At 47.6% G+C, this 133,600-nt stretch overlaps 40 protein-coding genes across 40 annotated transcripts; 13 read left to right on the forward strand and 27 right to left on the reverse strand.

Moving 5' to 3' along the window:
• Positions 1-4,572: 4,572 nt before the first annotated feature.
• Positions 4,573-5,552, reverse strand: F5891DRAFT_938483 (uncharacterized protein; the record flags this gene model as incomplete). The annotated part of the gene is made up of 2 exons (XM_041374167.1): positions 4,573-4,720; positions 4,882-5,552. The coding sequence occupies 2 exons, from the start codon at positions 5,550-5,552 to the stop codon at positions 4,573-4,575; spliced, it is 819 nt and encodes a 272-aa protein (XP_041233190.1).
• A 204-nt stretch (positions 5,553-5,756) lies between these two features.
• On the reverse strand, positions 5,757-6,206 carry F5891DRAFT_938725 (uncharacterized protein; the record flags this gene model as incomplete). Its single annotated transcript, XM_041374189.1, has 1 exon — positions 5,757-6,206. A coding segment is annotated over one exon (450 nt), but the record flags the coding sequence as incomplete, so codon positions are not given.
• A 2,629-nt stretch (positions 6,207-8,835) lies between these two features.
• F5891DRAFT_938593 (uncharacterized protein) lies at positions 8,836-9,087 on the reverse strand (the record flags this gene model as incomplete). Its single annotated transcript, XM_041374176.1, has 1 exon — positions 8,836-9,087. A coding segment is annotated over one exon (252 nt), but the record flags the coding sequence as incomplete, so codon positions are not given.
• An 8,182-nt stretch (positions 9,088-17,269) lies between these two features.
• On the reverse strand, positions 17,270-19,268 carry F5891DRAFT_938880 (uncharacterized protein; the record flags this gene model as incomplete). The annotated part of the gene is made up of 8 exons (XM_041374198.1): positions 17,270-17,491; positions 17,538-17,900; positions 17,960-18,157; positions 18,212-18,391; positions 18,448-18,544; positions 18,594-18,754; positions 18,802-19,009; positions 19,072-19,268. Coding segments are annotated over 8 exons (1,626 nt in total), but the record flags the coding sequence as incomplete, so codon positions are not given.
• A 532-nt stretch (positions 19,269-19,800) lies between these two features.
• F5891DRAFT_1124520 (uncharacterized protein) lies at positions 19,801-21,485 on the reverse strand (the record flags this gene model as incomplete). The annotated part of the gene is made up of 5 exons (XM_041363901.1): positions 19,801-19,892; positions 19,943-20,601; positions 20,679-20,811; positions 20,867-21,043; positions 21,095-21,485. 5 exons carry the CDS (start codon positions 21,483-21,485, stop codon positions 19,801-19,803), a joined length of 1,452 nt encoding a protein of 483 aa, XP_041233194.1.
• A 2,120-nt stretch (positions 21,486-23,605) lies between these two features.
• F5891DRAFT_1180643 (uncharacterized protein) lies at positions 23,606-24,005 on the reverse strand (the record flags this gene model as incomplete). Its single annotated transcript, XM_041365960.1, has 2 exons — positions 23,606-23,668; positions 23,715-24,005. 2 exons carry the CDS (start codon positions 24,003-24,005, stop codon positions 23,606-23,608), a joined length of 354 nt encoding a protein of 117 aa, XP_041233195.1.
• A 297-nt stretch (positions 24,006-24,302) lies between these two features.
• F5891DRAFT_1180644 (uncharacterized protein) lies at positions 24,303-24,794 on the forward strand (the record flags this gene model as incomplete). The annotated part of the gene is made up of 2 exons (XM_041365961.1): positions 24,303-24,531; positions 24,580-24,794. 2 exons carry the CDS (start codon positions 24,303-24,305, stop codon positions 24,792-24,794), a joined length of 444 nt encoding a protein of 147 aa, XP_041233196.1.
• A 3,059-nt stretch (positions 24,795-27,853) lies between these two features.
• F5891DRAFT_1180646 (uncharacterized protein) lies at positions 27,854-30,704 on the reverse strand (the record flags this gene model as incomplete). Its single annotated transcript, XM_041365962.1, has 8 exons — positions 27,854-28,485; positions 28,540-28,782; positions 28,845-29,400; positions 29,505-29,577; positions 29,627-29,755; positions 29,805-30,205; positions 30,256-30,649; positions 30,700-30,704. The coding sequence occupies 8 exons, from the start codon at positions 30,702-30,704 to the stop codon at positions 27,854-27,856; spliced, it is 2,433 nt and encodes an 810-aa protein (XP_041233197.1).
• Positions 30,705-35,832: 5,128 nt separating this feature from the next.
• On the reverse strand, positions 35,833-36,314 carry F5891DRAFT_1180649 (uncharacterized protein; the record flags this gene model as incomplete). The annotated part of the gene is made up of 3 exons (XM_041365963.1): positions 35,833-35,852; positions 35,906-36,034; positions 36,092-36,314. 3 exons carry the CDS (start codon positions 36,312-36,314, stop codon positions 35,833-35,835), a joined length of 372 nt encoding a protein of 123 aa, XP_041233198.1.
• Positions 36,315-41,949: 5,635 nt separating this feature from the next.
• Positions 41,950-42,714, reverse strand: F5891DRAFT_1168907 (uncharacterized protein; the record flags this gene model as incomplete). Its single annotated transcript, XM_041365474.1, has 4 exons — positions 42,347-42,714; positions 42,167-42,299; positions 42,057-42,111; positions 41,950-42,008 (listed from the first exon to the last, which is right to left on the reverse strand). Coding segments are annotated over exons 1-4 (426 nt in total), but the record flags the coding sequence as incomplete, so codon positions are not given.
• A 259-nt stretch (positions 42,715-42,973) lies between these two features.
• On the forward strand, positions 42,974-44,641 carry F5891DRAFT_996267 (uncharacterized protein). The gene is made up of 6 exons (XM_041378359.1): positions 42,974-43,173; positions 43,223-43,507; positions 43,564-43,601; positions 43,654-43,972; positions 44,026-44,422; positions 44,506-44,641. Exons 1-5 carry the CDS (start codon positions 42,991-42,993, stop codon positions 44,275-44,277), a joined length of 1,077 nt encoding a protein of 358 aa, XP_041233200.1. The 5' UTR covers positions 42,974-42,990; the 3' UTR covers positions 44,278-44,422; positions 44,506-44,641.
• Positions 44,642-45,549: 908 nt separating this feature from the next.
• Positions 45,550-46,974, reverse strand: F5891DRAFT_996269 (uncharacterized protein). Its single transcript, XM_041378360.1, has 6 exons — positions 46,753-46,974; positions 46,683-46,700; positions 46,502-46,629; positions 46,334-46,448; positions 45,982-46,278; positions 45,550-45,925 (listed from the first exon to the last, which is right to left on the reverse strand). Exons 1-6 carry the CDS (start codon positions 46,909-46,911, stop codon positions 45,629-45,631), a joined length of 1,014 nt encoding a protein of 337 aa, XP_041233201.1. The 5' UTR covers positions 46,912-46,974; the 3' UTR covers positions 45,550-45,628.
• Positions 46,975-47,217: 243 nt separating this feature from the next.
• On the forward strand, positions 47,218-48,156 carry F5891DRAFT_996283 (uncharacterized protein). The gene is made up of 3 exons (XM_041378361.1): positions 47,218-47,801; positions 47,859-47,889; positions 47,947-48,156. Exons 1-3 carry the CDS (start codon positions 47,445-47,447, stop codon positions 47,994-47,996), a joined length of 438 nt encoding a protein of 145 aa, XP_041233202.1. The 5' UTR covers positions 47,218-47,444; the 3' UTR covers positions 47,997-48,156.
• Positions 48,157-48,275: 119 nt separating this feature from the next.
• Positions 48,276-49,187, reverse strand: F5891DRAFT_1180655 (uncharacterized protein; the record flags this gene model as incomplete). The annotated part of the gene is made up of 1 exon (XM_041365964.1): positions 48,276-49,187. The coding sequence occupies one exon, from the start codon at positions 49,185-49,187 to the stop codon at positions 48,276-48,278; it is 912 nt and encodes a 303-aa protein (XP_041233203.1).
• A 998-nt stretch (positions 49,188-50,185) lies between these two features.
• Positions 50,186-52,429, forward strand: F5891DRAFT_1180656 (cytochrome P450; the record flags this gene model as incomplete). Its single annotated transcript, XM_041365965.1, has 14 exons — positions 50,186-50,315; positions 50,371-50,581; positions 50,634-50,825; positions 50,892-50,964; positions 50,994-51,042; positions 51,095-51,207; positions 51,262-51,367; positions 51,424-51,644; positions 51,712-51,784; positions 51,838-51,862; positions 51,915-52,037; positions 52,093-52,106; positions 52,163-52,295; positions 52,345-52,429. 14 exons carry the CDS (start codon positions 50,186-50,188, stop codon positions 52,427-52,429), a joined length of 1,548 nt encoding a protein of 515 aa, XP_041233204.1.
• Positions 52,430-53,267: 838 nt separating this feature from the next.
• F5891DRAFT_939451 (uncharacterized protein) lies at positions 53,268-53,987 on the reverse strand (the record flags this gene model as incomplete). Its single annotated transcript, XM_041374224.1, has 2 exons — positions 53,268-53,391; positions 53,443-53,987. Coding segments are annotated over 2 exons (669 nt in total), but the record flags the coding sequence as incomplete, so codon positions are not given.
• Positions 53,988-56,558: 2,571 nt separating this feature from the next.
• On the reverse strand, positions 56,559-59,800 carry F5891DRAFT_935028 (uncharacterized protein; the record flags this gene model as incomplete). Its single annotated transcript, XM_041374035.1, has 9 exons — positions 56,559-56,834; positions 56,888-57,049; positions 57,099-58,108; positions 58,161-58,464; positions 58,514-58,730; positions 58,785-59,052; positions 59,101-59,200; positions 59,256-59,555; positions 59,603-59,800. Coding segments are annotated over 9 exons (2,835 nt in total), but the record flags the coding sequence as incomplete, so codon positions are not given.
• Positions 59,801-60,771: 971 nt separating this feature from the next.
• On the forward strand, positions 60,772-61,590 carry F5891DRAFT_939523 (uncharacterized protein; the record flags this gene model as incomplete). The annotated part of the gene is made up of 3 exons (XM_041374233.1): positions 60,772-60,951; positions 61,002-61,139; positions 61,165-61,590. 3 exons carry the CDS (start codon positions 60,772-60,774, stop codon positions 61,588-61,590), a joined length of 744 nt encoding a protein of 247 aa, XP_041233207.1.
• Positions 61,591-66,365: 4,775 nt separating this feature from the next.
• F5891DRAFT_1273415 (cytochrome P450) lies at positions 66,366-67,449 on the reverse strand (the record flags this gene model as incomplete). Its single annotated transcript, XM_041370139.1, has 7 exons — positions 66,366-66,505; positions 66,555-66,687; positions 66,744-66,769; positions 66,816-66,938; positions 66,987-67,011; positions 67,151-67,180; positions 67,233-67,449. 7 exons carry the CDS (start codon positions 67,447-67,449, stop codon positions 66,421-66,423), a joined length of 639 nt encoding a protein of 212 aa, XP_041233208.1. The 3' UTR covers positions 66,366-66,420.
• Positions 67,450-68,330: 881 nt separating this feature from the next.
• Positions 68,331-70,427, forward strand: F5891DRAFT_1180661 (cytochrome P450; the record flags this gene model as incomplete). The annotated part of the gene is made up of 13 exons (XM_041365966.1): positions 68,331-68,526; positions 68,583-68,712; positions 68,764-68,952; positions 69,019-69,170; positions 69,223-69,335; positions 69,390-69,495; positions 69,554-69,567; positions 69,616-69,805; positions 69,856-69,912; positions 69,966-69,990; positions 70,043-70,165; positions 70,221-70,234; positions 70,291-70,427. The coding sequence occupies 13 exons, from the start codon at positions 68,331-68,333 to the stop codon at positions 70,425-70,427; spliced, it is 1,446 nt and encodes a 481-aa protein (XP_041233209.1).
• Positions 70,428-71,547: 1,120 nt separating this feature from the next.
• On the forward strand, positions 71,548-73,652 carry F5891DRAFT_1180662 (cytochrome P450; the record flags this gene model as incomplete). The annotated part of the gene is made up of 12 exons (XM_041365967.1): positions 71,548-71,743; positions 71,800-71,929; positions 71,982-72,170; positions 72,237-72,388; positions 72,441-72,553; positions 72,607-72,712; positions 72,773-73,030; positions 73,081-73,137; positions 73,191-73,215; positions 73,268-73,390; positions 73,446-73,459; positions 73,516-73,652. 12 exons carry the CDS (start codon positions 71,548-71,550, stop codon positions 73,650-73,652), a joined length of 1,500 nt encoding a protein of 499 aa, XP_041233210.1.
• Positions 73,653-75,916: 2,264 nt separating this feature from the next.
• Positions 75,917-76,794, reverse strand: F5891DRAFT_1135242 (P-loop containing nucleoside triphosphate hydrolase protein). The gene is made up of 3 exons (XM_041364789.1): positions 76,681-76,794; positions 76,417-76,619; positions 75,917-76,363 (listed from the first exon to the last, which is right to left on the reverse strand). Exons 1-3 carry the CDS (start codon positions 76,787-76,789, stop codon positions 76,073-76,075), a joined length of 603 nt encoding a protein of 200 aa, XP_041233211.1. The 5' UTR covers positions 76,790-76,794; the 3' UTR covers positions 75,917-76,072.
• Positions 76,795-76,872: 78 nt separating this feature from the next.
• Positions 76,873-79,129, forward strand: F5891DRAFT_996333 (kinase-like domain-containing protein). The gene is made up of 9 exons (XM_041378362.1): positions 76,873-76,981; positions 77,030-77,107; positions 77,160-77,282; positions 77,332-77,428; positions 77,481-77,586; positions 77,641-77,977; positions 78,023-78,163; positions 78,215-78,348; positions 78,398-79,129. The coding sequence occupies exons 1-9, from the start codon at positions 76,955-76,957 to the stop codon at positions 78,642-78,644; spliced, it is 1,290 nt and encodes a 429-aa protein (XP_041233212.1). The 5' UTR covers positions 76,873-76,954; the 3' UTR covers positions 78,645-79,129.
• Positions 79,111-80,906, forward strand: F5891DRAFT_996340 (cell differentiation family, Rcd1-like-domain-containing protein). The gene is made up of 6 exons (XM_041378363.1): positions 79,111-79,560; positions 79,648-79,803; positions 79,866-79,972; positions 80,066-80,355; positions 80,405-80,474; positions 80,523-80,906. The coding sequence occupies exons 1-6, from the start codon at positions 79,224-79,226 to the stop codon at positions 80,580-80,582; spliced, it is 1,020 nt and encodes a 339-aa protein (XP_041233213.1). The 5' UTR covers positions 79,111-79,223; the 3' UTR covers positions 80,583-80,906.
• A 629-nt stretch (positions 80,907-81,535) lies between these two features.
• Positions 81,536-82,781, reverse strand: F5891DRAFT_207594 (uncharacterized protein). Its single transcript, XM_041370899.1, has 2 exons — positions 82,734-82,781; positions 81,536-82,682 (listed from the first exon to the last, which is right to left on the reverse strand). The coding sequence occupies exon 2, from the start codon at positions 82,641-82,643 to the stop codon at positions 81,708-81,710; it is 936 nt and encodes a 311-aa protein (XP_041233214.1). The 5' UTR covers positions 82,644-82,682; positions 82,734-82,781; the 3' UTR covers positions 81,536-81,707.
• On the reverse strand, positions 82,732-83,389 carry F5891DRAFT_207591 (uncharacterized protein). The gene has a single exon (XM_041370898.1). It carries the CDS (start codon positions 83,211-83,213, stop codon positions 82,869-82,871), a length of 345 nt encoding a protein of 114 aa, XP_041233215.1. The 5' UTR covers positions 83,214-83,389; the 3' UTR covers positions 82,732-82,868.
• Positions 83,390-83,525: 136 nt separating this feature from the next.
• F5891DRAFT_996345 (uncharacterized protein) lies at positions 83,526-83,965 on the reverse strand (the record flags this gene model as incomplete). Its single annotated transcript, XM_041378364.1, has 1 exon — positions 83,526-83,965. A coding segment is annotated over one exon (420 nt), but the record flags the coding sequence as incomplete, so codon positions are not given.
• Positions 83,966-84,955: 990 nt separating this feature from the next.
• F5891DRAFT_939058 (fatty acid hydroxylase superfamily-domain-containing protein) lies at positions 84,956-86,026 on the reverse strand (the record flags this gene model as incomplete). The annotated part of the gene is made up of 3 exons (XM_041374210.1): positions 84,956-85,075; positions 85,130-85,460; positions 85,512-86,026. The coding sequence occupies 3 exons, from the start codon at positions 86,024-86,026 to the stop codon at positions 84,956-84,958; spliced, it is 966 nt and encodes a 321-aa protein (XP_041233217.1).
• A 1,220-nt stretch (positions 86,027-87,246) lies between these two features.
• F5891DRAFT_939549 (uncharacterized protein) lies at positions 87,247-89,812 on the reverse strand (the record flags this gene model as incomplete). The annotated part of the gene is made up of 8 exons (XM_041374234.1): positions 87,247-87,373; positions 87,448-87,856; positions 87,983-88,184; positions 88,243-88,601; positions 88,669-88,833; positions 88,916-88,979; positions 89,037-89,274; positions 89,331-89,812. 8 exons carry the CDS (start codon positions 89,810-89,812, stop codon positions 87,247-87,249), a joined length of 2,046 nt encoding a protein of 681 aa, XP_041233218.1.
• A 74-nt stretch (positions 89,813-89,886) lies between these two features.
• Positions 89,887-91,546, reverse strand: F5891DRAFT_207608 (uncharacterized protein). Its single transcript, XM_041370900.1, has 8 exons — positions 91,307-91,546; positions 91,174-91,257; positions 91,084-91,112; positions 90,937-91,027; positions 90,817-90,880; positions 90,709-90,763; positions 90,147-90,645; positions 89,887-90,093 (listed from the first exon to the last, which is right to left on the reverse strand). Exons 1-7 carry the CDS (start codon positions 91,401-91,403, stop codon positions 90,169-90,171), a joined length of 897 nt encoding a protein of 298 aa, XP_041233219.1. The 5' UTR covers positions 91,404-91,546; the 3' UTR covers positions 89,887-90,093; positions 90,147-90,168.
• Positions 91,547-92,425: 879 nt separating this feature from the next.
• On the forward strand, positions 92,426-93,229 carry F5891DRAFT_207654 (uncharacterized protein). Its single transcript, XM_041370901.1, has one exon. The coding sequence runs from the start codon at positions 92,670-92,672 to the stop codon at positions 93,105-93,107; it is 438 nt and encodes a 145-aa protein (XP_041233220.1). The 5' UTR covers positions 92,426-92,669; the 3' UTR covers positions 93,108-93,229.
• Positions 93,230-94,494: 1,265 nt separating this feature from the next.
• On the reverse strand, positions 94,495-95,608 carry F5891DRAFT_938581 (fatty acid hydroxylase superfamily-domain-containing protein; the record flags this gene model as incomplete). Its single annotated transcript, XM_041374175.1, has 3 exons — positions 94,495-94,614; positions 94,667-94,997; positions 95,049-95,608. The coding sequence occupies 3 exons, from the start codon at positions 95,606-95,608 to the stop codon at positions 94,495-94,497; spliced, it is 1,011 nt and encodes a 336-aa protein (XP_041233221.1).
• A 106-nt stretch (positions 95,609-95,714) lies between these two features.
• Positions 95,715-98,067, forward strand: F5891DRAFT_1135255 (uncharacterized protein). The gene is made up of 2 exons (XM_041364790.1): positions 95,715-96,013; positions 96,066-98,067. The coding sequence occupies exon 2, from the start codon at positions 96,073-96,075 to the stop codon at positions 97,822-97,824; it is 1,752 nt and encodes a 583-aa protein (XP_041233222.1). The 5' UTR covers positions 95,715-96,013; positions 96,066-96,072; the 3' UTR covers positions 97,825-98,067.
• Positions 98,068-99,220: 1,153 nt separating this feature from the next.
• F5891DRAFT_1219695 (Mus7/MMS22 family-domain-containing protein) lies at positions 99,221-104,737 on the forward strand (the record flags this gene model as incomplete). The annotated part of the gene is made up of 8 exons (XM_041369387.1): positions 99,221-99,796; positions 100,001-101,222; positions 101,352-103,388; positions 103,444-103,733; positions 103,776-103,931; positions 103,983-104,108; positions 104,156-104,366; positions 104,415-104,737. Coding segments are annotated over 8 exons (4,809 nt in total), but the record flags the coding sequence as incomplete, so codon positions are not given.
• Positions 104,738-104,869: 132 nt separating this feature from the next.
• On the reverse strand, positions 104,870-106,148 carry F5891DRAFT_938885 (Mak16 protein; the record flags this gene model as incomplete). Its single annotated transcript, XM_041374199.1, has 5 exons — positions 104,870-105,545; positions 105,596-105,708; positions 105,768-105,871; positions 105,915-106,030; positions 106,087-106,148. The coding sequence occupies 5 exons, from the start codon at positions 106,146-106,148 to the stop codon at positions 104,870-104,872; spliced, it is 1,071 nt and encodes a 356-aa protein (XP_041233224.1).
• Positions 106,149-106,321: 173 nt separating this feature from the next.
• F5891DRAFT_996366 (zf-ZPR1-domain-containing protein) lies at positions 106,322-108,258 on the reverse strand. The gene is made up of 6 exons (XM_041378365.1): positions 108,066-108,258; positions 107,897-108,017; positions 107,220-107,839; positions 107,028-107,171; positions 106,773-106,976; positions 106,322-106,722 (listed from the first exon to the last, which is right to left on the reverse strand). The coding sequence occupies exons 1-6, from the start codon at positions 108,201-108,203 to the stop codon at positions 106,516-106,518; spliced, it is 1,434 nt and encodes a 477-aa protein (XP_041233225.1). The 5' UTR covers positions 108,204-108,258; the 3' UTR covers positions 106,322-106,515.
• Positions 108,259-108,338: 80 nt separating this feature from the next.
• On the reverse strand, positions 108,339-109,576 carry F5891DRAFT_996368 (uncharacterized protein). The gene has a single exon (XM_041378366.1). It carries the CDS (start codon positions 109,291-109,293, stop codon positions 108,517-108,519), a length of 777 nt encoding a protein of 258 aa, XP_041233226.1. The 5' UTR covers positions 109,294-109,576; the 3' UTR covers positions 108,339-108,516.
• An 807-nt stretch (positions 109,577-110,383) lies between these two features.
• On the reverse strand, positions 110,384-112,635 carry F5891DRAFT_207748 (major facilitator superfamily domain-containing protein). The gene is made up of 7 exons (XM_041370902.1): positions 112,316-112,635; positions 112,194-112,259; positions 111,977-112,137; positions 111,782-111,916; positions 111,573-111,732; positions 111,014-111,524; positions 110,384-110,965 (listed from the first exon to the last, which is right to left on the reverse strand). The coding sequence occupies exons 1-7, from the start codon at positions 112,496-112,498 to the stop codon at positions 110,727-110,729; spliced, it is 1,455 nt and encodes a 484-aa protein (XP_041233227.1). The 5' UTR covers positions 112,499-112,635; the 3' UTR covers positions 110,384-110,726.
• An 879-nt stretch (positions 112,636-113,514) lies between these two features.
• Positions 113,515-117,053, reverse strand: F5891DRAFT_1135271 (uncharacterized protein). The gene is made up of 11 exons (XM_041364791.1): positions 116,673-117,053; positions 116,513-116,615; positions 115,827-116,463; positions 115,549-115,755; positions 115,351-115,492; positions 115,018-115,299; positions 114,769-114,965; positions 114,515-114,714; positions 114,321-114,446; positions 114,113-114,268; positions 113,515-114,062 (listed from the first exon to the last, which is right to left on the reverse strand). The coding sequence occupies exons 1-11, from the start codon at positions 116,872-116,874 to the stop codon at positions 113,813-113,815; spliced, it is 2,502 nt and encodes an 833-aa protein (XP_041233228.1). The 5' UTR covers positions 116,875-117,053; the 3' UTR covers positions 113,515-113,812.
• A 14,327-nt stretch (positions 117,054-131,380) lies between these two features.
• Positions 131,381-131,797, forward strand: F5891DRAFT_1180678 (uncharacterized protein; the record flags this gene model as incomplete). Its single annotated transcript, XM_041365968.1, has 3 exons — positions 131,381-131,473; positions 131,521-131,661; positions 131,720-131,797. 3 exons carry the CDS (start codon positions 131,381-131,383, stop codon positions 131,795-131,797), a joined length of 312 nt encoding a protein of 103 aa, XP_041233229.1.
• Between the last annotated feature and the right edge of the window lie 1,803 nt (positions 131,798-133,600).

The raw sequence follows: 133,600 nt of genomic DNA on the forward strand, positions 1-133,600 counted from the left end.
AGATAAATAATCAAATGTTGCATACTTACCTTCAGCTTGATCATAAGATCCGATTGGCATGAACTCCTGAACCATGGCATGCAGTGCTTCATTGTTGAGTTCCGGCTCGAGCGATTGACGTTCGGCAGTTTCTGAAATAGCTTGGGAGATAGCATGAGTAAAGAACATGAAATGATATGACTATACCTACAAGGTATGGGTGCCTCTGGTACAACCGAAGTAGCCGGATGAGGCTCCAGAGTCGATTCATTCACTGGGGAAATGCCATGAAAGGTGAACATGAAATAGAAAGAATGACCTCACCAGCCATAGGAAAGTCGGGTACATCCAGAGCATCAGACGAAATCAAGGTATCCTCCGGACCAAGATACAAGTCTGGGTCATCGTACAGGGCCAGTCCATCTGCCAGAGCCAGAGATGATGGATCTGGAAGTATGTCATGAATTTGCACATGCGGAATATGTCCATTTGAATTGGAAAACATACCAGGAATCACATTCAACACATCCAAACCACCGGACGACCCAGAATCAGAGTCTAACTCATCATCCGGCTCAAGGTATATATCATCTAATGGATCTAAACCATGTCAGATCAATTGACTGAAATCAGAAAAAACAAAACATACCAAGGGACATCCGGGACTGGGAGGACTCATCCACATCCATTGAAGTGAATTCAGTGACCGGAGGGTCATGAAATCTGACTCCAGGTTGAGAACTCATGATATCTGATGAGCTGATGAACTGATGAACTGATTGATAACTGATAACGTCGAAGTTCAACAGATGGCCGGCAATTGCCGAAAGTTGAACCATGACCAAACAAACACAAACAATGAATGATTTTCAACATCATCCTTCAATTGTATTGTTTCTTTGAAACTTCATTCTAGTGATAACAGATTTCACCCTGCTTTCAACATTCTCACATCTCTCAACTCAATCCAAATGTCTACTCAAGTTCAATCTTCCTTGGCCGACCTCAAGGCACCCACTGCTCAACTTGTGGGCATCATTGCCGGCGCCCGGCACATCCCGGCCGGCTCAGTGGACGTCCACCTTGCTCTGACAAAGCAGGTCACCACTCTTTTGGTATGTTGAACTCATTACATTAGTGTAACATTAATGTTTCTAATGTCCGGGCAGGCTGACATCATCTGGGCCTATGAGAAAGGGGAATACATCCCTGGAATTGTGGCATCCTGCTCCAAGGAGCTGATGAGGGTGCGTTCCATGACTCCCCAGGCATTGCCCAACTGGTTCAGCATTGGCCATGATGACCCCCATGTGGCTAGACACGCCTGGCGCAAGCAAGTCCATGCCTGGGAGGCGTTGGGTGACAATTCCTGTGATCTCCCTGTTGTCCCTAACGTTTCCACTGGCCCACTGACTGTCAACCTTCCATCTCCACCTGTCCCTTCACCTGCACCTGTCCCTTCCCCCACCCCCGTCATTCCCTCACCTCCGGTCGTCGCCAGACCTTCTGGCAAGACGACCCATGAGGTCCAGGACAAAGGAAAAGGTAAGGCCACCTCCATCGACCTGGAGCCGGAAGTTGGGGGGAGCAACAAAAGGAAGTCTCCGATGATTTCCGGACACTCCTCCCAATCTCCAAAGTCAGCGATGAAGGCACGCAAGTGTGTCAACTCAACTCAACTCCCGAAGTCGAAGCTGTTTGTGGAGTCGGAAGATGATGAAGACCCAATTGTTCAGGTATGTGTTCTGGCTTATTTGTGACATGCTTTCAACTTGTTGCAGCTGATTTCGTGTGGAGTGCCGGAGGTCGTCCTTCCCCAGCGCTCCACCATTGTTGTAAGGAAGCCCCAGTCACCTTGGTCACCTGGTTCCCCCAAGAAGCAATCATTTGGGCCTGCTTCGGTAAGTCTGATTTATCCGTTTGGACCTTAAATATATGCTCATGTGTCCACAGCTGACTGCTGGCAGTCGTCCAGAGGTCACAGTGAGTCGTTCAGACTTGTCCGGACCTCCCATATATAATTGTCACTCATTCCCATTACATTAGAAATCTCCCATCGGTTGTCCAGAGGCTCGGGTAAGTCTTAGAAGCTCTCCAGAAACTCATATGTGTATTAACAATCCGTCAGGCAACCTCCGGCAGTCGTCTGGAAGTTGAGGAGCCCTCTGAAGATACTTCCAATGCTTCGGATGGTGACCCACCAGCCAATATTACATTTGATATCACCATTCCCGGCCCAGTGAGTACTCCAATTAATTCCCCTTCATCCATCTACTAATGGATACCACAGAACAACCCCTGCCATTATTGTGTCAAGGAGAATTGGCCCTGTGCGACTCGTTTGGACAAGAGGACCAGTCTCCCCTGCTTGTCTTGCATCCGCTGCTCCACCAAGAAGATCAAATGCAACCCTGCATCTCTGGGATCCCCACCCAAACGGATCCGAGGGAAGTCTACCACCGGCCGGACGTGTTCCAAGACACCTGCCCCTGCTCCATCCAATGCTCCGTCTCCCTCCCGGTTAAGGGCCCGAACTCATAGTCAACCTCATGGCCCGTCCCGATGTAGAGACTCGTGCATCTCATAGTGTGATATGGCGCTTTACACTAGGGAGTATACAGCACCAACTCACAGCATCACTCTGTGTACCATCCACAGTGATTCCTATATGACGCGCAGCTTTCCCGCGCAACGCGCGCCATGCGCGCACCATTCCCGCGCTTCACGATGTATACGCGCGCGTGCGTTCCCGCGCTTGTGCGCCCTATAGCGCCAGCCATCCAGATGCATCCATCCACTGTCCACCAAGCTCCCTAGTGCGTATATTCCATTTCCTTTATTAGCATAGTTCCACCTTTATTTTTATCATAGTTTCTCACTCATATATATTTTTACATACCTACTCGGTAGCGCTTCGGCTCCGCATGACCGCGCTTAGGCGCGCTATATAAGCGCCAGCAGTACATACTATTATTTACCTTACTTTTCACCCAACTTTACCTAGTACTTACTACTTAGAAAGTCGCAGTAGAAATCTATTCATTAGCACAACACATCTCACATCCTTTATCTTGCTTATATCTTCACATAAGTTTAGTCTCTCTTATTTCCGCTTACACGCACGCGCTTTCCTGCGCTTCACGCTAATACGCGCGCGCGTTCCCGCGCCTTCGTACCTTGCGCGCACCTGCGCTTTCTCGCGCTTCGCTGAAGCGCGTACCTCTAGATCTCCGCTGCACCTGCTTCCCCTTTAGGGTCGAATGCACTTGCCATCTCAAGTATCGCAAACTAGGCAACGCACGACCTACAACTTTTTAGATACAATCAGGAGCTTTTCTTTGTTCCTCTCAGTATTGTTGTTTCTACACCGACCTCCGGCCATCCCTGCTGCAACTACACCCCAGGTGCAGTCACGTGGTCACAGCAAGACCATCACCATCAAGAAGACACCTGCACCTGTCCCTGCACCTGTCCCTGCACCTGCGCCAGCTGGTAAGTCACTCAAACCCTTGATGACCGGCTGACCTAATTTTTTACTTAGCAGTCAGGTCTTCCAGCGTCACAGTGCCTCATGCAGCACTCGATGTTCCCATGCCAGATCTTTATTCCATGGCAATCGCGATTTGGGATGGTGCAGCTCACATCGCGATTCTTGAGGCTCGGGTGCAGGAGCAGGACACTAAGATTGATACCCTGCAACGCCTCCATGAGAGCCTCTGGCGCACAGTGATCGACCAGCACCCTTCATTTTCACTTCCGGACACACCGGCCGATGGATTAATGTTGCTTGATCAAGGAGGTCCCCCCCATCCATGTCACCCCTCCCCTCCGCACTTTCCAACCTCATTGATTTGGACTTTTCAGTGATGGAACCCACACCTGTGATGCCTGAGCATGGATCTGCTATGGTAGGTCCCATGGTTGAGCCCACCCAAGTTCAGCCTGAGGGTCCACAATCCTCCGGCGAAATTGTGCTCCCAGATGAACCAGGCAACCTCTTGCCAGAATCCTCCGGCGATATTGTGGTCCCTAATGAACCAGGTAACCTCCTGCCAGAATATGCTTCCTCTGATGAGGAGATGGATGTTGAGGGAAAGGTTGATCTTCCTGGTGAGGAGGTTGAAATGGCTACATAATTGCTCAGTGATAGATGTACATAAATCTTTTTCAATGCATGTTACCTATGCCACAATTGAATGATTCAATGATCAGTCCTGATATCCAGAACTCGAAACTATAGATTGAGGTAGATATCACCCGAAACCTGAACACCCAAATGTCAAATTCTCAGTGCCGAACCCCGAGTCCCGGGTGCCAGGTGCTGAGTCCCAAAATTTGGAACTCAGGATTTGACATTTGAGACGAACGACATCTCTCAGACAATGTTTAAATCAACCTACGTAAGATAGGCCTCAAGCAGTTTCCGCAAACATCACGTGATGTGACTTGCTGTGACTCTACTTGTGATTACTGCATTTGGTACCGGGACTCCAGAAGCATACTGGCAGCGCCACAGCGGTGATACAGAACAAACTTGCAGGATTTACAGTATGTAATAAAATTAATAGGTACATGTTAATATGAAGACTATGTTTAATTTAAGTGTGCACTCTCGAATTCTGACATTATTGCTGAAGGGAGTACACGATGGCCTCGGTATTGCTTTGCAGCCCAGGCAGCTTGTTTGCCATTAAGTCCTTTATAATAAGCATCCATGAAACGGCGTGATCTGATGGCAAACCTAATTTTCATTAGTGCCATCTAAGTACACATCAGAAAAAGCATGACACTTACTTTCGCATGCTGGTTAGAGGAACTGCATCCAGTGATTTTATGACATTATGTTCCAGATTAGCTTCCCCAGATGATAATGGGTAGCAGCGATATAGCCGCTTTGCATACCCCCAGCATTGTTCAATAAAGCTGAGCTCACAATGAAATTTTGGAAGGAAGAGCACCTTGAAGCCCTTTAACCTGCACACCCTCTCCAAGTTTGACTCGACATTAACAAAATCTGGCTGGTTATAGAGAATTCGGCGACAACAACAAGAAGTGGAACCACGAGGACAGTTGAAATCCTTGCACTGAGCCTTCTTTTTGCTGACATCGAAACCACGCTCCTCTAGAATTTTGGCCATTCCCTTGAACAACCCAGTGTTTGTGTGACCCTCAGGAAAATAGAACTCCTGAGGGGCACCATTAAAAACACCATTAGCGATACAAACCTTTTGCATCAAAATCTTCCCATCTCCACCATGGGTTTGTTTTCCTGTGGCATCCCTCACCGGAGCACTGACCCCCCAGTTCTTGCAAGTCTTGGGCATGTTTCGAGCACTTAATGCATCATCAGCCCTTTTAAGGTGTGTCGTTGCATTGTCAAACACAAAAACGTGGTCATCTTCTGGGTAATCTTTCTCCAGAATTGTCATTGCTTTCTCGGCATGTTGAAGAATTTCATCATTGGTGAAGTACCCATCCCTCCCCTTTCCCGCCCTAAAGAGCACACGGGCAGATTGATTCCCATCACGAGACCGCAACCAGCCATAATCTGCTGAAACGAAATCTGCGACCATGAGAGAAGATCCCTCACCCTTTGGTTGCGGAGTTGCCTTTTCTTCTTTGTGGACCCAACATTTTTTGCGCCGATCATTGGCATAAAAGGTGGATTCGTCATGGAACCACACAACAGTGCGCCGCCCGGTCTCCTTATCATCCTCCAGCTGCATAACATCAACAGAAGACCATTTTCGAGTCTTTGGTTCCAATGCATACCACATTGGCAGGAATTTATTCTGTCGATATTCAACTACATCCTCTCGTTCATGGCCATCAACATATTGTCCATTTCGGGCTGTAGTCCATCGAAATCCACAGTTCTCCATCCATCGTTGTGCGGTTGCCAATGAAATACTTTTAGTGAGCTTGAAACGTTGCTGTACATCAGGCTGTGCAAGATAATTGATAACTGCTGTTGCAGAAATATATTTTCCGAGTGACTGGAGATGAACCAGTAACTCCTCCTTAAGATCTTCATCATCAATCCGCGATCTCGTCGAATTGCCACCATACTTTGCCAATGGCAAGTTTTCACGATCCAGGATGTATGACTTCGACCATTCCTTCACCTTTCGTGACATGTAAGTCCCCTTTCCAATGAATTTTGCAGTCTGGAGTGCTGCAGCTGACCATGCAGTGCCAGTTACGAAGGCCCGCAGGAAGTACTCCATCCATGTCAAGCGCTTTTTCAGCATGGGGCCAAGGTCAGTTGGTTTGTATCCATGTCCCTTGAAGTTCCGGTGCAGGTAAAGTAAATTCCTAAGGTCCGCTAATGCCAGTGTGGCTGCGCCAACTGTTGGCGGCATTCGTAAATCACCCAAATGTTGCGGTGCTGTGGGACAGGTATCGTGATGGCACAATGGCAGGCCCTCGTCATCTACATCTTCAACAATGTTCTCATGATGGCTGCATGAAGCCTGGGTGGTCTGTGGTGAGGGACGTGCCATTGTGGTGTCGAAGTCCATTAATGAATTGTCATCAGGCAATCCCATCATTGTGGCTGCGTGCTCATCGAAATCCTCAAAGCCTTCAACCGGTCCCACATTACAGTCACCAGCACTCTCGTGGTCTCGGCAATCCAAATCCAAGTTAGACTCACACTCTGATTCTGCCGCATCACTATACTCCAAATCCATATCCACTGAGTCCTGCAATGCAAGTGAGGATTCTTCGGACAAATTTGCATTTACTTGAAGGTGGGTACTGTGCTCTGAGTCCATAGCGGTAGTGTGGCTGCGCTCCGAGACCATAGCGGCAGTGTGGCTGTGCTCCGAGTCCATAGCGGCACCATTGTTCTTGAGTTGCACAAAAACCTGACCTGAGGCTGACAGAACAATCTCAACTGGGAGCTTAGACTTCGAAGGTGTAGAATTGAATGGAAAAGTGGTTTCACAGCCTGAAGCTACTACAGAACTCGAAGCTATGTCTACTGGATGACTCTGCACAGGCATAAGCATTGATTTCAAAAGTGAGTACAATTGAAAACTCACATTTTCTTTATCTACTGATATTTTCCGCTTTTTTGCCTGACTCCCTAGGTTCTCGATCGCAGACCAGACTTTTCGTGACCGTTTTGGCATTTTGGCAGGTTTCAGTATCAGGCTGATGGTAGGTGAAGCGGAGTCCAGAGTGTTTGGGGGCTTTATGTACAATGTATGCCTTAAATCTTGCTTGTGTTGCCATCTCCTCCTTCAATTTCACACAAATGGTAATTCTGGAACGGATGATTTGTCGAAAAGTACGTATACTACAACTCTTCCGTTTCCGTTTTTTTATACCTTGTCGCCACGGACATCCTATACACATTCATTGCTTTTGTCACGTTTCATCACACTTTGTCACGTGATGTTTGCGGAAACTGCTTGAGGCCTATCTTATATCTGTAAACATTTTACTAACCCCCAAACCCCAAACTGAGATGTACCAACCCCCAAATCCCGAATCCTGAGACTGCCGGGTCTTGGGTACAGGGGTACAGGGGTCCCGGAACTCGGAACTCGGGAAATTTGGGGAGATCAATAAAATTTGATTTACAATCGAGTTTATTGACAAACACATTGACTTACCCATGTTTGAAATATATTTTGTTTACACATACCGAGTTCCAAGTTCCGGACCCCCGAACCCCGAGACTGCTGGGTCTCGGGTTTGGGGGTTTGGGGGTCCGGAACTTGGAACTCGGTATGTGTAAACAAAATATATTTCAAACATGGGTAAGTCAATGTGTTTGTCAATAAACTCGATTGTAAATCAAATTTTATTGATCTCCCCAAATTTCCCGAGTTCTGAGTTCTGGGACCCCTGAACCCCAAAACCCAAGACCCGGCAGTCTCGGGATTCGGGGGTTGGTACATCTCAGTTTGGGGTTTGGCACTGAAAACTTGACATATATATTTTTGTGAGTGTTTTGCTTCTGGTGTCCATGCTTATAAATAGGATATGTTGCACACCAGGGTTCAGGTGTGGAGTTTTTCCACTTCAATCCTCGATTATTGGTCAATGCCACACATGGTCGATTCATGTTTTTGTGCTTAGGGGTTTAGATTTGGTGGTCGACGGTAGGTATATGCACTCATAGTGTACATGTATCCTACATGTTTGATTCGCTGGTGGCTACATCAGCTGTATGTCTTGATGGAACATATCTAGGCTCACCCATATATGTACCCATCTATGTACAATTCCCCCACGTCAGCCCACCCATCTATGCATTATCCCCCACCTCGGCCCACCCGTCTATGTAATACATCCTATGTTGGCCCACCCATCTATATAATACATCCTCCATCGGCCCACCTGTCTATATAATTATACCCCACCTCGGCCCACCTGTCTATGTAATAAATATTTTATCGCACCCTTGGCCCACCCACTTGTATATGTAATACACCCCACATCAGCCCACCCGTCTATGTAATATTCCCCTACCTCGGCCCACCCATATATGTAATACACCCCTGTCGGCCCGCCCGTCTATATAACAATATTTGCCTTACATCTCTCTTCAGCCCAGCTGTCTATAATATCCTACTCTACATATTACCCAGATGGGCCCACCCATCTCCATGAATGATCATATTCCCCCGGCCCATCTGTCCACATCAAGGATATATATATCATTGGCATACATGGGCCCACCCGTCTCCCTCAGAAATAATATGTGTCCCGGCCCATCCGTCATCATCGAGAATATACACAACATGGGCCCATGATCCGCTGGCCCGTCTCATATGGGATATTATGGAGGTCGGGTGGCCCGTATAATACGGAATTTGTCACTGAAGGGGCTCGAGGAAACTGTCAGACACGCACTGGATGCCCTGCCTGCAGATGCATGTCCCTTACACGAAGGAACATGTCCGTGTCAACGGTGTCGACAATGAGGTAATTGAGGGAGTTGCTGTCTTGTACTAGAAGTGCTCCCCGAATTATCGATCTAACTGAGAGGAACTCCGTCCTTGCCCATGGTTTGGCTCGGACTCTGAAAAGATTGAGCTGCTTATCTTTTCGGAGCCGCTGGCCTGTCGGCGCATCAAAGGGGTGGACAAGAGCGGAGCCCCTTCAGTGACAAATTCCGTATTATACGGGCCACCCGACCTCCATAATATCCCATATGAGACGGGCCAGCTGATCATGGGCCCATGTTGTGTATATTCTCGATGATGACGGATGGGCCGGGACACATATTATTTCCGATGGAGACGGGTGGGCCCATGTATGCCAATGATATATATATCCTTGATGTGGACAGATGGGCCGGGGGAATATGATCATTCATGGAGATGGGTGGGCCCATCTGGGTAATATGTAGAGTAGGATATTATAGACAGCTGGGCTGAAGAGAGATGTAAGGCAAATATTGTTATATAGACGGGCGGGCCGACGTGGGTGTATTACATATATGGATGGGCCGAGGTAGGGAAATATTACATAGACGGGTGGGCTGACGTAGGGTGTATTACATATACAGGTGGGCCGACATGGAATGTATTACATATACGGGTGGGCCGACGAAAGGGATATCAAATAGACCAGTGGGCCGAGGGTGCTATAAAATATTTATTACATAGACAGGTGGGCCAAGGTGGGGTATAATTATATAGACGGGTGGGCCGATGCAGGATGTATTATATAGATGGGTGGGCCAACATAGGATGTATTACATAGATGGGTTGGCTGACGTGGGGGATAATACATAGATGGGCAGGCCGTCGGGGGTGTATTACATATATGGGTGAGCCTAGATATGTTCCATCAAGACATACAGCTGATGTAGCCACCAGCGAATCAAACACATAGGATACATGTACACTATGAGTGCATATACCTACCATCAACCACCAAATCTAAACCCCTAAGCACAAAAACATGAATCGATCATGTGTGGCATTGACCAATAATCCAGGACTGAAGTGGAAAAACCCCACACCTGAACCCTGGTGTGCAACAAATCCTATTTCTAAGCATGGACACCAGAAGCACAACACTCACAAAAATATATATGTCAAATTTTCAGTGCCAAACCCCAAACTGAGATGTACCAACCCCTGAAACCCGAAACCTGAGACTGCCGGGTCTCAGGTATCGGGTGTCCGGAACTCGGAACTTGGGAGAATTTGGGGAGATCAATACAATTTAATTTACAATCGAGTTGATTGACAACACATTGACTTACCCATGTTTGCAATATATTTTTGTTTAGACATACCGAGTTCTGAGTTCCGGACCCCCGGACCCCGAAACCTGAGACTGCCGGGTCTCAGGTATCGGGTGTCCGGAACTCGGTATGTCTAAACAAAAATATATTGCAAACATAGTTAAGTCAATGTGTTTGTCAATCAACTTGATTGTGAATCAAATTGTATTGATCTCCCCAAACTTTCCCAAGTTCCGAGTTCTGGACACCCGACACCCGAAACCCGGCAGTCTCGGGTCTCGGGTATCGGGTGTCCGGAACTCGGAACTCGGTATGTCTAAACAAAAATATATTGCAAACATGATTAAGTCAATGTGTTGTCAATTAACTCGATTGTAAATTAAATTGTATTGATCTCCCCAAATTTCCCCCGAGTTCCGAGTTCCGGACACCCGATACCCGAGACTGCCGGGTGTCGGGTGTCGGGTGTCCGGAACTTGGAACTTGGGAAAATTTGGGGAGATCAATACAATTTGAGTCTCGGGTATCGGGTGTCCGGAACTCGGAACTCGGGGGAAATTTGGGGAGATCAATACAATTTGATTCATAATTGAGTTGATTGACAAACACATTGACTTACCCATGTTTGAAATATATTTTTGTTTACACATACTGAGTTCTGAGTTCTGGACCCCCCAACCCCAAAACCCGAGACCCAGCAGTCCACAATTCTGGGGTTCAGGGGTTGGCAAAATGTGTATGAATATATGAAAGGTTGAATGAAACATTTTTGAAAGATGTCTCATATCAAATGTTAAGTCCCGAGTTTCGAATTTCGGGTTTCAAGACTCCAGGTTTCGGGACTCGGCACTCCCAAAATCCAGAAGTTGAAACTCGGGATTTGACATTTGATATGAGACATCTTTCAAAAATGTTTCATTCAACCTTTCATATATTCATACACATTTTACCAACCCCCGAACCCCAGAATTGTGGACTGCCGGGTCTCGGGTTTCAGGGTTCGGAGGTCCGGAACCCGGAACTCGGAACTCAGTATGTGTAAACAAAAATATATTTCAAACATGGGTAAGTCAATGTGTTTGCCAATCAACTCAATTGTAAATCAAATTTTATTGATCTCCCCAAATCTCCCCAAGTTCCGAGTGCCGGGACCCCCGAACCCCGAACCCCGAGACTGCCGGGTCTCGGTGTTCGGGGGTCCGGAACTCGGAACTCGGTATGTAGAACAAAAATATATTTTCAACATGGGTAAATCAAATTTTATTGATCTCCCCAAATTTCCCGAGTTCCGAGTTCCGGGACCCCCGAACCCCGAGACCTGGCAGTCCACAATTTCGGGGTTCAGGGGTTGGTAAAATGTGCATGGATATATGAAAGGTTGATTGAAACATTTCTGAAAGATGTCTCATATCAAATGTCAAGTCCCGAGTTTTGATTTCCGGGTTTCAGGACTCCAGGTTTCGGGACTCAGCACTCTTGAAACCCGGAAATCGAAACTTGGGACTTGACATTTGATATGAGACATCTTTTAAAATGTTTAAACCAACCCTTCATATATCCATACACATTTTATCAACCCCCGAACTCCGAAATTGTGGACTGCTGGGTTTCGGGGGTCCGGGGTCCCGGAACTTGGAACTCGGAATTTGGTATGTAAGACAACAAAAATATCTTTCAGGGTTCAGGGGTTAGTGAAATGTTTATAGATATACGTAGATTAATTCAAACATGTCTGAAAAATTTCGTTCATCTCAAATGTCAAATCCTGAGTTCCGGACTTCGGGACTCAGCACCCGGCAGTCAGGGTTGGGGGTTCGGCACTGAAAATTTGACATTCGGGTGTTCAGGTTTTGGGTGATATCTAAATCAACAACTTCGAGTTCTGCCAAAGCGTGAAACTTGAAACCCAGTGTGCAACATGTTGATTTTTCATTTATATCACACAAATCATCGAGTTCCGAGTGCCGAGGGCTGAGACCCAAAGCCTGAGACCTGAAAATATGTACACAACATGTCCATTTTTCACTCACTGCATAAATCACCGAGTTTCGAGTGCCAAAGCGTGAAACTTGAAACCCAGTGTGCAACATGTCCATTTTTCATGTACATTACACAATTCATTGAGTTCCGAGTGCCGAGGGCCAAAACCCGAACCCCGAGACCTGAAAATATGTATGCAACATTTCCATTTTTCACTTGTTGCACAAATCACCGAGTTTCAAGTGCTGAAACCCGAAACTCGAAACCCAGTGTGCAACATGTTCATTATTCATTTACATTACACAGATCATTGAGTGCCAAGGGCAGAATCCTAAAACCCGAAGCCCAAAAACATGTATGCCACATGCCCATCTACTCATTGCACAAATCACCAAGTGTCGAGTGCCGAAACCCGAAACCCGGTACTTCAAATCAGTAGTCGGGTACTTGGTACTTGGTTCTGATACTTGGTACCCGAGAATCAGTAGTCAGGTACTTGGTACTTGGTTCTAATTCTCAGTACCTGGGAATCAATAGTTGGGTACTCCAGCCAATAGTCCCGAGTCCCGAGTACTGATATTTGGTATTCGGTAGTCAGGTTTGGAACTTGGGTCTTGGTTTGGTTATCATTTGACTGAGATATTGGTAGGCAATATTGGCACTCGGAGCTCAAATACTGACTATCAACTATCAAGTGTCGGGACTTGGTAATCGGTAGTTGAGACTTGGTGCTTAAATGGATATTGCATATATACATAAAAATACAAAATATGTTCCTATGTGTTCATTTCTAGGTGAACAGACTTTGGAATTATATCTCAATCATCTATTCAACAATAGAAACAATGTATCAGGAGCTCAGGACCATAGGGTAATCCTTTATTGTATAGTGTACCTCCCCCTCTTCTGGTGGTTCACCCGCTGGGGGTTTTTCCCTGTAAAGCTGGACCTCAAGGACTGTAGGGAGTCTATTCCTGAGCATATTCGGAGTAGATATATCATATAACCAGCCCAGGACACACAGGATCCTTCTCCAGGAACAAAGCATAGACAATTGCACTTGTGACATTTTTTCACAATTTTCAGTATCTTGCCCTTGCATCCATGATCCAACCTTTTAATATATAATGAGCATAGCTTATATTCTTGCTTCTTATGACCAAGATCAGCTCACAATAGGCTGGAGTTTGTGAGCTAGTGTGCATACTTGCCATTTTGCCTGATAAGGGGCCCATGCCTTCAAAACATTGAATCTTCATAATCAGAAACCTGGGGTACATTTCAAATATCTTAAGTATCATAGACATAAATTTACAGACAAATCAACCAAGAATTGAGTACTGAGGAAGTGAAATGGGTAAGAAATTGAGTGTGGGAAACTTCAAAGACCCAAAGCATCGAAAATGGTTAGTTGAGCAGTGGTAGGACTTTAATGCTGGGTCAACTCATATTTTCACTATATCCCTTCTACCCACCCCCTACCCTCAGGGCAGTAGGCAGTATGGGTTCCTTGGGTAGTTTACAATCTATCCTACATATTTGTAATGATATTTTTGGCCTGAATCATATATAAATGTGACTTTATATAAAAGATGTCTACTGTCACTCTCCACACATCATTTTGCCTATCATTACATCAATCCTTCATGAATATTTCTAAGCTTTTAAGCTATTATAATGGATGTATATGGGTGTTATTCCAGGTCTCTGATCACATCACAGGCTTGTCATGTTGGATATCTCAACATAATGTGCAAGTCTCGCTATTAATATTCATTCTTTATCTTTAGACTCACTTACTGCACACATGTATTTCATTTGTCATTATTGATGTTTTGGATTTCTTTAGCTTATATCTTGGTCACATGGTAACCAATGGACGAGAAAAGACTACAAATAAACTCACCTAGACTCGGACTACAACCTTGATTAAGCTGACTACTGATTCCCAGATACCGAGTATCAAAACCAAATACTGAGTACCAATTACCATGTACCAAGTACTGCGTAATGAGTAACAAGATAACCAATTGACAAGAAAAGACTACCACTACACTCACCTGGACTCGGACTACAACCTTTGGTAAGGAGTTAAGCATAATAACAACTTTCATTTTTTCATTATTGCTGATGTTTTGCTGAATGACAAGGAAAGACTACCAAATCACTCACCTTGACATGGACTACAACTGTCATTTTTCATTATCATTTGCCTATATTGACTACCGAGTCTCGAGTACCAACCACTGACCACCGATCACCGAGTGCCGAGTACCGAGTACCGATAGGGAATAGTGTGGGTGAACCCCGGGGTATGAGTAGCACTACCCCCACCCATACCCCATGATATACCCACACCCACCTTGTGGGTGTGGGTTTTTTGGTGGGTATCAGGGAGAAACTACCGAGTCTTGAGTACCAACCACTGACCACCAATCACCGAGTACCAAGTACCGAGTCCCGAGTCCCGAGTCTCGAGTCCTGAATCCCGAGTCCCGAGTCCCGAATCCTGAGTCCCGAGTCCCAAGTCTCAAGTCTCGAGTCCCGAGTCTTGAGTCCCAAGTCCCGAGTACCGAGTCCCGAGAACCGAGTACCAAGTACCGAGTCCCAAGTACCAACCACTGACCACCGATTACTGAGTGCCAAGTACCAAGTACCAAGTACCAAGTCCCAAGTCCCAAGTCCCAAGTACCGAGTACTGACAAATACAATTCCCAGGTTATTTGAGCCCTACACCAATGGATAATACATACAAATACAATTTGTGTCCATTTGAAGTACCGGGTTTCAGGTTTTGACACTCGACACTTGGTGATTTGTGAAATGAGTGAAAAATGGACATGTTGTGTACATGATGTTGGGTTTCGGGCTTTGGGTCTCGGCCCTCGGCACTCGGAACTCGATGATTTGAGTAATGTAAATGAAAAATCAACATGTTGCATGCCGGGTTTTGAGTTTCGGGTTTCAGCACTCAAAACTCAGTGATTTGTACAGTGAGTGAAAAATGGACATGTTGTGCACATATTTTCGGGTCTCGGGGTTCGGGTTTCGGCCCTCGGAACTCGGAACTTAATGACTTGTGTAATATAATTGAACAGTGGACATGTTGCACACCCGGTTTTGAGTTTCAGGTTTCAGCACTTGAAACTTGGTGATTTGTGCAACAAGTGAAAAATGGAAATGTTGCATACATATTTTCGGGTCTCGGCCCTTGGCACTTGGAACTCGATGATTTGTGTAATGTAAATGAAAAATCAACATGTTGCATGCCAGGTTTCAAGTTTTGGGTTTCAGCACTCAAAACTCGGTGATTTGTGCAATGAGTGAAAAATGGACATGTTGTGTACATATTTTCGGGGTTCGGGGTTCGGGTTTCGGCCCTCGGAGCTCGGAACTCAATGACTTGTGTAATATAATTGAACAATGGACATGTTGCATGCCGGGTTTCGAGTTTTGGGTTTCGGCACTTGAAACTCAGTGATTTGTGCAACAAGTAAAAAATGGACATGTTGTGCACATATTTTCGGGGTTCGGGGTTCGGGTCTCGGACCTCGGACCTCGGAACTCAATGATTTGTGTGATGTAAATGAAAAATCAACATGTTGCATGCCGGGTTTCAAGTTTTGGGTTGCAGCACTCAAAACTCGGTGATTTGTGCAATGAGTGAAAAATGGACATGTTGTGTACATATTTTCGGGTCTCGGGGTTCAGGTTTTGGCCCTCGGAGCTCGGAACTCAATGACTTGTGTAATATAATTGAACAATGGACATGTTGCATGCCAGGTTTCAAGTTTTGGGTTTCGGCACTTGAAACTCAGTGATTTGTGCAACAAGTGAAAAATGGAAATGTTGCATACATATTTTCGGGTCTCGGGGTTCGGGTTTCGGCACTTGGCACTCGGAACTCAATGAATTGTGTAATGTACATGAAAAATGGACATGTTGCACACTGGGTTTCAAGTTTCACGCTTTGGCACTCGAAACTTGGTGATTTGTGCAGTGAGTGAAAAATGGACATGTTGAACAATGGGTTTCAGGGTCTCGGGTTTGAAAAATAGCATAATAACAACTTTCATGTTTTCATTATCATTTGCCTATATTGACTACCGAGTCTGATAAGAGACCCCTTGGATGATTCATTGCTCAATGAAATACTACCTGATTGGAAGTGTGCTGGTTATCAGATATTCATTTGTCGACTCCCGGGTCCCGGAACTTGGAAGTCGGTATGGTTGACCCAAATTTGGGTGGTCAGAACTTGGCATCTCATAGGGCAACACAAGCTTCACACCCTGGATTCCAAATTCTGCAAGACAACCTGTGCACCATCAAAGGCCATGTCAGGAGATCACCTGCTGCTCCGGGAACTCAGGAACTTTGATTTATTACCTCCTCTGAGTACGGTTGACCCAAAGGTTGGTAATCGGAACTTGGCTTCTCATAGGGTAACACAAGCTTCGCACCCCGGATTCCAAATTTTGCAAGACAACCTGTGCACCATCAAAGGCCATGTCAGGAGATCACCTGCTGCTCCAGGAACTTGGTAACTTTGATTTTATTACCTCCTCTGATTTGGTTGATGTACAACTACCTCAGCTCCATCGTGTTTACAATTATGATACACATGGGCCCACCCATCTATATTTTATACCACCCTCGGCCCACCCGTCTAATACAACATCCCATACAACACCCTCGGCCCACCGGTCTAATTAATATGCATCTGGGCCCACCCGTATAATACAATATTGTATAATACCCTCGGCCCACCCATCTAATTTAATATGTGTCTGGGCCCACCCGTGAATGTGATAACAAGTACCTACCCATCTATCTCATACACATCTACCTTAATATACCCATCTGCATAATATCCAACTACCTCGGCCCACCCGTCTACCTAATATTCATGTACATCGGCCCACTCATCTACTCTATATATCCCCTGCATGGGCCCACCCGCCTCCATCGGGAATAATTTGCCTCCCGGCCCATCCGTCATAGTCGAGGATATTTTGATCATGGGCCCATGGTCCGCTGGCCCGTATCATACGGGATATTATGCACGTCCGTTCCCTCGTATTATACGGAAATAGGTCACTGTAATATGTGAAGAGCGAGGGGAAACAAGTCGTTCCCAACTGCGCATTCAAAAAGAAAGGCTAAGCATCCAAGGATGATGTTGTCGTTTGTCCAGATAATGACGCAGTCAAAACGTGGTGCGTTGAAGAACTGTGGATTGCACCGGAGATAGTCAGTATACTGTCGCCAATCTACCAGCGACTCATAGTTGACTCGTAAGAATCTACACTCGGTGATCTGTTTTCAATTAGTAGTGACAAGAAGCAGAATCAAACAAACCTACCATATCATTTGATTGAAAATGAATTCTTTTCCCGCCTGGTAGTGGAATGTTACAGGCAGGCAGGAACTCATTTAAGAAATCGTTAAGCTTGATGCGGAAGTTAGTGAATCCAACATCAACTTGATGTGTGCTCTCGAGTGAACTGAAGGTCTGTGCTATTTGTCTTGACCCAATTTTGATGTGCGGTGATGGATCCAAGAAAATGACGCCTGGGTCATCATCCATGATAATGACATCTTCCGAATCATTGTCATCTTGTAAGTCATTGTCTACTTCTGATTTCGACTGTGAATACTCATCAAAATCCGATATACGACAATGGATGTCATCTGCGATGAGAAGCCAGTGATCAATTCGAAGAATCTGTAAATATAGCACAAAATAATTAGTAGGGAATAATTGTACACATCAATACACATCACCTGCTCCGCAATATTCTTGAAGTTCGTCTGGTTCAGGTACCAATCCTTCATGGGCCCATGCATCTGCTCATTCGGCTTGGTGTTGTAATTGCGGGAAGCGCCTTTAGCCTTGATGTCGTCGAATATATGCGTGCCCATATGTAGTTTTGGGAAGTTCCAATTTTTCTCGTTGTCGTCAGCAGTTTGATTCATATATTGCTACTGATGTGTCAGGATATTACAGCCATAGATGAATGACTACAAGGTACATACCCCCATGAGCGCTGTAAATGCCTGGACAGTATGTCTCCCTTCATTGATCGTATTAGTGGTGTGAACTTCTAGCGCAGCGTAGATGTCCATTTCGAGGTAAAGGTGTATACATTGTAGGAGAAGATAACTGAGCGGAGAATCATGCTCGGTCAAGACATTATGTGTCACATAAATAATCATCTGAGAACAGTTAGTACATGAATGAGATAAAGAGATGATTGCATGAGCCCATGAACCTTGGAAATGTCCTCGTGAACAGAACTGTCTGTGAATGTAACACCGACAACCTTGTTTGGGTGTTTGAGGTTCCGCCAATGTGGAAATCTTTCGTAGCTACATAATAGTATCAGTTCGAAAATTTGACGGATTAAAAAGAACAAACCTCTTGTCGACTTGCGATAGTGCCTCTCGTCCAAGGATCCCAAGGTATTTCTGTAGCTCGACCCATAAATGGCGTGACCAGAGTCCGCCATGATTGAAGTGACAGCGGTCGTGTGACAGGGCACAGAAGACACAAGTAAATGCCACAGCCCAAAATGCGCTCTAAAAAAATCAATTCTATATATTTGTATGGTTAAACATTCTCTCACCTCAACACAACGAAGAGCCTGTTCTTTCAGGAGTTCCTCTCTCTCTTCAAATGTTTCTTTTGCGAGTGCAGTATTTACAAGTGCCTGTGACTCTTCAGATGTTCGTCGGCGATAGGTTTTCGAAGTATCCCAAAGGTCATTTCGAGGAACGAGGCAAACGGGACATGGCCAAAGGCTCATGAGTCCTCGCATAAGTGACATGACACATCTGTATGTCAATGAGAGTATTACTAGTAAACAATGAATGAAAAGACGCAATTCAACACTCACTGTTCTTCAAAATCAGCTGATAGAATGAGAATACAAAGAAAAAACCAGCGCATAACGCCATCTAGACATTCAAACCATTGCCCCATTTTTGATTTTGAGGCTAACAAAGAGATAATCCTTGCGAATGACTTGTGCCAAACAGCATTTTTGAAGTTCACCCAGCTGGGCTTTCCAGAGTGCAATTTCTCATCCTCCACCTATTCAACCCATATTACCATAAGCCACCCCTAGTTGTAGTATTAGACCTAGTAAAGTGGCAACTACCAGCTTTCAAATTGTCATGATTCACGGCAATTACCAGGTGCACACTTTGACCTAATCTATGGCTCTTGCCACCCTGCCGCCCACTGCTGGTTCATGCCAGTCAAATATATTATAATGGGTATTAATGGGTATTCACATTGAAAATCATATTTAAATGTAGGTTCGACATTAAAATTTTATTCATGATGACTAATTAAACAAATATGATATGCCCCTAGATACCTACCCCTCGTCGTCATCAAAATTAACCTCATCCCCAGCAAAATATTCAACCAACTCATCCGTAGCGGCTGTGATGTCCGTGGCAGCTCCATTGGTCCAGAGAAAAGTAAAACGAGACAGTAGTGCACGCTGAACTGCAGCCTGCCTGTGAGCATATGCGATGGCACCAGCCACAATCTGTGTGTCCTTGTGTGACAGGTCAGTGATAGATTGCCACTGTTCTGCACACCATGCGAGAAATTGTCATGTTCGCCGCATTTCCTCCTTGAGGAGTAACACCTCTTCACTCCACCGTTGCGCATGGGCACGAGACTTAGCCCATTCTACATGCAACACTACAGTAAAGGTCAGAATAGAGAGTCGCTACATGTATTAATGCACTCACCATCATTCAGACCCGCATCACTTTCGTGATCGAGAATGCCTGAAATGGACCAAATCCACGATGTCATCTGATACCCCTGCCCTAATCCGCGTGATGCGTCTCTCCTTCCACGCATTCCTGTAGTACTCCTCACACCCGACACTGTGTCGACAGGTGCCATGATGTCCTTTGCCTCTAGGGATTGAAATTCCCTGTCCAACTCGCTGATCCCAACCAGTTCTAGCAATGCTGACCAAGCGACACGGTATTTTTCTGCGGCAGCATTGATTTTGGTGTTCAACCGAGCAAGAGAGGAATTTGTGCGAGTGTTGGCTTGTTGTCCGCGTAAATCGAGATTGCGGTGCTTGACAAAATGGGATTTAGTATGTAGTTGCCTGCGCAACTTATCGAGTGAATCGCGACACTGTCCCTTGTGCAACTCAGCCTCGATGTGAGCAATATTGTTGGTACATAGTAAGTCTCGATTGCTTGGAGGGAGTGTCGACGGCAGCCAGAGCGATTCATCCTCGACTTCCTCAGACGAGTTCATGTCTTGATCTTCAATCCAGCCTTCGATGCCTACCATATATACCCGCTGTATGATGCGGAAGTGGGCTAGCTGTTGTTGTAGCGTGATCCGATGTTGGTTAAGTTCGGCGTGCCCATTCACACTGAGAGATCTTGTGAGATCATATTTGATTTGTCACCTGGAAATGATCAGGAGAGTGTCTCAGAATATTGCAGAAGTAGAACTTACTGTGCATCTTCCAGAACCAGGCCCATATAGATGAAAGAACTAGGAGTAACTTTGTGCAGAAGTTGACACCCGTTACTGATAGAAATCTTCTCATCGTCCGTAAGATTAGCACGTATTTGTGCTTCTGAAAGGCCTGTTGAATCATAGTCAGCTTCAACAAAAAATTCCAAAGTACAGATAGACCTTACTAATCTTGATGTGCACATATGGATTCGGACTTGATTTGTCGTGTTCCCAAGCCTCGATCATTGCAGTCCATTCTCCTCGATGTGCATCGTCAATCACTAAATTAAAGTCATGCAAAAATGATTGGTGACAACCCTGCTCCTTGACAGCATTTAGCAGTTTTTTCCATAGTGAGAGTCCTGTAAATTGAATGAGTCATTGTATGGGCGGGAGCAGACAAAAAATCGTACCTAGTCCAGCATACTTGCGCCAGTTGTGATGTCCAAAATGGTCATCGAGGACATCGTGTCGATAACCGGCGCCCATTTCCTTCGTGCTGTTGGCAACACGATTCATCTCTGCCCAGTTGTGTTCGATTCCCTCACCATCAGTCCGTCCTATGCCTGGCATGAGGTTCAAGGAATGCGGAATCGCACATTTTTCCTCATGCGCAGGGCAGTGAAACTTCGGGATTCCGAACATAAATGCCACAAGGGTGACAGCTGCTGGCATCCGAAGGTGTTCAGGAAGCTCATTCATTCTCTTCATGAGATTGAGCTTCCACTGGCAAGCGATGTCATAAGATATGACAACAGTGAGGAGGAGGAGAGGCATGATGGATGAGAAGAAGATGAAATCCATATTAGCATATCTAAGTTCATCATTAGACAGTTGAATACACATAATTTAAACAAAGATACCTTTCGCCCTTTTGAAGGTCTCCAACTCCTTGAGGTCAAACAAGTTCATGGTGTGCGCAAAGACATAAGCCGACGCCAGTCGATCGCAACCCATTCGAGTACTTGGACTCAGTGTGCGCCAATGTCTTGAAACCCGAACAAGTGCTAATCTAATAGGTAGGTCTCTGGTAAGTTTTGTGCAATACAAGTGAAAATTTTAAAAAAACCTACATCGGCTTGGCTTGCATTCTTGAGTATGTGTTCTGTGTAAAATTTGTCAGGAACGAAGTATGCAAGACCTGTGTGTAGCCCAGGATCGGCAATGCTAGAAGCTCAATTCCTATTCTTGAGGCGGAAGTTGGCATCCATAGTGATAATCAAATAGTAAAGAAATCTATGAGGAAGGGGACATTTAATAAATGCAGCGGATTAAAAAAAAGCCTACTTCATTGATCCCTCCACTTTGTCCCAGTCCTCCGGCAGGTTTATGCCAGGTTGCGGACAAGCAGGACACTTGATGGCTAATGCACCAGGCTCAGTATCATAGATACCACCAGTTATATTACCATGGCCAGCTGGCTTCATTAGTTTGATATGGCGAAATTGACGAACCATTCTCATAAATTCTTTATACCGAGACTGTGACTGCAGTCAACATTTGCGAGGCATAGGCCATGTGATAACATACCTTAGGTACATTCAAACCCGTGTTGTCAGTGAGTCGTTCGAGACTAGTGTAGAACTCATAGCCAGATAATTTGCTTGACCATGCCAAAATGAGAAAGAACTCCAGAACCCGTCTTGTGCAGGCACTCTGAGGAAAATGTGGTGTGGCCGGATACCATTTGCAATGTAACAATTGCTGGCAATGAGAAACTCATTGATGGCACCCACAGAAATCGATGTTTACTCGGTGGATTGCATTGGTGTGAATCACGACAAAAGAAATATGCCCTCTTTGCGGACGCAAACATGGCATTCCTTCGTGTCCTAGTTGAACCCTAAGGCCCATGTCAGCCAAGGAACTACGCTCAAAATAAGTCCCATTCCATTTCTGCACATCATCAAAAAACTGGTAATGCAACCAGAACTTCGAAACACTCACATAAATTATATGTAAAGGATGACGTGCATGCTTTAATAAACAACAAGACTTGCACAAAATTTCTGGTCCATAGCAATCTTCACAGCGGTACAGGCATTCTTGTACAATATTATTATTGATATCGCTGCATGAGCATGGTGTCGTTGTTAAGCTACCACAGCCCTCCAGACGTAGCTCTTCAAGGAGATATTCTTCATGGAATCCGACACGCTCGTTGACGCTGTAGAAACAACAATACTGCCAGGAACAAAGATAGCTCCTAGCTGTATCTATAAATGTTGTAGGTCGTGCGTTGCCTAGTCTGCGATACTTGAGATGGCAAGTGCGTTCGACCCTATAGGGGAAGCGAGTGCAGCGAAGATCTACAGGTACGCGCTGAAGCGAAGCGTGAGAAAGCACAGGTGCGCGCAAGGCGCGGGAACACGCGCGCGGGAAAGCGCGCGTGCGTATGCAGAAACAACAGAGAGGTTAGACTTAAGTGATGATATGATACTAGATAAGAGAAGAGAGATGCGAGGTGTAAACAGATAGAGTTCTACTATGTTCTGCTAAGTAGTAAGTAAGTAGTAATAAGTAAATGGGAGGTAAAGTAAGGTAAAGTGTAGTATGTACTGCTGGCGCTTATATAGCGCGCCTAAGCGCGGTCATGCGGAGCCGAAGCGCTACCGAGTAGGTATGTAAAAATATATATGAGTGAGAAACTATGATAAAAATAAAGGTGGAACTATGCTAATAAAGGAAATGGAAATATACGTACTAGGGAGCTTGGTGGACAGTGGATGGATGCATCTGAATGGCTGGCGCTATAGGGCGCGCAAGTGCGGGAACGCGCGCGCGCGCCTACATCGTGAAGCGCGGGAATGGTGCGCGCATGGCGCGCGTTGCGCGGGAAAGCTGCGCCTCATATAGAGATAGCTGCGGGTAGCGCACAGAGTGACACTACAAGTTCATGCTATGTACTTCCTGGTGTAAAGCTGTCATATCAGACCATGAGACACACGAGTCTCTACAATGCCCATCCATTCATGCAAAGGTGCATCCTATAAAGAGTTGAGTTTGTGAAGTAAAAGTCTGTTGGAATCTCACCGAGTTTGCATAGTGTTTTGCTGGTACCTTGACCACCATGATGGGTTGGGGCTCAATCTCATCGTCGAATACAAAGTCATCGCCAAGGGTTGGCTCCCAATTGTCCATTTGCAGGGGCTCAAGTTGGTCTTCCAGCCCATCACCTGCCTTGAATTTTGTTGGGGAGCAAGGTATGATGATTTGCCTGTGGCCACCGGCTGACACTGCTATCATCCTGGCATAGGCTGTTGTCGCATGGTCGTCTGAGTCGGATTCATCGCGGTACACAACATATTTTCTTTTCCTTGACATGAGTAAGGCTTGTTTCAGAGAAAATAATACTAGAGCTTACCAGTAGACACTCGCTCCCACGAGCAAGTTCCCTCCTCCCTTGAGTTGTAGCACTTCAAGAAAGAAGCCTGTACAAAAGAGGGTATCCGATGATCAGTTTGGTAGATAGGTAAATATATCAGGACGTACCTGGTCGATTCATCACCCGCTCGGCTCCTCGCGTATATTCACCCAAGTCACACCAAACCCTGTTAAAATAGTTTGAAGCCCATAATCAAATAGTTGAACTTGAACCAAACCAAATTCAAACCCTCAGACATGTCCACCACTACTACGCCTCCACCCTTGCCTGCGATGTCCACCACTACTATGCCTCCACCCTCGCCTGAGATGTCTACCGCACATACAGCTCCACCCTCACCTGACAGCAATACTCTGCACAACATCAGGGATGTCTTCCAGAGTGGACACACAGAGATTGCACTTCAAAGTATCTGTGGTCCGTGTGGTAGTCGAGTAGCTCGAATTTGCATGCCTGCCTGCTGTGGTGAGATTGATCATCATTGACAGAATCCAGCACTCACCCGCTTGTTAGTCAAGCTTGTAGTGATTTCCATTATAGAGTTATTAGTTAGCGACCCGGCGAAGAATGAGATGTTCCACACCATGCTCCGTGAAGTCATTGTGGAAGAAGCAGAGCAGGACTACCAGACACGGCTTCAAGCATATGAGGCAGCTGTGGCCGCAGTTTCAAGTAACACCACTCCCACCAAAGGCACTGACACCACGACGGTCATCGATTCCAAGTGATCATGTACGTCCAATCTTCTGAAATATGTTGAAACGATGGTTGAATATTCTGTTCTTCAAGTTCAGTGTTTAGTACTCGAAACGTGGAGTTAGTAGTAGTTACACTTTGCCATGTATTTCGCGTTTACATAATGAACATTGTCTGTGACATTTTGTCAGTGCTCGTTCAACAGAAATTAAGATTTCTTAGGTGTCTCACTGACAGCCTCTGCCGGAGTAGCGTCCCAGCGAGAACGACACTTTTTCGGTGCAGATGCTTCCAAAGCTTCTTTCGACCATTCATTTTTATCAGTTTTATTAGGGTCAACATTCTCGTCCGCAGGCTCAGGGAAGTCCCATCTCTGTTTGCGTTTGGTCCCAGAAGTAGCTTCACGAGAGTTCGCGAGCTCCCTTGCAGATTATAAACCTTCATTGTACGACAATGCTGGAGATTGGTATTGATTTGCAATGAGTTCCAACACGTTGTGAATGTTCAATGCAATGAACAGACTTACTAGGCAGGTACTTGTTGCTTACATAATCTCATATGTTGAAGTGCGGTGAGATGGCATATGTTTCATGTTCAAGCTCAGCGTTTGTGAAAACGAACAACACAAATTTTATTTACCTTCTTTATCTGAAATTGGACAGTGCTTTGGATCTGTAAGAGTGTGCAGTTGATCCGAGATCAACTCCAACATCATCATCATGATTGCCAGTGTATGTACTAGTTGAAATCCTCGACAGTGATCTCAGTCTCACTGCATTGAAGTTAGCAGTTGTATCAGCAGCAAACCATTAAGATAACAGAATACAGTGACCTGGTATGTAGCTCATTACTAGTAATTCATTGATGTGCCTATTGTGTTGATGGATGTACTATGATCGGACTTGCGCGCTGACTCGGACTCCAAGTTTACCATAGTAGTTATGGTCCTACCACCGAATCAATATCACTGAAACACGGATTAATCTAGCATCCTGCTATTAAATCATCAAGTTTACAGAATACACAGTCACATAGTATGTAAGTCGTTAATTGATTTGCGCATTTGCAATTGTGCTGGTGCGCTGAGCTTAGACTTGCCTGGTAAGTTATGGTCCTACCATCGAATGATGATGACTGAAACATAGGTCTATGTAGCTCAATTAACTTCACCGTGTATTGAACAATATGGACTTGAGACCTTGAAGCGGGCATCTTTGGTGAGTGATATGATTCACTGGCATTATTTCCCTTGATTGACCTTGCATTTACATTCAGTTCACAAATACTACTATCTACATCACCCCTCATCGCAGATCATCAATTTATGGTAATAAAATACCTTATATAAAGGTGCTCTTTTCGTTTCATTCCACCCACGATCTTTCCTCATGGTTTGCCCCACTATTCACCGCACTGTTGGAGCCAAACAGCAGGCCGCATGTGAGAAACGCAGGAGACATTATGAAAAGTAAGTTTGATCTTTATTGTCGCCTCTCCTCCTGCAACTGAAGTGTTTAGGCACCGAGACATCATTTTATTGAGACATCGTCTCTGCTGCACGAACAGCACACCCTCCGTCACAGCTGAGTCTAATCTGAATGACCTGTCGGATGACGAGGTTGACTTCGAGGCAATGTGTGTTTTCTTTTCAACAGTAATTAAATTGCATCCTTAATGATCGATCGACTATAGTGTTACTTTATCTGACTGTTTGAGGCTTGTACGCGATGCGAAGAATAAAGTCCTGCAAATCGTTCCTTCTGCGGTACCCACAGTATACATTGTAGAGACTCGCGTGTCTCAATGCCGAGTATCCGGCCTTTATCCATACATTCCTATATGATCCAGCTCTAATCCAAAGGACCAGTCTCGCGCACACTTAAGCGCGCCTTACCTGCACTCGCACTATGCGCGCACATTTGTGCGCCTCCTCCTAGGTCTTCGCGCTATCGTCCATCCATTCGTCCCATGTCCTTACTGATTTGCTGGTGCATTATTCCTATCTCCTTCATTGAACTAACAAATCTTCGGTCCGAAATCCGCGCTACATATAGAAAGTCTATTTAAACTTAGTTATAATTAGAGTTGATATGGTTACTCGGTTCGGGAGCACGCTCGGAAGTGCGCCACATAGTGTAATCTCCATTCTTAAATAGAGAAGGGAATCTTTGGGGTTCCGGTACTTACTTTCCCCTTATCTTTGTGTACTGGAAAGTGTATAGATCACCTCCTCACTTGATATCTGATCTGATTCTCCTGTCAACCATCCATCTGTGCATCCACTCTTCAAATAGGACCTTTCCCTTAATGTTCTAGGCGCGCCTTCACTTCGTGCGCGCGCATTCTTGAACCTCCCACTCACGCACGCATCTCGTGCACCTTCACGCACGTTACCTTCTCGCGCTTGCTAGCGCCCGCCTAGCTCATACAGTCTCCCTCCATTTTTTATTTCGAGGAACTTCTCTCAGTGGTTGTCCTTTGGGTCGAGTCATTGTCTCGTATCCTGGTCTTGCTATAGAGCACCCATTTGTTTTAAGTGTTTTCACCTATAGTCAAGATTCCTCTTCTACAACATCGAGGATGTCCTTCAAAAATATGCAATGTCATTGCGCACCAGTGTCGCCGGGGATATTGAGATATTCGGGGATGCAGTCAAGCACGTTGAGCCCTATTTGATCTGGGCACAGCAGGGGCAGGATAAGATTTTTGACATGTGTGGCGTATGTGATGAATGGCATGCTGCTGACGAGGTTTCTCGCTTCATCAGGCATCTGGTAGCTATGTCAGAAGATCTTTACAGACTAGCTGTTTGGGGTGACCTCGATGAAGCCTACTTACTTGGGGAAACCATGTACCAGAAAGTCTTGGGACTGGAGGCTCCTGGAGTCTAACTCGGACATACTGCTTTTAGAATACATTATATCATTGTTGCCGTGATCTACTAGCGAGTGCAGGAGAAAGTCAGATTCATTAAGTGCATGTCATATTGACTTGATGTAAGATACAAAAGTAGTCCAACGTAACATGTATTCAAGCGAGCAAAAAATTCGATGTGTAGCCTAGCGATTCGTCAATCTGTGAGTTGCTACTATTACTGCCGATTACGCGTCCTCTTCGATGATGGTGTGTTGGCCTGAGTATCAGAACGGCCCCGTTTCTTGTTCCCACCGGAAACCATAGACTTCAACGCAGAACGACTTGCTATGAGTCGGTCCAAAACCCACATGACGTCGTCTACAGCCTCCTGCCAGCATGAGTCTTTTCCATCAGTGTTGTCTGCCCACCACTTCAATGTAGCCACGACTGAGAGCATGCCGTTTGCACCTGGTTTATTCAGGCAGTCCAAACTCCCGTCATCTGTGCGAGGGAGAATTGCACATGTCGTAAGTGTTGGCGCCTGACAGCTTCTCCACTCCGGTTGAAGTACTAGCCACCAATACCACCATTGCATGATGAATGAGGCGAGATTAGGTATGGTTGGTTTCCCTTTACGTCCACGGGAAATCCACCAGTGGACTTTGACTGGACAATGTTTGCATCCCAAGGCGGCTTTCTCATTCGTGAAGCTTGATGCATCCTCAAGGCGCACCAGCTTGTCAAACAACTGTATCAGCTGAGGAGAAGTTGGGGTGGGGTCCATCAACTGCCGGAGCAGATCGCTGAACCATGGTGGGCTGGATGTCAGTGTAGATAAACTGAGCGATATGTTGCCACCAGGAGAGGCTGTATGTAAACGTGAATGACTTATAGCACACATGAGAAGCATCAATTACATACCGTCTGTAACCCGATTTGAGTCAACCACATGTTTGTCAAGAGTCATGTTAAGAGGGTTGTCATGATTATCCTCAGCCCCTTCCGTGTCTCGTTCGGCAGAAGGTGTCTCATCCATGTCGTGATTATCGATAGGCTTGGGGAGTTGGTTAGCAGCCATGACAGGGTCATCTCTGATACGTGGATCAATGAGATTGTCGTCGAAAGGTGCAGCAGGTGGCTCAATTATGGCAGCAGATGTGATTCCTAAGGAGATATTAGTGTAGTACAACAGATAGAGCTGGAAGGACAATCAGTGGTTATCTTACCATCAATAATGGAGCTGTCTTCATTGAGTTGGTCAATTTCCTCAGTGTCATCCGGCACTTCAGACACACAAGACGACACTTGCGACAAATGATCTGGTACTTCAGATGCAGGAGACGGCATGTTGACCAGGCGATCCTTCTTCCTTGCTTCAAGGTGTTGGAGAGCTAATTTCTGGTGGCATGGATTAAAGATTGTGACACCATGATTTCCCTTGGGTGGTGAAAATGGAAGTACCTGTCTGGAACCCTGATGTTCATCTTCGCTATCGGTGGAGCTTGATGAAGTTGAAGACAAGGAAGATGAAGATGAAGACAAGCCGGAGGATGGGGAAGATGATTCCAAAGACGATTCGTCCGCCTCAGAAGCCTCAGAAGGCTTGCGTCGAGAAGCACGTCGCTGTTTCGTACCTTGCTGCTTTGATTTCTTCTTGGGTCTATATTTGGCTGTTGCCAATTTGGTTGCTTCGTGTTCTTCTTCGGCGTCAGATTGGTTGCCTTCCTGCGAAATAGAGAACAAGCCATCTAAATCGTCCTGGAGGCGACGGGAATCACAGTCCTGCTTGGCTGATCAGTGTTCATTATAAAGTTATAAAGTTAAGTGATAGAAATTAAGAACATATTATATGCGTGTGATAGGTATTCTTGAAACGATTTTGTGACCATTTTGAACTTGGTCTTATCTCGAGTTTGCCAATTGCATGGTGCGAGACCTAAGTCAACGCCCTCATGCATACTGTAAGCGTGATGTTAGTTTTGTATCAGAACGACATCGAAAAACACACCTAACGACGGTAATTTTCCCTTGCTTGCGAGGTTCAGGTCCACCGACTAAAAGGGAGACATGCATGCCAAGGATTTCGGCCATACCAGCGAGAACCAGCCCAGCAAACGTTGCGAGGTTATCCAGAGCCCTGAATTAGTTATTAATACAGATACAAATGAAAGATTTTGAATGCTTACGCTTGTCTATCGATGGGAGATGTGGAAGGAGGAGCTGCAAGGCGATCATTCCATTCTTTCACTGCAGCTTCACCTTCAGCTTGCGCTGTATCTTTCCAATGCTTCTGATCTTCTTTGGACAGTTTCTTGAAACGTTTGCGCGTGATCCTATCACGAAAGGTTGCCATCTTCTTGCTAGGTAGCCCAGCCTTATGCCACTTTTTGAGAAAGTGGGACTTGATTTCAGTCTTGAAGTGATCTTTTGACCATCGCTGGTGGGCTTGCAAGGCCTTCGGCTTCTGTTTTCGTACTCCAGAGAGCTGGCTGAGAAGTCGAGTCCATTCGTTGTTCTCCGGCTTGCCGCGGCGTACGATCAACTTGTTTGGGGACTTAGCACGATATTCTAGCCAGCTCTTGATCGCCTACTTGAGTTTTGAGAGATGTATCAATAAATACATGTAAAAACACCTACCTTCTGCATCGCAAGAACTTTTTGCGATTTTTGCATCAGTTCGATTGGGGAAAGTGACTCATCTAACTCCATTTGCAAAGGATTGTTTTCCAAAGGCTCGTCCGATATCTTCATTTTCCAGTGATAATGTTTGAAATATTCTTCCACGACCTCATATACATAGTCGGTTGCTTGTGATTTGCCTCGATTGATGCGTTCGCGGTAAGTGGCCAGATGGCTGTTGAGAAACGCTAGGCGTGAATTTTTGGCCCAGTGACGAAACAGTTTGTCGACGTAGGCATTGGGATCATCATTATTGGTCCCAGGAGCTGGGGTGGGGGGAGTCGGATCTGGGTTGGGCAATGGGTTGGGGGACAACGCCACAGGTGTGTCGTCCAGCGCCGGACTGGTTGTTCTATGGGTAATATAGTGAGTCCCAACTATCAAAAGTAAAAAACAACTCACTCCATCGTCACGGTTGTGCAATGTCGAATACAGTGAAGAAAGAAAGTGTGGTCAGCGTCCAGGTTCTAGTACGTACATGCGGCAAACTGATCAGATATGATATATTTGTAATGTGTATCTATTTTTATGTATCTGTATATATAATATATATCTGTATTATATGAATATTCCAGGGGATATTGGGGGTGCATATTTCAATGGGCGATTGCATGCCTACAAGCAAGGCCTTAGCCACGAGTGGTACATGCCAGCGTTGTAGGTCAAATTGTGCAGCTGGTAATTGCCGTCATAAGTGTCTACACCAAAACTGGCAATGGCCATATATATTAGGTCTAATACTACAACTAAGGCTGCATAAGCACTAACAGCGAGTGAGAAAAGAAATCATACAATCGGCAACCACCCAACCACATAGCCACCACTGGTGCCTCGTCCATTTCGAATTTCGGTTGGTAGGTTTGCTAAACGAGCATAGACCGGTGAAGGTACAACAATTCAGATGGTGAGTCTGAACAATGTGTTGGGTCTTGCAGAACCTAGCTGCTATTCGACCCTAAAGGGTTTCTGGACCAGACTCAAGGCTCAGAGGAGAGGAAATATCATAGAAAACTACTGAGCACTCAGACTCATACTGGTAACTGGTGAAAAGATTGATTCATTATGTAAGCTACAAAAGTGCCAACATAAGGTAAGGTAAAAACAGTCTCTACAAGCCCAGCCAGAAATGAATCCCTACACCAGATAACCCTTTGCAGTGCCAAACGAGGATAGTTTCGTCTTATCCGCATACAGTATATAGGCCAATGGTTTAGCACCTGGTGGGAGTTGCGACTATAGAATACAATGAAATATAAACATGACTAAATCACTAGTAATACATACTTGTATATCCCAAATGTGCTGCACAGTGAAAGGTTCATCAATGAAACAAACAAAAGCAGTCCCATCAAACTTTGAAAGCGATGAGCATCAAATGAAAAGTGCGGAAAGAGTCGGGGATTCCGGAGCAAGTCAGTGGCTAAGTCCCAAAGGTCCCAGTAGTGTATCTCGTAGTCTCATGATGCTCCATCACCACCATAGGGAACCGAAATCACCTCCTTCGTAAACTGTACTTCAAACAATGTTAGAGGCCTCATAAATTTCAATATTAGTATGTCCCACCTTTGCAACACGATGTGAGGCCACCTCCCACAAGTTATGAACGTCCTTGTGGTTTCTGAATGACATTTTATCCTTCCCTATAGCACATCTGTGGCATAATTTGATGAAGCGATCAGTTTGTTCATTGTTTAGCCCAACCTCCAGAATGAGCTCGGCAACATCGAATTCAAGTCGTGATTTGAACGGACGCCAAGGGTGTCCATCAGGCGGGGTAATAGAGGTTGCAGTAGGACGACGCTCAAAGGTATCAAATCCATGTATGCTGGTCGCGATACCGCTGCTTGGGTGATACTCAACTTTGATGTCGTCACAATTGAGGGTGGGGAATACGTCCACAGGCTCATGTTCATTGAGTATAGGAGAATCTGTATTAGATAGTGTTAGCATAAGAAAAATAAATTCACATGTCAACTTACTGGTCTGAATTGACGGATCACCATAATCAAAGTCTATGTCGTCCAAAATTTGTGATGGTGCCACATGATGGTGCGGTTCAACTGAGATTGTGAGCACATAATATACTAAAATGTAACCATAACTCACTTGATATGTTACCTGACTGATTCTTGTCGAGTCTCACCAACGAGGAACCCTGGGCTGTCACAGCAGCTGCAGCCGCTATAATATAGTATTGTAGATAACATTAGCTTTGACAACGTGCAAGACAACAATAAAACAATTGGAGATGTACCTTTCTCCTGACGAATGCCATCCACAATAAGCTGATCCCGACGTCGTTTTTCAGCCTTCGTCTCACAGGACTTTCGGTGGGTGGTGTAACCTCGTGGCTTAATGACTTGATTGCACAAATCACAATGCTTTGTACGTTCTGGACCACTAAGTTGACAGTTATATACAAATAGAATTGGAATAGGGCTGCATTGATAGAGCAAGAGGATGGGGGGTGCAGGCATTGATGGTAGGCACTTTGCACGTTATGAGCCTTGGAATAGATTGAAACTCAGCCATCAAATTACCTTGTCATTTCAGGGGTCATTGCAATGGATTCAAATGGTATGTAAACGGCACATCAACAGCACATGATTGCAGCCGCTTTCGTAAATTTCTGACACATACTGGGGCCATCTGCTGTTGCAACAAAGAGAAAGGGATTAGATCTGAATAGAGTCTTCTTTGCGCCATCCCAGATTGGTAGCCCTTCAGTCTGGATCGCATGAAGATGGTGTAGGCCGGGGAAAATGAAAGAATCTAGATTCTTGGGTTTTTTTGGGCTGGGGATGATACCACCTGGGAGTACATACTTCTTCTTGTACCAGTCATCTGGCGCATGATTGAAGATTACCCAAATATATATCCAACAGTCAGATTGTTTGGATTCGTAGAGCTGTGCTCTGTCGATTGAGAACATCAGAACCGCATCACCATCTTTAATTTTGCCAGATTGGCACGCATCCAGATATTGCTTCCCATGAAGGATATCTTCATATACCTCTGGAATGCCGTCGGTTGTCTTCAATTCATTGATGATCTTGTTGGTGTACTCCTGGCGCCATCGCATCTTCTCTGCTTGGTCTGGATGCTGCCATAGGGCCTGGAGCTGTAGACTGACAGGAAAAGTGTCAAATGTTTATCAAGGTATGTTCTTCTGAGGTGTGCTCTTTTTTTGATCCCATTGATCTTCTCCGCATCTGGAACAATGATCGAGGTCGGCATATGGACCAGTAAATGTGAGGCATGTATTGATGCACATGTCATTAATAATTGGCTCGATACCACTAAGTTCACCAATGGCTTGCTTCACTCAATAGTAGCTGTATATGTCGTTGTCGGGATACCATTCCATAGAAGCATCACGAATAGAATTGTATTGTTTGATAGTCGTATCAGCGAAGTAAAATTTTAATGATTGTATGAGGTCGGGATCTGTGGTATCTGGGAGTGCACAGGGAGGATTTCGAAGCCTATCTAATGTGTCTGGTGATAATTGGGAGTGTATGTTGTCAAGTGAGGCTTGTCATAAGGTGTTTATGAAAGTCATTGCATCCTGTGCATCTCCGAGTTGTGACATACAGTGTAATTCTTCCAAGTCCTCGTCGGTCCAACCCATAGTCTGCGCAGGACCAATATCTGCTTGATCATGATCATGATCAGGGTCCATATCCCCACGCAAGCCCTCAATATTCTCTGCCTCGAGGCCTCCTTCTTCTGCTTCTTCTCCTCCCTATGCTTCCTCTGCTTCCTCTGCTTCCTCGCGCCCTGTACTAGTACCCCCGAAATTGTTGTCCATATGCTCATATGCATCTAGATCTATGTAATACCATTAATTTTGATCATGATTGTAGTACGAAGAATAAACTTACCATAGTCTTGGTTGCGATCATCAACCTCTGGCACAAAGTCGTGGTCAGGAACGTGCTTGACTCAAGTCTCATCAATATGTAGATCTGTATGATATCATTATTTGAATCGAACCAGTTCTTTGATATTAATTGGTGACATACCTTCTTCTGTTCAATCAATGACCAGATCAGATGACTCGTCCTCGATCGAAAATGGCACAGTGGGATTTTGGATGTGTCCTTTCTTGCTGGTTTGTTCCTCATTGTCGGGTGCATCCAGAGGGTGTTTACTTGAAGAGGGTCCGGTTGTTACAGGAGTTGGAGGTCGTGAGCTGCCAGTGCTGAGAACAGAAGTAGTAGGATATGATGGTATGGCAAGTCTGCCGGTTTTATGTTTGAAGTATGTGTTGTGGTGTACTTGCTTGGGCTTACCTACATTTTTGAGTAGGCAGGAAGCGCAGTTGCAGACATATGCATTTGTGCTGTCTTCAAGTTGGTGTATACCAGCTTCGTGGTAATGCATTTTGCAATCTAGATGGTAGATAGTGTGTATGCAATCTCGATCTTAGAAGGTGCAAAGTCGAAGTTTCATTGACAAATTTGCACTGTTTTTTGCTAACATTTGCTCAAACTGCAAAGTGTCACAACCCAATAACGAATTAACACTGAGCAGAGACTAGGACTCAAACAAAGATAATCGCAACAAATAAAAGAGTAGAATTGAGCAGGTACATCTGGGCTGGTACAAGTAATGTACAGACAAGAGGTTTGAACTAAAGAACTACTAACTACAACCTGCTACCTATATACATACATTAAGTCGGAGACTAAACTGAGTCTGAACCTAACTACCAATCAGAATAAATGAAAGTATTGTACAATTCTATATATAATTATGATGTCATAACACGTGCTGCAGCAACCGACAGACTCTGGAACCTTCCAAGAGTATCATGTGATATGAGGTCATCAAGACCAGCATCTTCCGATAAGTCACATGATTCAATCATGGGTGGGTTTGGTAATTCTACAATAGATGCAATAGAGGGAACTTCTTCAACTGTAAATAGATTACTACGTATGGGCACCTTCTCAGAGCGCTTAAATGATTTAGAGTTCAGAAAAGAATAGTGGTTCATATGAGGTACTTGTGACACAAAGTCAACTTTGCAATGTTGAAAAAATTGAACTTTGCATTTTTTTTTGCGATTATGCATCTTTGCTATCTCGATTCTTCACTGGGGCTCAACCATTAATTGATATTAATTACTAGGCAATGCATGTATAAAAGACAAACCCCATTGGAGAACAATATTACCCAGAAGTAACCATAAAACAAGGAACAGATTGTGATGCCATCACGCGGCAGATCAGTGACACTTTGTTTTCCAACACCCAGTCAAAATACAAATACTTGACATGCCAAGGACATTATTGTGTCATTTCAAATTTCAAACCATGCTAGAACCAAGGCCTCGCGGAATAGAAACTGGGACCGTGACAATTTGTGTGAATACATCATTGCCGGAGTTTGAACTGACGTTGGAAGTACATACGTAATTGCGATACTTCTAGCTGGAGACCCACGAATGCCCAATCAATAATATATTACTGATACACTGCCGACTAGACATAATATAGAACGCGTCAATCCAACTGAGACGTTAGCTTATTAGTATCCAAAGCCGACCCCTATCATCGTCATTAAGTATCATGGGTTGACATCAGCAGCGAACACGACAAACCTTCATTCGCCCCGACATTCAATGTTGCTCCTGTCGATTCTGAATCAAAAGACACCACGCTTTTGTTGATAAAAATATTGATTGTGCACAAGCTGGGGCGAAGAGATGGCGCTCTACTTGAAGGTATGGCTGAGATATCAAGGATCCCGTTGAGTTATATCATGGGTGATGATTTTGAAAACATACCAGTGGCACTACCATCGTCATCATCGTCATCGTCATCGTCATCGTCATCGTCATCACCACCACTATCATCTAAATTGATTCCAAGTCGATCCAATATCGCAATGACTTCTTCTTGATCTTGATTTGTATGTACATCTAGATGTATGTCTTGAGTGTTTTCGTTTGAAGAAAGACCTTCGGCTAATCCGCTGTATGTGAGATATGGCAGGGACAGAATCTTCATACAGACCTGTTGATCGGATATGAGTCTGATGCTCTATCATAGGATATGACGATACGTACCTTCTACTACATCACGCGGACTCCTAATTGAACCATCCTCTTCATGTAGGAGAGAATCTTCACGCCGACCAGGATTGTCTTGATCAAAGATATGTTTAGTGTTCTCTCAGACGATGTGACGATCCATACCTCCTACCGCATTACGCAGATTCTCCTCATTAACGGCCTCGTTGCCTTGTCCAGTCACCCTGAGGTGTCCTGATGCTGGGTAACAGATTAAAGTATCAAGATATGACCCTTACACGTACTTAGCCTTTTCATTTTACATACACGAACACTCCTCCTACCATGCGTCATACACGTTTCCTATTGACTCTCCGTCCCAATCAAACGTATTAATTCCTCCTCTCATCGAACAATCTCCCTCAGTCTTTTTGAACCAAGACTGAGGTGAGCTATCTTATTGACATCCCTACTCTACTCTTACTAACTACTACTCTACTAGTTCTGTTCTCGCCCTTAGGTATGGTCCATAGTTACCCTTGAGTCTTTTTGAACCAAGACTGAGTTCTGTTCTCGCCCTTAGTTTCTCTAGTCCGAGTCTCTTCACCTTTGATAGGTTATGAGCCCTGGCTCAGACTAGGCATACATTCGTTTCTCGCTTCCACTCGCCTTATCTGAGCCTCTCCGACCTTTTCCGAACTGGAACAAGGTCGCCCTCTATCCCCGCTTGACCTGCGGATCTTATCCATTCCCTTGCCGCCATCGCCGCCATTAACGCCTGTCGTACCAACTCGCTCGTTACCACACCCATTGAATCTTCCCATTCTATTGTCGCCATCGCCGACACATCGTTCGACACCTGTCATGTCCACCATATCGTCGTCCAACATCCGGATTCCAACATCTTTTCCTCACCCTCCTCTGGACGCCAATGGCTCCAACTACACCTCGTGGGTAACGACCATGGACCTTTGGCTCTCGCTCTTCAACCTTTGGCGCCTCCTTTCAGGAGATGAGAAGGGTCCTCCGCGCCCAACCAGAAGCACCACTGAGACTGAGGCTGACTTCAACAAACGCCTCGCGGCACATGATGCGAGCGCGGACGTCATTTCTTTCCGAGAACGCCAAAGCATAACCAAAGGACTCCTTGGTATGACGGTACACTCAAGTGACCTCATCCACTTCATGGGTGTCACTGATCCAGCCGTCATCTGGAAAGCGCTAGAAGACAAGTATCAGGCGTCTGTTGGCATCCGCTTTACGAGCCTCATGGGCCGTATCTTTGACCTTCCCAAAGCATCTGATAGCGACTCTCTTACCAAGACCATTAAGGAGATCACGGACATCAAGGCCCAATTCAAGGTCATTGAATCCATCGAATGGAAGTGCAACGAATATACCCTTGTCCAAGCGCTACTGCGTGCCCTTCCCGACTTCTATGCGCCGCTTTCCCAGCTCATACTCCATAGTGCTGACGCCAATACCGGGAAGCTAACGCTGGAAGGAGTCATCAGCCAGATCAGGAACTCGGAACAATATTATGCAAGTTTCGGCTCTGCAAACCCACATGCGCACCACACAGCCATGGCTGCTAGGGTGGCGAAAGCAGGTAAACCTACTGAGCGTGCCAAACCGAAGGATTTTGACGCCTCCAAGGGAGATAAATGGGAGTTGTCGTGGCGCTCGACGTGCGGATCTTGCAAGCGCACAGGCCATATCTGGAACAACTGCCGTGCTCGTCTAGCAAAATCCGACTCATCAAACACGTCAGCGTGCATTCCCCCCTCACCTTCACAAGGTACTGACATATCAGTTCCCCTACCAGGACAACCTGACGGCATTCCATCGTTTCTTCGTCTTCCTACACACTCTGCTAGTTTCTCTAATACGAGCACTATTTCTTTTCAATTCCACGTAGACTCTGCCGCCACCGCACATATGGAACCCAATCACTCCCTCTTCACTCGCTACAGAACTTACAACCCTCCATTAATCGTGAAACTTGCGAATGACGATACTGTTCTTGCCCCAGGTTGGGGATTCATCACGCTAGTGCTCGACGGAAGACATGAGTCTATCGAACTCCCTTTCCTCCACGTACCAGACCTACGGTGCACACTGATATCAGTGTCTGCTCTAGCGTCGGAGGGAATTTTCTTCGAAACGGATGCTGAAGGAGGACAAATGCGTCGTGCTGATAAGACTGTGATCGCACGTGTGGAATGCTCTGCCGGTCTATACTACCTTCGAGCCAAGCACACCCATACGGCCTTTGCCACCAGGTCCACCTCGGCTACGCCATTACCACTAGCTGTATGGCATGCACGCATGGGCCATGCCGCAAACTCCACCTTGCGCAAAGCTGAGAAGGTTGTATTAGGACTGTCACTTAACCTGTTAGACGAGTCTACAGGACCTGGTGACCACATTGACTGTCCGTCGTGCCTAATGGGCAAACAAAAACGATTGCCGTTCCCGTCTCATGCTCGACACCGTGCAACGCACGTCGCTGAACTTGTTCACACTGACGTTTGGGGACCCGTCAACACTGCAACCCCGTCCGGCGAAACATACTTTGTTGCCTTCACTGATGATTTTTCGCGTTATTCCACTATCTACCTCATTAAGCACAAGAGTGAGGTACACTCGCACCTTCTGCGATATATCGCCTGGATTGAAAACCAGTCAGGGCAACGAGTTAAACGCCTCCGCAGTGACAACGGTGGCGAATACGTCTCTCACGCTACTATTGAATTCCTGCGTAGTAAAGGAATTGAGCACGAACTTACGATGCCTCATACAGCCGAACAGAATGGTGTTGCCGAACGTGGACACCAGACCATTGCCACCCGAGCATTAAGTGCCCATCACCAGAGTGGTTTTCCTCGTTCGTTCTGGGGCCACGCCATCCTCAACTCAGTATACATCAAGAACTTCCTCCCGTCGTCAGCTACTGACAACAGAACGCCGTTTGAACTCTTCTATGGTGAACTACCAAATGTCTCGCACCTACGTCCGTTTGGCTGCCTCGCATATGCTCACATCCCAGACGACAATCGCCACAAGTACGACTTTGTTTCGAGACGGTGCTTCCTACTGGGGCACGTCAAAGATGCGGGATATCTTCTATGGGATCCAGCGACACGACAGACGGTGCGCTCTCGAAATGTCCTTTTTGATGAAAAATTCTTCTACGGCACACCCAACTCAGTTCTCTCGCCCCTCGTTGAATTACACAACCAGCGCATTGCAATGCAGCAGCCCACCCTCGCATTGCCACATGATTTGCCGATATCAGAAGACGGCTTCAGAACCACACGACCTGGAGAAGATGATTCCGGTATTACACTACCAGGACCCAGTACCATTTCAGTGGGAGTACTTCCGACTTCTGCTCCTCTCATCCCCGAACCTCCACAGCCATTCCCGCAGTCGAACGACAATGTTCTCCCTGTCCCTGCTGAAGTTCCGGTAGAAACGGTACCATCTCCTGAGCCACGACGTTCGACACGTCAACGCATTGACGCGCGACCAGCAGTCCCGAAAACTGTTGCCATCCCAACAAAACATGTCCCAGTACAGCGGCGTTGGACTTATGTACCGGTCACTGTTGAGGAGGAGGTTGTTGAAGAAGAAAATCTTAGTATTAGTGCTACCCCCGATGTCACCATTGAGCACTCCGCGAAGCATGTATCCTTGGCGGACAGCAACAAGATTGATGGACGGAAGCTTCCCCCCAAAACGATAGCTGCCGCTCGCTTGTCAATGGATTCGGGTCATTGGGAAAGCGCAATGAATGAAGAGTTAGCTTCGTTGGGAGAAAAAGGAGTGGGTGTCTTAACACCACTCCCATCAGGGAGAAAAGCAGTCGGCTCACGGTGGGTGTACTCGCACAAGTATGACGAAAATGGCCAGATTGCCCGCCACAAGGCCCGCCTTGTTGCGCAGGGTTTCACACAGATCGAAGGACTAGATTACACCGACACCTTTGCTCCTGTTGCAAAATACGACACCGTACGTGCACTACTCTCCATGGTCGCTAAGTTTGATCTTGAACTTGATCAAATGGACGTGAAGACCGCCTTTCTCAATGGCGAGCTTGACGAAGAAATCTACATGCGTCAACCTCCAGGCTTCGAAGACCCTGAGCATCCAGATTGGGTCTGGAAACTCCTCAAGGCCATCTACGGACTCAAGCAAGCCGGTCGTCAATGGAACAAGACACTCGATGATTTCCTGCGAAAAGAAGGTTTTAATTTTGTTCGTAGCGAAGCAGACTATAGTCTGTATGTTTTACGAAAAGATGACAAGACCATCTGGCTCCTTGTTTACGTCGATGACATGTTGCTCGCATCGAACTGTCGGGATTTCCTTAACGGTTTCAAATCGGAGATGAGCAAACGTTTTGAAATGAAGGACCTTGGTGAAGCGCGTCATTTCTTAGGAATGCACATTACACGAGATCGCTCTAAGAAGCACCTTACCGTCAACCAATCCTCCTTTCTCGAACAGATTCTCAGTGAAACTCGGATGTCAGATTGTCGACCAGTATCTACCCCCATGGTTCCAGGGATCTCCTTGACGAAGTCATCTGCACCCCTCACTCAAGCCGAAATCCAACAATTTGCGCACATGCCATACGCGCGTGTCGTTGGGGAACTCAACTTCGCCATGCGCGTTAGTCGTCCCGATATTGCATATGCAGTATCGGCGCTGTCAAAATATCTGAGTAACCCTGGCATAGACCACTACCGCCAGCTTCACCATCTCCTTCGTTACCTTCGTGGATCCACACATCATTCCCTAACGTTTGGTTTGTCCAACCAAGGACTCATCGGTTATTCGGATTCTGACTTCGCGTCTGATAAAGACGACAGTCGCTCAATTGGGGGCTATGTCTACTTTCTTTTCGGTTCCCCCATCAGTTGGCGTTCCCAAAAGCAATCCGTCGTTGCGACTTCGTCTACTGAAGCTGAATACATCTCACTCTCTAACGCGGCCCGCGAACAGATCCATCTCAGCCAGCTGCTATGCGATTTTGGTCTTGACCTCTCGCTGATCACCCCCACCACGTTATATGGTGATAACAATGGAAGTCGCGCACTAACGAAAAACCCTCAATTCCACGACCGGGCCAAGCACATTCGCGTCCGCTATCACTTCGTTCGAGATCTGGTCAGCGACGGCACCATCATCATTCCCTATGTACCCACACATGATATGATTGCCGACATCTTCACGAAATCCCTACCACGAAAACTTTTCCGCAACCATCGACACTCGCTTGCTCTTCGTTCATCGTCAAACGAAGACCCAGTTGAATGAGCACGCCCGCGTCTCTAGCGTTTTGCGTTCGAGTGGGAGTATCAAGATATGACCCTTACACGTACTTAGCCTTTTCATTTTACATACACGAACACTCCTCCTACCATGCGTCATACACGTTTCCTATTGACTCTCCGTCCCAATCAAACGTATTAATTCCTCCTCTCGTCGAACAATCTCCCTCAGTCTTTTTGAACCAAGACTGAGGTGAGCTATCTTATTGACATCCCTACTCTACTCTTACTAACTACTACTCTACTAGTTCTGTTCTCGCCCTTAGGTATGGTCCATAGTTACCCTTGAGTCTTTTTGAACCAAGACTGAGTTCTGTTCTCGCCCTTAGTTTCTCTAGTCCGAGTCTCTTCACCTTTGATATAAAGTCAGTAAGAGAAATTTCTTTTGGTTTTTGGCATACCCAAGAGTGCACCAATCTCTGACACCAATGTTCTGTTCAGGTCATCCGAGGTTCTCTGTTGCAATTCAACTGCAATTCTAAGGGGTTTGTCATGGGGTCAGTCAACTTACTCTGATGGATGAATAATTTTCATATGCGACTTTGTAAAAACGCTTCCCCCTTGACTCGCGGATGAAAAGATTGATAAGAAACTTGTGAAAAGATTTCTTTGGTGGCAACAGTTTGTTTCTGATCTTTATCGTCCTGCGGAGATTGATAAGCAATACTGTTTGGTCGAATGAAAAGCCTACTCTTCGGATAGAGTCTTGCTAGCCCTGTAAGCTTTGTCGAAGGAAGCTTTTTGACTTTCTGAAAGACGTTCGTCTTTCGACAAGCTGGAAAGCTCCTCCAAGGTTTCCAGCGATAATTGTAGATAATGCTCGCCTTTTTCATAGTTTGTCTTCGGCTCGGGGGTCGTTGGGGGATCCATTGGTGGGCACTAAAAATGATGGGAGCTATAATGTCACGGTGTCGCGCTGACTGCCTTAGTTATATACAAGGGGCTGATGTGAGCGGTGAAAGCGTGGAGAACAAGTCAATTTATCCACAAAAAGGTCATGCGAACATGGCAACTGGCGGTGCCAGTGAGCGAAAGTGACTGTTGGCGCTTGAGCTTGAGATCTGAGAGCTTACTTGAGAGAAATCATGTAATTGATTTATATAAATATCGATGAGATAGAACTTGAATATTTTCGTCATTCGGGTAAGTACAAAAGTTTCCTATCGGGGGACTTTGCAGATATTGTGCTAGATATGAATTGTTGTGTGTTGCCGCTTTGACATGTAAAGGTAAGTTGGGTTCTAAATTGAAGTCCGCGAGATGCCGGGGTCCGAATTGCCTAGTTGCTTGTCTATATTTGTTCTTCTGTCCTCGCTGAGTTGATCAGACAGCAGGATGGACTCAACCTCTGCTGCTCATCCGCATCTTTCTGAGTTTGAGATTTGGTGGAGGGACCATTACGACTTCTTCAAAGACAAGGGCTATAAGCTACGGAGTCGCTACAGTCCGGATTGGGTGCCCTCTTGGACGAATACCAAGAAAGATGACATAGAATGTGAGGATGGAATCATGCCACGAGTAAGTACTTCTATAACGCAATGTCGATTGACTACAATGCATCCTTTAGCACCATTCTTTGCTAGATGCACGGCGAACTCAAGACGGCGCTCGCGTATCACTTAAACTTATAGAGGTGTCGCGACACCCTTACGAAATAGAAATTGGTCGCTATTTCTGTAGCGCTCCTCTTAGTGAAGATCCAGCCAACCATTGCGTGCCAATATACGCCGTTTTGGAGGTGCCCGACGACAATTCTCTTGCGATAATTGTCATGCCGTTACTTCGAAGAATCACGGATCCCTATTTTGACACGGTCGGGGAAGTGGTAGACTGTATACACCAACTTTTGGAGGTAAGGTCTTGACTTACTGACTTATTGTGACTCATCTTTTTTTCTTTCCTTCGAAGGGGCTGCGCTTCATGCACAGATATCACGTCGCTCACCGGTACGTAACCTAGTAGTTGCTCGAGCGACTTGGTCTCATGACCTGGACAAAGGGACTGCATGCAGCTAAACATACTGATGGATGGCAGCATGTACACAGACGCATGGCATCCAAGCGAACAATATATGTCCGAGGACTTCAAACGCCCGGCTAGGCATCGCACACGCACGCAGTGTCCGCCACGATATTATTACATTGACTTTGGCATTTCCCGCAAATATGATGCATCCAATACCAATCCACTAGAAATCCCCATATATGGCGGAGATAAAGGGGTGCCAGAGTTTGCGGAAGCCTACACCAAACCTTGGAACCCTTTCCCAACTGATGTTTGGTATCTTGGGCATGCTATTCAAGAAACATTTCTCGATGTAAAGTGTAGCAGTGGCTTGTCATTTTTCATACTCTGATTTGGACGAAACAGCGCTACTTAGGTGTGGAATTCTTGCGCAGTTTGGCAACGGATATGATGCACTCGGATCCAACGCAACGTCCGAACATGGACGAAGTTTTTTCTCGATTCCAGGTTCTGCGTCAGGGTCTCAGTAAATGGAAATTACGCTCGCGTGTGGCTCATGATGACGAGAGGTCTCTTTTTGATTTCCTGGTCCACTGGGCCCGTCGCATCCAGTACATAGTACGCAGAATTCCCCCAACGCATACCTCGCCGTCATAGAGTGGACTCCTTTGTAACTAGTCTCCTACAATGCACGAGTTTTCCGTCCCTGAGTCTTCGCATTCATAGAGTGTGAGGTGTCATGGTGCCTCTACGCTACACACTTGACTGCACATCGTCAGATGCCATTCAAATCGGTGAACCGGTGAGTTCTTGCTGGTAATTATGCTGATTGCCATGCATTGCTTTATATTCTGATGCTAACAGAGTCCTTTCCTATATATGAAGATATATGACAACATCTTCTCACCGGTTCTCTAATCTTACTGACCGTCAGGGTGCTGACTGACGTTCCCGTCAATATCGCATTTACAACGATGTCAGCCGAGAAAAGTCAGGACGGCCACAACAAGGTTCCTCAACGATTGTCTCACTTACACGAGTCTTGACTGGCTTGACTATGGGAGGCCCATCAGCGCTCGGCTCTGACAATCACATATTTGAACTTTCGTTATCACGATTCGAGAGTACTGAAAGCATTCGTAAGACATTCGACTCAAGCCTGCGCCGCGTGCTATAGTGGATGCGCACATCCCGTGCCTATATAGGCGGATGATCGTAATGGTCTTTCGTTCGTCTATTTCGTCCCTACAGGCCTTTTACCTTCCAAATATTTGCTGCGCACATGTTCAGGCTACATCTTCCGCAATTGTATCAAAGCTTCCCTACGCCCAAATTGAGAGACCCGTCAGAACTGGCCCGAAAACACGACGACACCGATCCATTCCAGTCGAGAAAAGTCACGACAGCCACAAGAGATTCTATGGCTCCATCAACATCAGGTCATTATTCTCGAATAGCAGGCCACTGCTGCAAAACACTCCCGACCGTGGAATGATGTATGCACTCTTTGACCTTTCATTGATTTCCCATCTCTCATCGCATCCCATGGGGCAGGAGGGCCCCCCGCATAGCGGCCCAAGTGATAGGTCGGCATTCTGAATCAGCCTCAAGAACCCAGACGTGAGTTTCCGATCGTGATTTCACGCGGCCAGGTGAACATCATCGCTCTTCCTAAATATACGGATTTGCCGCATGCGTGTTGAACCTTTGTTCATATCTTCCTACAGTTGGACGATGGGTTCAGCAGGCTTGCAGCTTTTATATACAAATAAGCGAATCGTAAATAGTATGTATGTAACTTGATGTCGATTGCACCTTCTGCCGCTGGTCATGCATAGTGGGGCGCACATTTCGGTTGTCCTTAGTAGTAGTAGCACCTATGTTAGTCTGTCTCAGTGAAACACCTCGCAAGTTAATCACATCCACGAAATTCAAAGACGCATCTATATATATGCATCTGCAGACATCACAAAAACAAAAGCGCACTCATACCAGAGTACGAATGTGACTACCACCCAAATAACAGATCCCCAACCTGTCCAAACACGCCCTTCGCAGGACTCTGTTGCGCATTAACAACTGGTACAGGCATGGCGTGCGCAGATTTCTGGGGTGCCGGCGCAGGAGCTTTACGGAATGCAGCCACAGACGGCGCAAGCTTGATCGGCGTCCCAACAGTAGCAGCGCTATCCACCACCATCGCATTCCCGTCCGTATGCGCTTGTACTTGTGAAGTCTGAATTTGTGCCCGTGGTGGGGAAGTAGATGCCGAGAAATCAGGTCCGCGGGGGTCCTGAGTAGAGTCCTTCATGCATCGTAAGAGTCAGCACGCCGCTCGACATCGAAAAAAAATAATCTTACAGCCCATTTAACGCCCACCATCCAAGTTCCCCCCAAGACCTCCCCATTTCTCCTGACTGCACGCATAGCTTCTCCAGGGTCACGGAATCCGATTCTGAACGCGTTCACAATCTCGGTATTAGGCTCTGGTTCGGTGCTTGCGCCAAGCGAGCGGAAATATTCAACGGTGAGGGAATATCTGTCTGGTGGATAGCCAAAAACAATTATGTAGGTCGGTTGGTTTGGAGTGCTTGATTGCGTATGGGTTTTAGACTGGGAGATGTTCAACGTAGAGGAAGAGTTTGAGAGGGAGAAGGGCTGTGAATACGAGAACAATCAATTGAAGGGAATCAGAAGTGAGGACGGGACGTACGCGCGAAGGGGGGAGAACTGCCCGTTGAGACTCGCCGAAAGAAGATCCCTCACGGAATATATCATTGACTGAACTGGTCGGTGGCGCGTCCATGTCCGTGAACGCTTGTCTTTGCCTTGCGACAAATCGACTTTAACATAATAGAATAAGAATAAAACGTAAACGTACGTGCTCGAACTCTCAAACATCGACTCGGCACCAAAATGCGAGGCTCCACGCGACAGACCCTTGTTTATTTTTGCCTTGGTCTGCACGACGGGAATTTCGTCTGTATTTTGTGCGCTGGGGGACATGACCTATGCACCTGATGCATCAGTCCTGTTTCTGAACACTGTGAACGGCGACCTACATTATGTTGCGCTACGGACTGCATGAATCATATTGAGAAGTTAAGGTGGTAGGAGGTAGGACAAGCGTACCATCATGTAGCCTGGCTGGTAATGCGTCCTGGACTGCCCGAAGGTGTCAGTAAGAGACGTACCGAGGGGACCTGTGCCACTTGTGCTTCCCCAAGGATTATGACTCGTGCTTTGAGCATGCTGATGTTGGTGAGCATGGGGGCTTGTGCTCGTTGACATGGTCACTATTCCAAATTCTCTTAACAAACAGTTACAACACGAATTAGGATGCTAGCAGGAGAGCAAGGGTAAACAATTTGAGCACAAGTTCGGGTCCGGCTCTTGCAATGCTAGTTTTCCCACGCGGCTCCACATATCTATGAGCACTACCACCACCCGCTTCGCCCACTCTTTTCGTGCAGGAACATTCAGACCTGCTAATCGCTCGGTTCCATCATACAATTATACGCTCTTTTTTCGCATCAATGCATCTGGTCCGTCGAAGTCCAGGTTCTCTCGCTCCGGGTCATCCGCCTTTGCCCGATCCTTCCATGCATCGCACGCGGTGCGTGACTTCCATTTCGACACCCACCACTTCGTGCAGCGGCTCGAGCGCGAAGGTCTCAACCGTGCGCAAGCAGAAGGCATAATGGGTGCCATGGCAGAGGTCATCGACGAGAGCATTCGAAACATGACAAGCAACATGGTTACGAAAGCTCAACAGGAGAAGGTGAGCGCACCACTGCCTTTCGCGGTACTGCGAGACTCAACAAATGGGGCAATTCGACCGCGCATTTCTCATTCGTCGTATTATACGCTTTCCATTCCAGCATCAATACACCCAACAAGTCGATTTCGCACAGCTGAAATCCGAGCTGCAGCTTATTGAGAAGAACGACCTCGCTTCTTTGAAGTCTGATAATGACCGCTTGGTTGCGGATATGGAGAAGCTGAAGCAGCGACTGCGTGAGGAGATCACGCGTACGCAGGCTGGCGTTCGACTGGATCTTAATTTGGAGAAGGGACGGATGCGGGATGAGAGCAGCGGGCAGGAGCTCAAGATCAAGGAGGTGGATGCGAGAATCGAACAGGAGATTGCGAACTTGAGGACGACGATTCAGCAATCGAAGGTGTGTTTCTTAATTTTTTTCGACGAAGCTTGGATTACTGAACCCTTGGGTGTTTAGGCAACGACGCTGCAGTATCTTGTTGGATTCGGTATGTGCAGATTTAAATGCTTAGCTTTAGGCTGGGACGCTGATGTTTTGCGTTCAGTGACCGGTTGTTCTGCGCTTCTAATGGCATACCTGAGATTCAGAGTATAGAGCTTTGCATCATGCATCGATGTCGTTCGGTACATTTGAACTCGGAGGGCCCTTCGATCGTATCATATGATCTAATTTATTATCGCTCTTACATAATTGTACAACTGTGAGTAGATACTACGTCATATATAGATTCACATTAAAACAGGCGCTTGGCAAAGACATATAGTTGTTGAACCTAAGCCTAATGGAACGTCCGCGATTTCGAAAGCTTGTGCCCAAGCCACTTATGAGTCTGACTAACACGACCCATAAGCATATGATTTCAACTAGCAGTGTTTAGCATTGCTCATTGACTGCTTGTCGCGCCTCTACTCCCAACACATCCAGCACTTTGTTCCTGGATCGCAATGCTCTCCTCTCCACTGTTTGCCCTTCGACTTCGTCCTGTGCAATCAAAAAATCGACGTAAGCCCGTTCCGCCGGACGAAGCATGTAGTCAAACGAGTCGTCAGAGGAGAGTGCCAGACTTTCTTCCTCGAATGATACCTCGAAATGAATTGGAGATGCAACCGGTGAAACACGTCGATCAAGGGCCGGACTCGCCAACGGGTTTTCGACGTCCCGAACAAGGTCCATCGGGGAACCGCCAAATAGATCGTCTTGCTCCTCTTCATTTCGCTCTAGAAACTCGGCTCCAAGAGGCGCCTCTGTATTTTCATTCTCATCTAGCTCCGCAAGCGAATGGGCACAAAGTTCGTCGCTAACGCCAGTCGGTAGTTCTTCCATACCTTCCTTGCCAGGTAATTCATTGGACCGTAAGAGGCCCAAGACAATGCGTGGCGGATATCCCCCAGCGGCCATGCGCCCCTTGTTCTGCTTCTCTACCATTTTCATACCTGAAGCGAGTATACGGCCAAGCCTGTCCTTGAGTGGCCCAATGATGGTGGCGGTGCTTGCATTGCGGCTGAATGAACGCTTTGTACCTATAACCGCACCTTCCTCGTTATCACCTTGGAAATTCTCTTGATCTTGTGATAGGCACAAAGAAAGTCTCTTATCCTGTCCCACGTGGTTACGCGTGAGTGTGACGCCGAGGACCTTGCCAGCTTTATGATCTGATCTACCGAAGGCCTTTCGTTCGGCGGGGGTGAGTATGTTGTTAGGGGACAGGACCTGAGCATTTGTGATGCTCATCGAAGTAGGGCTATTGCAGCACGTCATGGCTGTGGTGGTGGACATCTTTTCCATGATAATGCAGAGTATGATTGGGGTCAAGGAAGAGCGGACGATTTGTGGTGGCCTCGACGTACGCTATGAGGTGCATCTTTATATCCGAGTATGGTAGAAGGCTTAGACCATCGTCCACAGTGTCAGAGTGGATCGGTGTGGAAGGTCAGCTGTGGACTCGGGTGCATCTTTTGTTCATTGTACTCTACTAGTGGCGTGTTATCACGAGCCGACTTCAAGTTCGACTGTCGCTGTTTGGAAGGCGAGAAGTGCGAAGGCGTCATGAGGTTGGGCTGTGTCCGAAGGTTAGCTCGGGCTGGACGCTGAAGGATTGAGCCGCTAGGTGGGCGGGCAAACGAACAGCGATTTTAGTGTGACACATTAATGTGCAAATGATGTTGAATAATAGACGCCGTCGCACTAACAAAAGCGGTAGGAGAGGGGAACGAACGAACGCAACTAAGTAGATGCTATGTATGTTAATGAGAATAAGCAAACAAATAGTAGCAACTTAGCGCTAGCCGTGGCGAAAGCAAGGTACCGTAATGTAAAGACTCAAGAATTAGTAAGTATTACCTCTCAACTGGCATATCCTCCAAGTAGCTCTCCTACTTATAGTTCTTCGATAAACGAACATTGCGGGAATACATAAAACTATGAACATCGCCCGAAAGTACTTAATTAAGTTGGAAGCTTTGACTGCGGCATGCGCCATCTCGCCGAGATGCATTGCGGCTTGATGTCTAAATATAGTAGCTAGTAGCAGCTTTGCTTTTTGTTTGAGGAAGAGCAATCGAGTATGTAACCGGGAGGATGCATGCAGAAAGTACAAAGCAGATGCCTTCTGCAGATTGTGCATGGTGGTACTGGTTACCTATGTAAGTAGTACTACTACTTGACATTTGTCACAGGTACCATCACACCGGTCTTCAACTCAAGCATGATATGCGGGTCAAATATGCCTTTTATGAGGCGAACTGCCATCAAACATGTCTTGAGCTCGACCATAATCCCTCGCCATGCTCTCCACTCATATTCTCGCTTCAGGGATATCGTGCATTGTTGCCTTGGTTGTCGTTTCGCGTCTGACTCGCAGACGTGTCTACCCTTTACCTTTACCGCCTGGCCCTCCTCCGTTACCATTTTTCGGTAATGCGCTGCAATTGGATACTAAACGACCTTGGCTCACATACTCCGCATGGAGATTCGGGAAAGACATATGGTTGGTGGCAGACCAATGGCCTCATTGCCAAGCTCTCAGATTTAATTTCATCTTTGATCATAGGAAAAATCATTCACTCCGACATATTTGGGATCGACTTGATTATCATAAACTCTGAAACGATCGCGCGGGAGTTGTTGGACAGACGTTCTGGGAATTACTCTACTCGCCCTGTCATTCGCACCAACGAATTGTATATATTGCCGGTTTTCATTCATTTTGTTCTTTATCAACTGACAATGCAGAATTGGAGGGTCTTTCAATACTGCATTCCTTCCGTATGGAGAAACCTTACGACAACATCGCAAGATCTTCCATCAAGTCCTCAGGGCCGAAGTCTCGATCTCATACCGCGAGTTGTACTCTCGCCACGCAAATGAACTCGTCATCAATCTCTTAGGTGGCACTAGCGACCTACTACAGCATCACACTGAAGCGTATGTACCTAGTCCAGTGGTGTTATTGTGATGTATGGTCCAGTTGACGATCAATCCTTGTGACAGATACGCGGCGTCCCTAATCATGGCTGTGACATATGATACCATGCTCATGGACATGAAGACCCATTTCTTTCCCGTGCGCGCGAACTTTTTGATATTGGCCAGCGCATTGTTTCTCCCGAGAAGGCTACCATGTTTACAGCATTTCCTTTCCGTGAGTGCCTTTATCGACGACATAAATTTGAACATTCAAAACGAGGTTGCAGTCGAAAAGTTACCGTTCTGGTGCTTCGGTGGAGCATTTGCCCTGATGGGACGCTGTAGAGAATTAGTTCAACAGCTTTTGAACGAGCCCTTCAATGAAGTGAAGGCACAGATGGTGCGTTTGCGCAGAGCTGTGGATGTAAATTTTGCCTGATCTGATTGCGTCAAGGCAAATGGTATTGCCTCACACTCATTGGTCGCTGACTTTCTCTGTCAAGCTCACGACGAGGCTGATGAAGACACCATGAAGGCTGTTGCGTTGACGGGGTACATGGGTAAGAGTTTTTTGAGAGGACCACATCCATTCATTGACGGGAATCCGGCATCTTAGTTGGCATGGACACTGTGAGTCGCTACTCAAGCAGTCCTGATTCTTACTTTGATGTCCAGCAGAGTGCAGCCGCATTGCAGACATTTCTGCTGGCCATGGTGCTCTGTCCTGATGTCCAAGCTCGGGCTCGTACAGAAATCGACCAAGTTGTAAAACATGATAAAATGCCGTGCCTTGATGATAGGGCGTCAATGCCCTACCTTGATGCCATCCTCCGCGAGGTCCTGAGATGGTATCCTATCGCCCCCCCCTAGGTCAGTCCGCAGTAATATAACTCTGTTTCAATAGTCGACCCCTTGCACAGGAGTTCCACATGCGTCACCAAATGATGATGTTTACGACGGGTACTTCATACCCAAAGGTTCGAAGTCGTATATGTCGAGGTTGTCGTTGACTCATCTGTAGTGCAATCAGGTGCGATGGTAATGGTTAATCAGTGGTATGTCATGGTGAGGTGCATGTAACGGCGGCTTGAGCTGAGCGTGGCTCAGGGCACTCTCTCGGGATGAAGATGTATTTACCGATGCATCGCGCTTCGATCCTAATCGCCATCTGACAGTCGACGGGAAGCTGAAAGACCCTTTCGTCAACCATTTTGCCTTTGGTCATGGGAGGTAAATATTCCGCACTTGCTATCATTTTCGATCATTCACCGACCCTTATTGCAAGGTGTATTTGTCCTGGTAGGATTATTCGTGGTTGATCTGGTAATGCTGAGGATGATAAATTTCCTTGGCAGGTCGCTGGTTCGCAGAGAATAGTCTGTGGACCGCAACTGCTGCCATACTCGCCGTCTTGCGCATCGATCATGCCAAAGACTCAAACGGAAACAAGATTGAGGTGAAGCCGGAGTTCACCACCGGCTTGGCGATGTAAGTGGCCTAGTATGTACTCGAGAACCTGCAGCTAACTCTATCGAAGTCACCCTGAACCATTTCAGTGTTCGTTTGAGATTGTGAACGGAGCGCGAGAAAGACACGTCCGAGCGATGACGAATTCGAATTAGACTTCGTTTGTACTTGAGGGTGTGTGTCATGTAATAGCACCACGGCGCAGAGTGCACTGGATGGCACGGTCTTGCGACTTCTGTCTCTGGTCAACGAGATAATTGCTTTCGAATTCGTTGAGTTTTCAAAACCGTTTCCAAAATCTTGTAACACGGCGCAACTAGGCTGAACACCGTTGATTGGTTCACAGGTCCCTCCCCGGGCGACATTGGCCTACCTGAATATCGGTCGACCCATGCACTCGTTTGAGATTAGGTAATGCAGTTGTAAATGCTATAGAACGTCGTACTATTAGATGTACACGGCAAACCCACCATTTTGTAAATCTGGTGTCAAAAATAGAAATTATATATCCAATATCTCACACGCATCATCCATAGGGTTTTCGCGCGACATACCACGTAAATCATAAATATATATGCGATTATGTTCAAAAATATTTGATTGCCCGGTCTCTGTGCGACTTCTGTAGGATATAAATTAATTATTTAGGTGATATCTGTCCTAAGATAAGATGTTCGTATCTATGGAAATTTTCAGTTTAATGGTCGCCCGCAGATGTAAATGAGGTGTATTGATTGAGACATACAGATTATGTTTTCACCTGCATATCTGAGGCAGCATGTCCAAGTAGGTATGAATGACGAATGTCATGATACATCCGCTATACATGGCGGATATCTCTCTCGGTGATCGGCCAGTAATGCACCACGGTGGTACTCAGACTCGTATACAAAACACGACGAGACACCATGCATTCAACGAAAGTAGACAATTTATATAATGATTAATTGATTATAATTAAATGAGGACTACGAATGAATGAGCGCGCAAACTTTACCATAACAACTTTTTCTGAATTGTTTCCTGCCATACAGGCTGTGAACCTTTCACAAGAGATAGAGCCTTGCGGCGACCAGGGAACTCCTGCAGGTCGAGCTGGAGAAACTCGACCATTGCCCTATTCATTAGTCAGTAAGGTGAATAAACGGTGTACAGAGATATCACGTACTTGCGGTACGCATCTTCATACCCAGCAGTCTGACCTCCTGATTGCTCACGTGCACTTTTGCGAAGCTGCTCCAGCATTGCATCAACATAGTTCCAAAATTTTTGTTTGTTCCATTTTTTGAAGCCACCGTCGAGTCCAAAGCCAGATGTCGCACAATCAGGAGTACCAAAAGACTCGTCAGGGATTTCATTCGCATCCGCATCTGTAAAGGGACCTTCGATTGCAGTTGGATCAGCCTGGCGGTCCTCTTCGTCAACCAGATTGTTGGTGACTGCCGCTGCGGTGGAGCTCGCATCATGGCTGGTAGGATCGTTGAGGCTTTCATAGGCACCAGAGCGTTCTTCTTGATCCGCAGATCCCTGGCCTGGGTGATACTCCGAAAATTCATCCGCCAACTGAACCATATCAACATTGAGCGTTTTCTCAATATGCTCTACAAGATCTTGATGGAGCGAGGGGATGAGGTAGGGGGAGAAGGCTTCCTTGAGGGTGAGCTTTTCATGATCACAAACACTGATCAGGAAGATGCGAAGACAACGGCACTGTCTCAAATTCAGTAAAAACAATCTGGATGCCTGAAGAAACCCACCAAAAATGCAAATCTAGTCCAATGCGAGGAGTCAACCTCCATGCCACTATGTATAAGCGGTTTGAGGGCATCCATGATACTCAATCTCTTGCTGACTGACATGGTAAGCTGCGGATAGAATGATCGCTGTGAACACTTTCTATCTTCATTCATTGAGAAAATACGTACTGTGCTTTTGATTTGGCCACGGATGGTTGACAAAAGCCGTGTGACCAATCTGCTGAGTTGTGAGCGCAACTCAGCGTCTTCAAAGAGTCCCTCAGCGATCTTGAAAAGATCATTGTGCGCTTGGATAAACTCCTGCGGTATGAACAATGAGCATTTAAGGCAATAAGAAGTAAATCCGAACTACCATCACATGTTGATGCGTATCAGTGATATAAGCAGTCAGGTTTGGAGATAGCATACATGCGGTAAGGCGGCTCTTCAGTGCACTCTGCAAATAGTCAGTTATGGAATAGATGAGAACAATCAATCAGTCGCACCTCGAAATCCTTAGAAGTCAGTAGTTTCTCGAGTTCTTGTAAAGTATTTATTTCGATCCCTTCTTCTCGTTCAAGCTGACCAGCCCTTAATTCTAGAAGCATGACGAACAAATCACCATTCTTGGTGAAATTAAGATGAAACTTAATCAAAATAATAAAGGAAGGTAGAATAGATCGTACCTCGATAAATGCCAGCAACTTCTTCAAAGGTATTCCACGTTCAGTAGCAAGCTGTTGTGCATATGTTTTGAGTCGCTTGGTGCGTCTTGGAGTGAGACAGGCTGCATTTGTGCTGGAATCCCTCCGACGCCGAACGCCTGCGCTAATAGGCGCATTGAGATCAGACGATCCACTTGGAGAACCTGGGCGTGAAGGACCGGTCAGAACAATTGAGGCATCTGGAAGAGGATTCAAAGACTGTGATTGAGAGCCTGAGCTGGTAGGCTGCCTGCGAACAACAGGAGCAGAGTGGGTCGAGAGTCCCGCGTCAGACCCAAGCAGTGAGCGAGCACGATGTCTACCATCCCGGGGTGGGGCCAAGCCCTGCACTCGTGGTCCAGGACCGATGCTATTTGCTCTCTGGGAGCCCCCAGATGTTGAGCGAAGTGGAAAGCGATTGAGCATCATCTTGGGAGGTCCTTCCTTGAGTTCTCAGTGAACACCCGGTGAACACGTTCAAGTTGCGCTTCAACATTTCCAACAAAACTTCCCACGCACATGAGCTAAGTTCAGCCACAATTCAAGTACTCAGAGTCGAGCGATGATCTGGATTATGCTATTAAAAATGTGCATTCCTACTACTGATAAAAGCGTGACGCACAGATTGGTGCCTGGCGGATGATTAGCTGCGGGACATTAATCGCTGTCAGGACCTGAGGAGTCTGCTTGGTCTGTTTTCTGTCAATAAATGCTTGCAAACCACTACAATTCGACAGTGAGCAGAAAGCTCAATATCTATTGGATCTGCCGTGAGCTTCTTCAGGGATACCTGGAGGATTCCGCGGGTCGGGGCTGACCCATCCACTCGGGGTTTGTTAGACATGTTGACTTCGAAGGTAGAGATAGATCAGTTAGACCGCTGTGTCATTGTAGTAAGAGTGAAGCTTACCTTCGTATTGAAAGTATATCATGTCCTCGTCGGCAGCTTGGGTGAGCTTCTTCGGGGATACCTGGAGGATTCCGCGGGTCGGGGCTGACCCATCCACTCGGGGTTTGTTAGACATGTTGACTTCGAAGGTAGAGATAGATCAGTTAAACCGCTGTGTCATTGTAGTAAGAGTGAAGCTTACCTTCGTATTGAAAGTATATCATGTCCTCGTCGGCAGCTTGGGTGAGCTTCGGGGATACCTGGAGGATTCCGCGGGTCGGGGCTGACCCATCCACTCGGGGTTTGTTAGACATGTTGACTTCGAACTTAACCAAAGGTGTGCAATGTGCGACTGACCATGTCATCAAATCAAAAATGATATTAAAAATCACTAGGGGTGAAAATATTGACGAGAAGTGTCATAAGGTTGGGGGAAATGATAAGGATGTAACTGATGTGAGTTAGCTTCGAAGGCTGTAGAATACAGGGGATTATGCGTGGGTACTTGAATGGGTGGAGCAGGGTGGGTTAGAGATGAAAACTGACTATGGCCGGAAGATATTGAAAAGGAAGGCACCTGAGATGCCCAATGAGACATTTCTGGGGGTGGCGCAAACCCTGGCGGCGGGAGACGCCATTGGTGTACTGAGGATTGAGGGAATGATGAACTTGAATGACCAGGTGCTTGAGGGGGATTGGGGAGATGTGCAGTGTATTGCTGAGCGGCAGGTTGATGAAAATGAGGATGCGGTTGAAGGGGGCGGTGCAGAATATCTGGGGCATTTGACATGGATGCCTCGACAGGCTGCTGCTGCTTCGTCGAATTCGTAGACTTCACTTGCTTCCTGGATGTGGTCTTGGGCTGTTTCTTAGCTGCGCAATCAAACGCAGGACGGACACCATCGTCATCTTGGGGCACGCTCACTGCCTCACCTCCGAGCTTTTTCGCCAGCCTCTTTCCCTGCATTTGTCTCACAGCAGCTCTTCGGACAGCTCCAGGATCTGAAACGCGCAATGGTGTCTCGGAGAGGGATTCCGGGAGAAGAGAACAGAGATGCTGGTAGTTATGGATGGAGAACATGTTAAGGAGATACTGTGGCGATATTTGGTGTTTCACGACACTTGCTGTTCGGTCAGTTTGGGTCCGCTCTTGCCACAGATGCTTGGTAGTTAACTCTGTGCATTTTGCATCGAGACAATTGTGCTGAACATTGGCGATACATATGATATCCTAAAATGCGACTTGAATTGAATGCAACAAAAATAAGACGTAGTAAGGCTCACCGTTCCTGACACAATGAGTTCCTCGTCAGTGAGGAGGAGACATGGCAGATGGAGCAAAGGGTGGCGTGCAGGCATGAAGGAAAATGTCTGAAGAGCAACAAATGCGACAGAGTGCCCAGGCGCTGTTGCAATTAATATCTCACGGATGCGTCCAATACGAGTCTGTTTGATAGTAAGTAAACTAGAAGTGACATAGTGGGGAAAGACGCACCTTCTCAAGCGCGTCTCGAAATATGACATGCCCACCCAATTGCAAAGTTTCATGCTCACTAGTCACTACCGAAGTTCCCTGGTAGTACTCGGAAGAAGGAGGACTTTTGAGACCGTTCTTCTTGAATATGTCTGCGCAGCGCGTCGCTTGCCACAGAACGGCTTCGTGCTTAGACTGGTCAGTCACTATAATTCTCCCTGTGCCTATCATAGCACTGTCAGTCTGTGAATGAATTGCAGGATTTGCCATACCTGGATCAGCTAGTTTTTGGTCAGGAATTCCAAGCAGACGAGCTTGTTCAGGATGGTGTTCAAGGTAGGTGAGAACCTGTGGGCCACCATGAACCCATCGTTCTGTATGGGTGTCATACCAATAACCGCCAGTAGCGATGTGCTTGGCAGTGTCATTGCGAACAAATGTCATGCACGTGTCGCGACTTGGAGCTCGTCGATTGTTGTAAATGCATGTAAGACGGAATACATGATTAAACGACTCATAACGCTCAGTCGAAAAAATAATAGCAGGTCCAAAACGTCGAATGTAAGCTGGGAGGTGAACTAAAAAATGGAATTTCGGTTTGCTGATCAAGATACTGGGTGCGCACTGCGCAGTCACATTGAGAAAATCGCTTATCGTTCGAGCTAGCTTTGCCAAGTAGTGTTCGGTGTTGTCGATTTTCGTATGCCAAATGAGAACGACTAACTCTCCAATTAAGGTCCATCCATCAAGAACACTTTTCGGAACGAGATCGTAGACGACAAACGGCATAACTTGCGCGAGACTCTTGAAGTGCTTTCCGATTAAGCCTCCTTTATAGTGGCAAATGTAGTCGGCATTCAGGGACGGCGCATTCAGGCCATCTCTATCCAGTGAGTCGAGACGTGTCTGAAAACGAGTGAGTAGTTTAGCTTTCTCGAGCACAAACGCAGTCTGTCCCCAAAAGTATTTCACAACGCCGAGTAGAACCGTGTGAAGGATCTCAGTAGGAGTATCCATGTGAACATTTATATCTATGTACCAGTGTGAATTCAACAACCCGCATCAAAATCTGAGAACGCTCACTATTCATCCCTAGAAGGGGATTGATTGCGTCCCGGTGTGTCCTACCTTGCAATATATCCAAAAGCTCTTCCTCCAGCTTTGCATGAACTTCAGATTCCGGTAATGCTGGCTGTCCTACATCTCGTTTTCGTAGCTTCTTGCCCATTTCAACAAGCGTATTGATGATGGAAGATGAAGTAGAGTCCCGGATTCCAGTGGTTGATACGGCGGCCACAACCTTCCCTGTGGCTCCTGAACATAATGCGGTCTCGAACTGCTTGAGGACCTGTGATGTCGTTTCTTCGGGTGTTCGGGGTGTTCCTTCCTGTCTCACTCTTAAGATCAATCTATAGTGTTCATATTGAATAACACACCGTAAAAAGACTAACATATCCAGCCTCAGACTCTTTGTATTCCTTTGTCCCGCCAACATGACAAGTCCTGCAAAAGTAATTACAATTCAGCCCTGCGTGGCTGCATTCCTCGGCCTGCATTGGATTGTCCCCCGCAAGAAATAAACCTTCAGGAACGAGCATGACCTCCTCGTCAAATTTGCAGTCCCACGCAAAGATTCCTGAGTCTGCGGCTGCGCTAATCAATGCTTGAGTTGACTAAATGTGGGCAGCATAGAAGCATAGAACGCACCTGATAGACTCCTTCATCGCATGCATCAATTCCATCGGCGCAGCGTGTGGTGATGATGTTACGAATCGAACACAAAACTCTTTCTCCAGCATCTCACGTGGTAGGTTAGCATTCGACATGTAAATCGCGTGATGTTTATTCCACTGCTTTGAAACATTTCCGGAAACGTCGTCCATGAATATAATGAGAGGGACTGAATAGACCATCCGGCCCTTTGACTTTTCGCGTAGAGGATGTGGTGTGAGCTTCAGGTATTTTTCAGATGACACTAGGATTATGCTAAGTAGAGTCGCCTGTAGCTCAAACATGTACTTACTGGTAACCCCGCATGCAAGCTTGTCCACGAGATCCTCAAAGGAATGTCTGAAGTTTGAAACCGGAACGATCTCTTGTTCATCACTGACGATGAAACCGGCCTATTCAACCTGTCAGTATCTGTCATGATATCTACGAGACAGAGTTAGTACATACGTCTGTGTATTGTACCGCACGGCCCATAGCATATGTTTTGTTCTCCTGGCACGAATCCTGTGAGTCCCTGCCATTCACTGGTGCATATGAGGCAGTGAAGAAGCGTTCTGGGACAAAAAAGCCTCCTGAGCATTCCTGCAGAAGTTCGTTGACGAAATATATTTTGCCGTCCACACGAGCCGCCGGAGGTGACGGCAGTTCTAGCAGCATCTTCTGTCCATTGAAAACCTGCGACATTCCATCTCCTCCATCCTCTGGATAATCTTGCATGGAAAAGCGGGTGAGTGGATTCGCGTAGTCCTAAATGACATGGTTAGCATAGGATAGTCTGAGCGCTTGTAGTTTACCTTTGCAATTGCATGCCAAATATCGTTGATGTAAAAAACGTTGCCGGACGCTGAAGTTACTTTCCGCATTGGATTGCCGACAAGTTCACAGATGTGCTCGTTTGACTCCTTGACAGCCTTGAGAGACGGGACATCATGGGCACCCAGCTCCTTGGCCCAGCTGAGTACGGCTTTCTTCTGCACATCCGAAAATGGTAGTCATGCAGAGCTAAACAATAACGCAGTCAAGAAGTGCTTTGGAAGCACAATGAGCATCCTCGAATCCTGTCAGAATATACACTTACCGCCTTCGACAACCAAGGATAGTAGGCGTCGCCCGGATTAACTTTCATATTTGCCTTTGTCTTCGTACTAGAATCCACAGGAATTTCGTCTATGATTGCGTCAATAGCATGAATGAACACAGTAATGCTAAAAACTTACCCAGTAGTTCAATGCCAAAATAATCGTCATCTTGCATTCCAATCTCGTCTTCGAGAGCAGCTATGGGCGTTGCGATGATCTTATCGCCCTCGAGTAGCGAAGCTTCAAGTTCGTTGAAAAGCTCTCGCCCACCACCGATCTCATATACATGGTGGTCTAATGCAATGTCCCACAGCGTAGACAGCGGCATTTCTTCTTCGACAGGTGCAGAGATAGATGTTGTCGGTTTGTTGTAAGCGTCGTCGTGACAGTCAGCAACCATGTCAGAGGCGTCCGAGTCAATATCGGATTCACAGTCGGTCATCTGTGTGGGTCGTCGAGATTCTGGAGGGAAGGGGTTTTTGGACACCGATATTCTCCCAGAACGCTTCATTAATAGGTGTCGGATATGCACGGCAGTGTTGCAGTGACTTTGGATATGTCTGCGCATCATCGTCCGCAATTTACCCTTGAGCTGAGGGCAGACTGTGCAGACGACAGAAGTCCGCGCTGGATTACAGTATTGTAAAACTATAAATACAAGAATTTTTAATAACTCAATGACTCTTAAAAGTACTCACCTGTCCCATCAACAAGTTGTGATTCACCCATATTGATATTGACAGCGCTGGCTGCTGGTCGAGACTCGCCAAAATGATAAGTCCAATTGATCACGTGTCTGCTTCGAGTCACAGTTGTGACGGTCACCAAATGTTCAACATTCACTCAACGCTCAACGACCAATCAACCTGCAAATTGTCGATAATATGGATCAGTGCCATTTTCCAACCACCTGTACTAATACTGCACCATCCTACACAGTTCAAACTTCAACGTTCTACCCACCGATCCGCACGCGGAATACAGAAGATGTGTCGTTGCAACCTTTGTGCATCGGAATATGTTTTTCAGGTGATCTTCCGAGACACCTTATTCGCGGTGTCGTTGTACTTCTCCTTCCTTCCCCTTCGAAATAATTCCTGATAAACCTTTTTAGCCAATCCAAATATCAGTTTCAATCGCAGAGGAGTATAGACCATATATGACTCCTGTCGTGGAAGCTCTCACTTTGGACGGATATCCCTATTCCGAATGTTCCTCGACTTTTGATGATGTAAGTGGGCAACTTTCTCATGTCGGGATCAATCTAAAAATTCTAGGCCCTTGATTCGAGCGAAAAGGGACACGAACTATCTTACAACAATGTCGATGTCGATATACCCATACCGTTCCTCCCGTTGCCGTCGAAATTCAATCCCGTGGATTCCTTTCATTGGTTGCAGCTGTCAGAGAAGATTCAGCATTGGCTGGTCACCATACCGGCAGCGTCGCAGCATTGGACATGGGGCCGTGATGCGTTCTGGCTGGCCTTTGTAGGTGCTTGCCCAGATTTTCCACGCGGCCAGTGGCCAATGTGGGACCCAAGGATTCCCCTCGAGGGACAGTTCATTGAACATTGGCTTGATGCTGACAATTTGGGTGGAGATCAAATTGGGGAAAACTTACTAGATCACATATGGACCGAGTTCTGTGCTCACGCGATGCTTTTTCACCCCGACCCTTTGGTATCAGTTGGTTCGGAATAAATATTTCATCGTGTTTAACTTGTCGCGTTATATAGTGTAGATTTACTGGCGCTGTGGTTCAACTTGACAATATTGTTATTTGATACTTTGGTTAATGTGACTTGTTGTTTTGACTTGCCCAGCTGAATCCTGGCACGTGTACTTTGAGTCTTTGACCGTTGCGAATATTTTATGAGTGTTTTCATGCGCAGTTATTATGAATATATCGTGAATACGTCGTAAATTCGTGAGGCTTACATCCAATAGACGTGCAGCTCGAGATATCATCCTTACAAGTGGGATTACATCCGACTGATGACCCAAAACTGACGTGTTGATGATCTCCAAATGAGCTAATCATGATATTAGTACGATTTCTTAGTAACATTTTTCTCGCGACACTGAAATGACACTTAGAAAGTGATGCGAGATGATATATTTTGATTTTGTACGAAATTGGCTCAGAATACCCAAGCTTTATGTCTGACGTACACCCGAGTTATCCTTTTTGCACTATATTCGGATTACAAATTACAGGGTTTGCCGTGTAAGATGCCTGCACCAGAGAAGGCACTCGTGTGAAGAGTTTAGGGCAAGCGGGGTCCTCCAGCTCAATGCTCGGAGGACCCGCAATCAATTTTTAGTACTAGGAGTGACAGCTCGTTGGAAAACGGAAGGTACGTATAGTAACTAGGACGAAATAGTAATGTACAAGCCACCAAACAATCGGTGACTGAGCTCCCCACCGAATGACTGGTGACTGAAGGCCAAAACGACTGGTGACTGAAAGCGAGTCAAATTTGACTCGAAAAGAGTCGAGTTTTGGACCAAACGGCTAAAGGGCTATTTTCCTTTTTTTTTTTTTTTAATAATAGTGCCAACGCACTGATCACAACCCGATAGTGCCGCAAAACGACCACACTGAGAGACTTGATATCCGAAACCGAAAGATAGAGCTGCAAAACGAGAATAAGAAGCCGCAAAACGAGAATAAGAAGCCGCGAAACGAGGAAATGAAACAGACATTTGAAGTTGGACAAATAGCAACTATGAGCTGTCAAACCTAGTGAGTTACGGATTTTGAGAACCGTGTATAAGCAGATGAAGCAGATAAGGGTGCTTTCGAATGTATTTTTGGAACTCGTCTGAAGACCAGCGTCCCGCTGCCTGAATCAGCGCAGGCGCGACACCAGTCGCAGCCAGGGCAGTTGCACCCCCGGCTCGCATCGAATGTCCAGCAATAGTTGGCGGGAAGAAACGCCGAAGATATCGCATGAACCATGCGCGTGTAGGAATGGTGCCGTTCGCAGTCAACCAGAGGTGGGGATGGTGTTGAAAGCGAGTGTCACGAGCATGGACATAAGTGTTGGTGTTGTCGGTGTAAATGAGTAATTTTGCGGGAGTGTCGTCCATATTTGTGACCGTGTGAATAGCGGAACAAACGGCCAAAGCCTCGAAGAAGAAAATGGTGTCGTGAGGAGCATCTCCAGGTAAGGGTGATTGGCATGCGAAGTTTTCGTCTGGAAACCAGAGTCCTAATCCTGCGGCTGACGCGTCAGTGTAGACAACTACAACGTCATCTCTTGACGCGTCGAAGTCTAAACACCGGAATAGGTGTAGGCCATCCAAACGTTCAACGTGGTCCGCGAGCCAATGTAACTCGTGTAGCAGTGCATTGTTGACGTGAATTTGAGCGAGGGCGTTAGTCTTTCCTCGAATTTTGTCGTAGAGCACCGACAAACCGGGCTTCAATAAAGGGAAGACATTGAAGCTCCATTCACACCAGCCAGCCAGACGCTGGAATTCGCGAAGCGACCAACGGTGATTCTTTCGTGCGAAACGACGTAGCTCTGTAACCAACTCAGCCTTCTTATGAACGGGTAAAGTAACTTGCATAGCATTTGGGTCGACTTCAAATCCGATCACTGTCAATGGTGCACCAAATACTTGTTTGGGTCGTTCATGCGGTAGTTGAAGGTCATCCCAGAGTTGTAAAAGCCGAGTCTGTTTCGCGGGAAAGTAGCAGTCATATGGGGGATAATAGAGAACATGTCCTGCGACCTCGAAAGAGAAGGAGTCGTCCATGTAGGTCTTTAGAGCATCAATTAGAGCCCGGTGAATAGCAATCCACGCGACAAGTGACATAAAGGATATCCAGATCTTAGGAGAACCGCGACCACCGAAGTTATTGTCACGGTCAACATGACGTTGACCATGCACAGTCAAAATTTGTTTGACTTGCCATAGAGGGTGCATTGGTAACCGACGGAAGGCTTGTGAAACGTCAGATTTGAACATGATTAACTCAACGTTTGGATGCAGCTCTCGAAATCGGAGCAATGAGGCCCCCAGTGAATGTAGACCATCGAGCTTAGTACCCTTGATAGCGTCTCGATCAATCATAGAGTTCAAGGAGTACTCGCCCGCAGTGTGGTCCACAACTAACCGAAGTTTGTCGGTATTGGGTTTGGGAACAGTGTGCATTGGGACACTATACATCCCTGGATAAAGCTCTGTTCCGAAACTTTCAGACACCCGGCCCAAGCGGATTTCTTCCCGCATCTGGTCCTCAATGAATTGAAGTTGTATGTCGGTTTTGGAACACGTATGCGAAGAGTTGTCATTAATGGAGGGGTATGAATTATCAGAAGTGTCAGCCCAAGGCCAGAAGCCTTCGCGCAATGCGTAACAGACAGATTTAACAAAAGGCTGATTCGGATGATCTGTAAGGAGTTCCTCGAAACGGTTAACATTGATGGGCGTGACGATGCGAAACAGGTCCGGCCTTCGAGCAATGGTCTGAGCTGCATCACTGTTTTGGAGTTCATGTGAAGGTGGTTTTGGAACAGGTTCTGAATATTCAGTAGAACGCGCTGTGGGACTAAACGAAAGATCCATTGGAGACCAAATAAGGCCCCGTCTATGTCGCGGGCGCTTAATTGGACGTTCAGGTAGGTTTGGACTTAGACTCCTCGAAATGTCTCGCTTCCGTGTGACGTCGTGCACACAATCTCCCGTCTTGCTCGTGTGAACAGACGTGCGCGTAACGGCAGGTTTGAGCGCTGCGAGAGCATTCTCCTGAGTTCCATTTACGACAGGGCTCTCGCCGATTAAAGGAGGTCTTGTCTCGTGCCAAAGCACCGAGTTTTGACTGCTTGTCCTCGTTGTGATGCCTGCCATCTGATAAGAAGTGGGACTCATATATGTCTGCAAAGGCCGAGAAGTCAGAGAGTTCAACTCTTCGAGAGTTTGCGGCCCTGTTCCTAACGGCTTTATCGAATCTAATGATTCTCTCATGCGCTCGCTCGACACTGCGGTCAAATTTGTCGTTAATGTATTCTCCATAGGCGGCGAGCTCATCCTCTCGATGAGGGAACGCGAACTTAATGGCCCTTGAGGTTCTATTCCACGCTGCGGACCATTGTGCAGAGGTAGTGATCTTCTTCGAAACTGCCTCTGTAGCGGTGGCGAACTTGATCTCAATGTCCCCAATGGTTTCGGTACATTTGTCAATGGTGCGCGAGGAGGAGATAATAGAGTGTACGGCGTCAAGATTAATGCATTTTCCTGCGACAATTTCTGCCCATCCAGCTTCATGGAATTCCGGGCAGCAGCGATGGTACATGAGTCTTCGCCGAACCTCTTTAGGGTCTTGCGACCAGTTGAGTAGGATTTCGTTGGTGCGTGTGAGATTGGCTGAAAGCTGCCCTCCTTTGAATGATTGCTCGGCTCGTCCGAGACAAGAGAGGTCAAGTTTGGACCGTTTTTTAATGGGTTCACCTTCGTCAGCACTGGACTCTCTCTCATGCCCATCCTCTCTAGGAGGGACAAAGTCCCTTTCTTCGGATTGTCGTGCAGGGTCATGTTCCCGAAACGCTCTGGTCCTTTCAAGGTCATTGGACCATTGTTCAAGCATGTCGAAGTACGGACCCGCGATAAAAGATTCGGCTTGGTCCGTAACTTCGTTAGAGGTGGCTGCGACAACCTTTGAAATAGTGATAAACGCTTCTTGCTTTGAGATAAGTGATTGTTTGAAGTCTTCAACGATGTTGAGGCACTTCTCAACCAAGTCTTGTTGCGGAACAGTCGCCCTTCCAGAGTTGGTTTGAGACGAAGTCCCCGCTTGTCCGGGTCCTGTAAGTGATGCTTGGGTGTTGGATGAAACATTTTGAGTGTTAGACATGGAGGTACGACCGAATTCGAAGTTTAGAACAAGAATTCAAGTAAATAGCTTAAAATTGTGGCGCAGAACGTGCGCAAGCAGAACGTGCTCAACCAAGATGACGGTTGAGACAAAAGGACTGAAGTCCGAAGTCTGCGTCACCAGCGTTTAGGAGACTCAGTCACAACCATATGTCACAATCAGTGACAGGTATGTGCGCAGAGCTGAGACTCGGCCAGAGCCGAGTGCGAGCGTTGATTCAATTCGTTTAAACCTATTAAAACCCAATGTAAGATGCAATCACCTGATCCACGATGACCGGTTCAGATGTATGGTCTGAGTTATTCAGGGTGCTAATGTGGGCACCCAGTGAGCTGTATCGCAAGAATGACTATGGCAGCCCAAGCGACCATTAATGAGCATTGAGGGAGATCACAATAAACAATGCTGTAGTACAGAATATGCTGAATTTCACTAGAAGCACAACCCCAAATCGGAAGTACAACTGGCAGATTGAAGACCGGGGCAAGGCGCTCTGTCGCGCTTGATAGAACTTTTGATCCTAAACAACGGATCATAAGTGGAAGCATGTCTGTAACTTTTTCACTCTTCTATGGGCACTCATTTGAGCTTTCGGCCACGGGGTTGATGTCATATATATATTCATCACACGGCAGCACAAACCAAGACTACTTCGAATCCATCGTTGCTCGGAGGTGTGTTGCTCTCGCTGTGTTCACGCTTTCAAACGAGCAATGAAATGGTTCAGGGTGACTTCTGTGGAGTCAGCCACACGCTCTCGAATACATACTAGGTCACTTACCTCGCCAAGCCGGTGGTGAACTCCAGCTTCACCTCAATCCTGTCTCCGTTTGAGTCTTTGGCATGATCGACGCGTAAGACAGTGCGTATGGTAGCAGCTGCAGTCCACAGAGTGCCCTCTGCAAACCAACGACCTGCCAAGAACATTTATCTTCATCAACACTGCCAGATCAACCATGAATCAACCTACCAGGACAGATACGCCTTGCAGCAAGCCTGGTCAGTAAATGATTGAAAATGATAGCAAGTGTGAAATATCCACCTGCCATGACCAAAGGCCATATGATTAAAAAAAGGGACCTTCAGCTTCCCATCAACTGTTAGATGGCGACTAGGTTTGAAGCGTGATGCGTCGGGAAACATGTCTTCATCCCGGGACAATGCCCTGGATCATGTTCAGCTCAAGCAGCCGTCACACTCCAATGTGACATACCACTGATAAACCATCACTCCCGCACCTGATCAAACTACAGATAAGTTGACGACAGCCCTTTGGGCATAAAGTACCCGTCGTAAATATCATCATTTGAGGCCACATGTGGAATTCCTGTGCAAGGGGTCGACGACTGAAACACAGTTATATTACTGCAGACTTACCTAGGGGGACGTGAGGATGCCATCTCAGGACTTCGCGGAGAATGGCATCAAGGTAGAGCAGTGACGGGCGGCATTTTATCACGCTTCACAACTTGGTCAATTTCTGCACGGGCCCTGCTTTGGACGTCAGGATAGAGCACCATGGCCGGCAGGAATTTCTCTGTTGCTGTAAAGGGGAGAAGGTCGAGTGCGAAGGCATCGTGATGTTGGCTGTGTCCTAGCGTTAGCTCGGGCTGGACGTTGAAGGACTGAGCTGCCGTGTGGGCTGGCAAACGAACAGCGATCTTATTGTGACGCATTGTGAAAATGATATTACATAAATGATAGACATGTCAAGATAGCCGTCACACCAACAAAAGCAGTGGGGGGAGAACAAGGAACGAATGCAGCTAGATGCTATGCTAATGAGAATAAGCAACCGAATAGTAGCAACTTGAGGAGTGTGGTGACCCGGACTCCCGGAGCTAAGCCGTGGCGAAAACAAGGTACCAGACTAGTGTAATATTAAAAAGACCTCGGGAACTTCATCAGCTCTGAAAATAAGATCACCTCTGGAAGATACTCAACTCGCATATCCTCCAAGTAGCTCTACTATAGTTCTGAACAATGATTTCAATTGCGGGATGAACGTGTTACATAATTTTATTTGAAGTTGCCCGAAGCGGCCACTACCGCCCAAAAAATATCCCGATTTGGTAGTTTCACAATGTTAACATCTTCTGGTCAACTCAAGCCCATCTGCTCCTCCCTGTAGAACTATATATGTGCTACCAATATCAGAGGGAGTACATACTAGCTATAATGCATCGCATCTCATTTACAAGAAAAGAGCGAAAATATTGATGGACTTATTATGTAAGGTCCATGCTTGCAGCTGAGCGGTGAACTTACGAGGTCCTCACCTTTTTGCTCGTACCTTGCTGTAGGAGCCGAACTGGCAGTCATAGTCATCTCATCAGTGACCGGTGACCGGTGGCCGCTGTACATAACCGATTCATATAAGATTTTAGGACAATTCGTGCAGTGCGAGCTCGCTCCGGACCTAGGAATCTTATCGATAGGCTAGTACCGATGGCGAGCCGCGACTCGAACCACCTGGACTTTGAAATATGCTATTCGGGTCAAAAATGCCATTTATGAGGCGAACAACATGTCTTGGACTCGACCATAATCCCTCGCCATGATCTCCACTCATATTCTCGCTTCAGGGATATCATGCATTGTTGCCCTGGTTGTCGTCGCGCGTCTGACTCGCAAACGTGCCTACCATTTACCTTTGCCGCCTGGCCCCCCTCCGTTACCATTTCTCGGTAACGCGCTGCAACTGGATACTAAACGACCTTGGCTCACATATACTGCATGGGGAAAGACATATGGTTGGTAGCAGACCGATGACCTCTTTACCAAGCTCTTAATTCATCTCTGATCATAGGGAAAATCGTTTATTGCCGCACATTTGGGATCAACTTTATTATCATAAACTCTGAAGCCACCGCGCGGGAGCTGCTCGACAGGCGTTCTGGGAATTACTCTTCTCGCCCCATTATTCCTACCAGCGAATTGTATGCATTGTCGGTTCTCACCAGTTTGTTATTCATTCACTGACGATACAGAGCCGGAGTCGATTTCAATACTGTGTTCCTGCCATATGGCGAGACTTTACGGCGACATCGCAAGATCTTTCATCAAGTTCTCAGAGCCGATGTGTCAGCCTCACACCATGAGATGTACTCTCGTCACGCAAACGAACTAGTCGTCAATCTCTTGGATGTCACTAGCGACTGGCAGCATCAGACTGAAATGTTTGTACCTAATCTAGCGGTGTTGTTGTGATTTATGGTCCAGTTGACTATTGATCTTTGCGACAGATACGCGGCATCCCTAATCATGGCTGTGACATACGGACACCATGCTCACGGACATGAAGACCCATTTCTTTCCCGCGCGCGCGAACTCTTTGATATTGGCGAACATGTCGCTTCTCCCGAGAAGTCTGGGATGCTCATAGCCTTTCCTTTCCGTGAGTGCCTTTGCCGATGACATCGTTGTGAGCATTTAGCATGAGGTTATAGTCAAAAATTTGCCGTTGTGGTGCTTCGGTGGAGCATTTTCCCTGATGGGACGCAGTAGAGAATTAGCTCAACAGCTTTTGATCGAGCCCTTCAATGAAGTAAAGGCACAGATGGTGCGTTTGCGCAGAGCTGTGGATGTAATTTTCGCCTGATCTGTTTGCATGAAGGCAAATGGTACTGCTTCATACTCATTAGTAGCTGACTTTCTCAGTCAAGCTCACGACAACGCTGACGAAGACACCATGAAGGCTGTTGCGTTAACAGGATATTTAGGTAAGGGTTTTTTTTACCAGGACCAAATTCATCCATTGACAGGAGTACGGGATCTTAGTTGGCATGGACACTGTGAGTCGCTACTTACCTAGTCCTGATTCTTATTTTGACGTCCCACAGACTGCGTCTGCATTACAGACATTTCTGCTGGCCATGGTGCTCTATCCTGACGTCCAAGCTCGGGCTCGCGCAGAAATTGATCAAGCTGTAAAACACGATAGAATGCCGTGCCTTGATGACAGGGCGTCAATGCCCTACCTTGATGCCATCCTCCGCGAGGTTCTGAGATGGCATCCTGTCGTCCCCCTAGGTCAGTCCGCAGTAATATAACTCTGTTTGAATGTTCGACCACTTGCACAGGAATTCCACATGCGACGTCAAATGATGATGTTTACGACGGGTACTTCATACCCAAAGGTTCGAAGTCGTATATGTCGAGGTTGTCGTTGACTAATCCACAGTTCAATCAGGTGCGATGGTAATGGTGAATCAGTGGTATGTCATGGTGGAGTGCATGTAACGGCGGCTTGAGCTGAGCGTGGCTCAGGGCACTCTCTCGGGATGAAGACATATTTCCCGATGCATCGCGCTTCGTGCCAAGTCGCCATCTGACAGTCGACGGGAAGCTGAAAGACCCTTTCGTCAACCATTTTGCCTTTGGTCATGGGAGGTAAACATTCCGCACTTGCTATCATTTTCAATCATTCACTGACCCTTATTCCAAGGCGTATTTGTCCTGGTAGGATTATTCGTGGTTGATCTGGCAGTGCTGAGGATGATAAATTTCCTTGGCAGGTCGTTGGTTCGCAGAGAACAGTCTGTGGACTGCTACTGTTGCCATACTCGCCGTCTTGCGCATCAATCATGCCAAAGACTCGAACGGAAACAAGATTGAGGTGAAGCCGGAGTTCACCACCGGCTTGGCGGTGTAAGTGGCCTAGTATGTACTCAAGAACCTACAGCTTACTCTACCAAAGTCACCCTGAACCATTTCAGTGTTCGTTTGAAATCGTGAACACGGCGAGAGAAAGACACATCCGAGCGATGATGAATTCGAATGAGACTTCGTTTGTACTTTAGGTGGTGTCATGTAATAGTACCACGACGCAGAGTGCACTGGATGGCACGGTTTTGCGACCTCTGATGAACGAGAATTCATTGAGTCTTCAGAAACCAGAAGATCTCGTGACCAGGTGCAACCAGGCTGCACACTGTTGATAGGTTCGCGGGCCCTTCTCTGTTGCAACGCTCGTACTACGACTTACGTAGATTGGGATTGCATTATACAGCTGTGGACACTAGAGAAAGTCGTACGATCAGATGTAAGATGCGCCCCGATAGAACATTGAATTCCAAACAGCGATGCCTGGTGGATGTAAAGAATAGAATTCAATTAGGTGGAGACATGTGTTATAGACGTCTCTGAGTCTAGACGAATGAGACGGCGAGACAGTGGATATCGACAACAAGCAGTACCCTAGGTAGACTGGCATAGATTTTAATCGCATCGACGATATAAAGCAAAATCATCATTCACGAATAAGTCATTGTATCCATTTCATCCAATGTTGAGCTTACCGGTAAAATTCCTATACCGCCCCAATTGGATGAATTTTTATGAACCAATATCTCGTGAAGGCACTGAAGAACCTATCAGGAGTTCCGAAAAGTTCATGATTCTAGAAAAAAGGTTTTTGAGCGCGTCTTCCAACTTGGAAAGTTTATATACCGAGCTGTTCGTGTTGTGTGGGGCGCCTGGTTGTGACAGAAATTTAGAAAGTTGACGATGGCTAGTGACTTGATCAGGAGAGTCGAGACGGAGTACGCTTGTGACTGGGAGCACCAGTTCACAGAATCGGGCTGAAATGAGCACTTAACTATTTTGCGTCAAAGTCCGGTGAGTACTTGACATAGCGACTCGCACCTCACAGGTACCATCACACCTGTCTTCAACTCCGAAACCTGTGAGTATGCTATTCGGGTCAAAGACGCCTTCAATCATGAGCCGAATTATCAAATATGTCTTGGGCTCGACTATACTAATCCCTCATCATGTTCTCCACTCATATTCTCGCTTCAGGGATATCATGCATCGTTGCCCTGGTTGTCGTTGCGCGTCTGACTCGCAAACGTGCCTACCCTTTACCTTTGCCGCCTGGCCCCCCTCCGTTACCATTTCTCGGTAACGCGCTGCAACTGGATACTAAACGACCTTGGCTCACATATACTGCATGGGGAAAGACATATGGTTGGTAGCAGACCGGTGGCCCCTTTACCAAGCTCTTAATCCATCTCTGATCATAGGGAAAATCATTCACTCCTCAATATTTGGGATCGACTTGATTATCATAAATTCTGAAACTGTCGCGCGGGAGCTGCTCGACAAGCGTTCTGGGAATTACTCTACTCGCCCCATTATTCGCACCAACGAATTGTATGCATTGTCGGGTTCCATTCAGTTTGTCCTTCATTCACTGACGATACAGAGCCGGAGTGGATTTCAATACTGTGCTCCTGCCATATGGCGAGACTTTACGGCGACATCGCAAGATATTCCATCAAGTCCTCAGGGCCGAAGTCTCGGTCTCATACTACGAGATGTACTCTCGCCACGCAAATGAGCTAGTGGTTAATCTCTTGGATGGCATTGGTGACCCGCAGCATCAGACTGAAACGTTCGTACCTGATCCAGCGATGTCGTAGTGATGTATGGTCCAGTTGACTATCAATCTTTGTGACAGATACACGGCGTCCCTAATCATGGCTGTGACATATGGATACCATGCTCACGGACATGAAGACCCATTTCTTTCCCGCGCACGCGAACTTTTTGATATTGGCAATCGTATTGTTTCTCCCGAGAAGGCTGCCATGTTCACAGCCTTTCCTTTCCGTGAGTGCCTTTATCGAAGACATAATTTTGAACATTCAACACAAGGCTGCAGTCGAAAAGTTGCCATTCTGGTGCTTCGGTGGAGCATTTTCCCTGATCGGACGCTGTAGAGAATTGGCTCAACAGCTTCTGAACGAGCCCTTCAATGAAGTAAAGGCACAGATGGTACGTTTGCGCAGAGCTGTGGATGGAAATTCGCCTGATCTGATTGCGTGAAGGCAAATGGTATTGCTTCATGCTCATTGGTCGCTGACTTTCTCAGTCAAGCTCACGACGAGGCTGATGAAGACACTATGAAGGCTGTTGCGTTGACGGGATATTTAGGTAAGAGGTTTTTTGTTACCAGGACAAAACTCATCCATTGACGGAAGTACGGGATCTTAGTTGGCATGGACACAGTGTGTCGCTACTTAAGCAGTCCTGATCCTGATTTGATGTCCCGCACTGCGCAGACTGCATCCACATTGCAGACATTCTTGCTGGCCACGGTGCTCTATCCTGATGTCCAAGCTCGGGCTCGCGCAGAAATTGATCAAGCTGTGAAACACGATAGAATGCCGTGCCTTGATGACAGGGCGTCAATGCCCTACCTTGATGCCATCCTCCGCGAGGTCCTGAGATGGTATCCTGTTGCTCCCTTAGGTCAGTCCGCAGTAATATAACTCTGTTTGAATGTTCGACCACTTGCACAGGAATTCCACATGCGACGTCAAATGATGATGTTTACGACGGGTACTTCATACCCAAAGGTTCGAAGTCGTATGTGTCGAAGTTGTCTTTGACTAATCCACAGTTCAATCAGGTGCAATGGTAATGGTTAACCAGTGGTATGTCATGGTGGAGTGCATGTAACGGCGGCTTGAGCTGAGCGTGGCTCAGGGCACTCTCTCGGGATGAAGACATATTTCCCGATGCATCGCGCTTCGATCCTAATCGCCATCTGACAGTCGACGGGAAGCTGAAAGACCCTTTCGTCAACCATTTTGCCTTTGGTCATGGCAGGTAAATATTCCGTACCTGCTATCATTTTCAATCATTCACTGACCCTTATTTCAAGGCGTACTTGTCCTGGTAGGATTATTCGTGGTTGATCTGGCAGTGCTGAAAATGATAAATTTCCTTGGTAGGTCGCTGGTTCGCAGAGAATAGTCTGTGGACCGCAGCTGCTGCCATACTCGCCGTCTTGCGCATCGATCATGCCAAAGACTCAAACGGAAACAAGATTGAGGTGAAGCCGGAGTTCACCACCGGCGTGGCGATGTAAGTGGCCTAGTATGTACTCGAGAACCTGCAGCTAATTCTACCGAAGTCACCCTGAACCATTTCAGTGTTCGTTTGAGATTGTGAACGGAGCGAGAGAAAGACACCTCCGAGCGATGATTTAGACTTCGTTTGTACTTGAGGTGGTGTGTGATGTAATAGTACCACGGCGTAGAGTGCACTGGATGACACGGTCTGCGACTTCTGTCTCTGGTCAACGAGAGAATTGCTTTCGAATTCGTTGAGTTTTCAAGAACGTTTCAAAAATCTTGTAGCACGGCGCAACTACCCTGAACACCGTTGATCGGTTCACAGGTCCCTCCCCGTTGCAACATTGGCTTCCCTGAATATCGGTCGACCCATGGACTCGTTTGAGATTGGGTTATGCAGTTGAAGATGCTATAGAAAGTCGTAAGATTAGATGTAATATGCGATCCCCGACAATCCACAGAGAGACCAGTCCAGATGCATGGCCTGAGATATTGTCCAATTATTCAGGGTGCTGATGTGGGCATCCAGTGAGCCATATCGCAAGAGTGGTTATGCCAGCCAATAAACAATGCTGCAGCAAAGAATATGCTGAAGAATGAGCCAACTGCTACCCTGCTGTATTTCTTTAGAAGCATCCCAAATTTGAAATACAAACGCGACCCGTTGCTTACCTGCCTGAGCATGTCAAATGATTTGTTCAAGTCTCACAACGACATCCTCCGGAAGAGAGCGACTATTTTGAAACAGGAAATGTGTTTCCAGTCAATATTTGGAAGGGTGTGTGAGAATGTGTGAGAACGTGATTCGACATCATGATACCCTAAAGAAAAAACACCCTGACGTGGCTGCACGTTATCCACCTATGAATTTTGGCCTTGTATTATCCACCGAGTTGTCCACGTGGATAACTAGACAGATTTCCACGGAACACCTATAGTCTCTATGATATGATATGTACGGCTTTCGATCCAGCGTTTGTCGTGATCAACAAATGCATAGTAGTAGCCGAACTCCTTGGCATCCTTCATAAGCTTCAACGCTAGTTGATACATGGGGACAAGACGATGTCTGCTCTGCGCAACTTCTTTTTCGTTGAGGGACGTCTAGGTCGAGGGAAACCGATTTTAGTCAAGGCATATACAACGTTGTCGAACGCGAAGAGACACAAACGGAGGACTGTCCAAGACTACATAAATATTGTATTTCATGACTTGCCACTGTAAACACAATTGATTGGAAAAAGGACGACCGAAGGTGTGCCCTTGTTAGTACTGAAAACTCACTTATATGAGTGGGATCATTCAAAAGGGCAGTTGACGTACTTTGTGTAGGTGATTGAAAAACGAAGACCTTTTTGGGTGCTTGAGCGGCTCCCAACCCGCTATCGGAGTAAACTCTGCACTAGACAATTTCAATTTTGTGGCTGGCTCTCTATGCTTACTCTGAACTGTTAAAAATGCCTTTCTTAACCTCAAGGTCAAACCTGGCGTACTGTGGATATAATTATCAGCAACTCGTCTCGTTCGATTGGGTGAAGACTCAACGCTAAACCCCGCCGTGGCTCTTGACAAGTTCTCTCTTTTGTGTTGATGACATCTTGCCAGCACCGGAAAAGTCGCAAGAAGACAGAGAGAAGAATTTTGTATGAGCCAGATGCAGTCTTCTTGACAATGAGCCGCAACCAGGCGATGAAGATGCGAATGCGTCGTCGAGACATGATCACATTATGGTAATTTGAGCAGATTGTCATGACGAAAGCTAGCTGCGTAGTGGTAGCAGGCTTGCCTCCTGCGCTGGCGACGGACATTGACCAGGGCGGTCTGTACGATAAATACGCTGAAAAGAAGACAGGGAACAGGGCAACACCTGCGACATGGACGCTGAGCGCTCTGCCAGTTATTCCAGTATAAAGTCATCAGATGAGTGAATGAGTGCCACTGCCTAGTATTTCTGCCCTCCATCTCTTAGATGCGTGGACTATCATTGATGTTTTTCTTTCGCGAGGTTGTCATGGTCGGTTGTTGTGAAAAAGTTGCGACTAACGAAAGCCAAGTGATGCGTGCTGAATGCACGTTGTCGGGCTGGTGTCCAGACTCCAATCAGGGCAGAATGCATGCAGTGCCTTCGTTGTCAGTGGAGTTGGCAAGGGTGAGATAGCAGATGACACCGAGAGAAAGCAAACACCGTTGGCGTCCGCTTCAATACCACGGGCGACTATGTAAACAGGATGGAAGTGGAGAGAAACGTGCAGAGCCACTTCAGACACTATTTACGGCATTTGCAAACAACGACTGCCTTGCAATTGGGATACAGCGATTAGGCCTCAACATTAAGTATTTGAAGGCGGTAACGGAAGATAGAAAATTTATATGATATAGTACATCCAGTGTAATCATCCCCACACAGATAAGGTTAGGGTATAAATAGAAGAATCTAATCATCCAAGGGAGGCATCCGATCCCCACTCACATCTAACTCTACGTTTGCGATTCTCTTTAACAATTGATATGCTGCATCAAGATCATCATTGACGATAACGTAGTCGACTGAGCCAGGTTCACGAGCATAGTCGATCTCTCTACGTGCGATTGCGAGACGACGCTGGATGGCATCTTCAGAATCTGTGGCGCGACCACGCAACCGCTTACTTAGCACGGTCATGGAGGGTGGGGAGACGAAGACAATTGTGGCATGCAGGGGCGTTTGCTTGATCTGTTGGACACCCTAGGATGGTTATCGTGAAGACCGGCCTAGAAGGAGAAGTCAATGAAACGTACCTGAACTTCAATATCGAGGATGCACCGCTTGCCTGTTGCTGCGACATCTTGTACAGCTTGTATGGTAGTGCCATAGAAGTTGCCCGAAAATTGGGCGTGCTCGATGAAGGCGGCCTCAGAGATGAGTTTCTTGAAGTTATCGGTTGTGGTAAAGTGGTATGCTTTGCCGTCTATCTCACCAGGACGTGGAGCGCGGGTAGTATCTTTGGGATGGGAACTAGTTAAATGACAGTGTGAGAGGGTTAAGAAAAAAAGCCTCCGTACGAGAGACACTGAATCCAAAAGAGTTTGGAAATTCTTTGATGAGACGGTTGATGAGAGTGCCCTTGCCTACTCCCGAGGGCCCAAATACGACTAGAGGAGGTATTGTCATGGAAGAAGTAATGAATGCCTAAAATAAGTCTGTGACAGAAATTAAATAATTACGCATCAAACAACGTCACACGAAGCGTGACAGGAATATCTGCCTGAGACGACCACGACGGACACAACGCACAACCAAGCTTACTTCTCTTCCCTACCCCTCATATAATACCCTATGGGCGCCCTTTGCTGTCGACCTCAGGTATCCTTGCCTTCATTCTACCTCGAACTAACTCATTCATCCTTATAGCCGGTCGATTTTGAAGGCGACGTTAATCTCTTTCACTTTGTTCTCTTGAGATGTGTCGGAAAGGGCGCCTTTGGAAAGGTCGGTATCCGTCACACCTCAGTCTTCGCTGACAAAACGAACAAGGCTTTAGGTCCGAATGGTTCAACACAAACAGACCAGAGAGTTGTATGCCTTGAAATATATCAACAAGACAAAGTGCGTAAAGATGAAAGCAGTTGCAAATATCATTCAGGAGCGAAAATTACTCGAGGAGGTTAGTATCTTGCCATATCGTCTTTACTTCCCACTTATCCCACCCAAAGATCGACCATCCATTTGTCGTTAACCTTCGTTATGCATTCCAAGATGATGAAAACTGTTTCTTCGTCTTGGATCTCATGCTTGGTGGTGACCTTAGATGTACGTTGCCCTCGTTCTCGTCGTCCTCTTTGCTTAGCCCGTTTCAACCCAGTTCACCTCGAACGGTTAGGCTCGTTGCCAGAGGATACAGTACGCTTCTACGTTGCAGAAATAGCTTCAGCTCTAGCCTTCCTTCATGAGCACAGAATCATGCACCGGTATGTATAAATCTGATCCCGGATCTATTTATCCTTTCTTAATTATCTCACCAGCGATCTCAAACCGGATAACATCCTCCTCGATGAACGGGGACATGCACATCTCACAGATTTCAATATTGCTGTTCACTTTAGCGAGCGCCGCATGCTTACTGGCATTGCAGGTAGCATGGCTTACATGGCTCCCGAGATTCTCGCTAAACGCGGCTATACTTACCCGATCGACTGGTGGAGTCTGGGCGTTTGCGCATATGAGCTCCTCTTTGGTCGGAGACCCTTCCGCGGCAAGACAAACGCCGACTTAACCCATAGCATCAGCAAAGACAGCTTACGCTTTCCCGACGACGCCGATAAGAAGTGTTCGCGAGCAGGCATGATGGCATTGAAAGGGGTGAGTTGGTCATACCGCCTGTTATCTTGTGCTGATTTCCCTCAGTTCTTGGACCGTGACCCTTCCAAAAGACTGACATGCAAGCAAAACGATGGTTATGAAGTAATGCAACGACACCCCTGGTTTCAACCGATAGACTGGGCGGCACTTGAATCCAAAGAATTACCACCACCGTTCACTCCCGATGTGGGTCCTTCTTTAGTCCGAATAGTATCCACTTTCTAAATCCCTTCGCAGTCAAAGAAGGCAAACTTTGATGCATCACACGAATTGGAAGAACTGTTGCTTGAAGACAATCCGTTGAAGGCTAAAGCACGGAAGACACGAGATGTTAACACGCTGAGCACCGAAATGAGACAAATGGAAGAGCAGTGCGCACTTTCACTATGTTTTTCCTCGCATCCTTCTAATTTGACATAGGTTTGCATCATATGACTTCAAGAAGATGCTCCGGCGATCATACTATCCCCAGAATCAACAGATCGTATCAACCATCACTGCAACTTCCTCCACAGGCGGACTCGTATCAAGTCGACCTGTAACACCCGTAGCAGACTCACCGGTCGAGGGCGTCAGCGTCGTACATGAGCACGACGAAAGCGAGTTTGATGGCGATGATGTCCGAATGGAGAAGATGCCTCGGGTCCTGGAGAAGAACTACTCGTGATCCGTACCCCACCCCAACCCGCCAGACGAAATGACGACCGCTGACGATGTATCTGCAAATATTCCCCCATGTACCTTGTCGATATGTACGGCACCCGATTCCCACACATGCCCCATTCACTCATTTCGGGGACCTAATCTTGGTTGCTGTTGCTCGCTTTCCTTATCAACTCACTTCAAGTGCGCTGCTCACCGGATACCTTCGATTTGTTCTAACATGACACATAACAAGTCCGTTTCTGACACTCATCGCCATTTGTTCTATGAGCTTTCCGTTGTAGTTTATTGGATTTTCTTTGGCTCTTCTTGGTTTTTGAGGGGGTCGAGTCTTTCTTTCAATTCATTTTCCAGTTTTTCGTCTATTTAGCGCTAGTTTGCTGGCTAGTCTGTGGTGGATTTACATGCTATACGACGCCTGGACTTGCGTATACTATCAACCCATTAATAATCGCGATTTGTTGCTGTAGGGTCCCGGGCCGTCACAAAGATAGCTTACTAAGCAAACACACATCAGGGCAATCGCTCCAGCGTAAACATGTTCCTTGCTGTTCACATCCACTGACCACGCTTCCCAAAAACCATGGCCATGGCGGGGCTCATCTCCCCCAAACCGCTCTCATACCTCCAGCATGCTGGACAGTTCAACCCATACCAGCAACAGCAACAGCAGCAACAGCAGCAGCAGCGCCTAGCGGGGTCTGCGCTATCCGGATACTCCGACACCCACACCCACACTCAGAGCCATACGCCATCCCTGCACCCACACCAACACATCATGGGTCTTCAAGAAGAGAGCAAAATATATAGTCTAGTCATTGACCTTACGGATCCTAATGCGCGCGAGGCTGCATTGCTGGAGTTGAGTAAGAAGAGAGAGCAGTATGAGGAGCTTGCGTTGGTGCTTTGGCATTCCTTTGGTGGGTTTTTTTGATTGAGTTTTGTTGGTTTACTGGCGCTCATTGATGTTTAATGTGGTGTCGCACGCTGATGATTGGAATGTACAGGTATCATGCCAGCGCTATTACAAGAAATAGTATCCGTCTACCCCCTCCTCTCCCCTCCTAACCTCACAGCACACGTATCGAACCGAGTGTGCAATGCCCTTGCGTTACTCCAGTGCGTGGCTTCGCATCCGGATACGAGACAATTGTTCTTGAATGGTGGGCTTTGTGCTTGGGTTGGGTTGGTAGGGTTCGGGCTGACTTTTTATTTATGACAACAGCGCATATCCCGTTGTTTTTATACCCGTTCTTGAACACGACCTCGAAAACGCGGCCGTTTGAATACCTCAGACTCACTTCCCTAGGCGTTATTGGCGCCCTCGTCAAGGTTCGTCTCTTCCTCTCCCTCTTCCCCCTCACCTCCCCATATCCCCCTTCGATTTCAAATTCAAATCCTAAACAAAATCTCACGTACCCCTAGCAAAACGACAATAACACAGTCATCCACTTCCTCCTCTCAACCGAAATCATTCCCCTCTGTCTCCGTATAATGGAAACGGGTTCCGAGCTCTCCAAAACAGTCGCCATCTTCATCGTCCAAAAGATCCTACTCGACGAAACAGGTCTTACGTACATTTGCCACACTTACGAGCGGTTTTATGCCGTGGGGACGGTTTTGAGTAATATGGTGAATCAGTTGGTGGAAACGCAGGCTGTTAGGCTGCTGAAGCATGTGGTGAGGTGTTATTTGAGGCTTAGTGATAATATGAGGTGGGTTTTGTTTTGTTTTGCGGGTAGGCGGGGCTGATTTAATTTACAGAGCGAGGGAAGCGCTAAGGGCTTGTCTCCCTGAACCGCTGCGTGATCAGACGTTCAGCGTGCTTCTCAAGGTTCGTGTGCACTCTTCAGCAGAGAGCATTGCTGATACTGATCAATAGGGAGACATGGTCACCAAACGATGTCTGACGACTCTTTTAAACAACCTCAACGAGCAGTGATGCCCACGCTGAAATAGATCTATCAAAACGACCCACTTACGAATCCTAAAAATTCGGACTACTCCCATGAGATCTGATGCTTCTTTTTTTTCCGAACCATTACGAACTGTCGCCACCTCTCAACCGACTGGTGATTGTATGCGCACTTTTGTGTCTCTTGTACCAACGCAGGCCCTTGCTATCTAAATCTCTTACTAATTGATTATCTGAGTAGAGCATTGCATTTGTATCTACCTTATGAATACCTGAAATTCACCGAGGTGCGGTTCTCGAGCGAAAACGGTTGTCTTTGCTTGAGTGACGACGCACTGTGTGCACGTGAAAGCTGTGATTGGGTCCACGTCGGCGTTCTTTGTTCTCACCGTGCACTGATAACATGCTCACAAGTATCCATACATATATTAGGTCCGGACATGTTAAAATAAGTCCCCGGAAAGCACAACAGCGTTTAAACCATATACTATTCAGAATCGTTATCGTTGCAGCTGCGGCAAAGACAACCACCGTCGGTGTCCGTTAACGCATCTTCATGCCTGTCCCAATCGACCAAAACCGTTGTCTGAAGTCGTGCCACATCATCGCACATCAGATTCCTGCACCTCGTCAGTCGGAGCGTGTGTATGCCGACACTACGGCCGGCTCGGAGCACAGTGAGAACCTGCTCAAGAAACAAACGTTCCTTACATCCTAAATTGATATTCCCAAGCTCTAAAACGCGAAGCGAGGGATACGCTGGATGGCTCTACTCATTTCTGACCAGGAGCGCAAGGAGCAAGCCTTGAATAGGGGTGTCGTCCAGATGGATACTTTTGAGCTTTGGAAGGTCTACTGACCCCGTGCGCCAAAACTCTGTAGTATCGAGGCCGGGGAATGACGCAACCAGATGTTGGATTTTGCGATGCGGGACCACACGACAAATGTCAAATAAGATGTCTGGTTTTGTGATCCATGAATTGTGTAAGAATGCAATGGAGAGTCGTATATGACTGTCACGAGGGGCCCACGGATGCTCAGGTATTGACGTACTGAACCGGAGTGTGAAAAGGTCGTGCAAAAGGCTGACACGTAGGGACCGAATGACGGGAACAGATTCGTCATGATTCTTGTGTATTGGCCGAAAATAGATCAGCAAAAACTTTGAGCGCTTTCGATTTTCGTGAGGCTTAGGACAACCCAGACATCAACGGGAAGGACTAGATGTAAAAAGAAGGATGTAGCAATGTGGATAGTAGAGTTAGACAGCTCTACCCTTCTCAACCGAGGGAGTGCAACTTGATCGAAGGGCGCGTCAGAGTGTTTGGAACTTCGAGGTTCAAGCGTAAGTAGCTCCAATTCAGGCATGCGTCTCAGAGCCGAGAGGATTTGCGACAGAGGACTACGCTTAGGGGACAATCCTATATGAAGAGAGCGAAGCCCACTGAAAATACATGATGTCCAACTGAAGTAGCATTGCACGAGCTGGACGCTCCGAAGTCGGGGTGCTTCTCCTTGAAAAATGGTGTCCGATATGGGCTTAGCGAATGTCGCGTTCCCAAAGACCACGAATTTGAATGTATGAAGCAACGGTGCGGGTAGCGATGACAAGCAGTCCAAAATGCGATCAGCCTCCGGTGGAGATGGACACAACTGGAGAAATTTGATTCGAGGCAACTGTAAAAGAATTTTCTCAAAGCCACATTGTCGTAGCGGTTTGGGATCATTGTAAATGACGACCAGGGCAGCTTTCTTCGACCTCTCCAGCATGGTGGCTAGCCACTGAGCAGAGACGCCATCGATAAATGCCCAAAGAGTCGAGCACTCGAGGGCGGTTTCGCGCCAGTGCCTGCAGAGTGCAGACGTGCGTGGCCGCCAGACACGCAGGAGCACCGCGAGGGTTGGATACGCCCATATAACTCTCCTCCTCTGATACGATGTACATAAATATATTCGCAAGAATCTCGACTGGGAGATGGGCGAGAGTATTCTTTTGAAAGCGGAGGGCGGGCACAGACTCGGATGATGAAACCGTGTCTTCGCCAATGTGAGCGCCGCACTGCTCAATGAGGGCAGTCTCGCTTCCATCTACAGAAACAGAAAGTGTCATCGACAATCGATGAGGACCTGTGGAAGTAATCAGTCTAGTTCTTACAAAATTTCACAGAGAAAGATTACCTGTCGTTGTTCCAGAGTGAGTCTCCATGTGACATAAAAGTAACGGATTGAGTTGAGGGCGAGTGGGAGCTAGTGATGTTCCTGCAGCTGTCGATACAGATATAAAGAATGTGATTCAAAATGAGATAAACTGTTCTATTCATCAGATCCTGTACAGGAACAAGTAACTAAATCTCGAAGGATAAAGGCGTCAGCGGTGGCATGGCTCGGACAATGTACAAAGGGCGTACTAATAGCGACCCTGCCTGAATTAGTTCCAGGACAAAGAGGCTGGGTGCAAACTTCTCTGGTAAGCCAAGTAGCGTGCCAACCAGGGTCTTCGTGTTCCTTCAAGTGTGTCCTGGTCAATTTGTGAATGAGAAACGAAATGCGTTCCCTCGTTCTCACTGTGCCCGGCAACACGGGCGCATCAGTGAACCCGTGAGGAAAGTAGATAGCAATAAATAACAATATATAGTACATAATCGCAAGAACTAGCATAATTTTGCTATCGACAATCACATTGTTATGTTTGACCTTATAGAGGAAAGACGCGTCCCTGATTATCGTATAAAATGTTATGAAATGCCATAACGAAAGGGAGGTTCACAACTCCGAAGCATCAAATAATTGACGTGAAAATATAAAGCTTTACAATGCTTTATCTAATTGCAAAATTTACATGATATCTGCGAGAATGATACTACCTGGAGTAAGTTAGACAGAACTACCAAAAGCGCCAGCATGACAGATTGCCTACAACAACCTGCCATTTTGTCACCAGTATCAAATTATTCTCATCCTCAGCACTCGTTTTGTGAAGCAAATTAATTTTATTTATATTTAAATACTACATATGTAGTTACAGGACAAAAAGAAAAGAGGAAAAGATAGCGGAGAGATGAATGAAAGGAGGGACCAAGGTCAGCAAGGAACCATGAAAAAAGGCCAGCAAGGAGCCACGAGGAAAGGAAAGGACCACCATGAACGGCCAGAGGAAGGAACCATGAGGGAAGGACGGACCACCACGAATGGCCAGGAAGGAACCACGAGGAAAGGAAGGGCCACAAGGAAAGGAAGGGCCACCACAAACGGCCAGGAAGGAACCATGAGGAAAGGCCAGGGAGGAACCACCACAAACGGCCAGGGAGGAACCACCACAAACGGCCAGGCAGGAACCACCATGAACGGCCAAGGAGGTACCACAGGGAAAAGGCCAGGGAGGGACCACCACAAATGGGAGGAATGAAGATGCTGAGTCGAGAGGTGGTGGTAGTAGCGGTGAAAGAAGGATTGAAAGGAACTTGCGTGTAAATTTCCGTCCTGCGCAAACAATGACAAATCAATTTCAACCACTTGCGCTGGTCACATGATTTGAGGTTGTCCGAAAATTCTAAGGTAAAATTTGAGGCTGAGGTGATAGTCCCGTGCATGATTTTGGATGACATTGTAATTCATGCAATATTTGAACCGATCTATATAGTTTTGTAAGTCAAAAATAAATGAGGTAATATGATGTTGCTCAACAAACGGTACCTAATTACACTATCATACCTCGCTGGTTGAAGCTCTCATAAGAATATAAATTAGGTTACAAGTGCTAACGGTTCTTTCCACGATAAAGTCTTATATCACTTGGTAGTTTAAAACATAAATGAGGGAACATGGCATGAGTCAACAAATATAACTTAACCATGCTATTGCATATTGATTGCTGCAATGGCGCAATGTTGTAATCTTGTTGCGAACTCCTCATGGTAAAATGAATTTTCAGAGATTCATGGCTATGTACCGATAACTAATATTTATTGCTGTATACATAGGTATATTCAGCCGTAGCAAAATGATATCATCTTATACTTCCCACGGCTACAAAATCAAGGACTCATGAATTCACTGATGGTCACCGTCTCAGGAGTGTTAAACATTGTAGATTCGGTGTGGAGTTGAACTTGCATAATCGGAAGTCTGAATGGAGTAAACTTAGTCATACTTGCTTGCAGAGAGTATGAGTGAGAGATTTTTTCTCTTTGTGAAAAACTGGGGAAGCGGCGATGATGACCTAGGTAGACGAGAGACTGTAAGGTAAGAAGAAGGTACGAATAAATCACATGGTACAGCAGGGAGTGCTGTCAGTGGTCTGTAACCGCCACATAAAACCTAGGAAAAAGAAAGAGAGCCTAGGATCATACAGGCGAAAACCAAACTTCAAATCTCTATGTGCCATAATCAGGTTCGATGCATCACGTCATCTTTACTTTCTGTCCACGTTTTTGAATGTCTTCTCTGGTCATGCGCGTGCCAAGAAGTATGTCCCAATGGATGAAGTAAGGCTGTGAGAAATTTGACTTGATGCCGACGGCCTATACGCCTCCTAAACACTGCTTTCGAGGACAGGTGGTAGCAAAGGGACATACCTGATGATGTATGTCGTGATAGTCTGAGTTACTTCTGCTGATCAGTTGGAAGGGATCAAATGGGAAATTGTATCCGCAGTGATCGCCGACACCCTTGCACGTATTATACACGAGGAAGAAAATGGCTTGTCGTATAGAAAGATGGGTGACTTGCTCTGCAATGATTATGCCTAGTGTGTCCATCAAAAGGGCTTCGAAGGGATGGTTATATAATGCCCCTAAGGCATAAGGAACATAAAGTTTATGGTGCACTGAGTGGACCTTTCTGTAGAGATATTGGTTTGTGTGCATCAAGCGATGTATGAAGTATTGCCAGGTATCGACGGTGAACCTTGGGAGACTCATTAGAGGGAGATCAAGCCAGATTTTAAATGACACCCACATCGCGAAGAATATCTGTGCAGCTGGGATTCCCCACCAGTACAGCCAATGGGTCATCCCAGGCCCCCACTGCTCCAATATTTTCATCCCCGTCTCCTCCCCAAAGAGACCTCGCACGACTAAGACCAGTGTTCTTCCCAAGCCCTCCATCTCATTCTGACACCGCGCAACCGAGATCACTGGCGGCTCTGCCAACCACGCAAAACCTATCAGAGTCTGCATCACATTTTGGAATATAACAGCACATGCGACCTCCCAAAGTGTCGCCAAGTTTTTGGACTTGACTTCCTTGGACTCGTGAATGCGATATTTCTCCAGCCATTGCCAGCCAGAGATGTCAAGACAGTAGAACATGAAAGACATGAGCCAAAAAGCGAGCACTGGCGCACCAAGTGCGACGTAGGTGTCTGGAATGTCATCGAATATGTTTTGGTGCAGAGAAAAGTAGAATGGGATTCTGACCAGGGAGAGGCACACGGTTTTGCCTATCACGAAAAACGGGCAGGTTGAGTTCATTGCTGACGAGGAAGAGAGTCATCGGAAGGAACCATGAAGTGGTTCGTGCACTGTAGCCCATAATGGATGTAGTAACTCCAAAGGGCATCCGGGGACTCGTGCCTGTCACCAACATCTGCGACCCGGTATGAAATACTTTTGTTGGCGAGTTCTCCCGGTCTCCACATAGCTAATCTGGAATGCCTTCTGAATTCGTGCAACTGGCTTGTTGTGCGGGAGCGGAGAGGAATCGATGCACTCACTTAAAGTATGTGGACTGCATTGTCTCTACCTCGGTCCGATTCAGTCTTTTTAATGGATCCAGGATCTTCCTTCCACGCTCAGAATTTGGGCCAGTTGCAGCATCATTTTCCATATTTTTCGATGCCTTCATAGTGATTCGGACAAATACCTGGTGGGGTGGTCGTGCCACCGTGGCCCGTGGCAACGAAAGCTCATCACGTGTCATGCCTGAATCGCTTCCCGAAGAATGGGATGGATATGCTTGGGGATTATTCGTGTTACTCCCTGACGAACGTGTCAGTCACCAGGACGTTGGCGAACACACCAACCTGAGGTCCTGAGGTGTTTTCGAGCCAACTTGCTTGCTATACAAGCGAAGTTCACACGAGTACATAACAGTCAATTCACGACTCTGACAGATACTTCAAAGTCATTATGCTGTGCAAAATACTTATGTTGAGAAATTTACGGTGGCGCTCGGCCAAAAGTCCCACGTGCGCGCACGTGGTCTCGATCTTTGCCCTTTTCGAGCCGGATCACTGCGTGACGGCGGTCGTGACGCGTGATTGCGCCAAACGGACGCAGATGGGTACGAAAAAAGCGGAGGGCGTGACGGCCGCCGACGCGCAGGTTCAGGCCTGCTCACTCACTCGCTCGCTCGCTCACTAGGCTTTGCATCTGATTTTCGTCGTTGGCGTGGACCTCCCGGACCTCAGAACATTCGAAACCAACTTGCAAGAACTTAGAAGGCACGCGGGAAAGACGGACTCGGAGGAAAGAAGCACGAAAGAGTTGGGGGAACTAACTAGTGCTGGGAAGGAGAGAGTACGGCGAGGAAGTACCTAGGGTAGAGAAGTAGGTGCGGGAATGTACAGTATCAACAGTCCTGGCATGTGGCCTTTGCAATATGAAGTGATTCGTGGTTATAGTACTTACAAGTTACGAGCGTTCGAGTGGGCGGCAGTAGTGGTATGGTTCCGAAGTGAGAGTCCTCCATGTCATTTGTTGCGACGGACACGCTCTCCTCGTGCAGCCCGTGCCTTGTTGACAGCTGCAAGCAGTGGGGTGTGTCCCCGCTCGGCTTCTGGGTAGGCTGCAAGGAAGAGGGCTTCGTCTGACTGGTAACTGGAGGTGACGAGGAAGAAAGAACAAAAGAATGTGTGAGCGCCGACGTGTGGATCGCAGCCGGAAGCACTCACTGGTTGATGAACTCGCGCGCAACAACGGCCCTGTTCTGGTACTGCATTGCGAGCTTCCGGTTCGGGCCTTGGTACCACTCCTGCGGCCAGTCCTTGAGTGGCGTCTTCAACCCTCTGTCGGGGTCGCCGACGAGCCAGTGTGTGATGATGTCCCTCCAGGACTCGGCCTTTGGAGTCTTCAACCCGTTCGAACGGACGAGTGGCAGCCGTGGAATGACGAGACCGTTGCTTGGGAGTTGTTGAGTCGAGGCTGTGTGCGCAGCAGCAGATGGCAGTGGTCGAGTAGTTGGAGTGATGTGTGCATGGCCATGGCTCCTGCGGACAGATGACAGAGGACGGGAGTGTGTTGGTGGTGGACGGACATGCCGAGGAGTTGAAATCTGAGGAGACTCTGCACTGGATGCGGAGACTCGGAGAAGGGTGAAGCGGGGATCTTCTTCGAGCTGTGTTGGAGGTAGGTGTCCAGCAGCCTTCAGGCAACTTGAAGTGGCCTGGACCATGCTAGTGAGTGACCGAAGCGAGTCGTTGACTGCACTGATGTCAACTCGCAAATGATTGACATCTGCGGTCATGGATGCATGAACCATGCGCAGCTCCTCAGTGGATGCTGGCCTCATGAGTGCCTGCTCGCCTGCAAGGGAGGATTCAGCTTTGCGGGAGAAAGGAGCGAGGGCATCACTGTAGTCAGTCTCATAGGTGTGTAGTTCGTCGAGAAGGTAACGAATGAGCGTGTTTCGCTGGGAATGGAATGAACGAGTGAGAGCGAGAAAAAAGTAGATCATTGAAGGCACATACCTGTTCACCATCAGCCCATCCTCCCCACCATCGAACCATGGCAAGTGACCACCGCTGACCAACCGGTGCGAACATAAACCAATACTGGGCACCTCCACGGCGGAAGCAGTGAGTCGAAAAACAGCCTAGGATGCCAGCACCTGTCATTGCCTCGTCAATCCACTTTTGGACAGTGTCATGGGAGAGAGGCTGTCCAGGCTGCATGATGCCATTGGCACCCATCGAAGGGAAGATGAAGTCGTTTGGCCCGAGTGTGCGCCCGTAATGAAAAAACTCGAGCCATTTGATCCAGAGCAACATCCAGATGAAGCTGTCGCAGGAAGGCATGTCTGGGCGGGGAAATATCTTGTAGTGGTTGGCTGGTGTGAGGCACATACACTGCTACATCAGCAGGGCGTCACTTCATGCTAATCTGAATCAACTCACACCTAAGGTCTGCCTCGCAGATGCCCTTATCGACCCTTTTCTGCCATCCTTTTCGGTTCGAGAGGAATATTTCGAAATAGGTGTTGCTGTCGCTGAGTGTCAGTGGCTCGCATGCCAGATACTTTTTCATGACGGTGTCCAGCAGGATTGTGTCGAGCGAGATGTCTTTGCGCTGTAGTTTCACGAGTTCGAAGCACCTACCAAAATGGTAAGTCAGCGAGTGCACATCAATTTCGGCAGGTGGGACAATACCTGCTCCATAAGGTCCATGCGCCAGCATCGAAAGTGACCTGTTCAAGATGGCGACTGAGCTGGGTCCTTGTGTCAAGAGTCAGTTGGACCTGCGAAGGCAGTGTGCCGCTCATCACTAGCTGGACGGCCTGCAGTGCGATCTCCAGCGGGCATGCGGCCTCATGCCATTGGAGCATGCGATCCATGAAGTCTTTTGTCATTGCCATCGAGTGAGTTCGATCTCCGCCCTCTGCGCTGGCCTTGTGCTTGACAGATGCCATCACATCGTAAACTTCCGCTGAGTCGGCTGGATTTCCCTCCCAGCGCTGTCTCACCTCATTGAAACTCCACTTTCCACGAAATGTGCCGCCATCCCTGGTAAAAGTCAGTAGTACTCTCAGTCTGTATCGGTCCTGCAGGGTGTTGCTCACGCTTGCTCCCAGAGCTTTTTGAATGCTGCGCGGATACTTTCGACCGTGTTCTTGCTGAGGTTTTCGTGGAACCCCTTCAGGGACATGAAGAGGGCCAGCGCCTTGTCGGAGCATCGGTTTGGCGTGCACCCAAACACATCTTTGAAGGCAGGATCTGCATACACATCGCTGTCTGGATTGTCTCTAACGAAAGAGGGCACTGACAGTGCCACCGGCTGTACCAAAGGCTCTTTGAGCACTGAGCAGTCCCCCTCGTCAGTGGAGCAGCTTGGTGCATCAAAATGGCTCGCGAGCCACTCGCGTCCCCGGCGTACATGGCCAGCATAGCTGCTCCTGGTCTTGTTTGCTTGGAGGTGCGTTTCAATTCCAAGTTCCTTGCATTTCTGGATGTCAGCCAAAGCTGACTTCGGGATAGCTGATTCTTTCCTCCGCCTCGGCTTCTTTTGAATGGCGTCCGATGCTGCCTTCTTTGATCGTGCCATGCGGGAGGTAAAACACAAGACAGAGGTAATTGGTGGGACAGTTCCAAAATTTCAGAGGGTATGATGTCACTCCGTGTTTTAAAATTCACTTGGCTCTCAATTTTGATTGACCCGCACTGTCGTAACACATAGTAGACTACACTAGTAAAGCATCACACTGAATTTCAACTACATACTGAGCACAAGAGTGAGTACCGTAGGATACCATCTGCCAAACCAAACACTAGCGCATACAGAACCATGATGCTGCTGCCGCGACCCCAAGCTTTCTTGAAGTAGTCCTGCACTCGCACTGAGAGAAGCTGTTATGGATGTGATTCGTATGAAAACCTACCTTGACCGTCGTGTTCTCAAACTCAAAGTTTCCAGCGTTGGCAACCAATCCTTGGATATTTTCGAGGCCCGGCCGGTGGACAAGCATGACAGAAATGCCCTGCCTGAACTGTGGCGAATCTGGGTGGAGGTCCAGTGCACAAACGTCGTTCTGCTTGAGAACAGCAAGAGCGGTGGTCTGAAACCGGTGGACGAGCGCGACAGAAACACCCTTGAAGGAGTTCTTGAACTGGCTGAACTGTGGTGAATCTGGGTGGAGGTCCAGTGCACAAACGTCGTTCTGCTTGAGAACAGCAAGAGTGGTGGTCTGAAACTGGTGGACGAGCGTGACAGAAACGCCCTTGAAGGAGTTCTGGGCGGAGGTCCAGTGCACGAACATTGTTCTGCTTGAGAACAGCAAGAGCGGCGGTCTGAAACTGGTGGACGAGCGTGACAGAAACGCCCTTGAAGGAGTTCTGGGCGGAGGTCCAGTGATCATAGGTTTTGGTAGTCTTCGATGTCTTGTCAAGACAACACAGCGAAATGTAAGCTGAGGATGAGGGTGGAGCGAAGGAAAGTCTAACCTTGGGGTGTATTTTGAGACTGAGATGCCGATGCAGATAGTTTCTGCTCAATTTGCTATTCGATGTATTAGAATACTTCAGGGTGTTACCAAAAATACGGCATCATACTTCGATAGTGTTTTTGAACCACTGCAGACGCTCCTGCATCTCTTGCGTGACACGGGTGAAGAATCTAGCCAGCAACATGTCAACACTTCGAGTTACTTCACATCGATGATCTACACATACTCCAGAGGGAATGAAGCATGATTCTTGAGATATGCTGCGCTCTGATGCGGGTTTTTAAAGCCCTCGATGATGTTGGTTGCGACAATCGTGTCTTGAACTGCTTGTTCAGTCTTCACTTTCAGGTCCTTGGCAAAGAGAGAGTCTGACTGAATAACGGAGGATACACCAAGCAGCTCCTGAATCAATAAAGTCGGTAACCGAACATACTGGATATATGAAGAAACAAAAGGAACTCACGATGATTATCTTTGTTGACTAGTAGACTGTTGCGGCTGAGTGAATAGGATACCCAGGACAATTTCACGACGAACAGGGAGAATTCTGGTGCAGGGTCAGCGGGATAAGCGAGCAATAAAGGAAAATCACTTACCTATAAATTTCGCTACTGGGGAAGGGTGTGTGCAATACGGGGGGCCAACGTTAACGACCGTCGAGGAAGATGGGAGGCGACGGAGAAGACACATCATGTGTCATGTGACCGTATTGTCTAAGTCACCATTTATGGCAACTGAGTAGGATGGGGAGGGCAGAAGGACAGGCGCGAGGGGGGGGCCAACTGAGTAGGATGGGGAGGGCAGAAGGACAGGCGCGAGGGGGGGGCCAACGTTAACGACCGTCGAGGAAGATGGGAGGCGACGGAGAAGACACATCATGTGTCATGTGACCGTATTGTCTAAGTCACCATTTATGGCAACTGAGTAGGATGGGGAGGGCAGAAGGACAGGCGCGAGGTAGAGTAAAGTGTAGTAAAGTGCGAATTCTGGTGGGTAAAGTGAGTGAAGTGCGGGACAGTGAAAAATTTACGGTAAAGTTTGTAAAGTTTGTAAATTTTCCCGGCAGGCGCGTGCGCCTGCCGGGATATCCCTCAACATCTACTAATAATTGTAAATTTTCACTCACCTTCTCGTTGATTCACAACGGGAGGCCTGCAGAACAAAGGTGCGACTCTGATGCATCTTTGTCGTTCTCGAACCCTCATTTGAAATATTCATTCTGAATGTCTGACTTCGGACTACTAAATGATATGGTGCGTGCCAGAATCATGTATAACAGTCTCCTACTACTCTACTGATACAATCCATCTATCCATCCGTCTTCTAAGCCCAACCGTCCGTTGTCGCAGCTGCCGTCGTGGGGGCCGCGCGTAGGTATCTTCAGGTTGCTCGGCGTTGTGTGACCGTGACATACCCTTGTTGGGTAGCGGAGGAATCTTGGGAGGAATCTGCTTTACAGCGTTTACATTAGGTAATCGTAAATTTTCGCAGATAAACAGACTTAACTCGTTGAAGAAAGCTACAAGCTTAAGACAAATTCAGTCGAAGCTGTTACTCCACATGGGATGCGCATCAACAAGATACAAGTCATTTGACCCCCGCACCTCCGGGGCAAGCAATACGCCTTCTCAACGTAACCGTCTTTTCAAATGCTCACGGATACTTGCGGTAGATAGCATTCCTACTAGTAGCCAAGGCTTTACACTCGCTCTCTGGATCAACTGGCATCGCGGAAACAGCTCAGCAGAGTCTGCTCGGTACTCATCACTCTCATGGCATATTCATACCCTTGGGATTTTCTTTTCTCTTCATAAAAGTATTTCCCCACCAAACGGACACACAAGGAAATGGAAATCTCCAACCACCACTTATCTTCCCATGTGCTGTTAGAGAAACCCGTGAGGCCGCATCACACTACCATACTAGTGCGACGAGATCGGCAATTGGGACAACCATCCGATGCAGAGGATAAAAGGATGTGCATACAGTCAGTTTCTTTCCATTGTCATGATCTCACTTTTTTTTCATGGTACGCATGCGATCAGCGCCCGATATGCGCGCGACTGCCCTGCACGCCTTCTACGGATTGGACCTGACTACCGAGTACACGAAGAACCTTGTACAATCGTAAGACACTCATTCTCCTCTTCGCTAATTCCCTCCGAGGACTCATATTTCGTGCAGGACTATTTTCGCAGCACTTGCAAGCGGAGCGCGTTCCACGTAAACCGTGTCCATGACTGCAGGTATTGTATAAAGGAGTCGGTCCTTGCCCTGTTTAGCGCCGCTGTAGCAAAGTGTGACGTTCAGCGGGATACAGTCAGCGCAATCTCACGATGCGCATTTATCTTGGTGTTTGCCATTCGAAAACGTGCCAAATCAGCTCACCGTCAATGAAATCGGTTTCGCTGTTCATAAATTCAAACTTTCACGCGCTGAAAAACGAAACCAAAATAGTCTCTTGTCATCAGTTCGACACTCTGCACCTCTTCAATTCGCAGTGGTGTCAGCTGCAGATGCAAAAGCTGCGCGATTACAAGATTATGAAGAACAGCAGTTGAAAAAGGTACGACTGCAACAAGAGCGGCAAACATCTGCCAAATCATCATTCCTGGAGGAGGTGGGAGACTCTGCGAAATGAATGTCTATCGCGATTCATCGGGTACCGAAAATGTGGCCTACCAGTAAGCGTATCAGTAGCAAACACAACAAGAGGCTAAGGAAAACGTACAGCATTTCAAGCAAATTTTCAAAGGCTTGTTTCACGGAGCGGCACGTTATAGACCCTTCTTAGTACCAATGCCAATGCGAGATGGGGTAGAGAGAGAGACCACACTGGACGATCTATACGTCAATTACTGGGTCGGGTAACACAACGCAGACGACTGTACAGCAACACGACGATACCTTCGACGAACATTTACAACAATACCGGACTCGGTTACGACACTGGATAACCGGTATACGCTATTTCTCGAAAGGCCCGGAACTGGTATGCCGACGAATCACGTTCTAGCACGAATGGGAAGCCTGAGTGGAGACCAAGAAGCAGTGAAAGGTAGTATACTCATCATGAAACAAACACAATCGGCCAGAAACGCCATAACGAACTGATCAGAAGACGAAATAGTATTAATCAACTATCTTTTTAATAGGGTAGTCAGATTTGTATCACATACATAATCAAAATTGACTCACAGAGCAGTATCATACGCAACCACATGAGACGAAAAAAGGCAAAGCACGCGAATATGACCAGAGTTTCCTGACTCGTGCCTGATAAAGCCACTACTGGACTTGCCAGGCTGAGGTCAGCCTTTGGTGACAAGCCATCCGAGGTCAGGACGCCCGAAGGTCTGAGTAGTTTAAACAAGGCGAGACAGAGGAACATCCATCAGTACTCAGTCGCAGAGACCGAGCAGCTGCAATAGGATGCCAAACTAGGGCACACAAAAAACGATTGGATGTTGAAAATGGTGCCAGCTGCATAGTGCCTAATCGATAATCGCTGGGCCGACGGAAAAATCCATGACCATGCAGGCAAGCAAGGTCAGATTCGAACCCTAGTCAGTAATGGATACGACAATTTCATAATGCATAGATAGGGGTCATAAGGGAGTTAAGTCAGAAACATTATCGTAGCTCTTATAACCTAGGATTATACAGCAAGAAGGGTGGCGAACGAAAAACATTAGGTTGGGTGAGCGAACCGTGTAGTCCTGAATTGAATAAAAGAAACCCCAAATTCCGAATATCTATGTGGAATAACATCGAAATCGGTGTATCAGGATTTCTTGACCTTGTTTCTGCGGTCTTGAATATCCTTTCTGGTCATGCGCGTCCCGAGTAGGACATCCCAGTGGACGAAGAAAGGCTGTGAGAAATTTGATTTTATTCCGACGGCCTGTACTCGTCGTCAGCACTGCACAGGAGCGGACGGTAGTGAAGGAACATACCTGATGATGTATGTCATGGTAGTCTGCGTTGTTTCCGCTCATCATCTGGAATGGATCAAATGGGAGACTGTATCCGCAGTGGTCATCGACAGTCTTGCAAGTGCTGAATGCAAAGAGGAAGATAGTTTGTCGAACGGAAAGATGCGAGAGGCTCTCCGCGAATGCCGCGCCTGCACTGTCTAACAAGAAGCCCTCGAAAGGATGGTTATATAATGCCCCAAAGGCATAGGGGACGTAAAGTCTGTGATGCACAGAGTGTATCTTCTTGTAGAGATATCTGTTCGTGTGCATCAAGCGATGGAGGAAGTACTGCCAGGTATCGACAATGAACCTGAGGAGACTCATTAAAGGGAAGTCAAACCAGATTCTGAATGATACCCACAGCGCGAATAAGATCTGGGCAGCTGGAATTCCCCACCAGTACAGCCAATGGGTTATCCCAGGCCCCCTCAGCTCCAAAAACATCATTCCTGTTTCCTCTCCCAAAAGACGTCGCGCAACCCATATCAGTGTTCTTCCCAAGGCCTCCATCTCGCTCTGACACCGCGCAACCGAGATCTCTGGCGACTCTGCCAACCATGCTAAACCCAACACAGTTTGCGTCGCATGCTGGAATAGGACAGCTCGTGCGACCTCCCAAGGAGTAGCCAGATTCCTAGATTTGACCTCCTCTGAGTCGTGAATGCGATATTTATCCAGCCATCGCCAGCCAGAGATGTCGAGGCAGTAGAATACAAAAGATAGGAGCCAATAAGCGAGCACGGGGGCAGCGAGTGCGATATGTGTGTCTGGAATGCCGTCGAATAGGTTTTGGCGGAGGGAGAAGTAGAATGGGATTTGAACTGGTGGAAGACATACGGTTCCTTCAGTCACGAAAGATGAACATGTTGGGTTTAATGTTGACGGTCCCTCGAAGAAACCGTACGAAAAGAGTTCACCCATCACGAGTGGTGAAAACCGCGGTTCGAAAGCTTGATGTAATGTGACTTTGGCCTTATGAGAAATATGGTAAGCGCGGGAAAATACTGTCAATGTCATTTGAATCATTCCCAATTTCCCAGCCATCAGAAGCTGTCAGAGGGCTTGGGTCAGCCCCGCTAATTCAAGTTATGGGTAGAAGCCACAACATACTGTGGCGGGATCACATCTGGAGCCTGTTGAAGCAAACTCTACTTCCAACGTCTCACTGCCCGCTCGCAATTCGACCAAGAACACGCTGAAGCTTGCCCATTTCGCGATCGGGGGGCACGATACGACATACTATATACTCGGTACTCAGGTATTAGTAACACGAGCTTCAGTGTTCCAAACTCATCGATTTGCATTCAGCCTCCTCAACAACGAGAGGTAATTCTTCTGACCGAGATTTCACATTGGACTAGACTGATTACCCTCGTAGGTCATCCATGATGATGCTTTCTAATTCCCTAGATATCATCCCTAGAATGGGGTCCAGCGTCATTGAGCACTGCGATACGACTCGCGGCCACGTCGACAAAGACATAGCTGCATTAGCCGAGTCCTTGCGTGGCCGTCGCTCTCACAGGATCAGTCTCTCCTATATATCCTGGCTTCCACTCGAGATTCTCACTACTATCTTCACATACATCGTAGAAGAGGACACTTTCAAGAGTCATACAGGCACACCCCGCCCTAATGGTGCTCCTATTTCTATGATAATCACCCACGTCTGCAGGCACTGGCGCCAAGTCGCTCTCGAGTGTCCTACTCTTTGGGCATATCTCAATTGCGTCCCTGCTAATTGTCTGGACATGATGTTGGAGAGATCGAAGAAAATTGTTTTGGTTGTTATCTACAGGTCGCCGGGCTCGTTGCGAAAATGTTTCCAGCAGATTCTTTCGCAGTTACCTCGCATCAAATTGCTCCACTTGTGCTCGTATCCATGGGATGTCAATCGCATTTTGGCTTACTTATCATCGCAACCCGCGCCGTTGCTTCAATCATTCAAATTCTCAGTCGCGGGGAAATCCAACTTCAGAGTCATGGGGTCCATATCAGATGCCGTTTTTCAAGGACGAGCCCCCCAACTTCGGAGCGTTGAGCTTATGGAATGTACCTTCAGCTGGACGTCGTGTATTTTTAGCGGGCTTCGAACTCTAGATGTGAGACGAATAGGATCTGCGTCTTATCCTACTCTGTCGCAGCTCCTGTCAACTCTGAGACGTATGCCTGAGTTGGAGCAGCTGACACTCGGGCTGTCATCCAGAATTTCCGAGGACACCGAGCTTTCTGACCGAGTTCCACTCACTCGGTTAAAAAGTATAGCACTGGACGCCTGCACCCTCCGAAATGCCATATCTCTCTTTTCATGTCTCGCCTTTCCCGTTGATGTCAAGATCGCTCTCAATCTAGCACCAATTGGAAGCTGCCTTTCCGACCTATTTTCGGCCATGCACAAGGATCCTGACGGATCAGGTCCTATCATTCGGTCGATGCGTGCCAGTCTTTCGTACCATACATTCGGCGTCCAATTCGGCACGTCAACGGCATTCAAATCCAAGTATTCTTGGGACCCTCATAACGATGATATACTACTCTCGATTCAATTCAAATGCAGCTCATCCACTAGAAAGCCCCCCATCATATTTGACATGTGTCAGATGGTCCCGCATCGCCAAATTCAAAGCTTGTTTGTGACATCATCCCTTGTCCTCCGAGAAAACTTCTGGCGCGTAGGGTCCAGTGACCTTCCGGAGCTTGAAAATATTCAGCTGAGTGGGACCTGCAATATGAGAAGCCTGATTGCTGTGCTACAAAGTGGAGGCACACAAAGTTCGGATATGGCATATCCCTCGCTTCATGCTCTAGAGTTCGAGAATATCGACTTTGGATGCGGTGAAGCTGAAGAACTTCAGGACATTGCCATAATGCGAGCCGGTCATGGTGTCGGTATACACGAACTCCGACTAGTGAAGTGCAGAAATCTGGTGGACGATAGAGTGCAGTTCCTCAAGGAAGTGGTTACGGACGTCGATTGGGACGGGCATGAAGAGGGCTTGGTGGGCGGCAGCGGCTCGGGAGGTGGCTGTCTTTGTCACATTTGCAGGGATGAATCCTCTGGGGAGGACTACATGCAGGCACTATTACATTCAGATTATGATTACGATCCTGATTCTGATGCATATTCGGAAGATTAGTTTCAGTTCGACTGTATCTGGGACAAGTCATGATCTTAGTCGAATATACACTACTTAGCTCATTTAGCTGCCAATCACAGATCTCATCTTCTTTCAGACGAAATTTGTTGATAGAAACCTGTGTTACTAACTTGTAATCTCTTTCTTGTATGCACCATCCAATCTTTGAGCTGTAGTACATAGATCACTGGAAAAAATCGAACTGTCAGGTGCATGTTCAGTACCGGACTGCGAGTCACTACATATTAGAATCAAGAAAACCACAAACAGAGAGAGTTAATAGGGGTGATCAGATGTCATCCTAGTAAGTATGTGGTCACAATCACGTGACAAATCACGTCGCGTGGAACTGTCACATCGACTTCGACCTGTTTCGACCTTGTCTCTTAAAGTTATCACTGAATCCAATTCAATTTCTCTGCATGGACCTTGATGAAGTCGTGGACACATCCGACGTTGAAGAACGTGAATTTGATGCCTCAGAGGCAGATTATTACACCTATCTCCCCTCCAAGAAGACGCGACCGAATTCAGGACCTACCACCAAGTTGCATGGAAGGTTTAATGATAGGCAAGAAGATCAACCCTCCCCACGGAAACGTGCCAAGGTAGAGTTGATATTCCTATATTAATCTTACTGCGGTGCTCATTACTTCTCAAGACAACTCATAGCGAATCTGAATCGCAGCTGATTGTCGATATTAATTCGTCGTCCCATGCATCGCCTGTGAAAACTACTACATCTTCTGTACTGCATACAAGTGCACCACATTCACCAATGCAAATTTCGTTCAACCATATTTCCGACCTATCCTTTCCAGCTGCCGATGCACCCGAAGCGTCATTGCGCAACGAGACTCGATACCCACATATTCAGGAGCCGAATTCCAACGACCTAAGTATCCCTCCCTCACTTCTTCCAGCTGAATCTGGAAACATGTCCCATCATCCCATTGCTTCAGCCGACGTGCAGCCACAGGCCGATTCCCAGTTGCCGCTTCCTGATTCTTCTCCATCTCAGCTAGATGACGCCCTCTTCCCGTCATCGCCTGCGTCCGCGGTGTTCCCTTCTCAACCTCTTGATTCTTCTCAGAGATTAGCACATCTTGCTCTGTCTCAAAATGAGGGACAAATATTGAGTCCATCCCCTTCCATGTCGCGCCCAGCAGACTCGTGGTCGTTGTTCTCTTCCCCGGGGCCCCCGACGCAATCGTCTCAGGGGCTTATTCCCCAGAGTATTGAAAAGCCTACCCATATAATCCGAGATACGCTGCCGCGCACCGCATATCCCTCTGGTCGTCGATATCTATCCCCTGACGAGCTGCTTCTCATCTCTCCTCAAACCCGCTCAAGACGCCCGTTGACCCCGATCACGCCAATAACTCAAGACCCCCTATCCCCGGCTGTACAATCACAGGATCTAATACCACCCCCGTCTCCTCCACCTCTCGGTATCCCCGAGGACCCAGAACCAGTCAGCCGTTATACCCTTCGCCGCAGGCAGGCACGTCAGCTTCAACCGTACGCGTTTGACAAGGCGCAGTACAAGGCGCAGATGAAGGCAAACCCCGATGCGATCGTGAAGTTTGTGAGTCCGCAACGTCGTGAGATGCATGAAGATGGGTCACAGTGGGCCGATGGGCAGACACAAGGTGGAACCCAAGCAGAGTATATTTTTCCAGTTGACAATCCGGAGGAGGACCGAGATTATGTGGATGTGGAAGGAAGGAGGCAACAGAGGCAGGTCACCATTGCTGAAGCTGATCATCATAACCGTGAACGGGAGGAAGGATGGCTCCCTGAGGCTCTTAGAGATCTGTCTGAAAGCGACGAGATTGAGGGAACAGATGAAGTTCGCAAGTTAGCGAGGGATGCGAGGAGAGCTCGGAAGAAGGCTGAAGCTGAGGCAAAGAAGAGGGAGAAGGAAGAAGCTCGCCTGAGAGCGCAGGAAGAGGCTGTCGCGAAAGAAATTGTGAGGAAGAGACGTTTGAAGAATTTCCCGCTGGCAGCATCATCGTCAAAGCAGCCTGCTGCGAGATCATCTTCAGTATCCTCGAGACGGTCTCTATCTCACTTAGACGAGGTGAGATTCGTTTGGAAACACTTGTTATATACTGACGCGCTGGATATCTTCTTTATTTAGCGGTCTCCGCCAGTCCTATCCAGGCTTTTGAAGGGAAAGCAGCGTGACACACCGTCTCCTTCCCGCTCGTCCTCACCCTCGCATTCCCTTCGTTTTGATCCTTCACAGCTTCAGTCCCGTTCGCTGGCAAGGAATCCCCCTGCGACCGACGAATACGAGTATCAACAAGATGATAACTACGACTACTATAATTTCTTCGACCACAACGACCACAACCCGATCAATGCGGAGAATGTCAACCCTGATACCGATGACGATGCAATTGAAATTCCCTCGGCACCGTCAACACCACCACGCTCCTCGTCTACATTGCCTGATGGGAGCAATCACTTGGATTTGTCCGATGATGATCCCCTCGCCCGTGAGCCTCGCGAGGAGTTCAGCAGTCCTTCTCCCGAAATTTCTTCCAAAGATCGCAAACGTTTCCGCCTCCTGCAGCGTATGATGCCCGCAGTCATGATCAAGAAGCAGCTCGAGCAGCAAGGTTCCCAATCGAAAATTCTTGCCAGTACCAAACGAGCGCATTCTCCAACGCCGTCTGATAGTGGCGACGAGCCCTTGAGACCTGGACATGCACGCGTCCGAATGGGTGCTAGTGGACGTGATGTTATGATTCAGGGAGACCCTGAGAGCTCGGATGTCGAAATTCTTCGAGAAGAGGACATGGATGCTGAGGTACCAGACATCGTATCACAAGTTCGTCGGCGGGCATCTCCCAAAGTCAGATCAAGGTCTCCAGCCATCATCATCTCTTCCAGTTCCGAGAGTGGATCAGAGAGTGATGGCGAGGAAAGCGACGGTATGATCGACGATGCACGGATCGACGCATGGAGCCGAAGTCGTCGGCCTATGCATGAGAAGAGTCTGATTGACTGGATGCTTACGCGGACTAGGACGGTGGGTGGTGGGAGAAAGCAGAGAGCCAAGTCAAGTCGGAGGCCCCGAGGTTCCGGTGTAAAATCCCGAGATATGGGTGAAAGCAGAGGTGGACACTCAAGGCCAAAGCTCAACGTTGTAACAGGTGGCGCGCGAATGGGCAATCAGACCCTTCTCTCCTTCCCCGCTGTTTCTTCTGACCATGACCACCGCTCTCAGCATTCACATCATCACAAGGTCCATAAGCGGACAGAATCGACAATACCAGCGGAGCGCGAGTCCAAGGCACTACGAAGGGAACGGAGGAAGAAGAAGCGCAAGAAAGCAGAGGGAGAGCTCTACAGCTTCCACCAATCTGGCACGCATATTGCGCGAAGGGGTCTGCGAATTGATCTGGGTGATGAAGGATTCCATCAGGCGCTGGACCCGACTTGGAGGAAGGAGATAGATAGGTGGCAAAGGCAACCTGGATCAATGCGGCAGCCTGCGTCTGCGATTTCATCCCGAGTTCGTCGAGAAGATACCCAATCTAAGCGCCAGCAAATTTCGGTCTCGCGTGTTGATTTTAAACCTCAATCTAGTGTGGAATCCAGTCAGGATGAACACCAGAGAAAATCACATGCTGAGTCAGGTCCTCCACCCTCCCGCGTCGGTCCGCGTCGTAGCCACGTTGACTTTGATATACCACTAGATCCGCCACGCGAACGACTACTACCTGTGCGTAGGAAGGGTTATAACGACGTCCACGAGTTTATGCATGCTGTAGATCAACGGGCGTTGTTGACCACAGTCGACTTGGGCATCGATTCTTTGCCCTCAGGGATTGCGTTCTCGGCCGGAACGTATATTGGCCACGGGTTTCTTCACCAGCTGATATGCCTCGTTACAGGGCATGCTCAGCCTGTTGCTCCTATGTCATATGTTATTCGAGGGTTCGACCTTGGACCTGACACATCGGTGCACGTTCTTACGACTGTAATTGCACCCTTGTGTGATCAGCTCGCGGATGACGTGCTCAAAGGACACGAGTGGACGGCTGTGACTGGGAAGGACTGGGAACTCGCAATGCGAACGGTGTGCCAGTTGGTATCGTGGCAGTGTCTCAGCATCGACGACCAGGAATTCAGTTCGCTAGAGCTCACGGTACACGAGACTATGGGTTCTTTAGTGGCGCGGGTGTTGGAGGCTAATTTTCATCAATTCTCATTACCTGTTTGCTGGTTTGCAGTAGAGCTCGCTGCACGGATCATGCACGCTGCAAGAACTCGGCGGGGGTCATCAGAGACCCGAGAGTTGTTCAAATTTGCGCTCTTGCTCATGCGACCCCTGTCAGATGTAGACCTCCGGGACATTTTAGCATCGTTTAGGGAACCCGATGGCCCTCTAGAGACCGACTCAACTGCCGTTCAAGCTGTAGAGTCATGGATATGCCTCTTTCACCTCTTGATCAACTGCACGCCTGAGTCTCCTGGTAAACTATCATCGGAGCCATTTTGGCTTTTGTTCAAACAGTTGATCCAAGACGAAGCATCATCGTTCATCACAGCAGTTGAGGCGAGCGAGTATGTTTGGCGGAATGTATTCTCTTTTTGTGCGCTCTCACAGTTCTCTGTGCACGGGATGTCGACATCCCTCAGTAGAATCGCACCTTCATGGGAAACGGTTTTGACTACTCTGAAGCTCATCTCCCTAGTTGCCGATCCACAGAAGGATGCACTCACACATACTGCATCCCTCAACAAACGAGACGAGTACGTCTCCGTCGTCGCTTCTCGATGCTTCCTCTTGTGGAAGCGTTGGCATTGGAGTTTGGATGATGCAATGATAATGTTCAACCACCTCGTGGAAATATTCAGGAGCCGTAGATTTGCCAGTCTCCGCCACGAGCAGCCTAAATTTATGCAATTCATGGTGCAAAGGGACATTTCTTTGCTTTCAGTACAAGACAGGGGCGACAACGTATTCGAGGTGCTCCTCAAGATGATCGTACAAGTTGCGCAGGCGGACAGCACGAGTGACGCGGAGAAAAAACAACGGGACATACAGGTGAAGAAAATGCTGAACATGGTCGTCCCAGTTGGCTCGGTGTCATCGACGAGGGCCGTTCAGCCAACTGGGCAGGAGAGTTCTATGCTTTTCAACCGACTCAATGCTATGGCAGTCGCTATTCATCTTGATTCCTCCGTCTCCAACGTTCGACACCGCGTTGGGCAAGCTCGACGATGCGTCAACTTCAAAGATGCACACGATTTCACTAGGGCTGTATGCATTCGAGGCATTGAGCATATTTGCGCTGTTATGCGACATCACCGCGTACAGCTTGGAGAAATTCTCAACTGGCTTGCCGAGGTTACCGGCATCCTGCTGGACGAATACCAGGAGGCGCGCACGCTAACAAATAAAGACAACAAGAATATCGTGAAGAACAAGACAGTGGAGATGGTCAAGAGTCTTCTCACGTCGGTTGTTCGTATGATTGAGACATGCTCACTGGACACTGCGGATGAGCGACATGAGTATCCAGATCCTGCCTTTCTGGAAGGACGTAAGTGGTTGACTAAAACCAACGAGATATTTCCTGACTTTGCCTTCTTCATCAGCATGGGTAAAGGACGTCTTCAGTCCCAAGAATCCTGTCGCCATAGAGCAGAATTCGAGTGCTTCGTGCCAAGAGGTGGTGTCAGCTTTTCTGGATGCTCGAATGAGGGCCTTACCGCGGCCCACCGCACCACCAATATCATCGAGTGTTGATAATCAGGAGAGCCAGGATGAGTACGACAAGTTCTTCATCGACTTGAACGATCCAGAAATCTTAGCTGCTCTTGGTGACGAGCCTGCACAAACTTCTGGGATGGAGTGGAAGAAGAAGGAAGAAGCAGTTTGCAAGGTCGTTCTGGTTGTTTCTCCCATATTTTTCCCTGACAGTTTTCAGATCTGCGGACCGCTTGCTTCAGCAATATTCCGGGTTGTTTGCAGATATGTAGTTGACTCCCCCGCGCCAAGCACAGTCGATAGTCGCCGTGAGACAGCTGATAGATGGATTGATTGTTGGGTAGGAGTCGGAAATGTGCTGGTTCAGAATGGATCGGTTTGTTTCGATACCTCTTTCGACTGCTGTTATTCAGCTCTTCCTTTTCAGAGTTGGAAAAACCACATGCACCTTGGACCTGAATCATGGGAGCGGATACCTGATCCCTTATGGCGTCGCCGGGTTGGTCTTAGATTCTGCCTTGCACTTCTCAGACTTGATTCGAAGGCTTACAATGTAAGTTCAATTTTTGTTTCTCATAGAAAAATACTCATCGCTTGAAGGCATATGAGGACTACTTTATCGAAGTCCTCCTCACATGTACTGTTCCCTCCAAGACGACAATCGAACACGAGTATGCATCCATCATATTCACTCTAGACGGTCTTCGACACCCGCTTCTACGTGGCGTGCTGGCCGAGCCGTCTACAGGATCATCTACATTCGAGATATCGCTAGAAGAATATTCGACAGTCCGGCAGACGCTGATTGCATGTGAGAATTCGTTTATCAGGGTCAAATACGCCGCTCATCGTCAACCAGCGGCATTTGCCAATCTTACTGAGCGTTTGCGAGATAATACAGATCCCGTCAACTACAAGTATCTTGGCTTCTTGGTTTCTATGCTCTCAGCTATGAGAAACAACTATGAAGTTTGTGCAACTGCCTTGATGTCTGATCATGGAGCTAATGACTTGCACACCAGAGCCTGTTATCTGGGGAGGAGCGAGTAACTTATGCCGAGTTTTGTCGAAAGGTCTTCCGAGCGCTGTTGAGCAAGAAGCTACTGGCATCCCAGCCACGGTTGTCAGAGCTCATTCAATGGGGGAAAACAACATTGGCGAGAGCAGGTGATGATGACGGTGATCAGCCTATCGAGAACTGATTCATGTGTCTCATCGATAATCAAGATCGTTCACGAATCTTGAATATGGCTGCTCGTACCACAGTGGAATATATATATATGTAGAACAGCTGAGGACCCAGGTCCCCAGTGGCTACCAATTGGCCAATGCGGACCTTGTGAGTGGTACACTCTCCATTTCTCGCTCGATTTCCACTTCCACCCTCGGGCCTCCTGTAAAGAGTAATGATAAGTCCCTGGATGTCGAATTCAGAAACAACGAACTTCTCCCTGGCTTGTCCAATTTCTTTCTTGGGGGTGCCCTTGCTATTGTTGGCTTGGTTTTCCGCTTTCCAAGGACAGTTTTGGATGGTGGTTCATCTTCTGGTGAGCTGTCGTCGTCTGACTGGTCATCCTCACTTTCCTCTGCACCCAGTCCTCCGTCTACCACATCTTCCAAATCGCTCAGTTCATCATCCAAATCACCATCTTCATCTCCACTGAAATCACTAACAAACTCGCCCCCTTCTGCGTCCCAGTCCTCCTCCATCTCCTCCTCCTCTTCCTCTTCCCCATCCGTCTCATCATCTTCCATATCCAACTGAGCACCAACATTCAATTCCTTCTCCTTTCCACTCTTTTCCCGGTCGAGGATTGTTTGCCAGACACTTTCGTTCACGTTGAGTGGCGCATCGCCGTATGCTTTTGATTTGAGCCGCTCGATCAGCTCCTTTTCGATGGATTTTTCAAGGTGGGCAGCAGAGAGAGCCTTGCGTTCCCGTGTCGCTTCGCGTCTATCTAACTTCTTTTTCACGCCCACGAGCTTTGGCCTGAATAAGTGTAAATGAGTAGTAACAGGTCACACAAGTTGAAGACGCACTCCTGTCGTAGTTTTATTCGCCGCATTTTGATGAGATACTGGGTTATCTTGGTGACACGCTGTTTGCATTTGTGAATAGTGAAGTTTGGCCAATACTTTAGCTCTTTATCGATCTGGATGACGGAAGCAAAGCACGTCAATCGAAAGCAGCTTGAGCCTGGAGCCAATTCACCTGTTCTAGTGCCTTGGAATAGTCTTTTGACAACTCAATCTTCTCCCACATATTAGCAGGTGTATGTGCCCGCTCAATCGTTTTTATACACAGATACAGCACACCTGGGCGGATATCAATCATGACATATGAGATTGAATCAAGTACACTTGCCCTCATTCTCCCTCACCGTCGCATACCGCGAGTTAGCAAGTGGACATGACTGCCGCGTACACAGACCCGTGACATTGTATTCATTCCGGCAGAAATTCTGAGTGACAGTCCTGTAGCATGTATGATATGTGAGGTTATGCAGGGTACATCATGGCGGTGGACGTACTTGACTTTATACGAGCAGAATTCATGGCCAATCACAGACCATATCACGTCGTCGCTTTGCATTTTTGGATACGTTCAGCGTCTGAAACGTGGCCAGATGCAGAAGATGTTTACGAGGCAGAATTTTCGGGTTGCAGATGCCAGACTCCTTCAGAAGTGGGCGATCGAAAATTATCAATGATCACGTGATCAGTGTTGAACGCGTTTGAATTGATTGACAGCCGCTCTCATCGCCGCAACACTCAAGCAACACTCATCGAAGCTCTTACTCTAGTTGTTGAACAGATGGTAGAAGATGCAAATGATCATATAGTTCCGTGAGTGTCTGTCTCGGGTCGTGACTCGCAGTGACGGGCTAGTAGTAATGACCCAACGCAAACGATAGACAATTGAAACTATCCGAGTCTGCATCTTTCATTGCCATGACTTCTTAACTTTCAGCACCCTTCATATCATCACCGTCGTACGATTCCACATTCATGTCATTCAGTCCAAGATCTTCATTCTGCTGCCACGTTCGTTCGTATAAGACGATCTCCATGTTTGGATCTGGATCAGGTGCATATAAATTCTGCACGTGTGAGTTTGCCAAGGGGTCATCTAGAATCAAGGTAAATGGAATCTCAGCATTCTTGACCTAATTGCGAAATCAGAATCTTATGATGTTAAAAAGAGAAGAAAACACACCTGCTCAAGCTTTCTCAAGAACTCCCGGAACTCGGCCCTGTCATCGATATCTGTGACCCCAGAATCCCCTGTATTAAAGACTTTCTCAGTGAGTTCATCGTATACCTGATCTAATATGCCTTCTAAAGTCGTGAAACGTCCCCCTAGTGTGCCGGGGTGAAGAACTAGGTCTATCTCTGGTATGCTGAGACCGCTCGTATCGCTCTACAGGACATTATTGAGTCAAAAAATCTCAAATATAGTGTATGCACTTACTTTAAGTATGTCGCGACTAAGGTCGTCTCTATCTTCAACCTTCAACATGATCTTCTTGCCCTGCCCAGAAATTGCAGCCCCTGACTTGATCTCATTATCCCGATATCCGCAGTCGTCACAATTAGTTGACATTATAAGAGAGTCCTGGCGGGGTTGTCAGGAATGCAGATTCAGCGTTCCCTCGGTACATACCTTGAAATAGGGGATAGAAACTTTTTTCATGCGGGTGATGAGTGGTCGTCCGCAATGCGGGCAGATTCCAGGGAATTCGAACAATTCCTCGTTCAAACCCTCAGATTCCTGTCTTCCCTTGTCTGCTGTATTTTCTTCCGAGTCTTCTGCAGATGGTACAAATCCCAGCTGCTGGTTCTGCTCGAGCGACCGCTCGTACGTGCGCATATTCCACTTCAGATCAGACATGCTGCCCACAAACTCGAGGAATGAATTCCCAGATGGGTCGTCTAGAGTGATGGTGATTGCATGTGTGACTGGGTCCTCGTTCAAAAGTTCTCTCTTCTCATGCGTGACTTTCCCTTCGTCTCCGTCTCCATCATCGGCAATGATCTGCTTGAGACCATCAACAATTTCCTGGATTTTAGCGTAGGCGTTCTTGTCTCGAATGTGTGGATGCTGTACGCTGATATCCGCAACGGTTTTCCGGAGAAGACCCTCTACAGTTGTAAGCTGCCCGCGGGGGGGCGGAAGAACTAGCTGAAACTCGGGGATGTTGATATTACATGTTTCGGAACAAATGAGTTGGCGGTCAAGGTCACCGCGGTTAAGAACTTTGACTGTGTACATAACGCCTTCAGCTGCCTCGGAGATACAATGTTAGGAGGTGGAAGTAAAGAGATGAAATGAGTGCTCACGTCTGATCTTCCCTGCTGATTGGATCTCATTGTTTGAGTGGCCGCAGTGTTGGCAACAGAAACTCATCACAATTACTTCCTGGAAGAACGGAATTGATGTCAGTATCATGCGCGTCACTCCCTGACGGAAGTGAGTATTCTACCAGTCATAGGAATGTTGTGAACCCACCTGTTTCCTACATTGCATGCAAAGAGACTCGATCTCTTCGAGTGGTCTAGCGGAGATATCCCCATCTCCGGCATGAGTTCTGTCAGCAACGTCTGCAATCCGAGGAAAGAATTCGAATCTTTCTTCACTTCGAGTCATGCTAAAAGGTTAGACAAAGAAAAGGGAAGGAGATTCCAAGCAAGTTCTATCACGGTAGTCTCCCCTAAACTCGAAGGCTCCTAAGAAATGAGTACCTTTCCAATTTCAGTTCCCACGTGACTCGAAACGTGAATTGCTGAATAGTCACTCATGGAGTCATTCGCAATGTGATTTTGTGTAAACTCTGTAAAAAGAATACACGATTCTAATGTTCACTAGACATCACTCAGCTGGCTGTCCCGCAAACGTATCAGCACCAGCAGAATCTGTTGAACACCGTCAGCTAATCCCTTATTTTGGACGGCAAGAGGACTCACTTCTCATTACACGCCCACTCTACATCTCCCGTTGTTCCAGGCCCATACCACACTATCTGCGGCAAATGTTCATTTCGTATGAACGTCCGCCCACCCGTCTTCTCCGCGACCTCTTTCAATCCTACTCTCAAATTCCACACTTCTACTTTTCCAATTCCGCTTCGTCTAGCCGCCTGTTTGATCTTCGCAATCAGCCCAGGGAACATCTCTTCACTAGCGCAGAGTCGCGTGACGATCAACGTTGCTGGAGGCGGTTTCAAGTCAACGCTCCAGCTTGCATATGTCCCTGGGTCGCTCGTGGACTCTACGCCCCAGAATCCGTCTGCCATGGAAAAATTGGAGGCGAACGTTGACTTTGTGATGTGGAACTCGCAGACACCATCCGTTGACAGGTATGTCGCGAATGCCGCTGGGCGCTCTACCTTATATGAGCTGTCGCTCGTTGGCATGTTCGCCAGCTCCTTCCTGATCCGAACGGCATCACGCTCCCAAAGCCCGTTCAATTGCTCTTCTGTCAACCAATTCCATCCCTCATCATCACCTTCCTCTGTGCCCACCTCCCAAATAGTTGAGATCGCTCCTCGCTTCTCCCATCCGCCCCCTTTACCTCCAGGGCCAGCCGACCGGTAGAACTCCTCCCCAACATCACTGTACAGCACCGAGAATAGACCTCCACCAGCATCTGCTACCTCTTCTGGCGGTGTACCCCATGCCTCGGGGAATTCAGGAAGATTGGCACGCGAGGCATTGACCCAATGCAGGAGGCTCATCATATGGTTTGCGTAACCGCGCCCGCGCTTCGAGGGTGGAGTGAACACGCAGGCGACACCATAACAAGTTGCTTCGTGCACTGAGTTGGGCTCAGATGGAGAGGAAGAGGGGTAAGCGACGAGACCTGTGCGCTTGTATCTGCCCCCAAAGACACGTCAGAAATTGCTCTTTTGTCAAGGAAAATCGATTCGCTTACGTCTCGCAGGCACTCATAAAATCAAGTGTTGTGGGGTCGTCCCGTGGCGCCAGTATCCTTCTCTTTCATCAGCTCACCTTCACTAGCAAAGTAGAGCGCTCACCAAGTGATCCACTTTCCATCCTTGGCGTATTCGCCCAATTCCATCGCCGCATCTCGCGCAAGGTAGTCCGTCTGACTCAGAGTGCCACCCCACTGCGGGAAAGTCCGGCGCCGTGACTCTTCAGTCTGCGCAGGCGTCGCGCGGAAGAGCGAGAGCGATGCAAGATCTACCTTAGGTTCTGCCATTGGAGATATACTTTGCAATATGAAGAGCGTTGGTCGGTGAGTGAATATATTAAAGATAATGGGGATGCAGGAGCTCTTTATAGCTCTATCACAACCTCACCTCCCACCCATGTCAGTTGTGCAAATCAATAAGACTTATCATGACTTATCATCCTTAGCCAGCGTTATTACACATGGTCGCGCAACTTGTGACCGCACGCGCGCCGGCCTCCTCCCACCCAATTTTGTTCACGCTACCACCGCCACAGTGCTGTCACTGCGATAACAGGATGCTCCCATCAACGTATGGTACGGACTATCACATGTCCCTCTCGCTAAGTTGATTTGCTGATTCACTCCCTGTCACACATTGTCGTCCTGAAAAAAAATAGAAAGACAGTCCGCGTTTGCTATCCGAGTTTGGAGCGACGAATGTGGTGTCGAAGTCAGACACCACATTCCTCGCTCCCTAAACATGCTTTCAATTTCTTCACGAATCTCGTTTTGAGTTTGGAGGCAGAGCTAACATCACAGTTCTAGTTAGATATGACTACATTCCTCGTCTATCTAGACCAAAATGGCGGGGGAACTTGGAACGGTGTCTGATTACTATATCGGGTAAATGTGGCTGCCTATGAATTTCGAAGGTTGGTTCGATACTAAGATGCCATTTGATAAATAAACCTTGACGCGCTAAACCAGACTACCAGGATACTTCGATGCGCCTAGAACAACAGTGCGAATAATTATATCTACCTCCTCGGGGAGACTACCCTGGGATGCTCTTTGGTCAATAAGATAAAACCTTTCGTGCTTCAAGGCATTCGGTCAACCTCGAACTCTGGATACATTGAAGCAAAACATGAGACTCCCGGTGCGTCAGGAGACGAACTGCCTGAAGAAACGCTGCGAAGGCTAACGAGTTCAAATTGACACAACAAATAAGACTTGCTTCGCTCTAAGCTAGTTAGTTCACATAGTGCGAGGTAACAAGATACCGACGCCCATCGCCATGCACACCATACCTAGCATTACAAAATACACCAGATTCCCTCCAAGATACTGTTTCTCAATGCTAATTGAGAACGCGGAGTTGGCTGCAGCCGGTCCAACAGCGCGCATGATAGAAACGATCACTTGTGCGAACCCGTTTGTCGCACCTACGGACGCTCGGTTAGGGGAAGCCGCAGTGATATACATAAACGAGATGCCTTCCGTAACACATCAGAAATATCAGTGAGAGAACGACGACGACAAACCATATGCAAAACTCGTGCAGCCCATCAAAGCAACCTGTAGGGTCACCAAATACCATATACTCTGAACAATGCCACTAGATCTCGCCAGCGTATTCAAGGTCGGGAGGAGAGCAACCATAGGCAGGGCACACGTTACAGCGAACAGCCAAAGTTTTTTCGCACCCATGATATCATAAAGTCTAGCAAAGGCCAATGGCTGCATTGCGCCATTTAATATTCCCTGGAGCGCCAAGATAGTCCCAATGGTTGGAGTATCAAGCCCTAGACCACCCAGCGATATGGGAGTAGCATAGAACACGGGTTGTACAGTGCGAAATGCGATATCAATGAGGGCAATCCCGGCGTAGCTTCCGGTTGCAATGAGCACGCGACGAACGAAAAGAGCTCGAATGGGGACAGGCTTGTCGCTGATCGTAGATGATACTGGCAGGGGTTCTAGAGTCGGTGAAGGGGAAATCTTGCGCTTTTTCCAAGGTAGCAATTGGTTTATGTTTATTCGAGGAGTTGTGGTCTGCGACTGATATGAAGATTCATCTTGTCATACGATGAGATAACATACCTCCTTCAAGTAAAGAAAAGCGATAATCCATGTCAACGCTGATACTGTGGCAGGGACTGCGCATGGCAAGAAATATGGATATTTCTTTAGAAATGCAGAATCCCCGAAGATATTAGGGAACCTATCCGCAGGCCGCGCAAGTTCTCCGCCGATGAGTGGCCTGTGGTTGTTTCAGTATATCTAGAAAACGAAAACTTGGCGGGACACACCCGAGTGTGCTACCGCTGGACCAGGCAAGAGGGAGGAATGCCCATGCGCGGGCCACATTAGTCGAATCTGTTATTTCAGCCGTCATGCTCTTCATAACACCAATGTTTCCATTGAGTGCGCCGTTCAGGCAACGACTGTTACAACAAGATGTGAACTCTGACTCGAAAAGGAGACAACACAGAAACAGAACAGACCTTATCACCAAGCTCCAGAATGTCTTGGACAAACCGAAGCAAAACATCGAGAGAGAGAGTCCAAACAGTCCAATTAGCAGGACAGGTTTGCGACCAATATAGTCAGAGAGACGACTCCAGTGGAAAATGGTGAGCGCTTCTGTCGCAAAGAATAGCGAGTGCTAGATCAAAACGCCGAGATTACCACAATGAAAACGCTCTCTACTGATCCGCTCACCAACAACCCAACATAAAACGAAACGAGCGCTTCATCTCCGTGGGTGATTCCAATGTCACGAATAAGCTACATCAATCAAGTTGTAACTTTATTTATTTAAATCTTCAATGATAAACGCTGACCTGTGGCGCAAAAGGTGAGATAACTTGCGATGTCATTGGCTCTGCAATCTGCAACACCAGGAGCATTGAAAACTGGCGCCATGGTAGAGGTGTCTGTGGTTTCTTCACCGGTGTACTATTTCCCTCCGATTGGAGCAAAGGCGTTTCCTCGTCCGGCTGTTGAGACGTAGGATCAGGAGACATGAAATGATAATTGCAGAAGTATGGGAGACGATGGGATGATTGAATCAGGGAGCAATTTTATTGTGGACGGCGCCGCGGCGCGGGTTGGGTGATTTAACCATGATGATGATCTAAGGGTGAATACTATGATCACCGGGCTGTCAAGGATGTGGTCCGCGCTTGAACCGTTACGCCAAAAGTGATTAGACTCGGAGAACAAACAGACGCAAATAATGTGCGCTTTGGAGTCGTCACATAATTAACTAACCCATACCAGCCCTCAATCGATCGCGGCCTCTCAGCGAAGGCATGGGGACACCGGAGTACAGGCGCATTACTTTCGAGCGTTTTCTCACCTTCAAAGCCCTTGCAAAGGAACATTGGCAGACATTCATTATCTGACTGTCATTGTGCGTGTCTCTAAAAATACTTCCATCCAAGAGTCCTCCAGCTTTCCGTGATTCTACTGTAATAATTAGTTTCTTGATCTGACTGGGTATACTAGTACTTGCAAGGATGCTCTTGCAGCAACAATCGTTCATGACAATTCCAACTTGAGGCCATTCTCGCAACGCTAGATGACTGTGACCATGGTTATAGGCTTATAGCTGGTACAGGAAGACCCTCCGTCACATCATTCCTATTCTACTTTGTCCAACGTCTGCGCACTATGAGCATGACAATTTCACCACTTGAACATCTGCAGAACACGCAGGTGTGTTAGGTACTCGGTGTAGTAGCCTAGTAGGGATTGATATAGGCGATTCCATGGGGTGATTGTCATCAGTTTCGGCCAGCGTCAAGGGGTCTACATCACATTCAGACCATCCTTGAGACATCCTGGATTCTGGAGTGCTTCTGAGTCGAGGAGAGCTTTGCAACCACTGCACTAACGCAGTGAAAGAAGTTGATGTGACAGCAACGATAGCAGACTTATCTAAGCAGTGTCTAAGGGTTTTCCGTCATGTGATGACTCCAAAGCGACTGTATCCAAATCTCCAAACCCACATTTAATACCAGTCCGTCTATCGATCGACGGTTCTCCTCATAGAAACTGGTTACGAAAAGTGATACTGAAAGCTCGTGTTTCAGTACCGCGGACAGTATTTATATAGATTACCATATCTGCCATGTAGGATGCACTTCGTCGAGGCAGGACCGAGCGTATTTGGGAGATAGCGCCTAGTACCTCAGTCTGCTTGATATCCGTTACAAGCTTCGGAATCACTCCCTCCCCGAATCTCAATAAAATTGTCGTTTTGTCTGCATAAAATGTTCAAGTTTCCGCAAACCCAGGTTGTGAAAGTAAATTATCAGGCTTCAAATCGTATGGTCTCAGCTGATATCCACGTGTGCCGCGTCAATCACCTCCGGCTCCTCTCCCTCAATATCAGCAATATCAATAAAACTCTGCTCAATCGCGCGTGCATACGGGCCCATTTTCCACATGTCCCCTATCTTGATGTTAGCATGGTCGAATGCAAATGCAACGACGGGGTCGCCAGCCTGACGCTCAGATACAGAAGGTGGCATCTTGGGGTAGCGGGCCGAGAAGTGTGTAAGGAGGATGTTTTGTGCGTTCATGCTGTTTACAAGTTGAATAAAGGTCTGTAATTGTATTGCATGGAAACGCACCTCTTGCCTATGTCGATCGCCTGCCCAAAGGTGCTGTGCATCTTGGCGCGTGCCATTTCAACTTGATCGTTGGCCATGGTAGCCTCATGGATCAGCAGAGTGGCTCCAGCACCTGCCTGCACGAGCTTTTGGGTTGGCACTGTATCACCTGAGAACCTGAGGATGCGCTGTAAATAACACAACAGAAGAGTAAAAAGCGACGCCGTACACAACAGACCACCCATCCAGATGCTTGACAATTAACCCATGACACCTCGCGCGATGTTCCACATCGACGGTATTTATTTTCTGCAATCCAAGCGTCTTGCACAACGCTCCTGCTGCAAGCCTTGATCTTTACGATAAGAAAAGAACAATACGCGTCAATGTATGAGAAGGCTAAGGGCTCAAACTGGCACTCACCCCTTTTGATCTTGATCACCGTAATTCCACCCACCCCGTCCCTTGTTGCGCCAATGAATCTCATCACTCAGGATAGGTACCACACGGGCCCGAGCATCCTCCGAAAACCCAAGCTCCTCAAGCGCATTGTAATCCCGAAGATAGAGGAATACCATGCGATTGCTGATGAGGTAGAGTGGTTCTTCCGGGGGCGGGTCAAGCTTCTCCACACATGAACACCAGGAGATCATCAGGGTATGAGCGGGGATACGCACCTGCTGTCTCATTGCCAAGATCTTTGCGAGACCAATGTGGTGGTCACCGTGAATGTGACTTATGAAGATACACTTCAGGGCCCTCAAAACGTCCCACACAGCAGCTCCATAGTTCCGAGAGAGTTGTCCCCATGTACCCTCTCCTGCATCCAGGAGAATATACCCTGCTCCCGGGATACACAGGAGTGTACCAGAAACTACACAAATAATCCAGTTGGGTTTCTGGGGTGAAAACGGAAAAGGACAAACCATTTCGGTACTTGCTAGGTATAGCACTGCCTGTTCCGAGCGTGACCACTGTGACGTCCTTACCTATAACATCAGGTACTGCAGCCTCGTCGACGCGAGCTCGTGCCTCGGAAAATTGCGTTCTGGCAGCGTCAGAGAGTGATGAGAGCTCGCCAGACAATACGGCGGGGTGAAAGAGATCATTCGCTTCTGCCTGGGGATCTCGTAGTGGTGGCCGTGGCGGACGAATGTCGATGACAGTGTGCGCACGCATACAGTCGGTATTGGACGGAAGATTCGCGGCTACCACATCTTAAAGTTACATGACATGGATTAGGAATTGGACTAACGCACTGTCTATAGTTTTCTTAGCCTCTAGAGAATATTTGGGCACAGGGAAGATGTCGCTATCCAGGTGGTTGAGCCTCAGCTGGTTGAACGCCGCGCTAGTAAATGTGATCGGATCTGATACATGATCTCTAGACGCAACGATATGCTGCTCTCAATCGCGTCAGAACAGCGCAGTGCACGTCCAGAACAAGAGGTACTCACGTGTACATCGTCATCGAACCTTTTCATGAACGCCTTATACCGCTCATGCTCAAATACATCATTGCCACAAAGATGAAAGACAACTCTCAGTGAGTGATCTTTCTTTTCCGGCCCCTCGCCCCAGTATTTTGAGAACGCGCCACTCTCAAAACCCTTTACAAGAGATGGTATATGCGCAGTGCTGGGCGTGTCCAGTATCAAGACGACCTATAATTCGATCAGCCAACTGTGTCCCAAATCGAGAGCGAATGGTTAGAAAACGCAGAAAATGAACGCACCCCAGGATTCTCACTAGCACCTACAACATCACTCGGTCCAACACTTCTCTCCACTCCATCTTTGCCAACTACAGTGACCGTCTCCCCCCTTGCAACTCGTGCACGTAACGGCCCAGCACTTAGGCCCAGCGCCTCAGCGCGCTTGACATCAAACTTTCCCCGAACCCGCGGACCAACCACTGCATATGCGAGCGTTGTACGTAGATTGCATGCAGGTAATGAAGGTAATGGGCGGTTGAAGCCTGACGGTTGGGAGACATGTTCGACTTTCGCGGACGAAATGACGGGTTTGGCGGCAGACCCAGGAAACATTGCGCGCACAATGTGACGAAGCCATTCCTGTGCCATGTCGCCGACGAGCGTGGTAGGGTCGAAGTCAGGGTGAGATATGACTTCCTGTAGCGGTGGTACAGCAGGGGAAGACGAACGCTTCCTCTTTCCCGATCTCCTGTTAACGGCACTAGTTTCAGAGTGTGGCATTATGACCGATTCCGAGGATTCCATTGAATGGATCTCAGTAGGAACTGGTAATGCGAACACAGAAATATTATCGTCCTTGTAGATGGGTATATCGTCAGGTAATTCATCCGGGAGACGGGAAGTAGGTATTTCGATCGGATTCACGGACATGTTTTCCCTATGCTAATAGGGTTAAGATGAACTATTGAAGATCAGAAAATAAGTACCTGAATGTGTATTTACGCATAACTGCCATGAAGTGCAACAGCCCGGCTGGCCCGGCAATATTGAGGCTGGTAAGACCCGAGTCCGCAAAAGTCATCAATAAACCTGTCGAAAACACGATCAACAGTTGACACGCTTGCACATGATCAGGATCAAACTCACCTGGAAGGCCGCTCGCTCGCTGGGTGCCTACAGAAGTCAAGAACACGCCTCTAGTCTTCTTCCAGTTCCTCCTGCTCTGGAGAAACGCACGGGTAGTATTCTCACCAACATTAAAGATGTACTTGGCAGAGTCAAAGGCGATGACAACAGTAGGCTCTGTATCTGAGGATACAGCACTGAGGACTGACGCATTCCAGGACATGGGCACTGACAATGACGAAGATCGTGAAAAGAATCGTGCTGAAGAGTAGTGAAGAGAATGAGCGATGCGGGATAGTATATACAGGTTACGACGACATTGCCAGATAGCCAGACTGAATGAAACCTAGAAGATGTAATTAGACTAGGTTTTCTAATAAGTAGATGACTCGGAGATCACGGTTCTTCTCTAAGCAGAAAATAACGTTTGAATGCTTACGCAATGGGCACTTAGCGTTCAAGACAAGTCTTAGACAACTCAGTCCACCATTGAAATCTTGAAATCTTGGTCAATTGTAAGTATGATACAAAATATTGAGAACTGATTGTGCAGAGAACTAGTTCACTTGGGCTATCAATCACTTGGAAGGTGGCGTGATGATAAACGCTCTCCCAGAACAGATGTGAGATTCTTGAAAGGATTCATGCGGCCACACCACGTCTAGTGTCCTGATGTCCATCAAGTAGCTAATAGAAGCCATATCTTTAACCTCTGCAATGATATCATGATCCGACGTGATCCTCTTGAATTCTCCATCGCGCTGACGAGCCAGTAAAAATGCACTGAAAGGTTGTCCAAGGCGGACAATCAAACACAAGCATCAGCAAACTATTGATTTCGTCACAGATGTCACAGACCACACAAGGTTCCACAAGGTGCCACAAGGCATCACAGATCTCACAAACTTCACAAACATATAATAAAACATCACATCACCAATGCTACTAATGTCTATAGATAATATGAACCAACATAAATATGTGAATTTTAGCAAGTATCCCTATCTTTTTCTAATCATAATCTGACTAAGCTTGTATACCTTGTACACCTTGTACAATTTGTACAAGCTGTACAAGCTGTATAAAGACTTACTGAAATTACTAGTTTGCTAACCTTATTCTAGTCTCTACTATCCTTAATCTACTATATATTGATGTAGTATAGTTGTGATATGTGCTATTTGACTTGATTGAACTTCTTATAAATACTAAAATTGTGATATCTCTGGATCATGTGGACCCATCAGGGAATTGACTCAAAAATAACATAGCTTTGTAAAGCTTTATCTAACATAAATTTTGTATAATATCTATCATAATTGCACTCAGCCTGACAAAGCTTTAGATAGGCAGGTTCCGCTGGGAAAAATCACCAAAGGCACAATTATGATACATATTGCCAATATCTGCCAATATCTGCCATCTTCTGCCATTCTTGACAAAGCTTTAGATAGGCAGGTTACACTGAGGAAAATCACCAAAGACACAATTATGACACATATTGCAAACATATGTGATTCTTGACAAAGTCTTATAATGCCAGACTACTTCACACAAAATTGCCAACAAATTCTCAAAGTCTCAAACTTGATACTCATTTTATCACTTTATGAATCAAATCAAATTTTAATTGGAACTGGGGCATACATGTGTAGTACTAATACAGGAGAGAAGAGAGACATAGTAGAATAGAAAGTAGAGAGATAGAGACATGTCAATTACCTGCCTCAAGGGAGAAGGGAGGGACCATAAGAAAAGACCAGGAAGGAGGAGGCCAGGGAGGAGGACCAGGGAGGAGAAGACCAAGGAGGAGGGCCAGGGAGGAGAGGCCAGGGAGAGCCAGGGAGGAGGGCCAATGAGGAGGACCAGGGAGAAGGACCAGGGAGGAGGAAGGACCAGGGAGGAGGACCAGGGAGGAGGACCAGGGAGGAGGAAGAACCAGGAAGGAGGACCAAAAATAAGGGCCAGGGAGGAGAGGACCAGGGAGGAGGGCCAAGGAGAAGGACCAGGGAGGAGAACCAAGGAGATGTTAGATGTTGAACTGGAAGACAATCTCAGCGTGTGGTAGAAGAACCGCTACTATTCATAATACCTGGAAGACAATCTATGGACAGAATACAATGAGAGAAAGTCGGCGTGCAAACATTAAGATATGTACCTCAGCGTGTGGTAGAAGAACCGCTGAGGTACGAAGGACGAAAACGAAGAGGTTTATAAAGTACTGTATAGAGTCCGGAATATCAATGACAAAAGAGGAAGATGACAAACGTAAAAGGAAATACAACGAGAGTGATGACGATGTTGAATATCAACACACCCCCTCAACGAGGCAATGCTCGAGAGAGGGGTGACTCAACAATGTACTAACGCGAGACCGGAACGATGGTGGGTGAAGGCAGGTCGTGGGAGGAGTTTCGTGAAGATATCTGCAGTATTTTTGTGCGTGGACAGCCAAATAGGTGCGAAAGTCTTCTCTTCAACGTGTCGTCGAATGAAGTGATATTGCAGATCGATATGTTTCGTCCTGGTATGATTGGCTGCTTCCTTCGACAAGGCGATGGCGCCGGCGTTGTCTGCGAACAGCTGCAGTGGCAGTGACAGAGGGATGCTAAGGCATCCAAAGAAAGACTGGAGCCATAGTCCGTCTTGGATGGTGGAGGTGAGTGCCATATACTCGGCTTCGGTGGACGACAGCGCTTGCGTGGTTTGTTTCTTCGCAGAGTGTGAAACGGGGCCTCCGTTGTAGAACCAAACGTACCCGGAGATTGACACACGGTCCTCAGGACTGGACGCCCAGTCTGAATCTGAAAAGCCGTGCAGGGATGCGTTGATCCCTGCACCCCCATAATGGACTCGGAGGGTTGATGTGCCCGCAAGATAGCGCAGAATGTGCTTCGCTGCCACATAGTGCTTTGGCTCGGCGGAGACGTTATGTTGAGCCAGGCGCATGATGGTAAGCGCGATGTCGGGCCGAGTGTACATGGCCAAGTAGAGGAGTTCACCGACCAGTTTGCGATACTCTGTCTGCAAATCGTCGACGTGAGGGAAGACATCAGTTGGACGACCAAAGGGGAAGCTAGGGTCCATAGGAAGGGATACTGGGTTGCAGTTGGACATGCCGTGTTTGGCCAGTAGGTACGTTATGTACTCTTCCTGATGCATCCAGAGTTCACGTGTTCTGCGGTTGCGGACAAACTGAATCCCAAGGTACTTCATTACAGGCCCGAGATCGGTGATGCCGAAGCGTTCCGCTATCTGTCCCTTTGTGCGGTTGAGAAACGCCCGATTATTTGATCCCACAAGTCCGTCATCGACGTGCCACGCTATAATGCAGATCACTCTCACCCCCTCGCCGTTGATGTGATCAAAGATGAAAACGGTGTAATCGGCCTCGCAGCGCAAAAATCTGAGTCGACCGAGCACATCACGAAGCAGCTCATACCAGTCGAATGCCGCCTGCTTGAGTCCATAAAGGGATGATAGCAGATGCGCCACCAGTGGGAGACCGTTGACATCCACATGTTCGAAGCCTGGGGGTTGACGCATATACACGTCTTCCTGGAGTTTCCCCCACAGGAAGGCTCGGCGTGCGTCGAAGCAATCGAGCTCCCAGTCATTGGCAGCAGCATGCGCGGATAGGACGCGAATAGAGGTAGACTTCACTACAGGTGCGAATGTTCGTCCGAAGTCGACACCCGGAATTTGAGAGAACCCCTGGGCCACCAGGTGTGCCTTGAATACAGGGCCACCCTTGAGATCTTCCTTGAACTCCAGTACCCAGCGGCACCCAATTGCGCGACGACCTGCAGGCAGTGATATCAGTTCGTACACGTTCATTTCTGACATCAGGTTCATTTCTTTATGCATGGCAGCACACCAGTGGTCGCTATCAGGCTTGCGCATAGCCTCGTTGTAAGTTGCTGGAGGGATGCGGAGGTCATACCCAGGAGTCAATGGGTTTCGACGTGAGTCGCTATGGACTGATAAACAGGACACTTCCACTATGATGAGGTTGGCGAGTGCCTGGGAGAAGCCGATCTCGTCGTCTTCAGGGACGATTGCATCAGGGTCTGGAGCTGTTGGGACTGGGAGCTCAGGCATGGGAGTCGGCGTTGTGACGATGGGAGCCGGCGGCACGAGAGCATCATTGGAAGGTGGAGGGACACCCGTGATCCGTGCGGTGCGAACCTCTCTTTGCCTTGTAAGCTGTGCCTTCGCTGCTGCGATACGGTCCTTGAGTTCCTGACCTTTCTCCATAGGGACAGGAATTCTGCCCGAGCGCCGTATCACCTCAAGGTGAGGAGGCTGGGTTCTCGTGAGAGGTTGAGGCGCAGCAGGTGGAGGAGCAGGGTGAGGCGCAGCATGTGAGGAAGCAGGCGGATCCTCCTCGTCATTGTTGCTGTCAGAGTGCAAACAATTAATGGTGCTCTCATCAAAGATTACATCCCTTGAATTAAAGAATGCGCCGGTGTGCGTGTCACGACATCTCCAAGCCTTTACCCCAGGTGGATAACCCATGAACTGAGCTTCACGGGACCGTGGTCCAAGCTTTTGCTGCTGTTCTGTGGGGATGCGTGCAAAGCAACACGCCCCGAAAACGCGTAAATGAGCGAGGTTAGGCTGATTACCGTGGAGCATCTCGTAGGGAGTTTTGCCTGGAGGAAGCGCGTGAGATTCTGTCCGATTGAAGAGATAGCAGGCAGTGAGCGCAGCTTCACCCCAAAGAGATCTTGGCAGGCGTGCAAAGTCCAGCATGGCGTACATGCGACCTTCGATTGTGCGCATCACGCTGTAGAAACTACAACACAATGAGGAACAAGGATGCTCCTAACTGTATCTATAAAATGTTGTGAGGTCGCGCGTTACCTAGTCTGCTATTCTTGAGGAGACAAGTGTGTTCGACCCTAGGGGAAGCGAGTGCTGCGAAGATCTAGAGGTACGCGCTTCAGTGAAGCGTGAGAAAGCGCAAGTGCGCGCAAGGTACGAAGGCGCGGGAACACGCGCGCGTATTAGCGCGAAGCGCGGGAAAGCGCGCGCGCGTAAGCGGAAATAAAAGAGACTAAGCTTAAGTGATGATATAAAGCAATATAAGAAAAGATAGATGCAAAGTGTAGACCAATAGACTTCTACTATGTACTGCTAAGTAAATAGTGGGTGATAACTAGTAAGTTCAAGGGAAAAGTAAGGTAAGTAATAGTATGTACTGCTGGCGCTTATATAGTGCGCCTAAGCACGGTCAAGCGGAGCCGAAGCGCTACCGAGTAGGTATGTAAATATATATATGAGTGAGAATGCATGATAAAAATAAAGGTGGAACTATGCTAATAAAGGAAATGGAAATATACGCACTAGGGAGCTTGGTGGACAGTGGATGGATGCTTCTGGATGGCTGGCGCCATAGGGCGCGCAAGCGCGGGAACGCGCGCGCGCGTATACATCGCGAAGCGCAGGAATGGTGCGCGCATGGCGCGCGTTGCGCGGGAAAGCTGCGCCTCATATAGAGATAGCTGCGGGTAGCGCACAGAGTAATGCTATGAGTTCGTGCTGTGTACTCCTTGGTGAAAACTACCATATCACGCCATGAGAGGCATGATTCTCTACAACGCGCTCCGCCTTCCCATTTTGTTGATGAGCATAAGGTGCGGAGCGTTGACATGTGATTCCAGCATGTTCGAGGTCTGCTGTGAAGGCGTCACTCATAAACTCACCCCCATTGTCTGAGCGGAAGGTTTTGACACGAGAGCCAGACAAATTCTCCCAGCGTGCACGTACCATGCGCCATGCAGTTAACACCTGATCCTTCGTCGCCAGCAACTGCAAGTCGAGCGCGTGAGTGCTGTCATCGAGAAAGATGATGAAATAATGTTTTCCGTGAGGCGTGACCGGCTGAATCGGTCCGCAGACGTCCGAGTGAACAAGGTCAAGGAAGTTGGATGCGCGTCCAGTTTCGGACGTGTGGAAAGGCTGGTGGGGATGTTTAGCGACGATGCAAGATTCACAGTGGGAGAGAGGTTTAGTAGATTCTACAACGACTCCTTGGCGGTGCGCTCCAGGCGAATGACGGCATTTCTGCCTATATGGCCTATCCGCGCATGCCATAAGTCCAACATGAGGGGAACGTGCGCAAACGCTGATATCTCCGGTTCATGGATGAGAGCTGTCGAAGGTGAAGTGAAAGGGATGAAGTCAAGATCTACGGTGTAAAGTTTACCCGTGGCAGGGATTGCACCGAGATGATTCCCCTTATGAGCGAGTTCACACGTCATGTTGGATCTGAAATTGACATCCCACCCTTTAGCGTTCATGCAACTCACGGAGAGCAAATTAAGCATGGCGTTCGGAGCATGCAAGCAATTCGACAGCCAGAGCCGGAGACGACGTTTCCCGATGGTAAGCCATCCCACACATGTCCCACGTCCTGTTGTCTCCAGGATGCCGTGATTTGCCATGTGCACTGGCACAGACTCAGCAGTGGAATACGTATGGAAGAAACTGCGATCCTTTACCAGGGTCACTGTAGTGCCCGAGTCTAGGATCGTGGCGAAAGGCAGAGAAATGGCACAAGAGGCGTCATCGGTGAGTGCTGTAATGGATGCGAAGGAGACGTCGTCGTAGAGACTGGTAAGAGCGGCAGGGATAACGGCTGTGGCCACTGCTGGGACTGGCGGGGCGAGTACAGGAGGAGTCGAGATGGCAGCAGCAGCTGTTTCCTTCGTATGCTCCTTCTTCTTAGCCCGCATCCATGGCGCCTGACCTTCCATCCCACCTCCTTTACCATAGCAATGATCGTGGTCATGGTCACCTTTGTTGCACCCAGGAGTGGTGCAAAATACTCCGTCAGGGTTGTGCCTATGCTTGCGCAAACCAGTGATGGGGTTGATGCCGGATGTATTAACGTTAGGTGCCGTGGCTGCATTAGCATACTCGGAGCCAGGACGTGCAGAGTGGATAGCGCGAGTGTGAACGTGCCGTGCGGCCTCTGCTGTGATCTGCGAGACGCAACTCTCAACAGTAAAGGTGGGAGGATTAGTCACTGTGGCAGTCATTATCTCATTGTGCATCCGCTGCTCCAACATAGCCTTGAATTGCTGCCACATGGCAGTCTGTGGTAAACCTATGAGCAGACTGTAAATGGTGTCGCTGTCTCTTAGAGGAGCTTCTGAATCGTGAAGACGTTCACAGAGGATGGCATGCTGCCCGACGTAATTCGTCGCATCTGCCGAATCCTTCATTCAAAGGGCGTCAAGACGTTGATGCAGCTGGTATTGCGCACTCGTGTCGGTTCTGTTAAAATGCTCAGCGAGTGTCTGCCATGCCTTTCGAGCCGAAACAGCATGTGATCGTGATACTAATGCCCTGACTGACGGACTGAGGCGACGTGTGATGAGGTCCTTTGCTTTTATGTCGTTTAGCAGCCATGCACGCTGTAGAGACTTGTGCGTCTCATGGTCTGATATGGCGCTTTACACTAGGAAGTACATAGCACGAACTTGTAGCGTCACTCTGTGCACTACCCACAGCTATCTCTACATGACGCACAGCTTTCCCGCGTAACGCGCGCACCATTCCCGCGCTTCGCGATGTATACGCGTGCGCGCGTTCCTGCGCTTGCGCGCCCTATGGCGCCAGCCATCCAGAAGCATCCATCCACTGTCCACCAAGCTCCCTAGTATGTATATTTCCATTTCCTTTATTAGCATAGTTCCACCTTTATTTTTATCATGGATTCTCACTCATATATATCTTTACATACCTACTCGGTAGCGCTTCGGCTCCGCATGACCGCGCTTAGGCGCGCTATATAAGCGCCAGCAGTACATACTATTACGAAACTTACTTTTCACCTCACTGAACTTTCACCTCTCACTTTACCTAGTACTTACTACCTAGAAAGTCGCAATAGAACTCTATTCCTTTACATCTCGCACTCTTCTCTTATATTGCATTATATTATCACTTAAGCTTAGTCTCTCTACCATTTCCGCATGCGCGCGCGCGCGTTCCCGTGCCTTCGTACCTTGCGCGCACCTGCGCTTTCTTGCGCTTCGCTTCGGCGTGTACCTCTAGATCTTTGCTGCACTTGCTTCCCCTTAAGGGTCGAACGCGCTTGCCACCTCAAGCATAGCAGACTAGGCAACACTCGACCTACGACATTTTTAGATACAGTTAGGAGCATCTCATTGTTCCTAGCAGTATTGTTGTTTCTACAACGCATTGCTGCTGTTTCAGCAGCCGTGACATTGGCTGGGTCGGCGGGCGTTGGCAACATGGACGGGGTCCCGAGGAGGTCTGCAGGATTTACGACTGTATTTATGTGACACCACAGGTCCTCACAGGCGAGGGCGTACTGCATCTTGGTGGACCACCTGATGTAGTTCTCCGATCCTAGCAGTTTGGGGATATGATCAAATTTTCCCATGACAATACCATCGTGAGGAATGATGAAGCGAGAAGTGAATGAGTGAGCGGCGAGCAAGCACAGAAGCTTTGTCTAGTAGGTTCGGTTGAGGGCTCTGTAGGAGCCAGGGCTCATAACCTGTTAGATGTTGAACTGGAAGACAATCTCAGCGTGTGGTAGAAGAACCGCTACTATTCATAATACCTGGAAGACAATCTATGGACAGAATACAATGAGAGAAAGTCGGCGTGCAAACATTAAGATATGTACCTCAGCGTGTGGTAGAAGAACCGCTGAGGTACGAAGGACGAAAACGAAGAGGTTTATAAAGTACTGTATAGAGTCCGGAATATCAATGACAAAAGAGGAAGATGACAAACGTAAAAGGAAATACAACGAGAGCGATGATGATGTTGAATATCAACAGGAGATAGGCCAGGAAGGAGGAGGAACCAGGGAGGAGGACCAAAGATAAAGGCCAGGAAGGAGGAAGGACCAGGAAGGAGGACCAAAGACAAGGGCCAAGAAGGAGGACCAGGGAGGAGGACCAAAGACAAGGACCAGGAAGGAGGAAGAACCAGAGAGGAGAAGAAGAGGATGTTGGCTTGAAGGGCCAGAAGGAGTGCACTTGGATGAGATGAAAAAGACAAGTTTCGAAGTGGAACATGAACCACAACTTACATAAGCATGGGTCATGTGACACAGCTAGTGCAATGTCATGTAAGCAGTGGTAGCAGAGATCAATTGGTGGAGAGTTGTTGACATAATTATAAGACAAGATATATCTACATTATTGTGAGTAAAGCAGGGCGTTCACGCGAGGCTAGACAGGTAAGATCTCAGTATTTGGATTACGAATCTCTGTTTGGTGGTGCTCGCACCTCGAGCTGCCTTACTCTTCGGCTGTAGTCCCATTTCCTCCTTTCTCGGCCTTTCTGTCCTCGGGTTCATCGGCTCTCAACACTCCCCCTCGAGCGCTATCCAAACGCATCATTCCCCTCAACCTCTGCAGTCTGGGCCGCGCCAAGGCCTTGGTGAACACATCAGCCACGTTGTCCTCGGTGGGGCAATAGTACAGCTTGAAGACACCACTCTTAACGTGTCCACGAACGAAATGGTACCGTAAGTCGATATGTTTCGTTCTCGACTGAAACTTCCCATTGGACGCTAACGTGATTGCTGCTTGATTATCGCAGTATATGGGGATTGGGAGGCTTGGGGCTTTGTAGAGTTCGGCGACGAGGAGCTGTAGGAAGAGGAGCTCGCGCACCACGCTGGTAAGCGCTATATATTCAGCCTCTGCCATTGATAAGGCTATTAACGGCTGCTTCCTCGCACTCCAGGCTATGGGCGCGCCATTGAACATGACGACGTACCCTGACATCGAATGTCTGTGTGGCTGGGACGCCCAATCGGCATCGACGAAGGCTTCTAGGCCCGTGTCAGTTGCTCCTAGGGTAAGCTCCATGTTGTCAGTGGCTTTCAGATAACGGAGGGCCTGTTTTGCAGCCTCCCAATGGGGTCTGCCGGGGTTCCGCATGAACTACGACAATGTTGCGACCGCGAACGCAATATCCGGGCGCATGCTGGTGGCCGTGTACATCAGCGAGCCAATTGCCCTCTGATATGGTATGTCCTGCATATCTTGGATTTCGGCGTGGGTCGCGGGTCCTTGCTCTACTGACAGGGTCGTTGTGGACTCCATTGGAGTCTGCACATTCTTGGCGTCGCCCAAACGAAAGTGTTCGACGATGGTCGCGACGTATGCCTTTTGAGACAGGGTAATGGTACATCCCAGTCTATCCCTCGTTACCTTCAGCCCTAACAGCCACTTTAGTTCTCCCAGGTCCGATATCTCAAAATATTGCTGGAATTCAGCCTTGAACTGGTGGATATGGGCCGCATCATTCGACATCACAGCCATGTCGTCCACAGACACCATGATGACGGTATGCTGGTTGGAGGTACGTTTGTAATATACAGCTTGATCAACCTTGGACCTGCTGAATCCCAGCGTTAGGAATACGCCCGATAGTTCTTCGGCCCACTCGAATCCTGCCTGCTTCAGGCCAGGCAAACTCCTCCTCAGCCTCAACACCTTTCCATGCTGGTCCTCTTTCAAGTAGCCGGGCGGGGCACGCATGTATATTTCCTCCTGGATGCTAGCGTACAGGTAAGCACTTTTGATATCTACCTGGTGTATCTCCCAGTTTCGCTGAGCCGCCATCGCTAGGACCATCCGGATTGTTATCATACTGGCTGTGGGGGCGAAGGTGTCAAAGTAGTCAACACCGAGCTTCTGCCTCTGCCTGTTCGCCACAAGTCGGGCACGCAACTTCAGCTTCTCGCCGTCTGGTCCGCGTTTAGTGGCCAGGACGTAATGGCATGGTATGATGTTGGCGCCTCGAGGTGGGTCCACTACCTCCCATGTACCTAGCTTCTCCAACTGACTTATCTCATAGTCCACCGCCTCCTGCCATTCAACGGCATCTGGACCGTTTAAGGCCTGCTGTAGGGTGGGTTCTGGCTCTGCTGTGGCCAAGGCAAGGTGAAGATAGTTTTCTTCATCCATTAGGTCTACCTCTGACACCTCCAACAGATTCTCCATCGTTAGGGCAGCCGTCTGGCCCTTGTTTAGCGCCGCATAGTATCCGGGGGGTGGTCTTGCCCTCGTTGACCTCATTGGAGGAGTAGATGGTTGAGGGTGTTGAGGAGTAGAAGGTTGAGGTTGCTGTGGAGTAGAAGGTTGAGGTTGCTGAGGAGTAGAAGGTTGAGGTTGCTGTGGCATGGTGATGGGCTGGACACTACTAGGTGAGTTATTATTACCGTTGCCACTGCTATGTTCGTTAACAGCAGTAGACTCCCCCTTGTCCGGCACACCATCGGCTGCTAGGATTGGCCTGAAGGTGACATTCCTTTCGACCATGACTCGACACCTCCCGGGCCAGTATACCCGGTATCCCTTACTCTCAGCGTCTACCCCCACGAAGACTGCTTCTTCTGCCCTCGCCTCCAGCTTACCAGCCTCTAACGCATGGATGAAGACCATCGTCCCAAATTCATGGGCACACGACAAGTCCGGCTTGGACTTGCGCACCATCTCATAGGGTGTGCTACCTGGGATGGCTCTTGAAGGTAGGTGGTTCTTGAGCCATGTGGCATAATTAACTGCCTCTGCCCACAGGTATTTCGGCATATCCTTGCCCAGGAGCATCGTTCTTGCGTGCTCGACCAGGGTGCGGTTGAGTCGTTCGGCGACACCATTCTGTTGGGGTGAGTCGTGTACTGTTAGCTGCCGTTCGATGCCTTGCTGACGCAAGTATTGGTTGAACTCGGCGCTTAGATACTCCCCTCCTCTGTCTGAATGGACTTTGCAGACACGTACACCTAGTGACTGGTGGGTCACCCACGCCTCGTAGGATTTGAATGCGGTAAGTGCGTCACTCTTTTGCCTTAGGAATTTGAGTCATGTCTGGCGGCTGAAGTCGTCCGTGAAGCTGATATAATATTTGCAGCCTCCCAAGCTTGTCATCTGCGCCGGCCCCCAGAGGTCGGTATGGACTATCTCCCCATAGGTAAGTGCACGTGACTTCGTCTCTTTTGGGAAAGACTGTTGCGCCGACTTAGCTCTCACGCAGATGTCACAGAATTCGGCTTTCGTCGCCGGGTCAAATTCGACTCCCATCACCAAGCCTTTCTTCATGGCTTCGGCAAGTGCGTTCTGGCCGACATGTCCCAGCCTACAATGTAGCTGGCCTAGGGTAAGCTTTTCTTTGGCCACATTAGCGTGGTGACCTTGACTCCCTTTCGTCCCAACAGAGTACAGCCCTTCCACCTGTGGGATCTCCGCGATGATGTCCCTTCGGGGACCTCGCGAGAGAATCTTGCACATACGTCCTTCAAAAAGGACTGCTAGACCAGCGGATGCGATACAATTTGTGGATATGAGGGTGAACGCCATACCGGGGGCATATAGGGTGTCCTTCAAGGTCACAGTGGTCCTCTTGGAGCCCAAAGGTAAGTTGATTCTCACATCTCCGCGACCTGTGGCGCTAACGTTGGAACCGTTTGCAGTATAGACCTTTTGGGGAGGTATTTCGACGAAAGTCTCGAATTTGGACCTGTCCGGACAGAAGTGGGATGTCGCGCCGGAGTCAACTATAGCTCCACGGCACGCAGCAGGTAAGTGCATAGCTTCTGCTATGCTCGCAAGGTCTGACATTGCAAAGGCGTAATTGTCTTGGGCCTCGGAGTCTTTGGCTGCAGCCACGTTAGCACTCTGCTTTTGGGTGCGTCCGCCCCTTCTAGCCTTCTGCTTGGGTCCTTGGCCCTGTTTCCCTCCACCTTTCCTCCAACATTCGCTCTTGTAATGACCCTTTCGGTCACAGTTCTGGCAGAGCGCGTCTGGGTTGTAGTGGGGTGCAGCGCCATCCACGCCTTTGGACTTTGCATCGTTGGCGCACGCGGAAAGGGCAGAGTTTGTGCCTTGTTTGGACAGGCGTCTGTCGGTAAGCAAATGATGCTCATATTCCTCGGTGATAACATTGACAAGTTCGTATGTACTTAGGACCTTTTTGGTGATCTTGGCTGCTGCATTAATCGATGATAGGATGGGACGGTACGATTCTGGGAGGAAGCCTATGATAATGGCGTAGAAGTCTTTTTCGTCTATGGACGCTCCCATTCCCGCGAGAGATTCGCGCAGGCGCAGCATTTCGCTAAAGTGCGTACGCACGTCCCCGTTCTCTTCGCATCGAGTCTCTTGCATCCGTTGTCTAAGGTCTATCTGGACCAACTCTGTCTTGCCCTCGTGAATCTGACACACCTCTTTCCAGACATCAGACGCGGCCTCCAGCTTTTGGACTCGCAACAGGAGTCTGTCCGTAATGGTACTAAACACCTGTTGTTTTACTAGGGAGTTGCGCTGATAATATTCGTCTAGCTTTTTGTCGAGGTCATCGATTTCTGCCTGGGTGGGCACAGTACCATCCTTCTTGGTCACAGCGCTGGTTTTCGCATCGATCAGGAATGGTATAGGCTTTACTGCCCGGCCGTCCACATAGCGCATCAATCCTTGTGCTCCAATCGCCATCAAGGTACGTTCTTTATAAGTGATCCAGTTTGTGCTGTCTTCGGCCAACTTTGGTACATTGAACAGGGATGAACTGGTAGCGGGGAGCATTGTGTCCATGGCCGGGGCAGGGCTCATAACCTATTGTGAGTAAAGCAGGGCGTTCACGCGAGGCTAGACAGGTAAGATCTCAGTATTTGGATTATGAATCTCTTTATTGACGAATGTTTTTACCTAGACAGGTAAGCTATGTTATACGTTAGTACTCGTACTCAAACGTTACATTAGAAGACTCACATCTCAGTATTCGGATTATGAATCTGAGATGTTTCAATGGCAGATGGCTGCTTTTATATGGTGAGTGCGCCAGCTGGCCTTTTTGATGAAAACATATACTAAATGAATGAAAAAGATAGCCGACATTGACACGTTGTCTGGAATCTCTGTTTGGTGGTGCTCGCACCTCGAGCTGCCTTACTCTTCGGCTGTAGTCCCATTTCCTCCTTTCTCGGTCTTTCTGTCCTCGGGTTCATCGGCTCTCAACATACATCATAATGATAGTTTTGTTGCAATTCTTGTTCATTTAATACCAAGTTGTCATGTCTATGATCAAGCTTTATCTATGTATATAATCTTATATAATTCAGTAGATTTTCGATTTCATTTTACAAACTAAATCTAGGAACAACAATTTTGTGCTGATTTCCTGATACCCAAGATACATCAAGGTGACATTTCTTGCATAGTCATATCTTAGTTCATATATATGTGACACCATGATAATGATATCTAAGGCTAAAACATGACATGTAATAATGTTTGTTGATTACCAATTATATCTGGTCATATCAATTTAAGGTTGATTTCCTGATGCCAAATTTGATGAATGTTGGTTTATATTGAAGCCCTGATGTTGCTTCATAATTCACTGCAGAAGTGAGAAATTGATCAGACCATATTCCGAGGGAGAAAGGGTAAGTGAGTAGACACAAAACGGACCTGACTGCTAATCCGACACAAATCCGATGTATCCTAAATTTTGAAACAAAGCCTTTGTTTGGTCTGCGGTTACAAATGTAAACAGATCCTTTTCGGACTTTGCCACCATGTCTTTTCCGACATCCATTTATTCTCTTCAAATGCTTGCTGTTCCGTCACTAACTGACTCGGAAATTCAATCTTTTGATTGTCTGCATACGGTTGGTTTTAAGTAAGGTATGTTTTTCGAAAATTTCTCTAAGTCCATTGTCAACTTGCGCCATGTCCAACAATGCAGACAAGATCAAGCTCGAACTACCTTCAAAACTACGGACATTCAGTTTTACTTTTGAAACCAAGTGGCCAGGGTCTGTGGTAAGTCCCAGATTTAAATACAACTAATTAACTAAGTGCTTTTGTAGACAGTCGAAATCTCGCTACAACGGCCCACCAAGCGGCCCAGATTACTACAAGTTCCTGAACATGTCGACCTCAGCGCGACCGAACCTGAAACTCCTGACCGACTTCAAGTTATGCGCTGGCAAGAGGCCCAGAAATATAAAGTAAGTACTGTGCATTTTATGGCTAGCTAATTATCCTAACTAATATGTTTGGAGCTAGGAGGACGCATTATATGGGATGGTGTTCAATATTCCTGCACCGGCAGCTTGGCAGCTTCAGCCTGAGGCGGTCTACTGAAAAACTCATCCGCCTGTGGCAGCGCATGACTGCCAGCATTTGATAGCGGGGTTCCTGGAGTCAGCAGAGGCGGAAACTGGTATGGACTCAGGTTTAGGTCATGGCCTGGGGAACCAAACTGGTATGGATTCGGGTTCGTGTCATTCGTTGGCTGATTGTCTGGAGCACCGCTAGGGCGGTGTAGAAACAACAATACTGTGAGGAGCAAAGATAGCTCCAGACTGTATCTATAAAAGTTGTAAGGTCGCGCGTTGCCTAGTCTGCGATACTTGAGATGGCAAGTGCGTTCGACCCTAAAGGGGAAGCGAGTGCAGCCAAGATCTAGAGGTACGCGCTTCAGCGAAGCGCGAGAAAGCGCAGGTGCGCGCAAGGCGCGGGAACACGCGCGCGTATTAGCGCGAAGCATGGGAAAGCGCGCGCGCGTATGCGGAAATGATAGATAGACTAGACTTAAGTGATAATATGATGCAAGAGATGTGAGAGCGTGAGATCTAAAGGAATAGGTTTCTACTATATTCTGCTAAGTAGTAAGTAAGTGATAACTAGTAATTGGGAGGTAAAAGTCAGGTAAAGTGTAGTATGTACTGCTGGCGCTTATATAGCGCGCCTAAGCACGGTCATGCGGAGCCGAAGCGCTACCAAATAGGTATGTAAAAATATATATGAGTGAGAAACTATGATAAAAATAAAGGTGGAACTATGCTAATAAAGGAAATGGAAATATACGTACTAGGGAGCTTGGTGGACAGTGGATGGATGCATCTGAATGGCTGGCGCTATAGGGCGCGCATACATCGTGAAGCGCGGGAATGGTGCGCGCATGGCGCGCGTTGCGTGGGAAAGCTGCGCCTCATATAGAGATAGCTGCAGGTAGCGCACAGAGTGACACTACAAGTTCATGCTATGTACTTCCTAGTGTAAAGCTGTCATATCAGACCATGAGACACACGAGTCTCTACATCTCCCAGGGACTTTGAATTCTGAGTGTCCCCACTCAGCGCGCACGTGGTGAGGATTTTGTGTGATAGTATGCGAGTGCGATGCCTGTATGATGCTTGGGTTGTTGGGCGATGAATGCGCGAGCATAGGAATTATCGCGTGGATGTGCGTGAAGCGCAGGAAGTTGCACGCATGGTATGCGTGAGGCGCGAGAATGTGCGCGCGCTATGCGTGAAGGCGCGGGAATGAAGCGTAGCATGGTGGATTGCGAGGGTGACTCTGATGTGAATAGTGTGCCATGGGTGTGGGGTGATGATGCAATTGGCGATATGGATGTGGTGCGCGAAGCGTGAGCGAGACGCGCATGTACAGCGTGAAGCACGGGAAAGTGCGCGCGCACAAGGCGCGAGAATGCGCGTGAGTGTCGCATGTGTTGTATGCTGTGAGGACCTGTTGTGCAATGATCCTGGAGTCCAGTATGCGTGCGTGGGTGTGATGTGAAGTGGCGTGGTCCAAGAGCAATCCAATCCATGTCCAAACCAAGTCCTGCTAGGCGCGCTAAATATTAGATGCTAAAGAGTTTGAACATTGTGAGTAAAACTATATGTGAAAATGCGAATGAAAAACAGTAACTTGCAGATGTCCTATCTGACTTGTCTTCTTCGTACAGCTGTCAACATCTATACCTTCTTATAAATGAAGCGCAGGAAGTGCGCATGTGCGCGTGCGCGCGCGAGGCGTATGGGCACGGGAGGTTTGCGCATATGTGCGCGTGAGCGTGGGAAGACTGCGCGCATATGTGCGCGTTCTAAGGTAAAAAGGGCATGGTGCCGCGTCATGCGTGCGAAGAGAAAATAATACTAT

The sequence above is a fragment of the Suillus fuscotomentosus genome, assembly GCF_016647785.1.
Source record: "Suillus fuscotomentosus strain FC203 chromosome Unknown F5891scaffold_2, whole genome shotgun sequence".
NCBI classification, from domain to species: Eukaryota; Fungi; Basidiomycota; class Agaricomycetes; order Boletales; family Suillaceae; genus Suillus; species Suillus fuscotomentosus.

Coding starts and splice junctions, on each gene's coding strand:
- F5891DRAFT_207608 (XM_041370900.1), bottom strand. CDS start 91,403: ATGATGTGTCTTCTCCGTCGCCTCCCATCTTCCTCGACGGTCGTTAAC. Junction 91,113..91,173: donor AGTCAACAAAGATAATCATC/GTGAGTTCCTTT, acceptor TTATTGATTCAG/GAGCTGCTTGGTGTATCCTC. Junction 90,764..90,816: donor GGTTCAAAAACACTATCGAA/GTATGATGCCGT, acceptor TACATCGAATAG/CAAATTGAGCAGAAACTATC.
- F5891DRAFT_996340 (XM_041378363.1), top strand. CDS start 79,224: ATGGCCATGGCGGGGCTCATCTCCCCCAAACCGCTCTCATACCTCCAG. Junction 79,561..79,647: donor GGTGCTTTGGCATTCCTTTG/GTGGGTTTTTTT, acceptor TGGAATGTACAG/GTATCATGCCAGCGCTATTA. Junction 80,475..80,522: donor CGTTCAGCGTGCTTCTCAAG/GTTCGTGTGCAC, acceptor ACTGATCAATAG/GGAGACATGGTCACCAAACG.
- F5891DRAFT_207591 (XM_041370898.1), bottom strand. CDS start 83,213: ATGCTAGTTCTTGCGATTATGTACTATATATTGTTATTTATTGCTATC.
- F5891DRAFT_996368 (XM_041378366.1), bottom strand. CDS start 109,293: ATGATGAGCCTCCTGCATTGGGTCAATGCCTCGCGTGCCAATCTTCCT.
- F5891DRAFT_996366 (XM_041378365.1), bottom strand. CDS start 108,203: ATGACTCGAAGTGAAGAAAGATTCGAATTCTTTCCTCGGATTGCAGAC. Junction 107,840..107,896: donor ATCAGCAGGGAAGATCAGAC/GTGAGCACTCAT, acceptor TCTCCGAGGCAG/CTGAAGGCGTTATGTACACA. Junction 107,172..107,219: donor TTTCTATCCCCTATTTCAAG/GTATGTACCGAG, acceptor CAACCCCGCCAG/GACTCTCTTATAATGTCAAC.
- F5891DRAFT_996269 (XM_041378360.1), bottom strand. CDS start 46,911: ATGTCAACGAGCACAAGCCCCCATGCTCACCAACATCAGCATGCTCAA. Junction 46,449..46,501: donor ATGTTTGAGAGTTCGAGCAC/GTACGTTTACGT, acceptor ATTTGTCGCAAG/GCAAAGACAAGCGTTCACGG. Junction 46,279..46,333: donor CAGTTCTCCCCCCTTCGCGC/GTACGTCCCGTC, acceptor TCGTATTCACAG/CCCTTCTCCCTCTCAAACTC.
- F5891DRAFT_996333 (XM_041378362.1), top strand. CDS start 76,955: ATGGGCGCCCTTTGCTGTCGACCTCAG. Junction 77,108..77,159: donor GAAAGGGCGCCTTTGGAAAG/GTCGGTATCCGT, acceptor ACAAGGCTTTAG/GTCCGAATGGTTCAACACAA. Junction 78,164..78,214: donor CACCACCGTTCACTCCCGAT/GTGGGTCCTTCT, acceptor ATCCCTTCGCAG/TCAAAGAAGGCAAACTTTGA.
- F5891DRAFT_207748 (XM_041370902.1), bottom strand. CDS start 112,498: ATGTCTCCTGATCCTACGTCTCAACAGCCGGACGAGGAAACGCCTTTG. Junction 112,138..112,193: donor CGTTTTATGTTGGGTTGTTG/GTGAGCGGATCA, acceptor GTTTTGATCTAG/CACTCGCTATTCTTTGCGAC. Junction 111,525..111,572: donor CTTTTCTTTACTTGAAGGAG/GTATGTTATCTC, acceptor TATCAGTCGCAG/ACCACAACTCCTCGAATAAA.
- F5891DRAFT_207654 (XM_041370901.1), top strand. CDS start 92,670: ATGCAGAGGATAAAAGGATGTGCATACAGTCAGTTTCTTTCCATTGTC.
- F5891DRAFT_996283 (XM_041378361.1), top strand. CDS start 47,445: ATGGGGCAATTCGACCGCGCATTTCTCATTCGTCGTATTATACGCTTT. Junction 47,802..47,858: donor CGACGATTCAGCAATCGAAG/GTGTGTTTCTTA, acceptor TTGGGTGTTTAG/GCAACGACGCTGCAGTATCT. Junction 47,890..47,946: donor GCAGTATCTTGTTGGATTCG/GTATGTGCAGAT, acceptor TTTTGCGTTCAG/TGACCGGTTGTTCTGCGCTT.
- F5891DRAFT_1135255 (XM_041364790.1), top strand. CDS start 96,073: ATGATGATGCTTTCTAATTCCCTAGATATCATCCCTAGAATGGGGTCC.
- F5891DRAFT_207594 (XM_041370899.1), bottom strand. CDS start 82,643: ATGGAAGCGAGACTGCCCTCATTGAGCAGTGCGGCGCTCACATTGGCG.
- F5891DRAFT_1135271 (XM_041364791.1), bottom strand. CDS start 116,874: ATGTCCTGGAATGCGTCAGTCCTCAGTGCTGTATCCTCAGATACAGAG. Junction 116,616..116,672: donor GCGAGCGAGCGGCCTTCCAG/GTGAGTTTGATC, acceptor TGTTTTCGACAG/GTTTATTGATGACTTTTGCG. Junction 114,269..114,320: donor CTGGATGGGTGGTCTGTTGT/GTACGGCGTCGC, acceptor GCGCATCCTCAG/GTTCTCAGGTGATACAGTGC.
- F5891DRAFT_996267 (XM_041378359.1), top strand. CDS start 42,991: ATGGACTCAACCTCTGCTGCTCATCCGCATCTTTCTGAGTTTGAGATT. Junction 43,602..43,653: donor AGATATCACGTCGCTCACCG/GTACGTAACCTA, acceptor ACCTGGACAAAG/GGACTGCATGCAGCTAAACA. Junction 43,973..44,025: donor TTCAAGAAACATTTCTCGAT/GTAAAGTGTAGC, acceptor TGGACGAAACAG/CGCTACTTAGGTGTGGAATT.
- F5891DRAFT_1135242 (XM_041364789.1), bottom strand. CDS start 76,789: ATGACAATACCTCCTCTAGTCGTATTTGGGCCCTCGGGAGTAGGCAAG. Junction 76,620..76,680: donor TTTTGGATTCAGTGTCTCTC/GTACGGAGGCTT, acceptor CCCATCCCAAAG/ATACTACCCGCGCTCCACGT. Junction 76,364..76,416: donor TCCTCGATATTGAAGTTCAG/GTACGTTTCATT, acceptor TAACCATCCTAG/GGTGTCCAACAGATCAAGCA.